At 40.5% G+C, this 144,179-nt stretch overlaps 4 protein-coding genes across 11 annotated transcripts; 2 read left to right on the top strand and 2 right to left on the bottom strand.

Annotated features, from left to right (window-relative positions):
- The first annotated feature begins 14,554 nt into the window (after positions 1-14,554).
- btbd10b (BTB (POZ) domain containing 10b) lies at positions 14,555-25,012 on the top strand. 3 transcript variants are annotated; one of them, XM_086287801.1, is made up of 9 exons: positions 14,555-14,664; positions 15,107-15,254; positions 19,010-19,206; positions 19,619-19,934; positions 20,077-20,179; positions 21,872-21,992; positions 22,892-23,089; positions 23,175-23,285; positions 23,937-25,012. In XM_086287801.1, exons 2-9 carry the CDS (start codon positions 15,154-15,156, stop codon positions 24,266-24,268), a joined length of 1,479 nt encoding a protein of 492 aa, XP_086143927.1. In that variant the 5' UTR covers positions 14,555-14,664; positions 15,107-15,153; the 3' UTR covers positions 24,269-25,012. The 3 variants fall into 3 exon arrangements, with proteins under 3 accessions (XP_086143927.1, XP_086143928.1, XP_086143926.1); XM_086287802.1 differs by having other exon boundaries at positions 14,621-14,743; positions 19,013-19,206; XM_086287800.1 differs by having other exon boundaries at positions 14,621-14,743.
- A 30,923-nt stretch (positions 25,013-55,935) lies between these two features.
- Positions 55,936-56,683, top strand: LOC147339017 (uncharacterized; the record flags this gene model as incomplete). Its single annotated transcript, XM_086287793.1, has 1 exon — positions 55,936-56,683. A coding segment is annotated over one exon (630 nt), but the record flags the coding sequence as incomplete, so codon positions are not given.
- Positions 56,684-84,848: 28,165 nt separating this feature from the next.
- rassf10b (Ras association domain family member 10b) lies at positions 84,849-86,358 on the bottom strand. The gene has a single exon (XM_086298860.1). The coding sequence runs from the start codon at positions 86,286-86,288 to the stop codon at positions 84,957-84,959; it is 1,332 nt and encodes a 443-aa protein (XP_086154986.1). The 5' UTR covers positions 86,289-86,358; the 3' UTR covers positions 84,849-84,956.
- A 5,029-nt stretch (positions 86,359-91,387) lies between these two features.
- tead1b (TEA domain family member 1b) lies at positions 91,388-143,285 on the bottom strand. Of its 6 annotated transcripts, XM_086287769.1 has the most exons (15): positions 143,027-143,284; positions 142,414-142,546; positions 126,929-127,181; positions 105,631-105,695; positions 103,714-103,776; positions 103,561-103,623; positions 100,840-100,851; positions 99,831-99,962; positions 99,494-99,540; positions 99,327-99,388; positions 98,751-98,875; positions 97,366-97,539; positions 94,760-94,900; positions 94,504-94,656; positions 91,388-91,852 (listed from the first exon to the last, which is right to left on the bottom strand). In XM_086287769.1, exons 3-15 carry the CDS (start codon positions 127,083-127,085, stop codon positions 91,739-91,741), a joined length of 1,308 nt encoding a protein of 435 aa, XP_086143895.1. In that variant the 5' UTR covers positions 127,086-127,181; positions 142,414-142,546; positions 143,027-143,284; the 3' UTR covers positions 91,388-91,738. The 6 variants fall into 6 exon arrangements, with proteins under 6 accessions (XP_086143895.1, XP_086143886.1, XP_086143899.1 ...); XM_086287760.1 differs by having other exon boundaries at positions 103,561-103,776; positions 143,027-143,285; XM_086287773.1 differs by lacking the exon at positions 100,840-100,851 and having other exon boundaries at positions 143,027-143,283.
- Between the last annotated feature and the right edge of the window lie 894 nt (positions 143,286-144,179).

Genomic DNA, 144,179 nt, shown 5'->3' with positions numbered 1-144,179 from the left:
TTATTTACAGGAACTTGGAAGTTAAAAACGTTGGGAAAGGCTGCAGATAATTGTGCAGGTAAGTGTCTTGGTTACAGGAAAACAGTGGGGATGCACTAAAAACACTGAAACAAGAGTAAGATTCAGCCAAAGGTGAGTGCACCAGAATGATTCCTTATTTCTGAAGAAAAGTGGAGCTGAAAGTTTACTTGATTACCTTTATCAACACACTGTGGAGGGATCACTGAAAGGCAGAGGAGTCGGGGGAGAGTTTGCAGGTAAGCGGACTGTGAGAATTCCTTTTGTGGCAGGTTTGTGGGGAAAGGTCTGAGTGGCAAGAGTTGAGTTCAGGAAAGTCCACAGCAACACAAAAATGGCAAAGAGGAAATTCCAGCTGTCCTTTCACAGGAGGCGTCACCCCACTGAGGCAACGCCAATCTGGCAGCAAGTGGAGGCACAAGCCGGTCTTTAAGTACTGCTCATTGGTGAAGAGATGAGAAACAAGTGTGACGACTGAAGCCTGGAAAAAACAGAGCTTCCCCCATCAGGTGTGCCCAGAGAGAAGAGCCAGCCCACAACTCCACCTGAGAGGAGAGAGAGAAAGGAAAAGGCTAGCAGTGTGTGATACTGCCGTTTTTGGTATCAATCCAATAGCAACAAAATATAGAGCCACTATTGCCAATACCAATACTTTTAACTTACAAAGGCAGCTTATGTAGGGGATAGTGTGTGAGATAATTTATGAGATGAATCATCATCAGTTTTCCAAATCTGAACGTATTCAACGACCACAACTATGATGACCAATAACACGTTCAAGTGAACTAAAGCTGAAGAACCAACATCAGTTATTAAACATTACTTTCACTACTATGTCAGCTTCCTGGATATTCATTGCCTCTCTGAAAGGACTGTGACCTCCGTCTCTGTGTTGAGGGTGTGTGTCTGTCTGAGGGATTCACTTCCTCCTCTCTTCATTTCATTTCCTGCTTGTTCCGGGACAACGCTCTTTCATGTCTTTATACAAGTCGATGATTTTGCCACAGCAAAGAATTTCCTTCCAGCACTCATCACTGTTTGCAGTTACTTCATTTAAACCTATTGAGTACTTCTACACAATGCTACACTTTCTGACTCATTGGAGCATGTCACTACTCAGTGCTGCTGAGTCACTCGATCACAGGTCAACTAGACACAACACAGCACCGAGGAGGGAGCGGAGCAAAGTGGTCCTACATGAGAGGAGTTTTGTTTGCACAGACATGTCTACTTTCTGATGAATGTGAACAATGCACTGAACTTAGAGGGGGTAAGCTTAGAGGATGAGATAAACAAAATATCAGTTCAATCACTCTAGATCCAGTCCACTAGTATCCAATACCAGCGCTGGTATCAATACTATCCACATTTGGATCGATCCGCTCAACCCTAGAAAAGGCCCCCAGACCGCCTCTACCATGACAAGGAGGAGATTAAAAATTAAAAAATGAAGATGAGGATGTGCGTGCGCGTGTGTGTGTGTGTGTGTGTGTGTGTGTGTGTGTGTGGGTGTGTGTGTGGGTGTGTGTGTGTTTTTACCGCTACTTGTAAATGTGAAGGAGGTAAGCTGTTATTTTACATAGCGCACATTTATGGCAATAAACAACAACAAAATATTTTTAGACTTCAACATTTCAAGGCCAGACAGCTAATTTGCTGCTCAGCTGCAGCGCATTAAACAGCGTGTGAATGTCACTCACATGTTAGATGCTGCTGTGGCCCCTTTCTGTTCAATGCCACAAACAACAGTTAACTTTGCATGTTTGTTTTTACTCGTTTGCTTTGTTGTTTATTTTGGTCTCTTATTTTTCAGTGTGTAATACTCTGGCAACCTGCCAGCTGCTGTCAGTCAGACACCGAAACTTTTTTGCAACCAGCGGAGACAAAAACAAGCATTTCGGATTTTTCCTGAGAGACCTTTTATTTGTTTTAACACAGAAAGAGTGTCAGAAATGTCCAAATCCACTGTTTGTTTCATACTTGTAAAAAAATGAAAATATGGGAGGTGGTAAAAATTACCACACAGGTGCAAAAAGGAAAACATATATTCTGATCTAATTTCAGTTCACGGCATTGTGAAATTAGTATATGTTTACATTAGGCACATTACCTGAGCCATTTCTCAACCGCTATTAGCAATCCTATCAGCAACCCAACCTCTTCATTTTTCCTCCTTGGCTTTAGAAAGACCTAAGTTTATAAGTTTTAGTTGCTTGATTTTTTTGTTTGTTTGTTTGTTTTTAACTGGATGCGAAAAGTGAGAAAAGGATCTGACTGACAAAGCACTGCATGCATAGATAGACTCTGGTAGGTAGTCATATGTTGCTTTTTCCTCCCTCTGGGTAATAATAAAGAAACTAATGCTTGAGGGATGGAGCTGACACCCTGAAGCCCACCCTGCTTTATCCTCTTTTTTGACTCTAATCAACCCCTGCTGTTTGCAACTTTACCCCTGCTGTTATGTAGTTCCCCATGACAGAGGCTGTACACACTATTTTAAACTGCCTGAATAATAACAACATGTGAGTGTGTTAATGTGAATGTGCATGGCTGTCTGTCTTTCTCTGTTAGTCCTACAACAGACTGGTAACCTGTCCAGGGTGCACCCAGCCTCTCTCCCCAAGGTGGCTGGGATAGGTCCAGCCTGCAACCCTGAATTGGACAAGCAGAAGAAAATGGATGGAGAAATAATAAAGTCTACATCAGAAGTAATTAAAAAAATGTGTCATTAAATAAATCACAATAGTTTAATTTTCCAATGACAATGACACTGAGTAAATAATTGAGGATACCGTGAACTTTTGTGTTAACAAGAGCTGCTTTTTTGCTACTGTTAGCCAGATGTAAATGAAACTTTTACTGCAGTGGATCTAACATTGTCAGGCTTCAGCAATTAGCAAATATGTAATCAAGCTGTTTATCAGAGGACAAGTGCGACACTATCAGTAATAATTAACCATGTTTATGGATGTTTTTATATGTTAAAATCCTGACTTCAATTCAGAAGATGAGGCTTCAGATGAGGTGGAGGTGAGATAGGAGAGAGCAGTGTGGATGAGCCAAATGAACAAAAGGACGCAAAAAGGATAATTAGAAAGAAATTAATATGAAATAAGTGATTGGTTGTCTAGACCAAAATACAAAGTTTTGCTCTACAAGGGCTTGAGATCCACTTACGAGGACATTATGCTGCCACTGTTCTATCGAAATTTAAAAAGAATGTCCTCTGATGTGGATCTCATTTTTCTCAGAAATGAAAATCAGGAACAAAACACCCCCCAAAAAACAGGTAATTCTTTGTTTTTACATTCATCAGGTCCCAATCAGCCCAAATAGCAAAGAGAAATTAAAAATGCATGCCATGAGAGAGTTCGGGTCTTAGGAGATTAAATTAAAATGTATAATTGACTTTTTATAAAATTTAGGTGTTTAGAGTGTTCATTAGATATTGGGGTAATTATTAATAATTTACATAATTTACAAATTGAATATCATGTTGAATTTGGTATAACTTGAAACCAACAGTTGAGTTTATAAATTCATCAGCTGTTTAGTGGGGTCCCAGTTTCACATTTACTTCTATACTTTTTTGAACCAGAGGATCCCCCGACCTCCATTTCTCAAACTGGAATCAACATCCATCTTTTATATACAGTCCCTGTGGTTGTCATATAATTCTCCTAATGTGTCTCTTTTACATAATAACCTTCCTCCTGGCTAGCCTGTGTGTACTGATGCACAGAGTTTCTTCACTCAAAGTAATGAGAGCTCATCGGCAGAGCTTGCAGATCAGGTGGAGAGCAGCATAGCACTGACTGCAATAAGAGATGAATAATATTAGCTAGTATCAGCAACACTATGGCGACGTTTCCCAGATTCCAACTCAATTAGAGGTCAGCGTTAACCCCAGATAAATGATCTTACTATAACAGCAGCAGTGATTATAACTATGGGTGAGTGAGTAGGCTAATTGAAATAAAATTACTACATTTTCTTTGCCTTTTTCTTCCCTGGGATGGCTTAATATCAGAGGTGGGACCAAGTCATTGTTTTGCAAGTCTCAAGTAAGTCTCAAGTCTTTATCCTCAAGTCTCAAGTCAAGTCTCAAGTAATGTCAGGCAAGTCAGAGTCGAGTCTCAAGTCACTGGTGTAAAAGTCCGAGTCAAGTCACAAGTCTGAAACTTTGAATTTCAAGTCCTTTCGAGTCTTAAAAAAAAACAAACGAAAAAATAATGTTGCAGTTATGCTAAATGTAAATATTAGACCATGTAATTTTAAAATCTGTGTTTTTCTCAACACATACAAAATAGTGAACTTAGAAAATATACACAAATTGTGAAATTGCACCTCTTTAAAATGCAGCTCAATTAAACTTAGCTCCAAGAATAATTTTCACCGACAGTTCTGAGATAAGCTGCATGTTATTCTTGGATGCGGTTGTAGGACCAGCTTTAAAATCGCATGACAAAAATATCATACACATTAAAAAAAACTGTATCACCAACGTAGCCTGGAAAACATTTGCTAGTTAGATGAAGTCAGCTATCTCATCTTAGCATATTTATATGCATATTTATAATTATACGGTTCTTGGAGTGAGTGCATACACTCATGAAGTTTAGTAACTTCCGGTCACTGCAACAAGCCCAGGTACAGTTTACCGATGGATGGGTGCAGGACCTTGAAACGCACCGTGTAGAACGAAAGACCATCGTACGTACCATAAGTTTACCAGTCTCACAAATCGTCTTCATAAATACACATTCGTTAACCGTTTATTAATATAACCTTTGAGCTCAACGGTAATTAATTAGTAGTGGAAATAATTTCTGGTAGCATCACAGAAATGTAGCAGTGACAATAATATTGTATGCTGTAATCGTACTGGGCAATTAGTGATACAAAAAACCTGTTTTATCCTGTGAATAAAAGTATGTGTTTTTGTCAGTGTACCATAATAACAGAAGCGAAACGCAATATTGTGTCAGGACAATTTACTATTTATGCACAATAAATAAAGGAGCATAGCGCGACAATTTCTGTTCAGCGCCAGACTTGCTTGTAACCTATATCACCAATTATGTTATGAAAATGACGTATTAACTACAACAGCAGACTGACCTTTGTGTAAATGCTTGGAGCAGACTAACCTGTGAGCTGGAGTGTTCTGGGACGTTATATTTGGTCTTTGAATGGCTGCAATCCAGTCGCCTCTTTGTTACTTCGGAAACATGGCTCGAACAATTTCTCTTCAACGACGTAATCCGATAACAACCGATCTCTTTACCCGTCGGCTTCCCGTGGCTGTCATGCGACCGGCTATTGCAGTTAATAATACAACAGCTTCTTGACATTTTTGTGTTTCTTTTTATCGCTGTTTAACTGATTTTAATTGAAAGCCTGCGTGCGCTAGTACCGCTTGCCACGAGTTCCCAGAATCCTTTGCGGTTCTACCCGTGAATGACGTCACATTTTCAATCTCCATATAATATGCATGTTAAATTTTATATTTGGGGTAAAATATCAAGTCTTTTCAAGTAAACCGGTTCAAGTCCAATTCAAGTCCCAAGTCATTGGTGTAAAAGTCCAAGTCAAGTCACAAGTCTTAGAACATTTTTTCAAGTCAAGTCTAAAGTCATAAAATTAATGACTCGAGTCTGACTCGAGTCCAAGTCATGTGACTCGAGTCCACACCTCTGCTTAATATCACAGTTTATGTCTTAGGTAGTAGCCTATTAATAGTTTGATAGGACAGTAGAGTCGTATAGAGCAAAATTAAGCTTCTTTTTATTAGAAACAGTTTAAAACTAGAAAGGAGTGACTCTTCTAGGTGATTCAGTAAATGCTGAATCATTCTGAACCGTTCCAGTTAATGATCAGCTCAGTGGCTTTGACAGCATACTTCTGCTCAGTTGATCAAAATAAAAATGAAATTCATAAACACCAGCATACAGTATGTGGTTAATAATAATATGCATGAAGCAGTACCTCATCCCGTGGATAGCTGCAGGCTCTACAGCAGGAGTGTCAAACTTATTTTAGCTCATGAGCCACAAACGGACAAATTTGATCTCAAGCAAGCCACACCGATGAAGGCAATGTTCAAATTCAATGAGCCGCTCACTTACAAAACAGGTGATCAACAAGAATAAATCATATTTTAACAATATCTATTTTTTACACACTCAATAGTTGTCATTACAGGTCTATTAAAACGTATGCGTCACAGTGGAGATGAGAAGCTGAGACCCCCTGTGTAGTAACACTGGCATCCTCTGTGGAAATGAAGGTATAGTAGTGCATTTTATTTAATAATACTGAAGTTCTCTGCAATTTCTGCTTTTAAAAGTCTTCCTGACCCTTTGGTGGCTCTGTTTTGGCCCCCTGGCCACCTGCTCCAAAGGCAGTTTTTCCAAGCAGTGTCCAAGTGGAGTTCAGAAGCTCCAACGCCTCCTTATCTCACACAGCAGGGAAAGTGGGTTAGTGAGCCAACTCTGACATTTTGCTTGCACAGCAGTGACTCAGTTTGAGTCAGTATACATTATCATTATCAAGGTCACATGTAGGTGGCATGGCTCCAAGCTGAAATATGAATCAGCTTGGTGGAGAAGTGGTGGGCTGTCAGACCAGTAAATATATATTTAAATCTAAACCAAAGTGAATTTACCTGCTCTGTAGCCAACAGTTTCTATTTGGTATGGAAGGTTATTTTTTTATTGATTTGTATAATCTTTTAAAGTAGATGATTCAGTAACTTAAATATTGTTTTTCCTTTTATGTGGAAGTGGAGCTGTCTTCATGTATTCACAGCCTCGCTGACAAAAAGATGCATTAGTGTTATTGGTCACCTGTAACTCACAGAAGAGGCGTTTTTATGTAATTGCACGTTCATACTGAATTTACACTAGAAACCTTCATAGTCTTAACAAGAAAAGTGGTGCATCTTGCTGTTATGATGCAATTTGTCCCTTTTTCCACTAAACTACTAAGGAAAGAAAATAAATTTTAAGGTACAAACATAAATTTTAATGCAAGCAGTTTCCACAATGTATGCTGTGAAAACAAAGCTACAGGAAGCACTATGTAGCACAAAATGTAAGAAGCCCAAAGGAGTGTGTACGGGGAAACAAAGTGAGACCAACAAGGGCGCATATAATAAAATACACACTGTGGCGCTGTGAAATCACTCATATATTTATGCACTTTACACAGAGTTTCTAATACATTCTCACTTCCACAATCGTCTCATACCGACGAATGTTCAGACAACAAATTGTTGGAAACAACCAGGTAATCCCAGCAGGAGGCTTCTTTCTTTTGGACTCATAGTGGGTGGGAATAACAATGTTTTGTGCTTTAAATTCTTTGCACCTTTTTACCACAGACAACATTGCTGATATACACAGTACACACAGCAGCACACTCTGCTTAACCCACATGACAGTCTCTTCTGAAATTTATCTCGTTTTTCTCACCTGCCTCATTTCCCTCATCATGTCCCAGAAGGACCTGTTTGTGTATTTAAGATGAAAAGGCTGATAAAAGCATTTTATTGGTTAGATTAAACAAAACTGTCGGTTTTGCATGTTATTAGACAGGCTTATCAATAAACTCAGAGAAATTAATTTCATGTAAATTCTGCACAAAATGCCAATGAAGGTTGGGCAGGTATTTTACCAAAAGTTGAGAAAGTCACACTAATATAAACTTTAGATAATTGGAAAACAAGCAATGAAGTGTTTTCACAAGGTAATTGCAGCTGACTACATTAGGGCCATTTCTTATTTTGTGGTATTTGTGCTGTTGTTGTTTTTTTCTTTGTTAATATCAGACTGAACCCTCCTGTTTTCATATTTTTATCACCCCTTTCACTGCTTTCAAATATTGTGCATCAAAAACTGTTTTTTCAATCTCATACTTAACTACAAACTATAAACTTGGTGATAATACTGGTTATCAAAGCTGTTACAGAAAGCTCTTCTGATAATGTAATTAAAGAGGATTACAGTGGATTTTGGTCTGCCTGACTGAACTGCTGGATCACAGTGACCTCTTGTGGAAGAAATCTAAACTTATAATGAGCAGCTGTGAGGAAACCACTGTTTTCATAGTAACTTTCACAACCAAAATAACATTGCAGCAACTGAGGCTACTATGACACGACTTGCATACTGCTTTGATATTAAATAACAACAAATCCAAGACAAAATACTGAATGGTTAAATATTTTTTTACTTTAGGTTAAACTGCACATATAATACCCAGAAATTTAAAAAAAAAAAAAAAAAAAAAAAAAAGTACTGTGATTGTTAAGAAGTCGACTCCTCTGAAGCTGCTTTATATAAAGTTCTACTGTTTGGAAACCTCCCAGGTTTGAAAGTATTACTGTGTGAATAACCAGCAGAGCATAAGCAAAACAGAATCAGATTTCCTCTGGATACATAAAAGTCTTACAAAAAATGATCACTGAGCAGAATCAGACTCTGCTTTCTGTGCCTCTTGTCGTTTGTCCTTTTCTATCTAAATTTCTTTTGATTAATATCTTTTTTAATCAGTTATTTTAATTTGGTATTAACATGGTATTACCCTGAATCGTCATGATGTTTAGTGCACAAAGCATAAACTTCTAAACTTTATTTAAATTCAAGCTGAACGCAAAGACTTTCCAAAACATTTCCAGGTAGAGTTTGGATTATCATAATCATATACACACGGATTTAGTATTTGTATTAAATGGAATAGTACAGCCAACTAAAACTGTTTCAAAATATATTGTTATAAGCTAATGTGAAATTTTCTACTTATCATAACTTTGCTTGCTGTGACAAAAACATCAATGATAATGATAATAACAGGGGAAAAAAACTGACCAGTTTGCTGCCAACCTGATCCAGGTGGGCTCTTTCTTTGTAGGCCATACTGTGTGTTCAGTCGGTTAGGAGATACTGACTACTAATTTGACACCACCACCACCTGTGCTGAGTAGTCAAATGGACATTGCAAAGCTCTGTGATTGATTGATGTGAGTGGGGGAATCCACATAAAATGGCACTGACACGACTGGCGTATCCCTGCAAACCTGCTTCATGAAGGGAAAAAACATTTGGTTTGGCAAATAAACTGCTGAGCTGCTCCAGAAAGACTTGGATGGACACGCATCTGAAAGATTTATTGCAGCATTAGACTCTGCCCACTTCATAGGCTATAAATTGTTATCCAATCGGTATGAATAAAATATGCATTCTATGCATTTGTTTGGCTTCAAAAGCAAAGCTGGGATGATGTCAAGCATCTAAATATATCCTGTTTCGTTACATGATATCGTTGAGTGAGGTGACCTCATTTCATGAAAAAAGTAGGTCCATTTATAGAAGTCAGGGAGCGCTTATATGGCCTGGGTGTCCTTCCATACCTTTAAACACACAATATAGAGGCCAGTGAAATGAATCTGCCCTCTGCTAGGTCTATCAAAAATCAATATACCCTGTGCACTGGCTTGTGTTATTTTAATTAATTGTATTTCCTTCTTAAATATCACCAACTTCCACCTGAACTCAGGGTATGACAAATATAGCCTCTTAAAATTCAATGAAAGTTTGTTAAGAACCAAAATGTTAGGCCTATTTACGGCCAACATGGCTAAATATACTGTAGTTCAAAGAGATGAGTCATTTTATGTATGTTGCTTTCTTTGTCACATGGGGGTGACCCAAGTTAATGATTTGCATGCAATTCTTCCCATCAATCCCTGTCTCGTCTTCTTGCACCCTGGCAGCATACCATAACTTAGATGGCTCACATTGTGACCACATGAAGTAATGGGGGAAGCTTGGTTGAGTATACTACACGTGTGCAAAAAATCTAGCCCAGTTGAAAGCACAGGTGGTTCTTAGTGCTGTTTTACAGCATGTTGCAGAGAGCTGACAGAGATGTATATGGCAAAACATGTACTTGAGCCAGGTATACTGGCCTGTTGTAAATTCACTTTTTAATTTCTGTGATATGTCAGTTTTGTCTCTAGTCAGTCTTTGAGACTTTGCAGTACATCTGACACTTTATTAATTAGGCTGTAGTAATATGTGCTACAATTGCAATTCTGATCATTCTAGTGTAATACAACCAAACCAACCTTCGGCTTTAGAATGTGGCACTATTGCCACATTATACAAGTCAATTAATCATTAATGCTTTTTGAAGGAAAGGAATTCCTTTAAATTGTAAGAAATGCAGCCTGTCACTCCAGAAAATAATATCATTTAAAAGTGTTCAGATTGGTTAATACACCCTGTATAGATTAAATTTTGCTGGAAAATTAAATGACAGAAAGCTATAGGTCCTTTTGCAACACCTATTCTGTCAGTCATGACATTGCCATTCCTTTGCCACATTTAGAAAACATCTTTCACGGTTACCTAATGCAGCTTGTGACACCATGACAAGGTTATCCATAACCCATACCTCACAAAGTGTGACGCTACATATTTAACAGGATGTTAATTGTATGTTTTTCAAATGTCCGGTCCACTTTGATATCATGAGTAAAGCTTTATATGCAACCACTGTAGAATCTACACTCCTACAGCAGCTTTATACAAGCATCTGCAACAAATTTATTTCATTAAAGAACATTTTGAGAACTCATAATTCTCACAAATAAATTTTACAGATATGGGGGGGGGGGGGGGGGGGTTTCTCACATAAAATGCAAAAAATAAAAAAATAAATAAATAAATAAAAAATCAGTGGTTCTATACTCTTGATGAAGATGAAAATATATGATCTCCTTAGCTGATGCAAGCTACTTTTAACATGTTCTATTGCTACTAGCAAGTCTTGAAAGAACAGAAGAACTAGATCTGTAGGTATTCAGTCAATCCGTCACGTCAGAGAGCTCAGAGATTATATTAACATTATATTAATCGGCAACACTGAATGCTTTATGTCTGCGGCCTGATGCAGTTACACCTTTCTGCAAACTTTAGAGCTTGCATGAGATGAACCATAAAATAAGTTGCACTGCTAATAAATTAAGCTTGACAGTTATTGCCATTTTAGAGAGTATATGTTTTCACTGCAGTCCTGCTGCATGAGGCATATACTGTTAGAGATATACTAACCAATAAAGAGATTTGCTTGCTAAAGTGTATGCACATAGCCTGTATGTCATAACAAAAATGATTCGGGATGAAGGGTGAAAATGGAGCATGTTCAAAACCAGTGTGACAAGCAGGCCCCTTTACAGAGGTGTTGAAAGATGTGTTAGTAGTGAATTGTGGTGGAGGTGGTGTCATGCAGATGCCTGTTCGCATTGATGCACTGGAAAAGTGACATCAACATCAACAGTGAAAATGGCTCATTGATGACCAGGGGAGGGCTACACTGTATATAAAGGAGAGCGCCTTCCTAACACGAAAGACTGATCAACAAGTTTGACTTCTTTCCCAGACGGATAGAGTCCTCTAACTACCAGCTCTGACGCACTATTTCTTGGATAGAAGGACACCAGACCTGGTAAGAACGACCAATGAATATGTCTTTAAATAGATGGCTGTAATATACATATATATTTTTGAAAATATACGTAGAAAATACCTCGTCTAACTAATAGTTTAATTTGCTTCAGTTAATCGACATGTTTTCACTGAGGTTCTTGGAAATGTTGGTTCTGGTAATCCTCCTCTGGAGCATCCACACAGAGGCTAAACCACTGAGGTAAACTCTTAAACTTTCTACAGTGAAATATCATCTTTGGAATGAAAATTAATAATGCACAATTAGCTTAAATAATTAACTGATCCTGTAATTCTTCCTTGAGTTGACTGTGTGTGTTTTCTGTTTGTGCAGAAAGAGGACTGTCAGTGAGGTGCAGCTTATGCACAATGTTCGAGAACACAAACAAGTAGGAGAAAGGCAAGACTGGCTCCAGGAAAAGTTGAAGGGAATTATTGTGGCCAGCTCTAAACCACTACATGGAAAAGCAAGAACTATAAAAAATATTTTTCAATATGATGTTTTTGGATCAAAAATTTAAAAAAGTTATACAAAATATGCAAATTCAAGTGATTTAATGTTCAGTATATCTTATGAAACAAAATCCCCATGCATTACTGAAGAATCTGACTATTTTTCCAAGAGTTATTTTAGATGTTTTTTTCTTATTGTTCTTAACTTATTTTAAAATTTTGTCAGATTATTTATTGATTTATTTATGCTTTTATTGTGTTTTTTATTTTATTTTTAATTCTATTTTATTTTTTATTTTTTTCTTGTCTGATAAATGTTTTCCCTCTTTTTTTCCCTTTTTTTCCATTCTGTTTTAATGTCATATCAGTAGGATTACAAGTACTACAGTCAATATCTCAGGCCGTCTGGGGAAGAAAAGGTTTTAAAATGTCCTCCTACTCTCCACACCATACACATCACTATTTACAAATGTTGTTTACTGCATATTGTAAAGGACCAATAAGATGGCTAGTCTTACATTTCTTGTGTGTGCTTCTTACATGCGCATCATATGTATGCCTTTATGTAATGACTTTCAGGAGTTATACTGTATGTTTTTCAGTCAGTCCTCTTATAGTCACTAACATGATCTCCTGAGGACTGAGTCAGATTTTCTGCTGGTGATTTTTACCCCTGCTTTAACTTTCTACAACAAATTTCTCTAAAGTGCTCTGCAGAACCTCTCTGATCTCTCTTTGAACTGCTGTACTTCATTCTTACTGTCAGGTATTGATCACTTTTACTGGGTAACTTTGTGAGATGTAACCTATACGACAACTCAACCTACATGCCTTTTGTGTCAGCAATTTCTGGATTGCGTTCGCTAGCTTGACTTTACATAGATTACATACATGGCTTTACATACAATACATTACACAATGTTTAACATATTCTTGGCGCAGGAATAACTCACACTAAGTAATGTTCTTTAAAATTTGCAAAAAATTGTAATATATCTGTCAGATTACAGAATTGATTGATGTTTTGAGTGGCCATACACGAAAATTATTCTAGAAATACTTGATAAAAAGTCATAAGACAAGATCATCAATTTTCAGTCCTAAAGATTAGAATTCAGTTGATGTCTAGTCCCACTTTAATTTTTTTTAAGGTGATTTTACTGACTGATGGCTGCACACATTGCATCATATCATCATATTCAGACTTTTCCAGCCTTGTATACTGTGTGTGTGTGTGTGTGTGTGTGTGTGTGTGTGTGTGTGTGTGTGTGTGTGTGTGTGTGTGTGTGTGTGTGTGTGTGTGTGTGTGTATATTGTTTGCAAATCATAACAGGCTGTTTGACTTGTGTCGAATAAAGGCAAAGCAGAGAGATGTTATGATTGATGGATAAGACATAGATAAGCTCTGATATGTATCCTGTTCGGCTGTTGTGTTGCTCTGTCCTCCAGTCATGTCCTAAAGAGTTGATCTGGCTAATTGACAAGCACCCTTGCTATGACCCTGCATTTACTTTGAATAAGCAACTTTGCTACTACTATAACTATTATCTATATATTAATACTTTAAAATAAAAATGTCTTCTGCAAAGATTTGCTAGTGTGCGGTGTTTTTTTCACATCCAGTTAGAGGCCTTTAAATTAATTGGACAAAGCACCACTATGATATGAGACTACCTACAACTTAACCTAATTTTGTTATTTATTTAACATTGTTTGTTACCATAGCATAACTGTAGGCTGAACTGATACCTGGTTAGATTTATCAACACTTTGTGTTTACTCCTAGTTTTAATTAATCTTTAATCATTTTTTTTGTTATATTCTGCAGTTTTACCTCAAACTGTGCACAATGGAATATGGAAGCTTCTTTCCACCACTAAAGTTGAATAAATAAAAAATAATTAAAAACAAAATCTGCCAGGCAGAGCAAAGTTGAAAGTAAGTAATTATCTCAAAATTTCAAGTCTGGGGAGGTTAAAATTCTGTATTATGTAATTCAAAATTTCGAGATACTAACTTGAAATTTTGACTTATGGATAGAAAAAAATCATTAGTTGAAGAAATAAGCTTCCATAGTAGACAGATCAGTTCAGTGCTAATCAGTGGGAACTGCTGATTATAGAGTCTAAAATAGTGCTATATTTATTATATAATAAATTAATGCACATGTTAATGGGTGTTTTAATTATAAATGCAATTACATTCTTCAATATCTGCTGTCAGTTCTCCACATAAGCTGAGTTACATGTACATGAAAACATATATTTATTTATTTACTTTTATTTATTTATTTTGTACCTTATTTCATATTTCTTTTTCTTTCCTTTTCTCCACGGTTCATTTTGTCTTTTATAGGCTTACAAATATCGGTACTAGTATCTTCACATTTTGGATTTTTTTTCATGAATAAAGGAAACTTTAAAAAAAAAAAGCAATCGCACATGCAACATATCGCGACACTTGAGGGACTCGGTCATCTTTCTTTTGACTTTTTTGAAGAAAAAGAAAAACTTCTTCTATTACCTACTGAAAACAGGTCAGTCACCTGTAGTACATTTAATTTTTCAACTCTTTAACTTTTGAGACACGTTTGATCGGCGAGCGTAGCAATGACTTTGAAATGTAGTTTTAAGTGCGTCAGCACGTCGAGCCGTTAACGGTCGTCACGTCGTACGTCAGCTGGGTGAGTGTTTTGAAAGGAAATGACTGGTTAGCTGGCGAGCAAGTGGGATTATACTGCAGCGGAAACCGTAGCCAGCTAGGTAGCTGTTTTTTCCTGTATCTCACGGTATCAAATCATGTCTATGGACACTCTTGGAGCATGTTTACTAGCCATTCTGCGTCTCGGAAGTTTGTTCTGATATTGTTGTAACGTACCGCTGGTAATACTGCTAATGCTAGTTAGCTAACTAGCTAGCTATGCTAAAATAGCAAAGTCGTCTCACAGCAACGTCGACAACGTTTAATTTGATAACAGCGATAAACCTGACAATCAATCTTTGTTCAACTCAAGCTTGGCTGCACAACCTAGCTTTTTTGTTAACCGACAGCAGCTACCTGTGGATTTTACACGAGGCTGACCAGGGAATTAAACTGACTTGTTGATTTCGCCATTTGTCGAACAGATTATGAACGGTGAAAGATCCAGACCGGGCTACCCCCTGTCCGGGTGATGGCAGCTCGTCTGCCGTCATATGACAGCAACTCCAGTGATACAGAAAACTGGGAACGAAAAACAGCGAGCCGACCGCGCAAACTCTGCAGGCATTCAAGGTGAGCCAGGTGAAAATATATGGAGTTGTAAAGTTCACAGCAACAGTCACATACGCCCTGTTCTAGGGATATCACAAGAGAAAGTATCGGTTTGCTTATGTGTATCTTTTGCATCCGTCCTGCTTTGTATTAACTCATAGGCGTAACCCCTATGAATATAAATTTGGCCTAGCACTTTCCCTGTAACTCAATGATTGCGTGATACTGGAGAGAAGTGTTAGTCCACTGAGAAAATTTTTGAAAATCAAATAATATTGCCTGTTTATGGCAGTATTTAACGTTTTCAATATATGGAAATGTGATGGAGTTGACTTCCCATGGGTTTGAGATTGCCCAAAGGCTCAAACTTACTTTTCACTTATCTTTCACATATTTATCTGTGATGTTAAGTGAATAACACCAGAGGTGAGGGGAGCCACCAGGCTGAAGAAGGAGATCTATCGCTCTTGGTAAGCCTGTGGGACTCCGGAGACAGCCGACAGGTATCGACAGGCCAAGCGGAATGCGGCTCGGGCAGTGGCTGAAGCAAAACTCGGGTGTGGGAGGAGTTCGGAGAGGCCATGAAAAAAGACTTTTGGACTGCCTCGAAGAGATTCTAGTGCTCTACCTGCACTGTGTATAGTGCTGGCGGAGCGCTGCTGACTTCGACTGAGAAAATTGTCAGGCGGTGGAAGGAATACTTTGAGGACCTCCTTAATCCCACTGACACGTCTTCCGAGGAGGAAGCAGAGTCTGGGGATGAGGGGAATGACCCGCCAATTTCCGGAGGCGAGGACACTGAGGCAGTTAAACAACTCCTTGGTGGCAGAGCCCCTGGCGTTGATGAGGTCCGCCCCAAATTCCTGAAGGCTCTGGACGTTGTAGGGCTGTCCTGGTTGACACGCCTCTACAATGTTGCGTGGAGATCAGGGGCAGTACCCCTGGACTGGCAGACCGGGGTGGTGGTCCCCATCTTTAAGAAGGGGGACCGGAGGGTGTGTTCAAACTACAGTGGGATCACATTCCTCAGCCTCCCTGGGAAAGTCTATGCCAGGGTGCTGGAAAGGAGAGTTTGTCTGCTAGTTGAACCTCTGATACAGGAGGAACAATGCGGTTTTTGTCCTGGTCGCGGAACACTGGACCAGCTCTTTATCCTCTCAAGGATACTTGAGGGTGCATGGGAGTTTGCCCAACCAGTCTACATGTGTTTTGTGGACTTGGAGGAGGCATTCGACCGTGTCCTGTGGGAGGTTCTGCGGGAGTATGGGGTGTCTGGCCCGTTGCTACGGGCCATTCGATCCCTATACAACCGTTGCAAGAGCTTGGTTCGCATTGCCGGCAATAAGTCGGACTCGTTCCCGGTGGGTGATGGGCTCCGCCAGGGCTGCCCTTTGTCACCGATTCTGTTCATAATTTTTATGGACAGGAATTCTAGGCGCAGCCAAGTGGCGGAGGGCTTTCACTACGGTGGCCTCAGAATCTCGTCTCTGCTTTTCGCGGATGATGTGGTTCTGTTGGCTTCATCGGGTGAAGGCCTCCAGCTCGCACTGGAACGGTTCCCAGCCAAGTGTGAAGCACCGGGAATGAGGATCAGCACCTCCAAATCTGAGGCCATGGTTCTCAGCCGGAAAAGGGTGGAGTGCCCACTCCGGGTGGGTCGGGAATGAGTTCCCTCTCCCTGCCAGGTCTGGGCTTCTCTCCTTAGGCTGCTGCCCTGTCCCGGCCCCGGATGAAGATGGATTGATGGATGTTAATAGGGCTGCCACAAACGATTATTTTGATAGTCGACTAGTCACCGATTATTTTTGCGATTAGTCGACTAATCAGATCATCATCCATTAGACGTAAAACTACAGCTTATTGCACCAGCAGCATCTGCTCTTATATAACTATCATTAGCTTACAGCTTTAAGTGTTTAAGGTCTGTGCTAACTAAAAATAAAGACAAGATGATAGTTTATTAAATTTTAATGAAATTTGCAGATTGTTTCGGTGAAGTTTAATAAACTCCTTGCTATCTAAAATATAACAGGACACTGGAGTATATTCTGGAGCATCTCACACTTCTGATAATCAGCTGTCTGCTTGACGTTTATTCAGCTGTGTAAAAACTATAACTTTAATCTCAGACAAACTGATTTACTCAGGAACAAATAAAATACTAAAAAAAAAAGCCAAACAATAACATTTTAAGTTATCTAAGTGACTCATATATATTTAACCTGAGTAGCGAAAGACGGCGGTGGGTTTGAAAACGATTTGCGGGGAGTCCGGTGTTCTCACAGCGCTAGTGAGCCTAGCCCCCGGCTCGCTAACGAGCTAGTGGGTAACAGATGTCTCCGAAAACGTCGGAGCGCTTTTGAAAATATGTGGTGTCCTGATAAACTGAGCAGATATTTGAGGTTTACACAGCTACATTCTCGCCTGAAAATATGTTAAACGTTTATTTTGTGACCCAGAAAGAATAATAAGAGTAACATTAAAACTAACTAGCTGCCGCCATTGTTGGAAACTGCGCTGGGCCGCGCTATGAATTCTGGGACACAGCTGCTTCTTCTTCTTCGGGGTTTAACGGTAGCTGACATCCTTGTACATGCAATGCTGCCATCTTCTGTTTCAGTCCGTTATTAGACTCTTAAATCCTGCCACTTATTCCTGCGTCTTTTGTGATCTTACAAAGTTTCAAACGACGCGTCGACTAGTAAATCAGTCGTCGACGATTTTGATAGTCAACGTAATCGTGACTAGTCGACAAATCGTGGCAGCCCTAGATGTTAAGTGAATATTTACTGAAGTATAACGTGTTCGTGATGACCACATGGAGCTCTGTGTAGCCTTTCCTTACTTTCTTGTTAACTCATCTGCCAGCCTTATCTTTATCTGCTTTATAATTTAGTCTCCTACCTTTTGAAGGCATGTTTCCTGTAGCACTTTAGGTATATAGTTATGACAGTGACTTGGTATTAACTAGCTTAATACATGCCTATGAATTTCTTGGTTATTTCTGGAAATTTGGTGAGCAAAATGAAACTCAAGCTTGAGTATATTTAAACAGTAATTTAAAACATTTTCAACACTGGCCTTGGGATTTTCCATTGTTGGAAGGCCAACATTTTTGGTATGCAGGAAAGCTCTGCAAGTGTATGCTCAGCCCCAGGATTGGGATGTATCTGTGAATGGCTAAAAGGTTAAACAAAACTTTTTTTTTTTCCTTTTTCCCTTTCCTTTTTTTTTTTTTACCCTGTAGCTCTGCTTCTAATTGTGAATTTTATTCTTTCTGTGATTGTTGTTTTTTTTAAACACTAAGAAGATTTGGTCTTTGAGAAATTAATGGTTAGCTCTATTGTGTCTTTTTCCCATTTGAATTTTAATCTACTTTTATTTATAACTGCTCATACTGTTTATTTAGAAATGAAATTTCTAAATAAACATAAAATAAGCATGTCAAAACTCTGATTTGATTTTCTTTCAAATTAAATATCAAAGGTAATAGTATCTATATTTGACTGCAATACACAATGTGCGGCTTGTTACTGTTTTATTAAAGTAGAATCTGGTTGGTCTGGTTGGTCTGGTGGTTAGTTTTAAATGTCTTTATGAAGCTTGTTGGCACTACTACAGTTGTTTGTAGGGCAAATGACCTAAGCCAAAAGCTGTGACAGCCATGTTGAGTGAAATGTGTTCCACATTGTGCGTCATAAAACTATGAAATACCAATATCCTCTGGCCTTGAGAAAGGGAGGAGGTGCATTACACATGCTTTTGTGTTTCAAAAGCAGCAGCCAAGCCCGTACGTCTCAAGTGAAGGAAGAACATAGGAAGATGAGCTTACATGGTGCCAGCGGGGGCTGTGACCGCTCACGTGACCGCCGCCGCTCCAGCGATCGCTCCAGGGACTCCTCGCATGAGAGAGAAGGCCAGCTTACCCCTTGCATTCGCAACGTCACATCACCCACCCGCCAGCACAACAGTGGTGAGTGTGCGTGGAAAGAATAGACGGCTTATATGGGTGTCATGTTGGAGTTCTGCAGCTTTTGGCAAGCTCTGTTAAACAGCTGACCAAATTTATCAACTTGCAGCTCAGACATGGTTTAGGTCTCCTGCTTTTGGCTGTGAGCAGATCAAGGCAATGCTTATCCACCTGTGTTTAGACCAAGACCGAGAAGTTTGACTGCCTACATGTCAAATGTTATGAGTGGGACCTTGTGTATATATACAATGTGTATATTGCAAAGAAATACAAAATTATTTTACAAATCTTAGCTGCAAACTAAAATGTTACTACAAACTAGGCACTTTTTTTCTATCTGGATTTTGATCTTTGATTTGGACATTAAAACCAAAGATGATTTCTCCATGGTGATTCATTCCGCCCGCCCGTCTAGATCGTGATCGAGATGGCGGCTCGTCATCGAGGCCCAGTAGTCCGCGGCCTCAGAGAGTCTCACCCAGCGGTTCCAGCAGCAGTGGGGTGGTGAGCAGTCGCAACAGTAGCTTGTCCAGCACCGAGGGCACTTTCAAAAGCTTGGCAGCTGGAGAAATGGTTTTTGTCTATGAGAATCCTAAGGAAGGGGGAGCCGGTGGCACAGTTGGAAACCGAAACATTCGGACCTCAGAGAGAGTCACTCTGATTGTTGACAACACACGCTTTGTAGTGGATCCTTCTATCTTCACTGCACAGCCCAATACCATGTTGGGCAGGTAAAGTATATTTTAATCCTCGTTATCCTTGTCTTTAGTCATCATAGCTGTAACAACTGAAACTTAAATAAAAATTAAATATTCACGCATATAAGTATAGATCTGTGAGTTGGGGGAATAAATCAAAGTTTCTTTTGCACAGAATGTTTGGATCTGGAAGAGAACATAATTTCACACGGCCCAACGAGAAAGGGGAGTACGAAGTGGCTGAGGGGATTAGCTCAACAGTTTTCAGAGCAATTCTGGTTAGTTTCTCTTTTACATAATCCTTGTATGCATAAATAATTGTGAGGTAAATGTTGGATACACACTTATGCTGAATGATTTTTATCTGTGTCGCATTATTATTAAAAGATATTAAGCTATCGTGGGATCATTTTAGCTCACTGGGTAGAGTAGGCAACCCAAACAATCTGCCCTAAGGCCATCTACTTCCCCTGGTCTTTCTAATCTTCTCTTTACTGTCGAATCACAACGGAGGCTTAAAAAGCTCTGAAAATGTATCATAAATAAATAAAATAACACAATCAAGTCAACAAAAATCTACTTCCTTGCTCTTTTAACCAAACTTAAATATTTTACACAGGGCTATAAAGTCAGTTCTTAACAGGCTGCCTTTATTGCTTTTGTATAAGATGTAACACCAATCTCTGATGTCACAATTTTTAAATATATCAGCATTTGCTCATTAATGCTTCCACAGCAGAATGTAGAAGGAAATTGTGAATAAAACTCCCACTGGGATGTGTTCTTCCAATCTTTGTGGGACATATAACACCTGTTAGCCTTGAGCGACACACTATATTTTCCTTACCTGGATCTCCGTGTGTGTGAGGAGTTGTCTGAGCCTCTGCTGTGAAAGTCTATCAAAGTTCAATGCGGCCAGAGATGACACAAAACAAATGTGCAGTTATTAGTGTTGAATATTTTTTTTTGTTTTTGTTTTTTCTACATTGATATTGACTTGTGAATTTTTAATTTTTTCAATTATTTGCGCTGTATGATCAGGATGTTGAATTAATACAGCCCCCACCCCATCCGCATGACCATGGGGTCATGTTTAAATTACTTAATTTACTGGTATAGCAGTGTTATTGAAAAATGCATATAATGCCTGAAATTTAGAGTAGTGTACTGGTTCCTATGGTTTACTATCAAGCAGTAATATAAACAGTAGATCATAATACAGATGGTGCTGAAATAAAACTAGTTTTAAACTAAAGTAGTTTTAAATTAAAAAAATAAATAAATAAACATTATATAATACCCATAATTCAGGTAGAATATTACTCAGCATGGGCTGTTTTGTACTGTCTACATTACATCTAATTAGCGACTGATTGCTCATGTTGAAACTCTTAAGTAGATATGTTGGAAAATTGAATTTACTTTGCGATATGGTGAGTGAGTAGTACGCAGTTTACTGAGAAAGCTGCAGTTGGTGAGTTCTAAGAAACGTACGATTAGATTAGGCTGCATTTTTGTTGTCTGATTCATCTAAAATGCACCAGAAACCAACCCTGCAGAAAACACTGCTGCAACTATAACACAGTGCGTACCTGCTACAGCCCATTCAGGTATCTGAAGTGTATATGAGGCTGGAATGACAAAGCAAATCTGACTGATCTGAATCTGAGCTTTAATTCACAGTTTGACATTTGCATGGTGTTATCTGCTGCATCTAATTTCCTGCCAAACTGCATGTTACCTTTGGCCTACTAAAAACCCACCTCATAACAGTTCAACAGGCTCAGTAATGGAAGTCTCCTTTAGCATGTGTAACTCTGAAACTGCTGTTAGAAAGCAAACTGAGATTCTGTTACCGGGTTCATTTTTATCAAAAGGGTTTTGATTTTGTTTGTAATTGTATCATTTAAGTTGATGGATAAATGGTGTTTTTAATGATTTCCTCTTTGTGATTTCTCTCTAATTGGCAGGATTACTACAAATCTGGGATAATCCGTTGTCCTGATGGAATCTCTATCCCCGAGTTGCGTGAGGCATGTGACTATCTATGCATCTCTTTCGACTACAGCACCATCAAATGCAGAGACCTCAGTGAGTATTTCTTCTGGGACACTGAAGCTGTTAGTGTTGCATTAACAGTAGCAGCGCTGAGTATCATTGATCAGGGAGACTGCTCAGTGCCTCGTCACTTTGCAAGGCTTAACAAGATTGCAGCTAATTGATCATAATCACCAACCTGTGAGGATTTCAGATTTTTGGCTTTAAAGAAAAATACAGCTTTTAAGAACAAGCAATTTTCCCTGTACGTGTGTCTAAAACGTAGGATGTTTTATTATTATTTTTTTTTAAGTCAGCAGGTAATTCTGGTTAATTACTATTTTCTTGTTTGTTTGTTTTTTCTTTTAGAGTTTTAGCCTATAATGAATAGAAAAACAAAATTTCTCAAATCCATATAGTCCTTATTCATGTGAAAGTGAGTTCAGGGCCACAACTTGTTGCATATCATCTATGACATTTCGTCTCCTTTCCTCCTCAACTTTTTGGGGTAAATATGTCTACAAATTTGATTCACGGTCATCTTGAGTGGGTTCTTTAAGGCTTTTCGGTGCACTGCAACACAATAGTGCCTGAAACTGATGGTTGCGAGACTGGACAGACCTTTTCTTCATTAGCACTGAAGATTTTGTAGCGGTACTTTGCTGGAATGGAGGCAAGGAAATGGTTGTTTGCTTACCTGTAAATTATTTGTTTGAATTTAAAACTACAAGTAGTATCCTGATCTGAAAGAAGCATTTTAATTAGGAATTCAGTTTTTATGAAGGCACCTCTGAAATAGCTCTGTGGTGAAAGATAAAGGCTACTTGCATGACAGTAGAGCAGAGGGCCTGTTTTTAGTTGTTTCAGGAGTTACTTGCTTACCTTTGTGCACTTTATAAAGTTTATGCTTATGATGGAAATTTTGAATTTAAAGTCTCACTCTTTGTTAACAGGTGCCCTGATGCATGAGCTGTCCAATGATGGAGCTCGGCGTCAATTTGAGTTTTACCTCGAGGAAATGGTTCTGCCTCTGATGGTGGCCAGCGCCCAGAGCGGAGAGAGGGAATGTCACATTGTAGTCCTTACCGATGATGATGTGGTTGACTGGGATGAAGAATATCCACCACAAATGGGGGAAGAGTATTCACAGAGTGAGTACCCACTAATTCAGAGCGTAGGCACACATCTCGGAGCACAGACGCACAATAAACCACCTTGTTTGTTTTCTCCTTGTAGTTATTTACAGCACAAAACTGTACAGATTCTTCAAGTATATCGAAAACCGAGACGTTGCCAAATCAGTTTTAAAAGAGCGGGGACTGAAGAAAATAAGGCTGGGCATTGAAGGTGAGCTGAATTTTTCAGTATTAAATATTGATGTCCTCTCTTTTTTTCTTTTTCTTTTTTTTTTCCATTCTCATGAGTGGGAGAGAGATGTCTGACCTATATGAACAGTACAGAATATAACGACTCACTGCATACTGCAGATTTATAATTACAGATTTGTTTGGCAGCAAGCAAATTAATGCATAAAATAGCTAACAGCAGATGCCTCTTTGCAATCTGGATGTTATTAGAGTCAGAATCAAACGAATCAACTGTGGTCGGCGTGAGACAAAATATATTTTATTTAATAAAATGATATAATGGTTTTGTACCCAAACTGCTTTGTTCACTCAGTTTAACATCTGCCCAAGTTAATATGCAGTTGGAGTGCAGTATTATGTTCACATACCAGATGTAGACAATAGACATGCTGCTACCTGAATGTTTTTGTATGCTGTGACTGAAAAGACACGCCTAAAGTGGGAAGTCGATCAAACTAGAATAAGGTCATTTAGAGCCCAACACTTGGTAATGCATTGATTCCTTTTAAACAAATGGTCAGTCACATCACGTTCAGGGTGAGCCCCTCGCTTCTGGTGTTTGCTTTTTTGTATTCTGTGTTAACAAAAGTTAGCATAAACTGAGCCACTAGTGTTGTTGTCTCTCTGACAGGTTACCCTACGTATAAAGAGAAAGTCAAGAAAAGACCAGGAGGTCGTCCAGAGGTCATTTACAACTACGTCCAGAGGCCCTTCATCCGCATGTCCTGGGAAAAGGAGGAGGGTAAAAGCCGCCATGTTGATTTCCAGTGCGTAAAGTCCAAGTCGATCACCAACCTAGCAGCAGCAGCAGCTGACATCCCCCAAGATCAGCTGGTGGTGATGCACCCTGGCCCCCAAGTGGATGAACTGGATATCCTGCCTAATCACCCACCTAGTGGGAACCACTACAGCAACAACTACAGCAATGAGCCTGATCCTGATGCACCTTCACCTGCTGTCTGAGGACACGTTGGTCTTCTTTCAATGCCTCTGCCCCTCTCCTACTCTTCTAGTCCTACTCCCAGCATGCTGCAGCATGGAGCGCTAGGGGCACCATAACCATATTGCCTTGACACCTCCTTTGCAGCCTTAGAGCCTCAAGAACCTGGATGACTGTAGGAAAAAAAACACGAGGAACATAAGACTGGTGAAAATAACATTTCACTATTGTTTTCATTTTGGGGTTTTTGTTTTGTTTTTTACTTGACCAAAGGAAGGAATCTATTTTTGTTTGTGGGAAAAAATCTGTAAAAAAATATTATTAGCATTATTATTTACAATATTATTGTATCTTAATTTGATGGTTTTGACTGAGCACTCTTGTGGTGTCACTGTTTTTTCACAGGTTTTATTTCACTGATATCTTAGGCCACCCGAGAGAATCAAAATCTAACTGCTAAATGGCTTTGATGGGGAAGGATACACAACTAGCTAAGGAGAGATTACATCTTTCTGGTCATGGAGAAAATCTGTTCTCACCACTTAGTCTCATGATCTCCAGTTGAACTCCTCTCAGATGTCTTTGATTCTTGTCATGGGATATGTAGTCATTGGCTGGATCTGATATGTGATGTTTTGCTCCTCCTGCAGCCAAGATATTAAGCAGAACACAGGCTGTTGTGGTCAGAATCTTTTATGTGCAAAGCTTGAAATTGTTGTTTAAAAATAAAACAAAATCATGAAATAAAGATGAACATTTAAAAAATATATATACACACAGTACAAAAATGTGTGTGTGTGTGTGTGTGTGTGTGTGTGTGCGCGCGCGCGTGCGTGTATCTATCTGTATATCTATCTATAGATCTAGATCTATATAGATATATAGATATAGGCAGGTATGTATATTGCATGCCTTATTGTAAAAGCCTAACAGGACCCAGGAGATGTTGCCCTCCAGAGGTAAGACTGACCAGATATGGTTAAATGCTAATGACCATTAAGAAGAAACATTTCTGCTCTATACAATTGGGTCGGAAACACTAAAAATAAATTCAGATTAATAATATAAATTTTTGTAATTATTACATTAAACCACTGATAATTCCAAATTAGATTCAATGTGATACCACAGACTGGTAACAGCAAACTGAACCATATTTAAAAAGCTTGAAGGGCTAAATATAATTTTTGTACTTACTTAAAAAATAAAATGACCTTTCTTCACACTGATATTTTTACTGCAGTTCATATACATATACATTTCCTATTTCATTTCTCCCTGAGTAGAAATGATAGCAAATAGAACCTGATAAGCTATTTAAAAGGAACCCCAACTATTATGACAAGTTACTCTAAATATGTTGCAAATTATCTCCACTACATAAAAACATACTTGAGAATAACTAAAAAAAAAAATTGTTATTCATTAAATCTTTGTTGTTTAAAACTATTTTGGAGTCGCGGGAGCGGCCATGTTTTTTCGCACAATGCATTCAGGGATGATGACATGTAGCAGGGGAGATGCAGCAGATTGACCCGGAATTTATACAGAGTTCATTCCCGCCACAATGAAGGGATTTTCCGGAAGTGGTGTCAGATGTTACCTTGGTTACATAGGCCTAATGTAGAGTCGATTTTTTTTGGAAAACTTTATACAATCAGGCAATCTGAGAACAAAGCATGATGTATAGTGCAGCAAAGTCATGCTACATGTAATTAGCAACCACTTTATTAGGTACATCTGTTCCACTATTCATTGCAGTAATCCACAAATCTTATCCTTTTACATCAGCAGCAACTCAAAGCACTTAGGCATGTAAACATCCTCAAGGAAGCCTGCTGAAACCAAACCAAGCCTCAGATGAAGGAATGTGTATTGCTGTTGTTGTCAGATGGCCTGGTGGGAATATTTCATAGGAGTGGGTTTAAAAAAGAATTATAAGATTATACCTTGAATAATGTGATACTGATTCATTAAATGCTGAATTGATTTTTGAATAAATGTGTATTTTGTAAGAATCGCCAGAATCTCAGGTTAAAGCTATTTCAACAACCACTAAACAGCTAAAACAGCAAATGAAAGCAGGTAAACTTTCTTCCACACAAAGATGTAAACACAAAGTGCGGCCCGACACTTCAAAATCTGTGAGTTGTCGGCTCCACACCAGACACGCTGCCAGGGCTGAAAGCCAACATTTCACAGACTCTGAAGCTGCAGGTTTTTTTGTTTTGTTTTTCAAAAATGACCTCCCACAAGAAAGCTTAATTTCTGCCGTTTAATACAGAAAAAATTTAAACGTTTTAAATCATGCCAAATTGCAAAACGCTTAGCTGTGTCGTACAGATGATATTCAGTTGTACATCTCCTTTAAGCCCCAAGATGTTTCCAAACTACAGATTAGACTACATTAGAAGTTGGATGGCTGATAACTTTCTTCAACTTAATGAGGAGAAAATCAAAGTCCTTGTTTGTGCTCCCGATAAATTTGTGCCCAAGATTATGAAAAATTTAGGTCCTCTTGCTACATTTGGCAAATCCTCTAGGGATCTTGGAGTAAACTTTGACTCAGTTGACTTTGGATGCTCATGTTAAATCTCTGGTTTGCTCCTGTTATTATCATTTAAGAAACAGTGTTGTGTCCACTGTGTCATGCTCAGACCTCGAAATTGTCATACATGCATTTCTTTCATCTCATTTGGACTATTGTAATTCTTTGTTCACTTGTTTATGTAATGCCTCGTTGGAACGTCTGCAGGGTGTTCAGAATGCTGCTGCAAGGCTTCTGACCTAGTCTTCCAAGTACTCTCATGTCACACCCCTGCTGATCCAGCTGCAGTGGCTCCCCATTAAATTCAGTCCGCTTTAAGAATATGACTTTGACATTAGGGGCTCTGCATGAACAGGCACCGACATATATCAGAGATCGTTAATATCCATGCATCTCAAACAGGTCCCTAGGATAATGTGATCAGGGCTTGCTTGCTGGTTGTCCATCATACGAGGTTGAAAACAAAAGGTGACAGAGCTTTTGAAACTGTGGCCCCCAGAGTCTGGAACTCTCTCCATTTGAGCTTGGGATCTAGGGACTCACTGGTCTCTTTTAAAAAACAGCTAAAAACTCATCTGTTAAAACTTGCTTGTGGTTATTTTTTTGTGTGTGTGTTTTAGTTTCTCTGTAATTTTTATCTTAAAAAGTGCTATACAAATAAAATTTTACTTACTTTGTACTTACTTATTTTGCTATGTATAACGTTAGTTTTTCTGAAAATTCTAAGAAATTTCTTTATTAACAAAGTAAACTAAAAATAGTCTTTATTCTATTTTATAGTTTTAAAATTGGATTACAACATACTTGAACATGATATGATTGTGTTTTCACTGTCGGAGCTGTGGATCCATTGATAGCTTTAGTAATCTGAAAATTATTTATATTTTGATTTTTGTCGTTTTTCATTTGCATTAAGATAGGCCGATGCATGGTGATTCTCTGATGTGTATCTGTTTCTACCTGTGTTGATGCTAGCATGACTAAAGCTAGCCAAGAAGCAGTAAATATGTGAAGCAAAGGAGAAAGATATACTCATCAAATGAACAAAATCATAAGAATATAACACCAGCACTGCAAAATGTAACAAACATATGTTGATATCAAATGGTGTGTTATTTGAACTCTACATGAAACAATGACGCATATTTTTCTTATAGATTTGTTATTTATTTTTCCCCCAATTGTACAAATTAGTCTGTGTTTGGCCTTAGTGTCCCAGAAATCATATTTATACAAAACTAAATACAACTCGTGAATATGTTTTAAATGGATGTTTCCTCACTTGATGACGAATCATCCATTTACATATTTGCTGAGAACTAAATCTGATGGCACTGAACTTATCAGTGGTTGTTTTAACAAAGCCCCCAAATCCCCTATGAGCAAGCACTTGGCGACAGTGGGGAGGAAAAACTCCCTTTTAACAGGAAGAAACCTCCGACAGAACCAGGCTCAGAAAGGGGTGGCCATCTGTCGCGACCGAGTGGGGTTCAAATCTTCACTGAAATATCAGTTTTATATAAATATGATGTTGAGGCCAAAATACTAATAGGTTCATAGCTCTCACAACTCCTCTGCAAAGGATTTCCCTAAGAGAGAGAAACAGTGGTTATCAAGAACTTGAGCACATTACCTACATATAAATATATGAATAATTATAAATTTGTTGGGTTTTGTTTAACAATGTCAGAAGGAGAGAGGCACTGAGGCACCGTCTTCCGCCCCCCGACGCTCCTGCTGTGCCTCCTCCTTCTGACAGGAACACAGACAACTCACAACTTCCTGGCCCTGTCGGCTCCTCTGCAGAGGGTTTCCCTAAGAGGGTGGACCTAGCAGGGTCACCGGGGGACGGGGAGCTGTGCCTCACGGCCCTCACTTCGTCGGAGAAACCCTCATGCAGAGTTCAGAAACTTGTGTGTTGAGTATGTCGCTGTGAGCCTCCACCATTTACTGGTGGGTGCAGCCTGAACTGTCTAGAGACAGACCAGACCAGCTGCACAACACAGACACTTCAAACCTGAGGACAAAAACTAAGAGAACAGAAAAATAAAGGAAACTTAGCTTACAACCATGCAGCGCTACAGGAGACGGCAGCACTGCAGAGGTGAGGACCGGCACCTGTTTGAAAGAGACAAATACACACAAACACACACAACAACAGACGAGAAACAAACACAGAGAGAGGAAAAAGTGGTTATACAGAACTTGAGGACATTACCTACATGTAAATATAGAAATAATTATAAATTTGTTGTTTAACAATGTCAGAAGGAGAGAGGCACTGAGGCACCGTCTTCCGCCCCCCGACGCTCCTGCTGCGCCTCCTCCTTCTGACAGGAACTGCCTACAGAACAAGCATGAATGATGCCTGAGTGGACAAACACAACTCACAAGTTCCTGGCTCTGTCGGCTCCTCTGCAGAGGGTTTCCCTAAGAAGGTGGACCTAGCAGGGTCACCGGGGGACGGGGAGCTGTGCCTCACGGCCCTCACTTCGTCGGAAAAACCCTCATGAAGAGTTCAGAAACTTGTGTGTTGAGTATGTCGCTGTGAGCCTCCACCATTTACTGGTGGGTGCAGCCTGAACTGTCTAGAGACAGACCAGACCAGCTGCACAACACAGACACTTCAAACCTGAGGACAAAAACTAAGAGAACAGAAAAATAAAGGAAACTTAGCTTACAACCATGCAGCGCTACAGGAGACGGCAGCACTGCAGAGGTGAGGACCGGCACCTGTTTGAAAGAGACAAATACACACAAACACACGAGAAACAAACACAGAGAGAGGGAAAAGTGGTTATACAGAACTTGAGGACATTACCTACATGTAAATATAGAAATAATTATAAATTTGTTGTTTAACAATGTCAGAAGGAGAGAGGCACTGAGGCACCGTCTTCCGCCCCCCGACGCTCCTGCTGTGCCTCCTCCTTCTGACAGGAACTGCCTACAGAACAAGCATGAATGATGCCTGAGTGGACACACACAACTCACAAGTTCCTGGCTCTGTCGGCTCCTCTGCAGAGGGTTTCCCTAAGAAGGTGGACCTAGCAGGGTCACCGGGGGACGGGGAGCTGTGCCTCACGGCCCTCACTTCGTCGGAAAAACCCTCATGAAGAGTTCAGAAACTTGTGTGTTGAGTATGTCGCTGTGAGCCTCCACCATTTACTGGTGGGTGCAGCCTGAACTGTCTAGAGACAGACCAGACCAGCTGCACAACACAGACACTTCAAACCTGAGGACAAAAACTAAGAGAACAGAAAAATAAAGGAAACTTAGCTTACAACCATGCAGCGCTACAGGAGACGGCAGCACTGCAGAGGTGAGGACCGGCACCTGTTTGAAAGAGACAAATACACACAAACACACACAACAACAGACGAGAAACAAACACAGAGAGAGGGAAAAGTGGTTATACAGAACTTGAGGACATTACCTACATGTAAATATAGAAATAATTATAAATTTGTTGTTTAACAATGTCAGAAGGAGAGAGGCACTGAGGCACCGTCTTCCGCCCCCCGACGCTCCTGCTGTGCCTCCTCCTTCTGACAGGAACACAGACAACTCACAACTTCCTGGCCCTGTCGGCTCCTCTGCAGAGGGTTTCCCTAAGAAGGTGGACCTAGCAGGGTCACCGGGGGACGGGGAGCTGTGCCTCACGGCCCTCACTTCGTCAGAAAAACCCTCATGCAGAGTTCAGAAACTTGTGTGTTGAGTATGTCGCTGTGAGCCTCCACCATTTGCTGGTGGGTGCAGCCTGAACTGTCTAGAGACAGACCAGACCAGCTGCACAACACAGACACTTCAAACCTGAGGACAAAAACTAAGAGAACAGAAAAATAAAGGAAACTTAGCTTACAACCATGCAGCGCTACAGGAGACGGCAGCACTGCAGAGATGAGGACCGGCACCTGTTTGAAAGAGACAAATACACACAAACACACACAACAACAGACGAGAAACAAACACAGAGAGAGGAAAAAGTGGTTATACAGAACTTGAGGACATTACCTACATGTAAATGTATAAATAATTATAAATTTGTTGTTTAACAATGTCAGAAGGAGAGAGGCACTGAGGCACCGTCTTCCGCCCCCCGACGCTCCTGCTGTGCCTCCTCCTTCTGACAGGAACTGCCTACAGAACAAGCATGAATGATGCCTGAGTGGACAAACACAACTCACAAGTTCCTGGCTCTGTCGGCTCCTCTGCAGAGGGTTTCCCTAAGAAGGTGGACCTAGCAGGGTCACCGGGGGACGGGGAGCTGTGCCTCACGGCCCTCACTTCGTCGGAAAAACCCTCATGCAGAGTTCAGAAACTTGTGTGTTGAGTATGTCGCTGTGAGCCTCCACCATTTGCTGGTGGGTGCAGCCTGAACTGTCTAGAGACAGACCAGACCAGCTGCACAACACAGACACTTCAAACCTGAGAACAAAAACTAAGAGAACAGAAAAAGGAAAGGAAACTTAGCTTACAACCATGCAGCGCTACAGGAGACGGCAGCACTGCAGAGATGAGGACCGGCACCTGTTTGAAAGAGACAAATAAACACAAACACACACAACAACAGACGAGAAACAAACACAGAGAGAGGAAAAAGTGGTTATACAGAACTTGAGGACATTACCTACATGTAAATATAGAAATAATTATAAATTTGTTGTTTAACAATGTCAGAAAGAGAGAGGCACTGAGGCACCGTCTTCCGCCCCCCGACGCTCCTGCTGCGCCTCCTCCTTCTGACAGGAACTGCCTACAGAACAAGCATGAATGATGCCTGAGTGGACAAACACAACTCACAAGTTCCTGGCTCTGTCGGCTCCTCTGCAGAGGGTTTCCCTAAGAAGGTGGACCTAGCAGGGTCACCGGGGGACGGGGAGCTGTGCCTCACGGCCCTCACTTCATCGGAGAAACCCTCATGCAGAGTTCAGAAACTTGTGTGTTGAGTATGTCGCTGTGAGCCTCCACCATTTGCTGGTGGGTGCAGCCTGAACTGTCTAGAGACAGACCAGACCAGCTGCACAACACAGACACTTCAAACCTGAGAACAAAAACTAAGAGAACAGAAAAAGGAAAGGAAACTTAGCTTACAACCATGCAACGCTACAGGAGACGGCAGCACTGCAGAGATGAGGACCGGCACCTGTTTGAAAGAGACAAATACACACAAACACACACAACAACAGACGAGAAACAAACACAGAGAGAGGAAAAAGTGGTTATACAGAACTTGAGGACATTACCTACATGTAAATATAGAAATAATTATAAATTTGTTGTTTAACAATGTCAGAAGGAGAGAGGCACTGAGGCACCGTCTTCCGCCCCCCGACGCTCCTGCTGTGCCTCCTCCTTCTGACAGGAACTGCCTACAGAACAAGCATGAATGATGCCTGAGTGGACAAACACAACTCACAAGTTCCTGGCTCTGTCGGCTCCTCTGCAGAGGGTTTCCCTAAGAAGGTGGACCTAGCAGGGTCACTGGGGGACGGGGAGCTGTGCCTCACGGCCCTCACTTCGTCAGAAAAACCCTCATGCAGAGTTCAGAAACTTGTGTGTTGAGTATGTTGCTGTGAGCCTCCACCATTTACTGGTGGGTGCAGCCTGAACTGTCTAGAGACAGACCAGACCAGCTGCACAACACAGACACTTCAAACCTGAGGACAAAAACTAAGAGAACAGAAAAAGGAAAGGAAACTTAGCTTACAACCATGCAGCGCTACAGGAGACGGCAGCACTGCAGAGATGAGGACTGGCACCTGTTTGAAAGAGACAAATACACACAAACACACACAACAACAGACGAGAAACAAACACAGAGAGAGGAAAAAGTGGTTATACAGAACTTGAGGACATTACCTACATGTAAATATAGAAATAATTCTAAATTTGTTGTTTAACAATGTCAGAAGGAGAGAGGCACTGAGGCACCGTCTTCCGCCCCCCGACGCTCCTGCTGTGCCTCCTCCTTCTGACAGGAACTGCCTACAGAACAAGCATGAATGATGCCTGAGTGGACAAACACAACTCACAAGTTCCTGGCTCTGTCGGCTCCTCTGCAGAGGGTTTCCCTAAGAAGGTGGACCTAGCAGGGTCACCGGGGGACGGGGAGCTGTGCCTCACGGCCCTCACTTCGTCGGAAAAACCCTCATGCAGAGTTCAGAAACTTGTGTGTTGAGTATGTCGCTGTGAGCCTCCACCATTTGCTGGTGGGTGCAGCCTGAACTGTCTAGAGACAGACCAGACCAGCTGCACAACACAGACACTTCAAACCTGAGGACAAAAACTAAGAGAACAGAAAAATAAAGGAAACTTAGCTTACAACCATGCAGCGCTACAGGAGACGGCAGCACTGCAGAGATGAGGACCGGCACCTGTTTGAAAGAGACAAATACACACAAACACACACAACAACAGACGAGAAACAAACACAGAGAGAGGAAAAAGTGGTTATACAGAACTTGAGGACATTACCTACATGTAAATATAGAAATAATTATAAATTTGTTGTTTAACAATGTCAGAAGGAGAGAGGCACTGAGGCACCGTCTTCCGCCCCCCGACGCTCCTGCTGTGCCTCCTCCTTCTGACAGGAACTGCCTACAGAACAAGCATGAATGATGCCTGAGTGGACAAACACAACTCACAAGTTCCTGGCTCTGTCGGCTCCTCTGCAGAGGGTTTCCCTAAGAAGGTGGACCTAGCAGGGTCACCGGGGGACGGGGAGCTGTGCCTCACGGCCCTCACTTCGTCGGAAAAACCCTCATGCAGAGTTCAGAAACTTGTGTGTTGAGTATGTTGCTGTGAGCCTCCACCATTTACTGGTGGGTGCAGCCTGAACTGTCTAGAGACAGACCAGACCAGCTGCACAACACAGACACTTCAAACCTGAGGACAAAAACTAAGAGAACAGAAAAATAAAGGAAACTTAGCTTACAACCATGCAGCGCTACAGGAGACGGCAGCACTGCAGAGGTGAGGACCGGCACCTGTTTGAAAGAGACAAATACACACAAACACACACAACAACAGACGAGAAACAAACACAGAGAGAGGAAAAAGTGGTTATACAGAACTTGAGGACATTACCTACATGTAAATGTATAAATAATTATAAATTTGTTGTTTAACAATGTCAGAAGGAGAGAGGCACTGAGGTACCGTCTTCCGCCCCCCGACGCTCCTGCTGTGCCTCCTCCTTCTGACAGGAACTGCCTACAGAACAAGCATGAATGATGCCTGAGTGGACAAACACAACTCACAAGTTCCTGGCTCTGTCGGCTCCTCTGCAGAGGGTTTCCCTAAGAAGGTGGACCTAGCAGGGTCACCGGGGGACGGGGAGCTGTGCCTCACGGCCCTCACTTCGTCGGAAAAACCCTCATGCAGAGTTCAGAAACTTGTGTGTTGAGTATGTCGCTGTGAGCCTCCACCATTTACTGGTGGGTGCAGCCTGAACTGTCTAGAGACAGACCAGACCAGCTGCACAACACAGACACTTCAAACCTGAGAACAAAAACTAAGAGAACAGAAAAAGGAAAGGAAACTTAGCTTACAACCATGCAACGCTACAGGAGACGGCAGCACTGCAGAGATGAGGACCGGCACCTGTTTGAAAGAGACAAATACACACCAACACACACAACAACAGACGAGAAACAAACAGAGAGAGAGGAAAAAGTGGTTATACAGAACTTGAGGACATTACCTACATGTAAATGTATAAATAATTATAAATTTGTTGTTTAACAATGTCAGAAGGAGAGAGGCACTGAGGCACCGTCTTCCGCCCCCCGACGCTCCTGCTGTGCCTCCTCCTTCTGACAGGAACTGCCTACAGAACAAGCATGAATGATGCCTGAGTGGACAAACACAACTCACAAGTTCCTGGCTCTGTCGGCTCCTCTGCAGAGGGTTTCCCTAAGAAGGTGGACCTAGCAGGGTCACCGGGGGACGGGGAGCTGTGCCTCACGGCCCTCACTTCGTCGGAAAAACCCTCATGCAGAGTTCAGAAACTTGTGTGTTGAGTATGTCGCTGTGAGCCTCCACCATTTACTGGTGGGTGCAGCCTGAACTGTCTAGAGACAGACCAGACCAGCTGCACAACACAGACACTTCAAACCTGAGGACAAAAACTAAGAGAACAGAAAAATAAAGGAAACTTAGCTTACAACCATGCAGCGCTACAGGAGACGGCAGCACTGCAGAGGTGAGGACCGGCACCTGTTTGAAAGAGACAAATACACACAAACACACACAACAACAGACGAGAAACAAACACAGAGAGAGGAAAAAGTGGTTATACAGAACTTGAGGACATTACCTACATGTAAATGTATAAATAATTATAAATTTGTTGTTTAACAATGTCAGAAGGAGAGAGGCACTGAGGCACCGTCTTCCGCCCCCCGACGCTCCTGCTGTGCCTCCTCCTTCTGACAGGAACTGCCTACAGAACAAGCATGAATGATGCCTGAGTGGACACACACAACTCACAAGTTCCTGGCTCTGTCGGCTCCTCTGCAGAGGGTTTCCCTAAGAAGGTGGACCTAGCAGGGTCACCGGGGGACGGGGAGCTGTGCCTCACAGCCCTCACTTCGTCGGAGAAACCCTCATGCAGAGTTCAGAAACTTGTGTGTTGAGTATGTCGCTGTGAGCCTCCACCATTTGCTGGTGGGTGCAGCCTGAACTGTCTAGAGACAGACCAGACCAGCTGCACAACACAGACACTTCAAACCTGAGAACAAAAACTAAGAGAACAGAAAAATAAAGGAAACTTAGCTTACAACCATGCAGCGCTACAGGAGACGGCAGCACTGCAGAGATGAGGACCGGCACCTGTTTGAAAGAGACAAATACACACAAACACACACAACAACAGACGAGAAACAAACAGAGAGAGAGGAAAAAGTGGTTATACAGAACTTGAGGACATTACCTACATGTAAATGTATAAATAATTATAAATCTGTTGTGTTTTCTTTAACAATGTCAGAAGGAGAGAGGCACTGAGGCACCGTCTTCCGCCCCCCGACGCTCCTGCTGTGCCTCCTCCTTCTGACAGGAACTGCCTACAGAACAAGCATGAATGATGCCTGAGTGGACACACACAACTCACAAGTTCCTGGCTCTGTCGGCTCCTCTGCAGAGGGTTTCCTTAAGAAGGTGGACCTAGCAGGGTCACCGGGGGACGGGGAGCTGTGCCTCACAGCCCTCACTTCGTCGGAGAAACCCTCATGCAGAGTTCAGAAACTTGTGTGTTGAGTATGTCGCTGTGAGCCTCCACCATTTACTGGTGGGTGCAGCCTGAACTGTCTAGAGACAGACCAGACCAGCTGCACAACACAGACACTTCAAACCTGAGGACAAAAACTAAGAGAACAGAAAAATAAAGGAAACTTAGCTTACAACCATGCAGCGCTACAGGAGACGGCAGCACTGCAGAGGTGAGGACCGGCACCTGTTTGAAAGAGACAAATACACACAAACACACGAGAAACAAACACAGAGAGAGGGAAAAGTGGTTATACAGAACTTGAGGACATTACCTACATGTAAATATAGAAATAATTATAAATTTGTTGTTTAACAATGTCAGAAGGAGAGAGGCACTGAGGCACCGTCTTCCGCCCCCCGACGCTCCTGCTGTGCCTCCTCCTTCTGACAGGAACTGCCTACAGAACAAGCATGAATGATGCCTGAGTGGACACACACAACTCACAAGTTCCTGGCTCTGTCGGCTCCTCTGCAGAGGGTTTCCCTAAGAAGGTGGACCTAGCAGGGTCACCGGGGGACGGGGAGCTGTGCCTCACGGCCCTCACTTCGTCGGAAAAACCCTCATGAAGAGTTCAGAAACTTGTGTGTTGAGTATGTCGCTGTGAGCCTCCACCATTTACTGGTGGGTGCAGCCTGAACTGTCTAGAGACAGACCAGACCAGCTGCACAACACAGACACTTCAAACCTGAGGACAAAAACTAAGAGAACAGAAAAATAAAGGAAACTTAGCTTACAACCATGCAGCGCTACAGGAGACGGCAGCACTGCAGAGGTGAGGACCGGCACCTGTTTGAAAGAGACAAATACACACAAACACACACAACAACAGACGAGAAACAAACACAGAGAGAGGGAAAAGTGGTTATACAGAACTTGAGGACATTACCTACATGTAAATATAGAAATAATTATAAATTTGTTGTTTAACAATGTCAGAAGGAGAGAGGCACTGAGGCACCGTCTTCCGCCCCCCGACGCTCCTGCTGTGCCTCCTCCTTCTGACAGGAACACAGACAACTCACAACTTCCTGGCCCTGTCGGCTCCTCTGCAGAGGGTTTCCCTAAGAAGGTGGACCTAGCAGGGTCACCGGGGGACGGGGAGCTGTGCCTCACGGCCCTCACTTCGTCAGAAAAACCCTCATGCAGAGTTCAGAAACTTGTGTGTTGAGTATGTCGCTGTGAGCCTCCACCATTTGCTGGTGGGTGCAGCCTGAACTGTCTAGAGACAGACCAGACCAGCTGCACAACACAGACACTTCAAACCTGAGGACAAAAACTAAGAGAACAGAAAAATAAAGGAAACTTAGCTTACAACCATGCAGCGCTACAGGAGACGGCAGCACTGCAGAGATGAGGACCGGCACCTGTTTGAAAGAGACAAATACACACAAACACACACAACAACAGACGAGAAACAAACACAGAGAGAGGAAAAAGTGGTTATACAGAACTTGAGGACATTACCTACATGTAAATGTATAAATAATTATAAATTTGTTGTTTAACAATGTCAGAAGGAGAGAGGCACTGAGGCACCGTCTTCCGCCCCCCGACGCTCCTGCTGTGCCTCCTCCTTCTGACAGGAACTGCCTACAGAACAAGCATGAATGATGCCTGAGTGGACAAACACAACTCACAAGTTCCTGGCTCTGTCGGCTCCTCTGCAGAGGGTTTCCCTAAGAAGGTGGACCTAGCAGGGTCACCGGGGGACGGGGAGCTGTGCCTCACGGCCCTCACTTCGTCGGAAAAACCCTCATGCAGAGTTCAGAAACTTGTGTGTTGAGTATGTCGCTGTGAGCCTCCACCATTTGCTGGTGGGTGCAGCCTGAACTGTCTAGAGACAGACCAGACCAGCTGCACAACACAGACACTTCAAACCTGAGAACAAAAACTAAGAGAACAGAAAAAGGAAAGGAAACTTAGCTTACAACCATGCAGCGCTACAGGAGACGGCAGCACTGCAGAGATGAGGACCGGCACCTGTTTGAAAGAGACAAATAAACACAAACACACACAACAACAGACGAGAAACAAACACAGAGAGAGGAAAAAGTGGTTATACAGAACTTGAGGACATTACCTACATGTAAATATAGAAATAATTATAAATTTGTTGTTTAACAATGTCAGAAAGAGAGAGGCACTGAGGCACCGTCTTCCGCCCCCCGACGCTCCTGCTGCGCCTCCTCCTTCTGACAGGAACTGCCTACAGAACAAGCATGAATGATGCCTGAGTGGACAAACACAACTCACAAGTTCCTGGCTCTGTCGGCTCCTCTGCAGAGGGTTTCCCTAAGAAGGTGGACCTAGCAGGGTCACCGGGGGACGGGGAGCTGTGCCTCACGGCCCTCACTTCATCGGAGAAACCCTCATGCAGAGTTCAGAAACTTGTGTGTTGAGTATGTCGCTGTGAGCCTCCACCATTTGCTGGTGGGTGCAGCCTGAACTGTCTAGAGACAGACCAGACCAGCTGCACAACACAGACACTTCAAACCTGAGAACAAAAACTAAGAGAACAGAAAAAGGAAAGGAAACTTAGCTTACAACCATGCAACGCTACAGGAGACGGCAGCACTGCAGAGATGAGGACCGGCACCTGTTTGAAAGAGACAAATACACACAAACACACACAACAACAGACGAGAAACAAACACAGAGAGAGGAAAAAGTGGTTATACAGAACTTGAGGACATTACCTACATGTAAATATAGAAATAATTATAAATTTGTTGTTTAACAATGTCAGAAGGAGAGAGGCACTGAGGCACCGTCTTCCGCCCCCCGACGCTCCTGCTGTGCCTCCTCCTTCTGACAGGAACTGCCTACAGAACAAGCATGAATGATGCCTGAGTGGACAAACACAACTCACAAGTTCCTGGCTCTGTCGGCTCCTCTGCAGAGGGTTTCCCTAAGAAGGTGGACCTAGCAGGGTCACTGGGGGACGGGGAGCTGTGCCTCACGGCCCTCACTTCGTCAGAAAAACCCTCATGCAGAGTTCAGAAACTTGTGTGTTGAGTATGTTGCTGTGAGCCTCCACCATTTACTGGTGGGTGCAGCCTGAACTGTCTAGAGACAGACCAGACCAGCTGCACAACACAGACACTTCAAACCTGAGGACAAAAACTAAGAGAACAGAAAAAGGAAAGGAAACTTAGCTTACAACCATGCAGCGCTACAGGAGACGGCAGCACTGCAGAGATGAGGACTGGCACCTGTTTGAAAGAGACAAATACACACAAACACACACAACAACAGACGAGAAACAAACACAGAGAGAGGAAAAAGTGGTTATACAGAACTTGAGGACATTACCTACATGTAAATGTATAAATAATTATAAATTTGTTGTTTAACAATGTCAGAAGGAGAGAGGCACTGAGGCACCGTCTTCCGCCCCCCGACGCTCCTGCTGTGCCTCCTCCTTCTGACAGGAACTGCCTACAGAACAAGCATGAATGATGCCTGAGTGGACAAACACAACTCACAAGTTCCTGGCTCTGTCGGCTCCTCTGCAGAGGGTTTCCCTAAGAAGGTGGACCTAGCAGGGTCACCGGGGGACGGGGAGCTGTGCCTCACGGCCCTCACTTCGTCGGAAAAACCCTCATGCAGAGTTCAGAAACTTGTGTGTTGAGTATGTCGCTGTGAGCCTCCACCATTTGCTGGTGGGTGCAGCCTGAACTGTCTAGAGACAGACCAGACCAGCTGCACAACACAGACACTTCAAACCTGAGGACAAAAACTAAGAGAACAGAAAAATAAAGGAAACTTAGCTTACAACCATGCAGCGCTACAGGAGACGGCAGCACTGCAGAGATGAGGACCGGCACCTGTTTGAAAGAGACAAATACACACAAACACACACAACAACAGACGAGAAACAAACACAGAGAGAGGAAAAAGTGGTTATACAGAACTTGAGGACATTACCTACATGTAAATATAGAAATAATTATAAATTTGTTGTTTAACAATGTCAGAAGGAGAGAGGCACTGAGGCACCGTCTTCCGCCCCCCGACGCTCCTGCTGTGCCTCCTCCTTCTGACAGGAACTGCCTACAGAACAAGCATGAATGATGCCTGAGTGGACAAACACAACTCACAAGTTCCTGGCTCTGTCGGCTCCTCTGCAGAGGGTTTCCCTAAGAAGGTGGACCTAGCAGGGTCACCGGGGGACGGGGAGCTGTGCCTCACGGCCCTCACTTCGTCGGAAAAACCCTCATGCAGAGTTCAGAAACTTGTGTGTTGAGTATGTTGCTGTGAGCCTCCACCATTTACTGGTGGGTGCAGCCTGAACTGTCTAGAGACAGACCAGACCAGCTGCACAACACAGACACTTCAAACCTGAGGACAAAAACTAAGAGAACAGAAAAATAAAGGAAACTTAGCTTACAACCATGCAGCGCTACAGGAGACGGCAGCACTGCAGAGGTGAGGACCGGCACCTGTTTGAAAGAGACAAATACACACAAACACACACAACAACAGACGAGAAACAAACACAGAGAGAGGAAAAAGTGGTTATACAGAACTTGAGGACATTACCTACATGTAAATGTATAAATAATTATAAATTTGTTGTTTAACAATGTCAGAAGGAGAGAGGCACTGAGGTACCGTCTTCCGCCCCCCGACGCTCCTGCTGTGCCTCCTCCTTCTGACAGGAACTGCCTACAGAACAAGCATGAATGATGCCTGAGTGGACAAACACAACTCACAAGTTCCTGGCTCTGTCGGCTCCTCTGCAGAGGGTTTCCCTAAGAAGGTGGACCTAGCAGGGTCACCGGGGGACGGGGAGCTGTGCCTCACGGCCCTCACTTCGTCGGAAAAACCCTCATGCAGAGTTCAGAAACTTGTGTGTTGAGTATGTCGCTGTGAGCCTCCACCATTTACTGGTGGGTGCAGCCTGAACTGTCTAGAGACAGACCAGACCAGCTGCACAACACAGACACTTCAAACCTGAGAACAAAAACTAAGAGAACAGAAAAAGGAAAGGAAACTTAGCTTACAACCATGCAACGCTACAGGAGACGGCAGCACTGCAGAGATGAGGACCGGCACCTGTTTGAAAGAGACAAATACACACCAACACACACAACAACAGACGAGAAACAAACAGAGAGAGAGGAAAAAGTGGTTATACAGAACTTGAGGACATTACCTACATGTAAATGTATAAATAATTATAAATTTGTTGTTTAACAATGTCAGAAGGAGAGAGGCACTGAGGCACCGTCTTCCGCCCCCCGACGCTCCTGCTGTGCCTCCTCCTTCTGACAGGAACTGCCTACAGAACAAGCATGAATGATGCCTGAGTGGACAAACACAACTCACAAGTTCCTGGCTCTGTCGGCTCCTCTGCAGAGGGTTTCCCTAAGAAGGTGGACCTAGCAGGGTCACCGGGGGACGGGGAGCTGTGCCTCACGGCCCTCACTTCGTCGGAAAAACCCTCATGCAGAGTTCAGAAACTTGTGTGTTGAGTATGTCGCTGTGAGCCTCCACCATTTACTGGTGGGTGCAGCCTGAACTGTCTAGAGACAGACCAGACCAGCTGCACAACACAGACACTTCAAACCTGAGGACAAAAACTAAGAGAACAGAAAAATAAAGGAAACTTAGCTTACAACCATGCAGCGCTACAGGAGACGGCAGCACTGCAGAGGTGAGGACCGGCACCTGTTTGAAAGAGACAAATACACACAAACACACACAACAACAGACGAGAAACAAACACAGAGAGAGGAAAAAGTGGTTATACAGAACTTGAGGACATTACCTACATGTAAATGTATAAATAATTATAAATTTGTTGTTTAACAATGTCAGAAGGAGAGAGGCACTGAGGCACCGTCTTCCGCCCCCCGACGCTCCTGCTGTGCCTCCTCCTTCTGACAGGAACTGCCTACAGAACAAGCATGAATGATGCCTGAGTGGACACACACAACTCACAAGTTCCTGGCTCTGTCGGCTCCTCTGCAGAGGGTTTCCCTAAGAAGGTGGACCTAGCAGGGTCACCGGGGGACGGGGAGCTGTGCCTCACAGCCCTCACTTCGTCGGAGAAACCCTCATGCAGAGTTCAGAAACTTGTGTGTTGAGTATGTCGCTGTGAGCCTCCACCATTTGCTGGTGGGTGCAGCCTGAACTGTCTAGAGACAGACCAGACCAGCTGCACAACACAGACACTTCAAACCTGAGAACAAAAACTAAGAGAACAGAAAAATAAAGGAAACTTAGCTTACAACCATGCAGCGCTACAGGAGACGGCAGCACTGCAGAGATGAGGACCGGCACCTGTTTGAAAGAGACAAATACACACAAACACACACAACAACAGACGAGAAACAAACAGAGAGAGAGGAAAAAGTGGTTATACAGAACTTGAGGACATTACCTACATGTAAATGTATAAATAATTATAAATCTGTTGTGTTTTCTTTAACAATGTCAGAAGGAGAGAGGCACTGAGGCACCGTCTTCCGCCCCCCGACGCTCCTGCTGTGCCTCCTCCTTCTGACAGGAACTGCCTACAGAACAAGCATGAATGATGCCTGAGTGGACACACACAACTCACAAGTTCCTGGCTCTGTCGGCTCCTCTGCAGAGGGTTTCCTTAAGAAGGTGGACCTAGCAGGGTCACCGGGGGACGGGGAGCTGTGCCTCACAGCCCTCACTTCGTCGGAGAAACCCTCATGCAGAGTTCAGAAACTTGTGTGTTGAGTATGTCGCTGTGAGCCTCCACCATTTACTGGTGGGTGCAGCCTGAACTGTCTAGAGACAGACCAGACCAGCTGCACAACACAGACACTTCAAACCTGAGGACAAAAACTAAGAGAACAGAAAAATAAAGGAAACTTAGCTTACAACCATGCAGCGCTACAGGAGACGGCAGCACTGCAGAGGTGAGGACCGGCACCTGTTTGAAAGAGACAAATACACACAAACACACACAACAACAGACGAGAAACAAACAGAGAGAGAGGAAAAAGTGGTTATACAGAACTTGAGGACATTACCTACATGTAAATGTATAAATAATTATAAATTTGTTGTTTAACAATGTCAGAAGGAGAGAGGCACTGAGGCACCGTCTTCCGCCCCCCGACGCTCCTGCTGTGCCTCCTCCTTCTGACAGGAACTGCCTACAGAACAAGCATGAATGATGCCTGAGTGGACAAACACAACTCACAAGTTCCTGGCTCTGTCGGCTCCTCTGCAGAGGGTTTCCCTAAGAAGGTGGACCTAGCAGGGTCACCGGGGGACGGGGAGCTGTGCCTCACGGCCCTCACTTCGTCGGAAAAACCCTCATGCAGAGTTCAGAAACTTGTGTGTTGAGTATGTCGCTGTGAGCCTCCACCATTTACTGGTGGGTGCAGCCTGAACTGTCTAGAGACAGACCAGACCAGCTGCACAACACAGACACTTCAAACCTGAGGACAAAAACTAAGAGAACAGAAAAATAAAGGAAACTTAGCTTACAACCATGCAGCGCTACAGGAGACGGCAGCACTGCAGAGGTGAGGACCGGCACCTGTTTGAAAGAGACAAATACACACAAACACACACAACAACAGACGAGAAACAAACACAGAGAGAGGAAAAAGTGGTTATACAGAACTTGAGGACATTACCTACATGTAAATGTATAAATAATTATAAATTTGTTGTTTAACAATGTCAGAAGGAGAGAGGCACTGAGGCACCGTCTTCCGCCCCCCGACGCTCCTGCTGTGCCTCCTCCTTCTGACAGGAACTGCCTACAGAACAAGCATGAATGATGCCTGAGTGGACACACACAACTCACAAGTTCCTGGCTCTGTCGGCTCCTCTGCAGAGGGTTTCCCTAAGAAGGTGGACCTAGCAGGGTCACCGGGGGACGGGGAGCTGTGCCTCACGGCCCTCACTTCGTCGGAGAAACCCTCATGCAGAGTTCAGAAACTTGTGTGTTGAGTATGTCGCTGTGAGCCTCCACCATTTGCTGGTGGGTGCAGCCTGAACTGTCTAGAGACAGACCAGACCAGCTGCACAACACAGACACTTCAAACCTGAGGACAAAAACTAAGAGAACAGAAAAATAAAGGAAACTTAGCTTACAACCATGCAACGCTACAGGAGACGGCAGCACTGCAGAGATGAGGACCGGCACCTGTTTGAAAGAGACAAATACACACAAACACACACAACAACAGACGAGAAACAAACACAGAGAGAGGAAAAAGTGGTTATACAGAACTTGAGGACATTACCTACATGTAAATATAGAAATAATTATAAATTTGTTGTTTAACAATGTCAGAAGGAGAGAGGCACTGAGGCACCGTCTTCCGTCCCCCGACGCTCCTGCTGTGCCTCCTCCTTCTGACAGGAACTGCCTACAGAACAAGCATGAATGAAGCCTGAGTGGACACACACAACTCACAAGTTCCTGGCTCTGTCGGCTCCTCTGCAGAGGGTTTCCCTAAGAAGGTGGACCTAGCAGGGTCACCGGGGGACGGGGAGCTGTGCCTCACGGCCATCACTTCGTCGGAGAAACCCTCATGCAGAGTTCAGAAACTTGTGTGTTGAGTATGTTGCTGTGAGCCTCCACCATTTACTGGTGGGTGCAGCCTGAACTGTCTAGAGACAGACCAGACCAGCTGCACAACACAGACACTTCAAACCTGAGAACAAAAACTAAGAGAACAGAAAAATAAAGGAAACTTAGCTTACAACCATGCAGCGCTACAGGAGACGGCAGCACTGCAGAGGTGAGGACCGGCACCTGTTTGAAAGAGACAAATACACACAAACACACACAACAACAGACGAGAAACAAACACAGAGAGAGGAAAAAGTGGTTATACAGAACTTGAGGACATTACCTACATGTAAATGTATAAATAATTATAAATTTGTTGTTTAACAATGTCAGAAGGAGAGAGGCACTGAGGCACCGTCTTCCGCCCCCCGACGCTCCTGCTGTGCCTCCTCCTTCTGACAGGAACTGCCTACAGAACAAGCATGAATGATGCCTGAGTGGACACACACAACTCACAAGTTCCTGGCTCTGTCGGCTCCTCTGCAGAGGGTTTCCCTAAGAAGGTGGACCTAGCAGGGTCACCGGGGGACGGGGAGCTGTGCCTCACGGCCCTCACTTCGTCGGAGAAACCCTCATGCAGAGTTCAGAAACTTGTGTGTTGAGTATGTCGCTGTGAGCCTCCACCATTTGCTGGTGGGTGCAGCCTGAACTGTCTAGAGACAGACCAGACCAGCTGCACAACACAGACACTTCAAACCTGAGGACAAAAACTAAGAGAACAGAAAAATAAAGGAAACTTAGCTTACAACCATGCAGCGCTACAGGAGACGGCAGCACTGCAGAGATGAGGACCGGCACCTGTTTGAAAGAGACAAATGCACACAAACACACACAACAACAGACGAGAAACAAACACAGAGAGAGGAAAAAGTGGTTATACAGAACTTGAGGACATTACCTACATGTAAATATAGAAATAATTATAAATTTGTTGTTTAACAATGTCAGAAGGAGAGAGGCACTGAGGCACCGTCTTCCGCCCCCCGACGCTCCTGCTGCGCCTCCTCCTTCTGACAGGAACTGCCTACAGAACAAGCATGAATGATGCCTGAGTGGACACACACAACTCACAAGTTCCTGGCTCTGTCGGCTCCTCTGCAGAGGGTTTCCCTAAGAAGGTGGACCTAGCAGGGTCACCGGGGGACGGGGAGCTGTGCCTCACGGCCCTCACTTCGTCGGAGAAACCCTCATGCAGAGTTCAGAAACTTGTGTGTTGAGTATGTCGCTGTGAGCCTCCACCATTTACTGGTGGGTGCAGCCTGAACTGTCTAGAGACAGACCAGACCAGCTGCACAACACAGACACTTCAAACCTGAGGACAAAAACTAAGAGAACAGAAAAATAAAGGAAACTTAGCTTACAACCATGCAACGCTACAGGAGACGGCAGCACTGCAGAGGTGAGGACCGGCACCTGTTTGAAAGAGACAAATACACACAAACACACACAACAACAGACGAGAAACAAACACAGAGAGAGGAAAAAGTGGTTATACAGAACTTGAGGACATTACCTACATGAAAATATATAAATAATTATAAATATAAGAAAGAAATAAGAAAGAAAACGTTGCTTCAAACCATGCAGGATTACAGGAGACGGCAGCTGTCTAGAGGGGAGTTTGTGTGATTCTTTTTCTGTCAGTGAACAACCTAAAAACAGGAAAAAAGAAAGAAAACTTACCTTCGAAATCTGTAGGGTTGTTTCCTCTGAGACATGTTGGAGTCTGTAAACAGCTACTCCAAAAAGGATCCAGGTGTTTCAAAATACTTCTTTGGTGAACGTTTCAATTCTGCTAACATAAATGCTGCAACTAATGAACTAAAATTCATTGCTTTTCACCCCTATTTATAGACTTTTGCGGATCAACGGATCAAAGCATCACAGGACCAAATTTGTTGTAAGATTCTAAATATATGTGACGCCATCATCCTGTAAGCTTTGGAGCGTGATGTCACAGGGGCGGGCCACGCCCCCCGCCGCCATGACAGTAGGCCAGACTAAGGATACAGCTGCAGCTACGGTTCGTTAGCAGGGAGTTAGCTCGCTAGCTTCTATCTAAATACAATATAGCATGTCCTGACTGCGGGTTTTGGAAACAAATTAAAACGTACAGCTCTGCTATCACTTCCAGCATAAATGAAGACCGAAAACTAAACAGCAGTGACGTTTGTAGGGTTACTGAAGTTGGGCTAGCTGGTATATAATGATGTGCTATGTGACCGCTAGCGACACAGCTATGTTAGCATAATATAAACAAGCTAACTTTTTTTCCACTCGATAAAAATTAACGTGAGTGTTCTCGGTGGTCAGGAACAAATATGGCAGGATGACATTAAAAAAAAAAAAAGTAATTCAGAGTTGAATTTGCAGGACGGATGTGACTAGGGTTGCCAACCGTCCCTTAAAAAACGGAATCGTCCCGTATTTAGAAACAAAAGTACACGTCCCGTATTGAGCTAATAAGGGACGCACTTTGTCCCGTAATACAGTGAGAATCAAAAGTAGTCTATAACTTTTAATGGAATTAACACTTTGTTTGAAAACATAATTCCCAGCCCCTCTCCTGCTTTGTGACCAATGAGCTGACAGCACACTTATGACAATTCGAGTATGACAAGTCAGATTACCGCTCATCTCATTGGTTGAGGAAAGGTCGCTTACGGAGAAAATACCGGAAGACAACCGATGACCACAACAACAAGCATGGCCAACAGGGAAACAAACGCCGACACTGCGGTGCAAGTCTCGGACGGCACACTGTGCGTCCATAAAATGAAGGTTATAACAGAAAATCTGTCGCTCGCTCTCTCTGTCTTTCACTCACACAGACACACCACCACATCAACTTTGCTAAATTGCTAATGAAAAACATTGATCAGGCAGCTGTGATTGAGCAGCAATGTAAATCCAACTATTTTCACGGTTGTTGTGGTCGTGATAATTTTGTGATGCCACATGGAAAAGGCTCGGATGAGCTTTCCAAAGTTCTACAAGTTGTGCCTCCATCGCTTGTGTCCAGATCACACGCTGCACAGCTGTGCTGCAACGTCTTTTTCACCGACGTTTACGTGTTTGCGCGTGTGCAGCTGCGGTGACACCCTCACGAGCGATTGATGATCGGGAGCTGGTCGTGAGGTGTTAATCGCTTCTCGTTACCCCACGTATACTACACGACGCACGATGAAGGCCAAAATCGGGCTGATCACCAAATCGGTCGCACGACTCAAAAATCGGCTCAAAATGGGCCAAAAATCGCACAGTGTGAGCCCAGCATTAGAGCAGCAATGTTTGTTCGCTCAGAGAAAGAAAAAAAAAGGCTGCAAAAGTACAGGGAGGAATGGGAAAAGGAAAACACCTGGCTGGAAAAGTGCACTATAAAGCGCACTGCACTGTGTGCTGGCGCACTTTTTCCATAGGCATGCTTCTATTGGTGGGCACATGAAGAACATGAGGGGCATGAAAGCTCGGGGACCCCTTTACCAATTTTTTGTCCGCCAGGCCACGGCAGAAGCAGATATGGTATGTAAACACTGGTTTGTTTTTTTTAAACCCTCTGGTTAAGGTTAATATGGGCATGTGCAGTGAATATCAGGGCTATGTGGCCAGAAGTGTAATAATATAATTTATTTTGTGTAATAAACAACTGCAAGGATAGATGATTACAACAAATAGATCACTAATACATAAAAGTAATACATAGATGAATAATGATGATGAGTTAAGATGCGTAATCATGGGAACAAGTGGGTTTACAAACAGGAGCAGCTGATTAGCATTAGAAAAGCTGAAATAATACCTCAACTGAAGCCAACTGTACTAAATGCACTAAATGTGCACTGTTACAAGAATATTTTTCGTTCTATTGCTTTCTATTAATTTATATAATTTTAAGTTAAGTAGGACAGAGTTCTTTTAAAGAAAGATTTACTTATATTCTCAAAAGTTAAGCATGACAGGCTTCTGTTTAAGAAAGAGACCTGTTTTACTGTGTTAATGTTGTCATTGTGAGCTAAAAATAAATGGCTAAATGATCATTTGTTTCCCATATGGTCATATCACAAAGAATATGCATCTGCTTAAATCAAGTTCAAGTCAAATGGTTAAAAAATAATTTCACACACAAAAAAAGAGCTACCACACTGGGAAGGGTGAAGACAACTGGGTTGCCCGGCCCTGGCCACGAGGTGTCCCTTATTTATTTTTCAGGGAGTTGGCAACCCTAGATGTGACTCAGCTTTCACTGAAACATGAATAGTAACCAACTAACTTAGAGGCTGCCAGAGTGGTTTTGATGCCCCAAATCATTATTGTCTCTTCATTAACAGAAATAAGAATGGCAGGATGCTGTAAAAGGACCAAACTTCAGCCAGCTGAACAACTGAGATAATCCATCCACAATACGAGGTTAGTCATTCATATACTGCTGCATGGGCTGGGCTGTAGTTACATCCTAAGGTTTTAAAAACTGAGCTTAAATAAATGATTAGCGGTAATAAAAGCCGAGGGAGGTCAACAGGGATCACTGACTGTTTTAGGAGCTTTTTGAGATCAAATAGAAGAAAATACATAACATTAAACATGTTAACAGCACAAAAGCCATATTAAACGCAGACTACTTTAGACCCGGAAGTAGGATTCGTCGCGTCATCACTGAACAACCGGATTAAAAGGCTTTTAGTGTTTGTTTGTTTTTCCAATGCGCTGCAGTCATAGATAATGAGATAAAACATGCTAATGTGTGATGCTGCTGCTGTAATTTATGCACATTTCTGCTGCCAAACAATAATTCCAGCAAAAATTTAAGTAGGTATGACGGTTTGCCACTTAACTTTGCCCATCAGAGTATGTTTGTAGCTGATATTCATAAAGCCAGTACGGTTTGACACTTCTTTTTACCCACTAAAGTGTGCTTGTAGGTCACATTCACAAAGGTAGCATGTTTTGGCACACAATTCTTCCTGTCAGAGTATGCTTCTAGTTATCAGAATCAGAATCGTGTTTATTGGCCAAGTATATGTGCAGACACATACAGGGAATTTGGTTCCGGTAGATGGTGGCTCTCAAGCACAGCAATGTAAATCACTCTCTCTCACACACACACACACACACACACACACACACACACACACACACACACACACACACACACACACACACACACACGTCTATATATACACATTACACATACATACACAAAGCTGTGTAAACCAACTATAAATAACGGATCTAAACTTATATACATAAAATACAGAAATGAATGAGGTGGAATGAATACTACAAAATGTACATAAGGTGCAGCTGCAGTCTGGCAGTGGGAGCAGTGTGACAGGTCAACTGTTAAGAAGGGAGATGGCGAGGGAAAAGAAACTGTTCCTGTGTCGGGTGGTCCTGGTCTGCAGGCTTCTGTACTGTCTGCCAGAGGGCAGCAGATCAAAAAGTCTGTGTCCAGGGTGTGAGGGGTCTGTGATGATTTTCCCTGCCCATTTCCTGGTTCTTGAGAGGTACAGATCCTGGATGGAGGGCAGGGGGGTGCCGATGATCCTTTCTGCTGCCCGTACAGTCCGCTGCAGTCTGCTCCTGTCCTGTTTAGTGGCTGCTCCATACTAGACTGTGATGGAGGAGCACAGGACAGACTCAATGACCGCAGTGTAGAACTGGATCAGCAGCTCCTGTGGAAGACTGTACTTCCCCAGTTGTCTCAGGAAGTACATCCTCTGCTGGGTCTTTTTGAGGATGGCGTTGATGTTGGTCTCCCACTTCAGGTCCTGGGAGATGGTTGTACCCAGGAACTTGAAGGTCTTCACAGTCGACACAGGGCTGTCTGATATGGTGAGGGGGAGCAGAGTTGAGGGATGTCTCCTGAAGTCCACTGTCATCTCTACAGTCTTAAGAGTGTTCAGCTCCAGATCGTGCTGACTGCACCAGAGTACCAGCCGCTCAACTTCCTGCCGGTATGCAGACTCATCACCATCTTGAATGAGGCCAATGACAGTGGTGTCATATGCAAACTTTAGGAGTTTGACAGCCGAGTTCTTGGAGGTGCAGTCGTTAGTGTAGAGGGAGAACAGTAGTGGTGAGAGGACACATCCTTGAGGGGCACCAATACTGAGGGACCGGGTTTCAGAGGTGATCTCCCCCAGCCTCACTTGTTGCTTTCTGTCTGTCAGGAAGCTGGTGATCCACTGACAGGTAGCTGGTGACACGCTGAGCTGGGAGAGTTTGGAGGAAAGAAGTTCAGGCACAATGGTGTTAAAAGCCGAACTAAAGTCCACAAACAGGACCCTGGCATAAGTTCCCGGGTGGTCAAGGTGTTGCAGGATGTAATGCAGCCCCATGTTCACTGCATCATCCACCGACCTGTTTGCCCGGTAGGCAAACTGCAGAGGGTCCAGCTGGTGGCCTGTAATGTCTTTCAGATGGGCTAACACCAGTCGTTCGAAGGATTTTATGACCACAGACGTCAAGGCGACAGGTCTGTAGTCATTCAAGTCCTGTGATGGTGGGTTTCTTGGGAACAGGGATGATGGTGGAGTGTTTGAAGCAGGAGGGAACTTCACACAGCTCCAGGGATCTGTTGAAGATGTGAGTAAAGATGGGAGCCAGCTGTTCAGCACAGGTTTTGAGGCAGGAGGGTGAGACGCCGTCTGGTCCGGGGGCTTTCCTGGGCTTCTGTTTCTGGAATAGTCGGCTCACATCCTCAGTGTGTATTCTGAGTTTCAGGGAGGAGGAAAGGGGGGTGAGAGGTTTGGTGGAGGTCGTTGAGTCTGGATTGGGGAGGGTGGGGGTGGTCGTTGAGACTGGATTGGGGAGGGTGAAGGGGGGAGAGGTGGAAGGTGTGTTGGGGGTCAATGTCTGAAGCAATAATAATATATAATAACAAAGGTAGCATGTTTTGGCACGTAATTCTTCCCGTCAGAATTATGCTTCTAGTTTATAATAACAACGGTAGCATGTTTTGGCACGTAATTCTTCCCTATAATAATTATATTTCTTGCTCTTATTAACAAAGGTAGCATGTTTTGGCACGTAATTCTTGCCAACAGAATTATGCTTCTAGTTTATAATAACAACAGTAGCATGGTTTGGCACTTGTTTGTAGAAGCAGTCTGCATGCCAAGGTGCTTAAGTTATACAGCTGTCACCATTGAAGTGATTGGAACACCTGACTATATAAACTTTGACAATGAATTCACTCCATTATAGTTACAGTATATATTTACTGAATATATTTACAGATACATATATTTGACATTTATAGATCCAACAGAACACAGGGAGAAAGAACTGAAAAAGAAACTGTGTACAAATTATGCACATTTGTCGCACAGGTACTTGACCAGGCTGCTCTCATATTGAGCACATCCAAAATGTGCCCATCTGGAACAAAACTCGCACTGCACCTGAAGAGGGAGAAGGGGGGGGGGGTTTAAGTGTGCTAACCAACATTATGAATTTGATGAGAAAATAATTACTACAGTGGCTTGCAAAAGTATTCGGCCCCTGTGAACTTTTCCACATTTTGTCAGATTGCATTCACAAACATGAATCAATTTTGTTGGAATTCCACGTGAAAGACCAATGTCTCTACCAGTCTCTAGCTGGTAGAGACAAACCCTAAAAGACTTGCAGCTGTAATTGCAGATAAAGGTGGTTCTACAAAGTATTGACTCAGGGGGCTGAATAATTACGCACACCCCACTTTTCAATTATTCATTTGTAAAAATTGTTTGGAATCATGTATGATTGTTGTTCCACTTCTCATGTGTACACCACTTTGTATTGGTCTTTCACGTGGAATTCCAATTAAAATTGATTTGTGTTTGTGGCTGTAATGTGACAAAATGTGGAAAAGTTCAAGGGGGCCAAATACTATTGCAAGCCACTGTATATTGCATTTGTGGTTTATTTGTTTTACCATTTCAATCATACTGGAGTCAGGATCGGCTTCCAGCATGGAACAAACGACACAGTAGTCATCAGCATTACCTAGAAACACACTGACGTTCAACCTAACAGTTTTAAACAAAACTGAAAGTGCTATTGCAATACAAAAGCACATGACTCAACTTACTTCGATGTTCTAGCAGTTCGCAAGCAATTTCAGTGCGGTGCAGCCCAATGGCTTCTGGAGTGGACAGCACCCTAGTAACCTCTCCACTCAGAAGGTAGTGTTCGGCAAACTGTAAAATATGTTACAGTAATTGCAATTGATTAACTTAATTCTAGTTAAATACATTAAATACAATTGCTTATTAAATACCTTCAACACTAAAACTGCACAACTGAAGGAGTCCATCTGCTTGTTGTGTGGCAGAGTCTCCATTTTCCAATCCACTCGGGACTCTTCCTTTCCTTTCATCTTCAGAAAATTAAGTTTTTCAGTCTAACACATTTTCCACTGAAGTCATCAATTGTGCAGGGACCTGAAAAATCCGGTTCAAGTCTTCCTCCTTTTCGCCCACATTTCCTCATATTTAGAAGCAGAATTTGATCCCCTACATTGTACACAACATTTTTGCACTTTTTCAGGGCCCGCTTGGCGTATGCAACCTTTTGCTTGTCTTGTGACTTCGCAATGTTTTCTTGTGCATTTTCTTTAACTGCATGTTGTGCTTCACTTTCAGACTGTACATAGTCACTGTACCTTTTGTCGTCTGGCAGAATGATGTTGGAAATCTAAAATTTTGTAGATATTAGCGATTAAAACAAGATGATATCATATTCATAAAGACATTACTGGGTTTTTTTCTTAAATGGTTTCAATTCTTAGTTCTAACATAGAAAGAATTTGACAAACACTCACCGGCACTTCAGCAGGCACTTCTGATGGAAATACTGCCTCTCTTCCATACATCAGAAAAAAAGGTGTGAATTTTGTTGTGGTGTGTACTTTTGACCGAAGTGAAAACAGGGTGGGCTCTAGATACAGATCCCAGTTATTCTGCTGGTCATTCACCAGTTTTCAGAGGGCTCTAAATGCAGGCATAGAAATATGTAAAGACAGTAATGAAAGTTTAATTAGAAGTAAAGAAATTAATAAATTATTAAGTAACAATTAAGTTTGAATAACATAAGTAATGTTATTAAAAACTGTTAGATAAAAATTAGGCATACCTTTTTATGTTGTCATTGGTCTTTTCATCTAGACCATTGGTCTGTGGATGGTATGCTGCTGTGACACTTCTTTCAATTTGCAATAACTTGCAAAGATCAGAGTTGAGCTTCAACAGATAAGGAATTATACTTCTTATACAAGCACACAAGAAAAAATCTTTGACCCCAGTGAAGTAAAGTTAAAAAATGTAACTGAAAATTATTTAACACTTACTTCATTCACAAACTCTCTGCCTTGATCTGACAAAATCCTTTTGGGGCAGCCATGTCTATATATAATGGAGCACAAGTGCTGGGCTACCTCAGATGCAGATTTTGTTTTTAATGGGAAAGCTTCAACCCATTTTGAAAAGTAGTCAGTTGCAGTAAGTATATACTGGAAGCCGCTTGAAGTTTTAGGAAGAGGTCCAGTAAGATCTATACCAATAAGTTCCCACACTTCAGACACCTATCAAGGACAAATTAATAATTTGAATAACAATTTGTATAATGTACACATTAACATTGATGGTTAAAATTAGTTGGCAAACCCTCCTGCCTTTATGAATATGAGCTACAAGCATAGTTTGATGGGTAAACGGGGCATAATATTTACCTGAATACACTGCAACGGTAGCACAGCAGTCAGTGGTTTCCCAACTTTTTGACACTGGTCCCATTCCTGAATCTTTAAGGTAAAAATATTTATGGAGTTCACGTAAATGTTCAACATTCTCATTTGTAAAAAACAAAAAACAAAAACACTTAATGACATATTCTCTAACGAACAAACTATTTAGCAACAATAGTTTGTGTGCGTGTCTTCAAATCTCTGCCAGGCCTACAGGTTATTACTGTAATATCACTAATTAACCATATTTATTTTTATTTTGCAAGTGTACAGTTTCTCTTTTAACTGATATCAAAAAATTTGCTTATTTTAAACGCTATTTAACAACAGTACAAACAGTTAATACATACCCATGTTTTAATGTCAACTGTCATACCAAACCAGTAAAATCTGGAACACACTGCATTTAGCGTTTTGTGTGTGCCAGTGTGTCCTCCAATTGGAGATGAATGAAACTCATGAAATATCTTCCTGGCATCATCCATGGTTTTTACTACTCTTCTGGTTCCAACAAAGAGTTCTACATCTGCAGTAAAACAATATATATTTAGAAATTAATTTAACCACATATATGAGTTGTTAGTATTAACAATAAATTACTGACCCTTTTGTTTGAATTTTGAGGCATATCTTCTGAGGTTTTGCCTCTGAGCCTTGTCATATCCTGAAGGGTAGGAGCCCGCAGAAATGAACGCGTAAATCTCTTCCCACTTCTCCATATTTACGAATGTCAGTAAACATTTTCTTATGAGCTTCAATATGTGCAGTTAACAATGCAAATAATTTAACTTATTAAATAACGACATTACCGAAACAGCCTTAAAACACCGAAGCTGCGGACTCAAAAGTGTTGTGCAAATACCACGTGTCCAGTAACTTGACAGCAGACTTCACCAAATCTGCAAATTCGACAGTTTTGTGCAGAAAGCAGATAGCGACTTCACTTTAATATTGACAAACAATCACAAAGGCTTAAAAAATCAAGTATCAACGTCAATAAAAAGTACTAATACTTACTACTTACCTATTCTCCTGCAAATATGACAACGGAGTAGCGTGAAATCACAGCCGGATGCGCTTAGCTTCCCTTTTTGTGTTGTGCGCATGCGCGCACATGCTCAGGAACAACGGGTAGGACGGTTTACGGGGTAGGAGAAATTCCCAGAACACCGGCACGCAAGGCGTATGCAACAGAAGCGAAAAAGAGCACTCATTGCAGGTTAACACCCCCCCCTCTAAAAACATACTAAATTGCTCTTATGGAACACTAATCTGCACATAACTTAAAGATGAATCACACACCTGTCATTGGATCATTGGTGTACATTAACCTTATGTCTATGCACTATTTTTATCTTACAGGCTTGATGTTCGATGAAGGTCTGACAGAAGAACAACAACAAAATAACCATGTCATGGAGGCAGTGGACAGCAGTTGTGTTGGACAAGTGGAGGTTGACGTACCAGCTGCAAATGTGGACAGTGGTGATGGGAGTGACAGCGTCATGGAAGCTGAAGGGCAGACGAAGGATTGTGTGTGCCGTCAACAGGGCAGAGCAGAAATAAACCGACTGTCTGCAGGCGACAATGCCTCCACAGTTTACTGAAACTTTTGGAAAACGAGTAGCCATCATTGTTGACTGTTTTGAGATTCGAACAGAAAGACCATCTAATTTAAAGGCACGCGCACAAACATACTCTCATTACAAGGGTACACACACCATAAAATACCTCATCAGGATTACACCCCATGGAGCTATTTCTTTCATTTCCAGGGGATGGGGGGGTCGTGCATCAGATAAACACATCACAAAGAGATGTGGCATTCTTCAAAAGCTGTTACCAGGGGACGTAGTATTGGCTGACAGAGGCTTTGACATCAGAGATGCTGTAGGAATGATGTGTGCCGAGGTCAAGATTCCAGCTTTCACAAAAGGCTACTGTCAACTTGATGCAAGGGACGTTGAACAAACGAGAGCAATTGCCCACCTGAGAATTCATGTTGAGCGAGTAATAGGTGGTTTGCGCAACAAGTTCAAAATGTTACACACTACAATGCCAATCCGATTACTCTTATCATGTGAGGCTGAAGGCACAACACTTCTTGATAAGATCGTTAAGGTTTGCTGTGTTTTTGTTAATATGTGCCCCAGTGTTGTTGTCAAACCAGGGCCAAATGACACTTGCTCCTGTTGAGTATTCTTAAAGCTGTTTTTTTGGATGTACAATACATTGTAAATAGTTGTACTTTGTGTGAAGTTGTTTTTAAAAAACAAAAAAGAATAGTATATTTGTTTGTTTTTCTTTATTATAGATCTATTCACATGTACACAGCAATCACATAAAAATGAAATGCAAACTATTTACATCGCACCACACAGCTGTCATCAATCTTTAACCACAACATGAAACATTACAGGCTATTTAGAGCAGCACGTTGTTTCGAGAAGTATTTCCCAACAAGTTCAGGAAGGCACACTTTACGAAAGAAGTCTTGTGCGTGCTTTAAGCGCGGTTTCCAGAAATCCACAGCAGGGAAGACGCGAATCACAGCAAGGTCTCTCTGTGTCCACACAACGAGGTCACAGTGGTTGGCGCCCGTAACAAAGATGCACGCATTTTTTTTTCAAAGTACCGTCTCTTGGCGTCTGGGCACAATCGGTCGCGATACAGCCCTTTGTCTTTTGCGCTGACTTTGAGCATGGTTCTGGCAGTCCCGAATCTAACACTCCAACACTGTGTGCTTGTTTTGCTTTCTGGCCTACTGACATGGCGCTGCGATCCCACAATGCACTGCGGCGTGACGTCAAGGGAGGGGGCGTGGCCGGCGAGGCGCCATTTTAGCAGGCCAAACAAACGGTTGTAATCAATGGCTGTGTCCCAATTCAGGGTCTGCACGCTTGAAGTACGTGCACTACGCGTACTAGAAGTACGAGAAGTGCGGAAGTGAGAGGCTTGTGAAATGGGACGGTCTAGCCGTCGTCGTGCTGCTCAGGTTGCCTAGCAACCATGATACTAACCGCGAGAAATGTTACATACAGCTTTGTTTGACAGAAATGAAGGAGAAATGTTTTGTTGGTCATTCATTTTTGTCATGACATCACTTTGATTAGTTGAGTATCTGAGGCTGAGACCACAGGACTGTAAAACATGATTGTTGGGCTTCATTTCTGTACTGAACAGTCATTTTAAGATTAGCTAGTAAATAACAATTAGCTAATGTTGTTCATGAGACTAAAACCATCTAACTGTGGTAATGTAAATATAATATGGCCAATATTATATGTATTTGTAACGGAGGGAAGGTGATTTTTGCACAGTGTTATTAAAGGAGGAAACCTTCCTCAAAACGGACAGAGCAGTGGAGCAGCCAAGGGAATGCACACGAATTAAAAACTGTATGTCTAAAATATAATTTATTATATTTAAACAGTTAAAAATGTAAAATGAATTAAAACAACCCTGGCAAGGGAACAACACAATAGAACTCAATAAAACACAACATTAAAAATCCAGTGGCGTCCGCCACAATATAAAAGTCACTAAAAATTAAAAATCCAGGCAAGCGGTGCAGAAGGGGGAAACCCAGCGACGTCCTCGCCTTCCTGTTCGTGTTCTCCGCTCCAGCGCGCTAAACACACACACACACACACACACACACATACCCCGGGTGGGCAGAGCTAATATAAATATAATATAATTATAATTATAATATAAATTCATGCTCCACCGTATCGAAGGCCTTGTAGAAGTCTAAAAATAATATGAAACCATTGCAATTTAAGAGGTCAGAATAATCCAGAATATCTAAAACCAATCTGATATTGTTAGTTATGTGTCTTTTGGGCATAAAGCCAGATTGTGTTTCATCAATAACAGAGTCAAGAACCATCTTAAGTCTGTTAGCTATAATTAGAGCAAATACTTTATAATCATTATTTAGCAAGCTAATTGGTCTCCAATTATCAATCGGTCCGGAATCAGCGTAGTCAAACCTTGATTCATCTTAGTGGGAAGCTGTTGGTTTCCTATGCTTTCTGCAAATACCTCAAGAAGAAAGGGAGACAACTCTTCAGAAAAAGTTTTATATAATTCAGCAGTAAGACCATCCGTACCTGGAGATTTATTATTTTTCAATAGCCCAACTGCATCTTTGACTTCTTCTAATGAGATGGGTTGATCACATAATATAGAATCTTCTTGGCTTATAGATTTAACATTCAGCGATTCTAAGAGATGATTTGCAGCTTCCTGAGAAAATGTAGAGCTATAAAGTTCCTTATAGAAATGACTACAATATTTAGAGATTAATCTGTAATCCTCTGTTATAACCCCATTTATCATTAATTTGCTAATATTATTTATGCTTGAGTGTTTCTTTTCTAAACTGAAGAAATAATGGGAATTACGCTCACCTTCTTCAAGCCATTTAGATCTTGATCTGATAAAAGCTCCTTTTGCTTTGTCTGTGTATAAACGATCTAATTTATCTTGTAATTTAGCAAGGTTCAATTTATCCTCTTCAGTTAAAGTGTCAATTTGTTTATTAGATAACTGTGTGATTTGAGAGATTATATTTTCTTCCTCTAATCTTTTGGATTTTGCATTAAGGCTGCCAACCTTCCTTAAATATTTGCCAATTTCAAATTTTAATAATTCCCAATTATTTCCATACTTTAAATCTTCTTGAGCTATAGACCAAAAGTTTGAGATCAGTTCTTTAAGCTCCTTTTTCACATCGTCTTTTTGTAATAATGAGCTGTTGAGTTTCCAGTATGTAAATTTAACAAAAGAAGAATTAGATAGAGAAGTTAGATTTATTTTAATATATATGGCTTTATGATCTGTTGCTGGAGAAGGCCAAGCACCTACATCTATGCTATTGCTGTCAAAGCTCTCTGAAACTAACCAAAAGTCTATCCTTGAATGTCTCGAGTTAGAATTGTTGCACCAAGTAAACATTTTGGACTGAGGATATTTGAATCTCCAAATGTCTGTAAGTTTCAGGCGTACCATAACAGCCTTCAATGTGGTATTAATTCTGTTCGAATGTCCTGGAGGAAATTTATCTAATTCAGCATCCATAATACAGTTAAAGTCTCCACCTAGTAATAATTTTGCATTTGGAAATTTATTTAACCAGCTAGATTTTTTTTTTTCAATCGCCAAAAATAAATGATCATTTTCTAGCTTCGTGTTAAACCCGTATATGTTAGTTACAATTAAGACTAAATCATTATATTTTATGACTTGACATATGTAATGACCTGCAGAATCACATTCTGTATGTAAAACATCCCCATTATATCTGTTTTTTAGGATTGATACCCCAGCTGGTCGCTCAGTTCCATGAGATAACCATATAGAATTTCCCCATTGAGATCGCCAAAAACTAACATCATTGATAGTAGAGTGAGATTCTTATAGAAATACAAAGTCAGATTTAAGTTGCTTTGCATAAAGAAAAGTGGCTTTACATTTTAAGTTGTTACGAAGACCCCTAGCATTAATAGAAACAAAAAACAAAGAACACAAATTGACAAAGAAAAGATATGTATTAAAATGTAAATCGAAGTTAAACTTTTTAACCTAACACTGAGATCAGCACTAGAATATGAAAATGTTCACAGTATAGAGTATACGTATAAATAAAACTTTAGACGCCTAATAAAAGCGTAACAAAAAAGTTTTACTTATTTAACAGTAAGTTTGCTTTTTGCTAACATCAAAGAGCAATTTAGACAGCCAAACATTAATATCTATAAATATCAGGCACATCAACACCTTGTAAACAAACCCGAGAAGAACTAAGGGTCAGGGAATATTGAAGAGTTTGTGTGAATTTCAGCACCATTTACAAAGCCGCAACCTCCAACAAAGTAAGCAGATTTCCCTTCTTCACGTGCTTTCTTTATAATGGGCCACAGCGTCAGTCTGTTTTCTTTTTCCTCTCTCGTTAGGTCTTCAGTGAACCGCAGATGATTATTTTGAAGGAAAGTATTGTTCTTGGCAGCTTTCCACACCGCATCACGAATTCTCCTTGAGATGAACCGGATGATGATCCCTCTGGGTCTCGGGTCATTTTGTTTTGGTTTCCCCACTCGATGAGCGATGTCTAAGACCTCTGAAAACTTTTCCTTTTCCGCAGGCAGAACCGTTTGGCATATCCCAATCGCCTTTGCACGCACATCTTCTTTCTCCAACTCCGGTACCCCATACAGTCTCAGATTCCAACGGCGGTTGTAGCGTTCAACTTCAGAGATGCGTTCGTCACATTTCTGTGTAAGCGTTTCATTTTTCTCAACCCTCTTCTCAATGACCATAATCTTATCTCTTATGTCCTTTAAATCTGTACGAACTGTTCCTACCGTTTCTTCAATGGCGTCACTTCTGGTGTTGATCAGATTAATCAAAGTGTTGACCGCATCAGCTTTCAGGGAGTCGCCATCAGAGTGTTGGTTTTTTAGCCACTGGAGGCTTGGAAGGCGTAACTGGTAGAGGTGGAAATTCTTCTTCAACCATCTGCTGACACTCCATTTCTTTCATGTAGCTATGGTCGCTAGTTAGCATGCTAGTTGCATGTGGTTTGTCCGAGTTACTCAGCCTTTTCTGAGCAGATTTCGACATGTTGTTGTTATAGAATTTGGTTTCAGATTTAGCAGGTTTAGTGCGCTGATCTTCAAAAAAGTGTTGAAAGTTAGAAAGACGTCAAATAGGTGTTGTAAAAATGCTTTATATCTTTCTAGTGCTGAGTAGGGCTGGGTATCGTCACTGATTTCTAGAATCGATTCAATTCCGATTCACAAGGTCCCGAATCGATTCGATCCACGATTCGATTTAATTCGATTCGATTTAAATCTGGGAAATTTTGACAGTCAGAAATATTATAATTCAGATCAGTACATTTACATATTTTTGTATCAATAAAAAGGAAGCTGACACACGCAAGACTTTATCACAGGTGTAAGCATCACAGCAGATGCCTTTGTGTCAAAGTAGCTGAAGATAAAACACAGAAAAACATGAAGGTGATTTTCCTGGCCTGGGATTTATAAAAATATTCTGCAGTACATCAAAAACGAAAGAAAACCATTAATCAACATATGAACATCACCTCTGAAGTTACAGCAGTTTTATTAGAGACACGTTAAACGTTTTGCATTTTGAATAATTTTAAAAAGTTTACATTTGTTCAGTATTGAACAGCAGAAATGAGGTTTTCTTTTCGGAAGAATGTAAAAGGGAAAAAAACAGCGGCCGACAGCGCTGTAAACAACAGTAGACTTGTGCGTAACAAGCAAGCGAATAATGACGAAAGGGAAACTGTTCTTGAAGTACAGAGAGAGAGAGAGAGAGAGAGAGAGAGAGAGCTGTGCATCGCGGTGGAAGCAAAACAGTAAAAGTCTGAGTGAATTCATGACGATTTTATGTGAAGCGTTTGGATCTTCTTTTGCTGCTGGTTTGGTCAATATTGTTTGGAGAGAGATCAAACTAACAGCTTTAGAATCGGCGCATAAAGGGCGTGAACACAAAACGCGGACCCGCCGACAGATCAGAATCAGCGAGCTGTCGGCTTTCAGCCCCGACTGTGAGAAAGGCGACATCTAACTGATTCTGATCCGCGGGTTGCGCTGTGTGTTTAAGTCTATGTGCAGAATCCGTGTTCCTGCTCTCATTTACTGTCTTAACTGTTTGGTGGTTCTTGAAATTTTGTGAGATGTCACCAGAGATTCTGGCATTTTGGACAAAATAAATTTATATTAAAAAATCGATTCAGGATTTTAATGAATCGATTTTACGTTATCCAAGCCAGAATCGATTTTAATCGATGAATCGATTATAAAAACCCGCCCCTAGTGCTGAGAGCTCGAAAAAACACTCCTCTTCACGTCGCCATCTTGCTCGGCCCCCACCAACGGTTGTAATGTTAGATAGCACAACCGGGAAGGGAATAAGCTGGAAAATGGGCTCTCTTTTTATTCGTTCCCCTCCTGGAAGCAACGTGAGCGAGCTCATGTATCGGATGTTACCAAAAGAAGGCGTCTAGATTGGATAGCAGCTGTGAGACGAGCTGATATCCAGTTTTCTACCATCCCCAGATATCTGTTGGTGTGCTCCGTACATTTTCATTCAGGTAAGTTCTAAATAAGTTCATATTACTCTTTATAGCCTATTAGTTTTATTTGCGACGCGCTCTGAGGTCATAGCAAATTAGAACAACAAACGCTCTCATGCCATTGGCAACCAGTAGCCGCATAGACACCAGTAGTTTTCCCTCATTCTCATGTCCTCGTGTGACGGATTGTTTTCATCTTCATGTAAACTAAGTACTGGTTGACTATTTTCATCCTCTCTCTCGGTTTGCTCTGGTTCAAACTGGAAAAGTTGAACAGAAGCCATTTCCAGTGCGCTGCTAACTGTGAACTCCATGCGGCGCAACCGTATGACGTCACCCAGAGTGCATTTAAAAGTAAATAACAATGGCGACCTAATGGTAAATCGGTTTTATATAAAATGTGCTTAAAAGGAAAACATTTGGCGTATTTTAATACCACACATATATATTATTGAAAGCACAGTACATATTTTAGCGCAAACATGTCTTAATAGCCGGGGTTCCTTTTAAGACAGACGCATGTCTCCTGATTAGGGCTGCCACAAACGATTATTTTGATAGTCGACTAGTCACCGATTATTTTTGCGATTAGTCGACTAATCAGATCATCATCCATTGGACATACAGCTTATTGCACCAGCAGCATCTGCTCTTATATAACTATCATTAGCTTACAGCTTTAATAAGGTATGTGCTAACTAAAAATAAAGACAAGATGATAGTTTATTAAATTTTAATGAAATCTGCAGATTGTTGTGGTTTAATAAACTCCTTGCTATCTAAAATATAACAGGACACCGGAGTAAATTCTTGAGCATCTCACACTTCTGATAATCAGCTGTCTGCTTGACGTTTATTCAGCTGTGTAAAAACTTTAATCTCAGCCAAACCGATTTACTCAGGAACAAATAAAATACTAAAAAAAGCCAAACAATAACATTTTGAAGTTATCTAAGTGACTTATATATATATTTAACCTGAGTAGCGAAAGACGGCGGTTGGTTTGAAAACGATTTGCCGGGAGTCCGGTGTTCTCACGGCTCTAGTTAGCCTAGCCTAGCCTCCGGCTAGCTATCGAGCTAGTGGGTAACAGACATCTCTGAAAACGTCGGAGCACTTTTGAAAATATGTGGTGTCTTGATAAACTGAGCAGATATTTGAGGTTTACACAGCTACATTCTCGCCTGAAAATATGTTAAACATTTATTTTGTGACCCAGAAAGAATAATAAGAGTAAAACCAACTAGCTGCCACCATTGTTGGAAACTGAGCTGGGCCGCGCTATGAATTCTGGGACACAGCTTCTTCTTCTTCGGGGTTTAACGGCAGTTGGCATCCTTGTACATGCAGTGCTGCCATCTTCTGTTTCAGTCTGTTATTACACTCTTAAATCCTGCTACTTATTCCTGCGTCTTTCAGGATCTTACAAAGCTTCAAACGACACGTCGACTATTAAATCAGTCGTCGACGATTTTGATAGTCGACGTAATCGTGACTAGTCGACTAATCGTGGCAGCCCTACTCCTGATATTGATGTGATTTGTTGAAATAAAGTCATGAGTAGCAGAAAAGAAAATATCACTTTCAAATATTGTCAGTGTAGACCAAATTCTTAGATATCAGCTTCAGCAGATGAGCAGCTGTCAAAATCACCTGCTAACAGATGTTGGTTTTCTTCCATCTGATAAAGCCTCAGAGCGTCTCTGAATGATCACGTGGCTCATTAATAGACGCTCTTCTGCAAATCCTACCTAATGAGTGATTATTTGACTATTATTTACTGTTGCTTTCCTGTTAGCTTGAAGCAGGCTGGCCATTTGATTGTTGGTATCAATGACGTTTACCATCAGAGAACTGCTGCTCACTGGATTTTTTTTTTTCTCTTTTTTTGGGCAAGTATTTGTAAATCCTAGAAATGGTTGTGTCGGAAAATCCCAGAAGATGAGCCATTTCTGAAGTAGTCACTTAGATAACTCTTATTCTGATGTGGTGACCCTAATAAAGTGGCTCATATGTAGGGATGGGTATCGAAAACCGGTTCTTGTTGAGAACCGGTTCCCACTGTTTCAATTCCTTGGAATTGTTTGCCATTTTTGCAAACGATTCCCTTATCGATTCCAGTCGCCCCGAATGACGTCACCACGTTGCGGAGCGTCATTTACCTGGCAGGAAACACGGCGCGAAAGCGGCTCAAACGCTCAAAAGTTTGGTTATACTTTATGAGAACGGATGACAACAGGGCAACTTGCAGTACTTGCAAAGTAGATACTTCATTTAAGGGAGGAAACACTGCGAATATGCAAAAGCATTTGCTCACAAAACACGCGATGACCTTAAATGAATGTCGTGTTTTTAATTCCGCTCCAGACTCATGAATCTCAACCCAGCAGCAGCGGTAACGTTTGCACGTCCTCTTCCTTTAATGCGGCAGGTAAATAATCAACTAACAGTGCATATTATGTTAGCGCGATCTGTCTTATTACAAAACCTGCCATTACTGTGCATTTAGGTGACCATGATGAGAGAGACAGAGTCTGTCTGGCTCAGATGCTGGCAGTTCTCGCTGCAGTCTACCGTTAGCGTCTCCTTTCAGGCCGGATAGACGAATGTCACCGAGCAGAGACTAAGTTTGTGGTAAAAGGCTGCCACAGCAGATGCCCCCGATTTTTGGTAAGTGAATGTGTTTAATTGTAGGCAGGGACATTACTGGATATTCTTGTGTAATTGCTACAGAATAATTTATGTTATACTTTGTTATTGCTACAGAAGAATATTTATTTTATTATTTTACATTTACAATTTTTTTTCTTGGGGACCCTGTGACACCCCATTGAAGAGCCGTAGGCTGGATCTCTTAAGATCTCACTGCTGGGTTTGTAAGGCCATGTTACTTGTAAATTTCTATCTTGTTCAAAGAGAAGATATAAAACAAAGTTCTAAGCTAATCGAACTTGGTGTTCTCCTTTTTTAAAAAGAATCGATAAGAGAATCGATAAAGAATCAAATCGAAAATGGAATCGGAATCGTGAAAATCTTATCAATACCCATCCCTACTCATATGTATATAGAAATATATAATAAATAACATAAGTCTTTCTGTGTCTAATAAAATAACGCAGTACAAAGTATAACCACAGGAACTGCAAGCAGAGAGAGAATTTCCTATAACAGCCTGGTAATTATCAGCTGAAAAGAGCCGTTTTTACTCACCTGACTATTGAGAGTAGAGACAATGAAAGATACAATGTTCTCCACCTCTTTGCTCCAGTGATTCATAAAACACAACCAGTAGCTTCTCGGTGTGATGAATGGCCCATGTTTTATTTTTAACTTGTAGCACTTTGTATTGATCTTTTCTTTCATTTGGAGCACTTAGAGCAGAGGGGAACAAGGACAGATAACCAATGAACTATCAGCAATAAAGATGAACTACAGCACCGTTTTCAGCCACTGCTCCATTCTATTTTCAGAAATTCAACAAAGCAGATTTGTCTACAGAATGTATGCACAGGAAGAGCCGATCATGTAGTTGGGGCAGTCTATTATGTTGTAGATATGTGCAATAATAAGGATTTTGGTAAGATGCATACCTTGCCTGTGGCATTCTGTTCATAAAAGAGTTCATAAAATAAACCCCAGCAGTTTTTTAGGAAGATAAGTCAAAACAGAAGGAGGCTAAACAGATAAAAATGATGTATGTATCTACACAAAATTGTTTCTTGTAGGGTTCTGGAGAGTTTTATATGTAGGTGTGAGTTTGTAGTGTGACATTAGAGCTACCAGATATACTCAGTCATCTTTGCTCATTGAAGACAAACTTCCCATCGATAAGATGATGTGAAACAACATCTGTAGGCTTGATCTTGATGGGATTCTGTACTATCTGGGAAACACTGTGTGGATACAACTTGTCAATAGCTATTCTAACTCACAAAACAAAATACAAGGATCCGAATTAGCTAATGTGTATGTTTACTAAAAGACCAGCACGACTGTGCCTCAGTATACAAAGGAAAGTCCATAAAGGCATGGGTGGGTGAGTTTAGTGTGAAAGAAACCGACTGGTCTGTGCAGAGCCCTGACCTCAACCTCATCAAACACCGTTGGGATGAATTGGAGCAGAGATTACAAGGCACCTCAAAATGCTCTCCTGGATGAATAGACAAAATCACAGACACAGACCAAAATCTTGCTGAAAGCTTCCTCAGAAAAGTGGAAGCCGTAAAAGTAGGCCCAGGACCATATTACTACCTATGGATTCAGAGTTGCACTCCTGTAGGTATAAAGTATTAGTGGCCCAGTACTTTTGTCCATTTAGTGTATTTCTTTAGCAGAGAGTCTATCGCCTCTTCTCACCACATGCTGGCAGTAGTGCACAGCAAAAAGATTAAAAAATCTTCACAGTTTAACAAGTGGGGAAACTGATTGACCTGTAATGTTAATTTCCCATACACCATTATAAGTTGTGATAAATTATTAAGTACTCAAAGTTATTAGCTTCCTGGTTAATCTTTACTGAATAGACTGTTAGATGTTTGATTTGTATTAGGATCCAGAGATACTCATGATTTCAAATGAAATAATATATGGTAAAATGGACTGGTTCTTATACATCACTTTATGCAACATGTCTCATTTACACTTCAGTTAACACATTGGGACCTTGCCCAAAAGACAGACTGGGGCAGGCAGGGATATAACGACCAACCTCCTGAGCTGCAGCCAACTTTCAATAGTTCTATTGATATAAGCGATTTTCTTTTGAATGTTGTACTTGAATTTCACAGATAAACAAGGACAAAGGTTGTTAATCTCTTCCTCACTATCATTTACTTTGTCTGTCGCAAGAACCTGTGGTTTTTGTTCTTTGTGGCCAAGCCAAACTTTATGAATATAACTTTCATCAAAAGCTCAACCCAAGTCTGAAATTAATACCAACAGCATGAGTGTTACAGTAGCTCCTAGATACAAGAATACCTCGCAGTTACTCAATCTAGGAAGGTTTGTGCATTCTCAAAGATGTTAACTAACGTCTTAACAACAATACCAGTGCCATTGTAATAGGATCACATGCTATAAATCCTCAAATGGTTATTGTCTCCAGCAACAGCGTCACTTCAGTCACTGAGTTCACACCCCGTCCCTTTTATTAGTGGCCCTTAGACGCCACCAGATTTGTATGGTCAAATTAAGCAAATGTGATATTCTCGAAGTGTTACATTTCACTAGATTGAATTGATTTGGCAGATGCTCTTGTTTAGCTGGGGGAAAAAACATTTTGCGTTATGGCAACCACTTCCAGGCAACATTTTAATGTTACTCAGTCTAAAAAAGGCAGCAGATTTTAGACAAGACAACCTGCTTGGATTTTATCAAACAACAAAAACAAGCAGTTATCCTAGGAACGTCTGACAAGATTTTTGAAACAAATTGGAGGTGGTCGTATAGCTCAAGCAGCACAGCTGTACAAAATGAAATGACAACTGCTACTTGAAAAATCTCAAGAAGAGCCAAATCAAAATAACTCTATTTTCAACACAAGCGACAGATTCACAAGTGTATTGCACATGTAACTGGATTATGGGTAGCTCTTATTTTTAACAGCTCGGTGAGGATAAGCTCTGGTGGCTTCTAATTTAATATAATTGAGACAGAGTGATGTGAACATGGAACATTATACTTTATTTAACTCCAACCATCTGCTCTTTTTCAGGGTAGAGTGTCAGGGCACCGTATATGGTGACATATGTGGAATAAAATGAGAAAAGAGCGGCTCATTTTAAAAGCAGCAATCCTAAATCAAATGAAGAGCCGAGTCCCTTAAGAACATTTGCACAGCTGTATTATTATTATTTTTTTTAAATTTATGTTTGACAAGGAGCATCTCATCTTTTTTTAGATTTTCTCACTGAAGAAGAGGAGGAAGAAGAAACAGTGTTGCCCTACAATGTGAAACAAGAGACGAGGCAACAACACAGTGTGTCAAAGTTGGCTGTTGACTGCAACACGGCACAACACCCTTCAAAATAAAGCCTTGTTTCTTTATAGGTTTATAAGTCAGGGTGAAAATCTAATTCAGTGGCTTGAGTTGCATAACATTCAAAACATGCAGAAGCAATAGTGCACATTGTTTCTCTGTAAGTCCTTAAAAAGACTCAACCATGGACCACTTCAGTGTTATTTGGTGGCTGGCATGGGGGTTGCGATGTTTGGATTTCACGGTGAGATTCAGCTCAGAAGGATTAGAGATGACTACACTTTGTTATGGTTAAAATACTTTCAATGTTCAGTAACAGCCAGTGAATCACATAGTTATCTGTTCAAAAACCAGTCAAAACAGTCTCATGACTAAGTGATTTTACCCACATAAGTTCTTTGCAGTATTTCTTTTTACAGTAAACTGCATTTGGATATTTATTATTTCCACAAGCTTTTATCATCTTTACCAGGTAACAGTGTCAGGTGACAGGTATCAGTATCTGTGAGACTATCAGGAAGATAATTTCCAAATGCAAGCTTGCTTGATTAGACAAAGAATTTGCTTTGCTTATTTTGGTATGAAATTGGGTGACTGAGACAAGCCATGGACACCTCATTCATTCTGGCGGGTGTGTGTCCAAAACCTCAGAGCGTCGACTAACATGAAGAAAAAAAAGCTTGGGTTTTGATTTTTCAGTAGTATGGATGGAGCCACAGAATCACTTTGATGACTGCTACTTCTATCTAGTCAATCTTTCTGGATATCGTAACAAAACTAAACACATGAACATATGAAACCTTCCATTTGTACTGGCTTGTTTAATGACAGAGAAGAGTGTAATGGTGTGTTGTCTCCAGATGCACAACATTCTAGTGATAAGAACTTTGAAGATCAATCTTCTAGTAGCTAATTTGTTTCCCTGTTATTCACACACCCAGAGCTGAATAACTGAGCTACTTGAGTCTAGGCACAGTGAGATTAACCTCCTGGATCCAGGAACCAAATTTCCTTTTTATAAGCATCGTGAGAAGGATCTTATTCCATTCTTTGAAATGGACGATCACTTTATCTGTTGTGTTGATGTTGAAGGTCTTTTGGCTGCAATGGGTTGTAAGTATGATGCAGATAAGTGTAGGCTGTTCATTAACAGCTCAAAAGCCAGGCTAAAATGTGTTCTGCATAATGGCAGTTAACCTCACCCTAACATAAATTACAAAAAAAGGCTATTAAGATTAGGTTTGCAATCGGATCCATTGATCACTATTTGTTGCAGAGGGTCACTGATGCGCTAACGCACAGGGCAGTACATTTCACTGTTAGAGACCCCCAACTGTGTGTCACTCATTGGTATAGAAAGTATCTAACAAAATGTCTGACTGTTGATGTGTTGGAGCAAGCTCAAAAGTACTTTTAGTTGGAGTCCAGCATGCCTATTCGTAACCCTTTAAAAATTCCCTGGTTAGATTTAGGCAATTGTGTGGCTCTCCTGGGAGCCACACAGGTCAGTCCATTGTTTTCAAAAAATATATGGAGTTAGGTAATAGAGAAAAGTGGTTAAGGTTAGAAAAGCTGGCAGGGCTGGGTGTCTGAAAGTCTTTGTTGCCAGGACTGGAAGTGGCTGTTCAGGTCACTTCACCAGATTAGACATACCCCGGCTTTCCCCCCTCCAAACTCCCCAGGGAAAAGAGGAATTCCAGAGGGAGACTGGCAATGCAGCTCCCAGGAGAGCCTCAGTCATCTTCTGTTCCTGTGTTGCCTAAACCTGAAAAGGTCATAAAAGGTTGCAGATGACCACACAGCTCCCAGGGGAAAGGCCCCAGTATGTCTGCCGCAATGGTCACTTCGCTTGCCTCCACAACCTCGCCTTACAGTCGCTTGCATTTATACCCGCTGTTAAGGCACAGGAAGCTACTGTAGTATTCTCCTGAACAACAAGTGTCACCACTTAGAAAATATTGTGACATAAGCTCTTACATAGGAGAATAAAAAGTCAAACCTGGGGGCCAAGACTTTTTTAGTATTCTTCTGCAAAGTTCTTTTGCAGTGTTGTTCTCCTCAAACTTTCAAGTTTTCAAACTGTTCCAACATCTCCCTTTATATGTCTGTATGTCTCTGAGCTTCTGTACTGGAATATAATTAAAATGGCGATAAAAACCGACACTATCATACACTCGTATGTTCAACCGACTTACAGCGTCCACGGTTCAAGGTTACAAAAACGAAGATGTGCATGACCGGCTGAAGTGTACCAAAGACATGCGCAACACATGATGTGACATCAAAATTGCCAAGCGACACCTACGACACAGTGAGCATAATGGCCCATAAGACAACTGCACAAATCGGCACAAGCGCTACATGTGAACTTATACCTAGAAGTGTGGATTTCAGGACACAACAACAGTAATACGTTTAAGGGGTTAATGTTGTGTTGATGTTGACGGTCTCTGGGGTTCAATGGGTCGTGAGTATGATGAGTGAAAGATGTTCACTGACATCTCAAAAGCCAACCTAAAATGTGTCTTACTGCATACTGACAGTTACTTTGTATCTGTGCTAACTGATCATTCTGTCCACTTACCATTTCATCGTTTTTTCTGTCCCATAACAAATCAGGGCCACAATTTTTCATCAGTTAATCAAAAAATGAAGTCACATGGTTTATTTCTTGGTTTATCCAACCCAAAGTTTAACAATTTAAAAAAAACAAAAACAAAGACACAAGCAATTTAAAAAGGAAAAAAAAAACCCCAAAAAAACCAACCCTGCTATGATTTCCTTTATGCGGTCTGTGAATGTTAGCATTTCGCTTTTTGCGTTGCTCTGCTGTGATATTACAGCCTTTATTGTCCCCACCAAAGTTGATGCACTTCCTTCCAGCACTAATATGAATACCACTAGATTTTTAGTAACAGTATAATGTCAGTAAATGTGTCAGTAATGTGAGTAAAATGTCAGTGAACCCACAGACATTAGTCACCCTCCATATGGTTTTACTTCCAAAATACTCTTGATGAAAGCTGAAATCCTTTGGAATCTCATACAAATGTAACATTCTGGTGTGAGACAAAAACCCCACTATCATAAAGAAACCATGAAGGCAAAGTGAATGTAAAAGTTTTTGTTACTGAAGTTTCGTTTTTGCCTTTCCTTTGGGAACACGAGGCGGGTCTGGGCCCGCGCTGGAGAGTCGGCGCAGTGGCAGGATGGCTGCTGTGTTGCCTGGGATTACTCCTTATCCCCTACCCAACCTTGTTGCTGGTCACGTGCTCTATAATGTTGTACTGTGGACATTTATGTGCTTTCTGTGCAGAGGAGTTTTTTTGTTTCCTGTTCTCATGCTGTCCTCCTGTAGCTCAGCATGAGTAGAGGTCTCTTTTTTTCCTCTTGTACTTTTCCCATTGTAGTGTACATTTCAGTGGTTTTTCTGTAATGCAACCGTTCTCTGACTTGTATCCCCATGTGATGTCTGTGTTGTGTGTGTGTAAGGTCGGGGGGGCGGGTTTATTTCACTGCAGGGCAACCTGCATGTGGCAAATAAAATTTGAACTTATAGACTGGCTTTCCCATGACTGGTCCTGGATGACTGATTTCCATGGCAACACCCCTTTTTCACCTCAAAATAGGCCCCACCTTTTATCGTATTATGGAGGTTTGCACTTGAGTGTTAAGAGGGCTCTCCTGCCTTCACATATTGATCCAGCACAAATTCCTCATTTGAGTGGATGTTTTATTTTTTCTGAATGGCTAGTGGTCTCTATGCATTTCTTTGGCTTTCATGGATGAAACTTTATTTCTAAGTCATATTATTTTCTTCCTCTGATGAGTACATTTCTAATTCCTTTTATTTCTATAGTCAAACAAAAAATAAAATACAAAATCCATTGAAAAAAAAATTAAGAAAATTGCTCTTTCCACATCTGTGTTTAAACTGCTGAGTGAGAGCAGAGTGCTAGCAGAATCTTTACTTCAGAGTCTGGACATGAGATTGTTGATGATGCGTCTTTGATCAGCACCATCTCTGCAGTTTTTTTGCTGAGTGACCAAAAATGGGGAAAGCCAAAATGTAGCTCTGTTGCTCCTAGGCTGTAATTAGGTCTGCAAGTCTGACTTCTCTATATTTGGAAAGTGTCCAACATAAAACTCACCTGGGAAAGAGTTGTGTTAGGAACAGAGATGAAGAAGACACTTTGAAATTTTATTCACACTGAAGCTCCCTTTCTTCTTTTTTTTTTATTTATACTTTAAGTCATCATGTGACTTTTTTTCTCTATAGAGGCTCAATCTTGAAATATGTACAATGTGTGTGGGGTTTTTTTCTGTTTTTTTTTAATTCGACATTTCTCAAAATATCAGTTGTCTGATTGGATGGGATATCCAGATTCACTCATTTGTTCTGCCCTCTGATCTGACGAGACAGAGACAGGGCTGGACTAGTAATCTGGCATATTGTGCATTTTCCCAGTAGGTTGCCGCACTTTTCGGCCGATGGAGCTGTGCACCAGCTGTACAAGAACGGGCGGCAGCTTATTTGTTCATTCTCATTACTGACATTGGAGTGCCCAGTCAAATCTCTTTCTGTGATCAGCCCCTACATTCACTGTGCCCTCAGGCAACTTGCAGAAAAAGTTAACTGTGGATGAAGTCGTGAAAACTTGGAGCTTGAAAGTGCCATTGTGTCTGACCAGTCCAGCCCTGGTCTGAAACAACGGTGCTCAGGACTGAGAAGTTATAATGTCATGTGGCTTTGTGCATGCCAAGTAGGAATATAACCTGTGGGTAGTAAAAATGCTTTTTAAACAAAGTCACAAACAAACTTTATAAGCAGTTGTTGTCAGATTTAACAAGTGATTGTATACATGTACATACATTTTATACATTTTATGCTACAGTGACCATTGACATCAAAGTTATGGCTCTTGCACTATTCATTAAATAGAAGGTGCTGCATAGGTGCCTAAATTGCTCCCTGGAGGTGTTGCCCAATTTTGGGCATGCCTAAAAAAGATTTTTCTCTTAATTAAAATTTGCATGATTAAACCAACTTGGCTTCTTTGAGTGATAAGAACAAAGAGATTTTAAATACAGGTGCTAAAACCATTTGCCATTATGGACCTAGGAGCTTGACGTTGAGGCCAGCTAAAGAGGAAAAGGGAGAAAATGTGAGACCAAAAACAAAGAAAATAAAGGTATGTTGGGAAGTTACATGAAAGAGTGATGGCATTACCTGTGTGTACATGAGAAGGAGAGTTAATGGAGGTTCCCTTCACATGGTATCATGATTAGTAGACACTATGAAAACGTCTTTCCAGACAGCCCAAATACAAGTTGTTTTTCTTTTAAGAAAATTTGTACATTTTAAAGGCAAGTCAATCCTTTTCTCCATTGTGACTTGAACAGACAGTAATGATGACTAAGGAAAACAACATCAAACATATTTGGACTTGAACCTTCAGAGATTTAGAACAGTCAGTGTGCTTGAGTAAAAATGATCTGAGGCTGATATCACCAAGCGGTGTCTGGTCTGAGTTATTCCCCCAGTGAGTTCGGGGTAGGTATAGTGGTTGCCCCATGATCAGAAGGTTGGTTGTTCGAATCCACTGAACGGCTACCCTGAGGTACCCCTGAACAAGGGGGAAAAAACTAGTTGGAGAGAGGTTGGTCAGAGGTGTGTATAAATGTTTATATTAGGACATGCATGTATGTTTAAACTACTTACACCAAAACTAGAAGAGACCAAATTGGTTACACTGCCAGCACATTGAATTAGTTTTAATCTACACCTCGTTGTCCTATTAATGAACTACTTCTAGCTGCATAGTTTCCACTAGTTCATCTAAGCACAGCTGGGTTCCACGATTGTGAGGAAAGGCTTAGCATGTGTTGTTATACCCAGCAATAATAGACAAGAGGCTCCCACCCTCTAAGATATGCAACATGTCTGAGGTTGGGTTAACCCTCCCTTCTAATGAAAGAGTGGGCTCTGTTGAAAGTTGCTTCTAAATGCTAATCAAACCATGGGTAAAACCATCTGTGGCCATCTGAGCACAAATAATCACAGCATGAATGCTTTCTCTTCTGCCTGCTATTTTACATTTTACTAAGGTAGTGTGCATAAAATAAAAATTAAAAAAAACCTTCAAGAAACATTTTTGGCTGCAGCACTGAAGCAAAATTTTTACCTTAAAAGCAAAGTCACATTGTTTGGTACAGCTCACTCTTTGTAAACTATTTCAACCAGTGAGAGTCAGCACCTTCCACCTCTTATATGGTGACCCATAAGCACAAGTGTACATATCATCATCTAGTCGACTGGTTACGTATTTTCAATATAATTTTTTTTTCTTTTTGGGGGTTTAGTATCGCTTCTGTCAGTCTGCCCCAGGGCAGCTGTGGCTACAACTGTAGCTTTCCTTCACCAGTGTGTGAATGTGAGAGTGAATGAATAGTGGAATTGTAAAGCACTTTGAGGGCCCCGAAAAGCGCTATATAAATGCAATCCATTATTATTATTAATAAAATCCACATTCTAAAAGTTGCACCCGAAACTTTATAACGTTCAACTGTTTGGTCCCTCACAAGTCCTTCAATGAATTGGAACACTTGTCATTGTCTTATATTTCATGAAAGTGGACATTGTTCACTGCATTCCCTGCACTTAATCTTGTGTAATGTAATTATTAATGCACATATAATAATAATAATAATAATAATAATAATAATAATAATAATAATGGATTGCATTTATATAGCGCTTTTTGAGACCCTCAAAGCGCTTTACAATTCCACTATTCGTTCACTCTCACATTCACACACTGGTGGAGGCAAGCTACAGTTGTAGCCACAGCTGCCCTGGGGCAGACTGACAGAAGCGAGGCTGCCATATCGCGCCATCGGGCCAGTAGGCGGTAGGTGAAGTGTCTTGCCCAAGGACACAACTACCGAGACTGTCCGAGCCGGGGCTCGAACCGGCAACCTTCCGATTACAAGACGAACTGCCAACTCTGGAGCCACGATATATAAAGGTATAGGATTTTACCTTTATATATTTCAAAACCTTCAATTTCTTTTTTACAGACAACATTTTATTTCAGTGGGGTTTTTTGTGTTAAAGGGTTCAAAACAATGAGGAACTTGCCGTTTCTTCTTCTTGCTGTTTTGATCCTATTTCAGTCTCTCACTGTATAGTGCATGATATGTGTGTTATACTGCAACACAATCCCATCTTTTTGTTTGTGAAACCAAACTTTCCCATTAGGTGATAAGGTGGAGGGATACTTCACAATTGTTCTGCTGAGAAGATCTTATAATATTTGCCTAGAGCAGAATCCATTCTCTTATATGGAGAGGACAAGGACTCATCTAGATGTCTTCAAGTTTTCCTGTAACCGATACACCAATCACACCCATGAAAAGCTGTGTTAAGCTTGATAAAAGAGGAGGTAACTATGCCTTCAGAAGAGAAGTACATAAAACAAGCTCTTTTCTTCTCTATAGGTGTGGCACTGTTTGCTGCCAACAACTTGAAGCTCTTGAGCAGCTGTAAGATTTGCCATTGTGTTTACTTTGATTAAAACTGAACAGTCCCCACCAAGGTAAGTCAGACAGAGATGCCAGGAGTTAGCATGTGCAGCAGAGATTTAATAGGGGACAGATCTTGCTTGCTGTGTTTGAGCAGCCAGCTAAAAATTATGGGTGGGCAACTTAGGACAAAGACCGAAGCTTAGAGCCCTGCAGCATTTAGAAAAACAAAACAAAACAAGAAATCAGATTTAACAGAAGTAAAGACAGTTTTTACAGACAAAAGCACAACAGTAATGATCATTACATTGCATTACGTGATTACACTTAATCTGTTAGCTAAACTGATAGGGAGAAAGATCACAACAGATGACATCAAGACATGTCAAACCAGTAGAAAAGCAGCTCCAAAATCACAGTTCACAATTGCAGAGATATTTATTTGTCATTTTTTAAAACTGTTCATCCTGGATAACAATCATCCTTCCAATAGCCCGAATGGCATGTTGTAAAAATCTTGGCTGTAATAGCCAGTTAGCTTGGTAGGCCAGAATGTAGTAACAATGATAAGGTTGCAGTGCATAGTATTGAGTTTCTTATTATTTCCACTTACCTGAATGATTTCAGGTAAACAAGGCTATTGTTGCTATTGTGTTGCTATTTAGTACTTAATGATTACTAATGAGAATTATTGTTCGTAATGAGTTTCATAGTTAAAGATTATGGTAGCACTTTCTAATACAGCTCAGTAATAAAGGGGTAAAAGTAGGGTAACAAGGAGGAAACAAAAACGTAATAATGTGGTAATTTCTAAGTTATTACCACTCACTTACCTGTTGTAGTTTCTGCGTAATAAGCTGGAAACAGAGCTGCAAAATGCAAAAATGCCTATTTCTCTTTAACAACATATAAATAACCTGTTAAAGCTAAATTAAAGAAGTGTGGTTATTACCTTGAAATATCGCTTATCATGTCTGTGTAATAAGCAGGAAAGATGCAAATCCAAAACTGCTTGTTTCTATTTAATAGCATAATAATAACCAGGTAATAACCGTTTAAAACAAACTTAAAGAATAGTAATGACTGCCAGGAAACACCTGTGGTAATTTCTGTGTAATAAGCAGCAATTTTAATACCATGGTCATGATAGCTGAATAAAACAAGCATCAGGAAATCTATAATGAACTGGAAACACTTATGCAAAATGCTAATAATAAAGTTTAAACAAGTAACACAAATGAATGCATTAGAATGCATTGGAGTGTAGAGGACACTCCCTCACAGCATAGTTTATACATGGATGACAACACATAAGAAATAAATGTATTATATATATTATATTTCAGGTAGAAAAAAACGTGGAGCACATTTTTAAAATTTGCAAAACTGTCTTTTAGCCTGGTAAGATCCCTTATTTTCCGATTACATAAGTTTCAGGGTAATATTACTCAGCTGTAAACACTGTTGCTACCATGATATTACTTGGATATTACATGGTTACTCCTTTGGTAATTGCATAGTAATAACTTTACCACATTATTATTCTGTTTCCCCTTTGTTACCCTGCTATTACCCTTTTATTACCGAGCTGTAATAGAAAGTGCCACCAAAATTATATAAATAAATAGCTGACTCTTTTTACATTATTATGTACACTTTTTGCAAATTGATCTGAGACAATGGACTTCTGGAACAATCTGGAAAAACAGATATCAGAGGTTTGAGTTAAATTTATGCGAAATCATACACTCACTTACTTGGTCTTGGTACAATAATTCACTTCCTGTTACAATGCAATGGTGTTTTGTGTAGATTGTCTGTGCAGCCCATTTAATTAAAAACTCTCTCCAAAAGTTGATTCTGTTCATCTGGATGTAGTGTTTTCAGTGGGAGAAATGTTTTGTCACTCATCAGAGTGACTTCTTCAGTCTGAGCTGACTGCAGGTTTCCCCAAATCTTATAAACAGTACATTTGCATAATGACTGAAACCAGCCCACTGAAGGAACAATGGGCTGGGAGGTCAGTTCCTTCATCATAATTATGCAAATTCTCATGACCACTGAGAGTTGGGGAATGGCTGCAATCACAGCATTGTAAGATGGTGAAAGATGTACCCTTAGGCCCCCTCCTCGATTCAGAGATGGTCTTTCCCTTTTCACGTAAATGGCCTCCTTGACTCCGCGCTCAAACCAGCGTTCCCCCAGGATGTGTACATCCTCATCACTGAAAGAGTGTCCACTGGCCTGTAGGTGTAAATAGACTGCAGAGTCCCGGCCTGACGAGGTGGCTCTTCTGTGTTGTGCCATCCGCTTCGCCAGAGGTTGTTTGATTTCCCTGATGTATCCTCCTGGCACTTAACAGCGTACACTATGTTACTCTGTTTGTGTCGGGGACCCGATCCTTGGGGTGAACCAATTTTTGGCGCAGCGTGTTTAGGGGTTTAAAAGCCACAGAGACCCGGTGTTTAGAAAAAATGCATCTCAACTGTTCCGATACTCCTGACACGTACGGGATCACTACAGGTTTTTGCTTATGCAGCGGTTGTCCTTCTCTCCTGGATCGGCTGGAGCTTTCTTTTGGCGCCTTCCCAGCTTTGACAAAAGTCCAGCTGGGATAACCACATTTACTCAGGGCCTTCTCTAGTCAAGTCAAGTCAAGTTGGCTTTATTGTCACTTCAACCATATACAGTTTAACAGTACACAGTGAGGCGAAACAACGTTCCTCCAGGAACCAAGGTGCTACATGCAACATAAATTTACAACATAAATTAACAGAAAACACTAAACTAGCTAACTAAGAGGCCTAGTTAGCTGGCTAGCAGAGACAAGACAGACTGACCTAACATAAATTACAACATAAATTAACAAAAAAAAAAAAAAAAACTATCTAACTATCTAAGGAAGACTTTTTTTTTTGTTATCAGACAGCAGACAACAAAGTGCACGTGCAAATGTGCAAACAAGAGCAGCAAAGTGACAGAATGATAGAAAAACACAACGTAACATAATAATAAGGTTTTGTGATGATGAGGTGAGGTAGTGGAGTAAACATTCCTTAGTGTAGCAGCAAAAATTAGGAAGTGCAGAAGTTAGTGCAAAAAGTCCAGTAATAATATTGTGCAAAAGAGCATTTACAGGTTGGTGTGTACGATGGTTTAGTGGTGTAGGTCAGTGTGTTTGCGCTTGTGTTGATTAGTCAGTCCAGTCTCAATGTTTTGAGGTAGTTGAGTTAAGCTGAGTGATAATGTGTGTGTGTGTGTGTGTGTGTGTGTGTGTGTGTGTGTGTGTGTGTGTGTGTGTGTGCGTGTGCGTGTTTATCAGTCAGTCCCTTTTTGCTGAGGAGACGGATGGCCTATGGAAAAAAGCTGTTGCACAGTCTGGATGTGTGTGCCCGAATGCTTCGGTACCTTTTTCCAGATGACAGGAGTGTGAAGAGTGTGTGAGAGGGGTGTGTCCGATCAGCCACAATGCTGGTGGCTTTGCGAATGCATCGTATGGTGTAGATGTGTGATGTTCTTCTGCTTCCCTGGCCGCTGTGTCTGTGGGGATGGTGCTGGCTCTGTGTTGTAGCGTCCTAATGACACCCAGTTTATGCTCCAGTGGATGATGAGAGTCAACCTTAAATGCTGATCCGTATGCGTAGGTTTCCGGTACACATCGGCTCTTGGAAAACTTGTGTACTTCAATGTGCATTTTAAACAAATATGTTCTTCTCACATACATGGTCTTGAATAATCAGGCCCCATCTTATCTTAAAGACCTCATAGTACCATATCACCCCACTAGAGCACTTCACTTTCAGGTAGCTGGCTTACTTGTGGTCCCTAGGGTATTTAAATGTAGTATGAGAGCCAGAGCCTTCAGCTTTCAGACCCCTCTTCTGTGGAACCAGCTTGGATTTGAGAGACAGACCCTCGCTACTTTTAAGATTAGGCTTAAAACTTTCATTTTTGACAAAACTAGGGTTGGATCAGGTGACCCTGAATCCACTATAGCTATGCTTTAATAGACTTAGGCTGCTGGTGGCTTCCCATGATGCACGGAGTGTTTCTCCTTCTCTCACCTCTTTTTACTCACCATATGTTTATACACCAACCTGCATTTAATTAGGAGTTAATTCATAATTTCTGGCTCTCTACCACAGCATGTTGTGTGATTTGGCGCTATATCAATTTAATTGAAGTGAATTGAATTGAACAGTATTAAAATTAATTATTATAAATGTAGACCAGCCTTTAAATTTGTACCACAAAAACGCTGATACTGTCGAGAATGATGATGCAAATAATACATCTTCTGCTGGAAAAGTTTTCCAGGACAGGGTCCCAGCTAGAACTAAACAAATATTTGAGTCAATCTTTATTTAAAGTGTTAAAAGAAATCTTCTGTCCAGGCAAAGCAATAGTTTGCTAAGAGATGAGAGAATATCTGTGTGCCTCTGTGATGAATCGCTTATGGATTAATCACAAAATTAGAATTATACCAAAAAAGGCTGATTCTTTTTCAAAGAATGGGCATTCTTCAGATGGCCATGAGATCTTCATGATACCAGTTAATGTATTTTAGGTTGGTAAGCAAATAATATCAGGAAATTTCCCTACAATATTTGCCCCTGCATTGGCCCTGATTTAGGTAAGTGGAGGGTAATGAACCTGTTGGTGACAGATCTGGGCTACGTCTTCTTCTACAGGAGGTGACAGGCCTTGGAAAGGGACTGTACAGTATCCCACAGACAAGGTCCCGGGGTCACCGACCAGCTTTGCAGGACTAACACACCTGCCAGCAGCACAATGAGGTCTAATGAGCGCACACTGACAGCCCCAGTCTGTAAGCAGCAGGCCCAGTGCCCTGAATGGCTCACACCTCAACGCTCATATTGAAGTCCTGGCTGTCAAGTCAATACCTTCATTAGTGACTTCATAGCAGTTCACTCTGTGAGACTGTACAAAGGCTGCCAGGAACACAAAGGGGCACATTCCAGGGATTATGGGACATTGGCAGGTTTGTGTCATTAAAAGGAGTTCACTTTTTCCTTGAATGCAAGGAATTTAGTTTAGGAAGTAGGAATTACTATATTTCTATATAATTAATGTAACAAGGTGCTTTATCTTTCACAGTTTGATGTAGTTTAATATATTGTTGACCTGTCAAAAATACTATAGGCATAAAAAATTATGTTCTCAGACCCTAACCTCAATTAGGTTTCAAGGGAACTTTATTTTCTCCTGTGTTACATTTGCAACATTTGTGGAGTAACACAGAAAACTGATTATAAGCTTCTAATGTTTGTAAGGTTTAAGGGTCCATTGTAGCCCATACCAGTGATCTGATGTGGTCAGATTTCTATAGTTTAAGATCAATGAAAGTTGACCAGTAACCTCTGTCTTTTCTACAGTCTTCTAATATAACTTATCTCAGGTAGTAAAAAGACATTTCTAATAATCAGAGCTGCCCAGGCTAAGTCTTGACATATCAGCACTTAGGTCAATACACCACCTGCTGACATCTGAAGAGGAAATTCTTCAGGATGTCATGTTCTCTGATGCATGAAGAGTGTCCCGTACTTTTTTGTAGACTTAATTAAAGTGACATAATGATTTAGTGGCTTTGCAGAGACCTCTGTCCCCTGCTGCCTACCCCAGGAAACATTTCTCTTTAGGCATAAAGAGCCTCTGATTCCTGGTGTTTAAGCAGAAAGAGCCAGACTGCCACCATGCTTCAGGGACTTTAACCTCTGATCATGCGACCTGTGATCCCTGTGATGACCCAGAACAAAGACTACAACATTTTTCTTTTCATAAAGCTTGGCAGGTTTTGTTAGAAGTCACAGGTTTGTAAGTTGCACGTGTTTATGTACATGTCAAGAAACACACTGAAAACGCCACATCTTGGACATACAAGACAAAAAGACAGGCACTGTCTACATACAAGAGAGAAAAATAGTGTCCACAGCATTTCTCACAAACCTTCTGGCTGTTTAATTAGACTACCTCTGCAAAAAGAGAAGACGAGAACTCTTAAGATTCCTGCATTTCTTTTCAAAAGACTCCAGGGATTAGGAGACACTCAGCATAATCAAAACTTGACATTTATGCAGCTCCATTGAGTCGTGTGGGAAACAGTGCACACAGACTTTGCCCCTGACACAAAAGCCTAGGAATGAGCTTCTGTTTTCCTCTGACAATGCCACATGCACTGTTACACCCTCGCCTGTGAAAATAAGGTGTTTTTGTTTTTTTCCTTTCCCTTGATAGGTCAGACCAATATATGTTTAGTTTAGTGTAACAAAGTGGAAGCAGAAAACAGAACCATGGGAGAGTGCTGAGGATGGGGGGGGGGGGGGCTGCTGCGTGTTAAGAGGCAGGAAGGCTGCCACTCAGATAGCATGTAATACAGTACTTCCCCTTGTTTAACAATAATGTTGGCCTAAATTCAAAGAACAAAGGGGTGTGTGTGTGTGTGTGTGTGTGTGTGTGTGTGTGTGTGTGTGTGTGTGTGTGTGTTTTTCAGGATATTAACTGATATGATAATGTGTCGGGTTTGTTAAATATTTGTTTATTACCAGTGAAAAATAGGACCCAGTGATGATATTAGTATCACTTTATAATACAGCTCGAGACTAAAGGTCTAAGTTGAATTTCCAACGTATTTGACCTGAAGTAACACTGTAAATACATTTATTGACAAATACATGAATTTATTAAAATTACTTACTTAAAATTACTTAATTTTATATGTATAGCATCAAATCACAACAACATTTGCCTCAAGGGGCTTTATATTCTAAGGTAAAGGTAGTGCAATGTGCATATCACCTGAAACTGCCTTAAAGGCGGTTGTTTTTAGTAGGTAGTGCTCTGTCACGCCAGCCTGAGGGCAGCAGTTTGAACAGATTATGTCTGGGGTGTGAGGGGTCTGCAGAGATGTTGTCTGCCCGTTTCCTACAGGTCCTGCATGGAGGGAAGAATGGCACCGACGATCCTCTCTCAAGACCTGGTCGTCCATTACAATCTGTCCTGCTTCGTGACTGAGCTGAAGCAGGCTTACATTATAATTTGTTTCACAATAGGCTTTATTTTTCTTAGACCCACTGTGACAGAATAAATATATCAGACTGTAAAATTGATGCTGTTCTTTTAATAACTTTGAGTGCCTCGATCTTATCGTAACTAAGGCATATTAGTGAATTCTCAGTAAACTAAAACACATTTAAAATACATTTTTGCATGAGTATATTGTGTTTGGTTTAATAGCTCAGCACTGAAATGTCCAGTTTTGCTGATGATATCATCTTGTTGTCATTAATCCAGGTCTTCTTTTAAAATGATCATGCTTCAGCACTTGTAAGAGTCATGGCAGAGAATCGTTATATTTTCAGATTATTTATCTGTCCCGTCTTCATGACTATCACTCGAACTCTTAGAGGGACTTCCTTCAAATTTAGCAAAAAGTTTAACTTCAGCTCAAAGATCATCTCAATTGTAATTGTTGGACACCTGTTCAACTGCTTGTTAATGCAAATATATAATTTGTCAATCACATGGCGACAGTTCAGTGCATCAAGGCATGCAGACATGGTCAAGATGAGCCACTGAAGTTCAAACCAAGCATCACCCTGTGAGCAGCAGTTCTCTAGTTGAGAGTTACTTGTTCGCACCAAATGTTAGAGGAAAATTTCCAGATTGCTTTTATGCTGATAGGAAGACAACAGAAGCTCAAATAACCACTCATTGTGACCAAGGTATGCAGAAGATCACACACAATGATACACAAAGATATAGACCGTGGAGTCTCTCTTGGTAAAGGAATCTTAAAAATCTAATTTCCTAAATACATTTTAAAAAACTTATCCAGCTAACTTGAGGCTGTTAAATAAATAATTAATCATTGAGAAAGGAGATTAACAGCTTATTACATGCTGGGATGCAATGGACTGAGGAAGATTGTCAGACTATCAGATTAAAAGCAAATCTAGTTTGACGGCTCCCCGGATGTCAGGGAAAAAAGAAAAAGTAAGCAGTTATTGAAAATGTGACAAGAGCTGCTCTTGACCTCATGAAATTACAGTCTGTATATCGTATCATTTTGATTATTCTCACAGTAAAAAGGTTGTCAAGTGATCTGATAAAATTGCCACATAACCTCTAAATCTTTAAATCAGGGTTCCTCCTTAAGGGTTTCATTTTCACACACAAAAAAACAAACATGCTTGTCAGGGATTCATAAAAGATTAAAAAAGATGCTATTTTATTTTAGGGAAATAAAACCCAAAGCCTCTTTTTTTTTTTTTTTTTTAGCAGCTGGGAGATATAAACTGTGGGAGGGGGTTGTGTGCTGCCGAAAAGCAGCCAGTGTCGATGTAAGACTTGTGTCGTTCATGTCTGTGTGCAAAATGCCATCGTCGATCTGAGAGGAAAAGGTCAGCTGTGCTCAGTGAGCTGTCAGGATGTAGATCAGACCTCCCGTTTGAGCTCTGCGCCTCAGTTTTGACTTCAGATATTTTTACGTCTGACTGATTTACCAAAAAGGCTTTTTTTTTTTCTCTCTTCGAGTCTGAGAAAGCTACTGCTGATACTGCTGTTTTTAAACATCTTCAGAATCATCCAAAAGCCTTTGACTTTGTTTTTTCGGTCTGGTGCCCTGCTGACTCTGAGGCGAACATTATGGCAGGGGTTGGAGAAATCTGCTGCTATCCTAACTGCTACTCAAGGCTCCAAAAAACCTTAAACTATTTTTTTAAACATAAAGAAGAAAATCAAATAGAACCATGTTTGTATTGTTTATTAAAGTTTTTTTTTTATTGATTTTTGCGGCTTTCTTGTAAACAGAAAAAAAAGATTAAGAAAATACATTTAAAAAAGCAATACGTATATGTTGAAAGTGGGGAAAAACATTCATTTGTTTATGTCAGAGTACTTATGACCCCTGAGAATTAGAAACATAGATAAGCCAGTTTTCCAAGGAAAATATTAAACTAATGATTCCCACACAGGGAGGCTGTCGGAGTCCTGACTGTGCAGAGAACTTAAGCCAGTGTCTGAATCGTCGTCGTTCACATTGTGAGTTTTTGACAACCCCCTTGCTTGCTCCACCCACCCGTTTTTTCTCTGCAAAGTGCTCATCATCCCCGTCTTAACGTCTGCCCCGTGGCTATATCTCTTCTTAGTGTCTGTCCCCTCCTCCATGCCCAAAGTGTTCACTTTCTCCAGCAAATCCCTTATCTCCCTCTCCCTCTCCCCGCAAATCTGCTCGGTCAGCTCTAAATCGCTCCTAATAGCTTCTAAATCCGCGTTGAGGCGCAGGCCGATGTATAAACTGGCATTTAACTGCGTTTTGATCCTCTCTTCTTCCAAAAGCTGCTCATTTTCTGGTGATGTTTCCACTTCGGTGGAGGGAAGGAATAGCGAGTCATCCCCAGACTCCAAGTTTTTACGTTGCAGCTCCTCCTTCCTCCGCTGCATCCAGCGGTGGTTCAGCTCATCCTGGATCTCCCCTGTGATCACGTCTATAAGGGTTTCATGCTCCCACAACTCCTCCTGTAGTCTAACTACCTCCTCACGGTGTCGGAAATACTTTTCAAGCTTGGCCAAAGTGTCAGACGAACGCAGGTTTTCCACTTCGTGGCTGGAAGCCGCAGCGACATCAACCAAATACGTATTTTGAACGTAATTGGCCCCGTGCCTTTTAATTCTGTCCATGTGCACCTTCGCCTCGCACCTTTCGATCTCTGCGTCCAGCTCTGTAATCCTCTGAATTTGCTGTCGGATTGTATGATCCTGAGAAACCACAGAATGAACCAAAGTTTCCATCTTCTCCGCGCAAGACGCGTCTCTGCGCGCCGCCTTCGATCTCTTTTTATTGATCTTCTCCAACTTTCTAAAAGCTTTCCTGACTATGCGACGCTGTTTCTCAGGTGAGATGGAACTCACGGTACACCGCGCAGTCCCTCTCATAATACAGGGGCTCTCTTTGCTGAGCACCACGCGAGCCTCTGCGCTTCGGGCTCCGTGGCTGTCCAAAGACACTTCGCTCTTCACCAGCACGAACTTGACGTTTCTCTGCTCGTCTCCCCAGGCGACCCAAAGCCGCAAAACCCTAGTTTTGTTTGGCAAAATCCTCTCGCATCCCCTCCATTTCTCCACGATGCAGTAGGACTGTGCTGCGCAAAGCCCTTGTTGGGAGTTTTGGTCTTCAAGAAGCACTTTGATAACATCAGCGCAAGTTGTGCGCTTTGACAAGCCGAGGACGAGCTTTTCCTCTCGGCAGACCCACACTGATATCTTATTCTCCTCAGACTCCATCTCGCATTTCTGCTAAACTCTATCTCTTCTAAACAATAGTAGATTTAAAAATTTAAATCCGCTCGTCGAAAGAAAAGCTCCTCAGTGTCCATACCCGAGTCCAGTGCATGCGCGCTGCGTCCTAGACGCATCTGCAAAGTTGCAGTCGGGACTGGAGGTGTCTCTGTCTGTGTCCACGGAGCGCATAAGTTAAGGAAAACACTTTGCGCGCCGGTATTCCCAGTCCTGACTGCCACTGCTGTGATCACATGACCACACACACACACACACACACACACACACACACACACACACACACACACACACACACACACACACACACACACACACACACACACCTTTTTTTGGTGGGATGAGCTCCACCTGAGCCTCGATGCTTTTAAGAACAACGACCAGCCATGAATTCTTTGATGGAGCAGCTTGGAGGCTCGCTGTGTTCTTCTGGTTTCTGTATCCATAATGCATCAAATAGGACATGAGTACCTACATATATAGGAATGAGTACTTTATATGGATTATGTTTTTATCTTATTTTTTTAATGACTTTGTATTTCAGATCTGGTTCATTATTAAGGTTATGTTGTTAACTTTTTCTGTAGATCCAGTTAAAACAGCGTTAAAAGACAAAAAATATGAATAAATAAATATTGGAGCTGAAAGAAAATTTCACTAACTGGCTTCAACAGGCTTTGAGGATTCTAAGGCATCTAATCATGGTAATGGACTGATTCTTATATAGCGCTTTTCTACAATGACCTTGTGCATAATTTATGTATTTTGTGTAACACCTGAAAGAATAAGTTTTACCTGCAGGTTTTCTGAGGGGTATTTTCTTCTTCAAGGATTAAATTCAGTTTATTTCCTGCTTCTTAAGTGTCAGTACTTTCAATATCTTACTTCTAATTATAGTCATCTTTCATCTGATAGAGCCACATATCACAATTCTGTGAACTGTACTCACATGTCAAACACATAAGTGAAACAAGAGGAAAAAGGTAGGAAGGCAGAAACACAAATGCTCCTTCCTGCAGTTCAGAGCAATGAGCAGACTGTTACCTGCTGCTGATGGATCACGCTTTGCATTCAGTGATCTGAATGTTCAGAGTCAGTTTGCCTGTGTTGATATGAGTGAGGGAGCATAGATATGGAACACTTCAGTTGCTTTACTTGAATTCATAATGTTGACCCTGTTAGCTTTTCCTTCGTTATGCTTATTCTTCTGATTCACTGCTTTCAAGTATTAGCCTTGCTCAGTCTTGAACTCAGGGACTTTACAAAGAAAGAGAATAAATGAGTATTCAGCTATTCTGTCAGGAGATCTCTGACAGATGTATTTACCTCTAGCTTTGCTGGTTTGCTAGTGCTCATGTGACAGCATGTGCCTGGTCTTGATGGATTAGGACGTTTGTGTGTTAGTGGGTGGAAATTTTACTTTCCACATTACAATGCAAAGTCATATACATACTTACCAGCATGCAGTCCCCCAAATTAGTTCCAGTCCACATATCAGGAAAGATTACCTTCACATAAAGATAAATTTCACTTGAGTCAAACCCATGAGAACTGATTCATCATGTTATTATTGTACCAATCAAATGGAAACAAAAACATGTGCATCACTCAGGTGACATTTAAGTAGTACAAAAGTGTAAAGCTCCCATGTAGAGGTGTATTACTTTACACACTTAAACTACTAGTTTTATTGAGCCTCTCTTAAGGAGCACTAATCTTTATTCAGCTGTTCAGCAGTAGTTGGTTGGTTTCCACATGTAGGATTTATAGCAGCACCTTATTTGAGCCCCTCCATCTCAGGTGCAACATTCAAAACGTTTTGGTTTGTGTTAGTAATAATATAAAGACTGGTTACTGAAATAGTGCTTTTCTGACTGAGGGGTTATCACTGCTGGGTACAGAACCACTAAAGGCCAGCCAGGAAACCAGGGGAAAATATGGATGGACGAATAAATATGATTTTTGGAGGGAAAATAAACAAAACGCACTTTACTAATGCAGAAATCTGAATCCTTTTTATTTACATTGTTGTGTGTTGACAGTTTGTGGGGAGTGGGGCTGAACTGTAATTGGTTTCTGAAGCTGGTGTGCTGGAAATAGCTTGAGAACCTCTGATTTAAAAAGGTTGAGCAAGAAAACAGAAATCTGTAGCACTTTGATTAAATGGTGTCTCCCTCTTGTGGCGAGTCCTGCCATTACAGCGATGCACATTCAATTATGTTCTCTCACATGCTCCATCTACTGTTGATGTGAGGCCTTTGCAGTCAAGGAGTTAACAGACTCATCCACACAGCAAAGATTCAAGTGAGAAAAATAAAAGGAAGCAATCTTTTTCAGATTTATTTAACTTCAATATTGCGTACATACAAAGTATCTAGAAAGCTACAAAATATCTACTATTGTCAAGAAGGCATCATAATGTTACGGAGCAAAGACAAGACCATATGCAGAACACAAACAGAGCAGAGCTTCTTTTCTCTCCTTTGCTCCAACACTTTACAGTGATGGATATGAAAAGAGATCACACATCTGTACCAAGAAAAGCCAAGATATAATTTTATAGAAAGCACCTTTTTACAAAGGGGGTGCTGAAAAAAATCTGCACACAAAACCCAAATATGTAAATGACAGTTTACATTTCATGAGCTATATGTCAAGAATCACTTTAAAGCCAGGTACCAGTACCTACTCTTAGCAAAAGCTGATATGCTTGTAGCTGCGATTCCTTGACTTGGCGCGTCCACTTTCCGGGGCAAAGAGTCCACCAGACATCCGTGCCATCAAAGGCGTCAGTCCTGCTGTTTTAGTGTTAAAATGTAAAAATGTACCAGCAGTGCAGCAGTAACATCATTACCATCTCACTGGGCTCGCAATATTACAGATAATGTCATCACAAAACCGGGTACGACTGTATACAAGTACAATAAGAAAACAGGAACATCTAACTGTAATCGATAAATGTGAACAGATACACAAGGTAAGCATAAAAGAAAAATAAAGTCCACAGTGTTCACAGAACTGCGGCAAAAATACTGAATCATTTAACTTTATCTGCACCCCCACCCCCACCCCAAGACATTGTCTGCAATTATTTAGAGCTTTGTTGATTAAACTACTTTAAGATGATTATAATTTCTGTAAGAAATAGTAAATGTTTTGAGTAATTATGATCCTTACAATGAAAGTATACAGATTTAAACACGTAAAACAATCTTAAGTTTCATTTTTAGAGTCTGTACTGTAGAATTAATATTAAATAAACATTATTTTTTCTTTTTTGTTCTAATGGATAAAAGCTTGTGTCGGTCCCTGCCTTTTCGCCATCACAGCTGTGACATTGTGAAACCATAATGCTTCCAAAAAAAGCCTCGTTTCAAAAAAAAACTAACAAACAAAAAAAAAAAAAAAAACACTTGAGCCTGCAAGTGTGCACGAAGCAGACAGCTTCAGTGTTTTTCTGTTGACATCCTGCATGCAGTCAGTGGCCGTTCAATATTAGACAAAATCTTTAACCTTAAGCGAAGAAATAGTTGGGTTTGAGAAATCAATTTACAATGTAATAAAAATGAATATCATTTATTTCTTCTCCTTAGTAACCATGTTCCCCTGCTGTCATTACAGTCCTTTGAAAGGCAATGTGGTGATTTGTTTCACTTATGTCTTATTTTTTTTTTTCTTCTTCTTCTTCTTTTTTTGGTCTGGCAACATTAAATTTATAATTTCTGTTTGATCTTTTTTTTTTAAGCTGGAAAATCTGAACCAAAGGCACTTCCTTGCTACCATGCAGGACACAACAATAATTGACTGCATCTCTGTATTTTTGGTCTTCTGCGACAGGAAAGGCAGTCAGTCTTTTTATAGTACACTCTTAGAGAAGGAAGGAAAAAAAGAAAGGCTGATATTTTAGGAACATATTACAGCGTTACAGGAAAAATAACCTGTTTCTGAGCTTAAATTTGCAAACATAATTGAATATAAGTGTACTGCCTCTTTAAAAAAAAAAACCCCCAAAAAAACCCCAGCAACAACAAAAACTGTATTTCTAGGAGTGTACCGATTTCGAGAACCGTGATTTCTGAGATGTGAAGATGAACCAAATAATACATCTGTAAGTTATTTCTGCCCGTCTCACACAAAACTAATTTTAGACTTAGAAAACAGGGTAAATGCAGGATAATGAGTATACTCTAAGGCACTGTACACTTAGGCTTTGGCAGATTTGAATTGTGATTTTTTTTGTTGTTGTTGTTGTCATTCATTTATTTTACACAACACAAACACAATGTAGAGATCACAGTTTTAGTGGCATCTTTTGGAGTTCACATACAGTTTGTACGTGTTTAAGGCTCGGCAATCAGCGTAGGCCACAGAAACATGTGAACATAGTGTGACCATGAAGGCAGCAACACTCTGGCTTGGAGTTATCACACGGCGATCCCAGAGTGTTGGGTGGGGGGCAAAACCACAGCATGCTGAACGACGCATTGCTGTCTATGATTTTGTAGTGTCTCGATAGGTTAAACAGTTTTTTCGTTTTTCTTTTTTTAAAGCGCAGAATTAACAGAATAGACGCAAGCATCACTAAGGCAAGCACAGGAAGGGAAACAAAGTGCTTTCTGACCAGATACGAGTCCGATTAGAGTCATTTTAGCAGGACTCACATATTTAAAAAAAATAAAAAATTCTCATGGCCATTGTCAGAGAAAAGATTTGTTTGCAGCGCTGAAATGCTTAGCAGGCGGTGAGACTTCCTACATTTACGGAGCGGATGCAGGCAAACTGTAGTGTTTTCACAGTGCATTCATTCTGGTGTCTAAAACTTGGGAGTGCTTCAACAGGGATAAATATTACCGAAAGCTCAGTTGTTGGCGTTCTTATGTAGTAATTTCGCAACCACCTGCTTTCGGCCACTGCACGTATAGTGTTGTTCTGTTTCTTTGGAAAGTTTAACAGCTGTGTGTGTTTTCATGTCTGCGTATCTACAGTATGTATGCTCACAAATCATGAAGTACAGACATACAAAACAGCCTCAAACATATTACACAGAACGCAACCATGCCGCTGATAGAAAAACAAAAAAAGGCCCGTGTCCTTTTGTCTTTTTTTTTTTTTCCTTAGTCTACATTAACAAAGCAGAAAAAACCGACACACACATTTTCATTTACCAAACACATCCAGGAAACTCTTTAAGGATGGCCACATTTATACCCGACAGAGACCAACATATTTAAAATTCCCATATTCAAACATTAAAACAACTGTACCGCAATTCACAGCTGCAGTCAAATAACAAACACTTATATTAAAACAGATTTATAACAACGACTCCACCTGATACCTTGACCAAAGAGCGTTGTAGGTATGACTTTCGTGTAGAGGCACTGCCACTTTTGTTTTGAGGTTGGTAAGTCTATGAAAAGGAGGAGCTCCAAGCGGATTCATTCCTTCACCAGTCTGTAGATGTGATGCTGCGCGCCGTGCTCACTATTCGAAACTTCAAACACGCACGCCATACATAGCAACGTCTCCTGGGTGTCCCTGTTTGTCACCACCTGCAAGAGAGAGCACTTACTTTAGAGGAGAAGCGCTGCACAGCGGGAAATAAACAGAGAAATGGATGCAGCAAAGGATGGTTACCGAGTTTGAAGACGTGGACGGGAAACTGAGCGAAAAGACAGACGCATGCATTGTTAGAGTTCTGAAGCTGTGTGTGCGCGCACGGTTAAATGTTCAGTACCAGTTTAAACTTGGCCAGGAGAGCCACATTTTTTACTCTTTTATTTACAGGAGGTTTTAAGTGCAATTTAGACTCTCTATCGAGGGAATATGTTTTATATATACAACTTGTTAACTCCTGTTTGTTAGGCTGTGGGAAAGTGAGTTGTGTTTTTGTTTTGTTTTTTCCAAAGTAACTTTTCGTCTTTAATTTGATCCAGTCTGAAGTTTCAGAGCTCTAATGTGAAGCTGTCACCTTACAAATAAACAGCATCACTGAGAGCGCACACTCAGCAACAAAAATAATCAACTCGAATTAAAACGTTTATTCTACCGCTCTCTATGCTAAATCCCAAGATGAATGATTTTAGCAGCGTTCATTTTTTTTTGTCTCATTGGCAGCTGTGCTGGATTTTACTGTTATTTATAGATTTTTATCGCCATTTTATCAGGATCATCATCTGTTAATGTCTCACTGTAACTCATAGGAATCATTTTGGGTTGAAAAGTCATATGATGCATGGAACCAACTTCATCTCCGATTATAGTTTTAGGTTTTGTCAAGCCAGCGAATGCAAAAAAAAAAAAAAAAGCCTTCAAAGTATCCATTGGATAATTACTGCAGTGATTAATATGTTTCAGCTGGGAGCAGATTATTTAAGTCTGATGCAGTGAACAGCTTCTCACTTCTTAAACAATCATACTGGAAAAGATATTAAGTGATCAGCAAAAAGATGTTACTGGCTTTCAGAAGGGTCGAATGACTGAGCTGAATCAAGCAAAACCACTGAGGAGATTGCTGTTACTTCTTAAATTTAGTATAAGCACGATTAAAACCTGGAAGGGCAACAGTGGGGAACAATCATCTCTGAGGAGGAAATGTGGCTGGAAAAAAAATATCTTGAATGATCAGAGATCATTTACATGTTTGGTGACATGAAATGATTAAAAAAAATATATAAATCAACAGTAGACTTCACAGCTACTGTATGTTTAAAACCACTTCCCAGTTGGAAAGGTCACATTCCAAGATAACAATAACATCGGGCTCAAATTGTGAACAAAGTGGTTCAGGGAACATTAGACATGATTTTCACACATGGATCGGACCGCCACAGAGCCCAGACCTCGAACCCGTTGAGAATCTTTGTGCACATACTGGGAGGAGACTTTTCACAGAGAACCAATTCTCCCGTCATCAGTACAAGACCTGGAAGAATTAATGCAATTCTGCATGGAAATAAATGGCATGACACTACATAGGCTTTGCATAAGGAGGTAAATGTGTCGAATCACCAAACCTACAGGTGGGTCCAATCAAATATAGAGAGAGTGATTTCAGAGCATCCTCGTCTTTATCATCCAAAAAAAAACCCCAAAAAAACCCCAAAACATTAAAGCAGAGTTGAAAAATTCTGACAGAAATTGACTAACAAGTAATGTTTCATGATGTCTCTCTCACGTTTTTCCATTTCCATCTTACTGTACAGAAAACTTTCTACAACTGGTGTTGAAATGGAGGGAACTTTGGATGCCTCAGCACATACGCTACATTCTTTAAATACCAGCTTATGAAAGGGAATTCATTTATGCACGTCTTTTGTGCACAGGCATACTTTATACACTAAACTCTTGGACCTTGATTCCTGATATCAACTAATCTTTGAATATAAACATGTTATTTAAGGGGGAAAATGTGCAGAGCAGATTTTAATAATATCTAGTAGCATAAATTGAAACATCATGTTTCAGTAAAACCTGAGCATAGTGTTGAGCCATCCCTTGTTCTGCACAGGCCAAAATGGAACAAGAAACCAACTAACCCTATGTTTTAGGGAGAAATACACAAAATTTGCTGCAGCTACCATTTTCCCTCTATTAGGGTTACTTTGTATTCATACTGGGCACAATGGAAAAATCTGAGAAATGAAAACACAACATTAGGATTCAGCAAGAAGCAGAAGAGACAAATGTGCTTAGAAAATTATATCAATCTGTGAAACATATTTTCGGATCCTTCTTCCAGTCTTGTGCTACTTATATGTCTTAAAAGAACTGCCACACTTTTAAAAATAATCATGTATTAAGTCTGACATGAATCATGAGTTTATTTAATGATTAACACACTAAGATGGGTTTTTTGGGGGAGGGGGGCTGCTTGCACACCCCTTGGCCTGGGTGCTTTCTCTGCAGTGGTGAATGACACTTTAAGACCCCATGTGATGCCAATAACAGGGTTTCCTGCCCTCTCTTATCCTCCCTTTCCCCTGCAGATAATGAGGGTCCTCACACTGTGTTTCATCCCCTGTGGAATGAGAGGAATGTGAATCCAGGCAGAGGAACACATCTCAAGGCCCAGTGAAGTCCCCCCACCGCCCCCACTCAGATTTTTTTTAAAGCCAGCTGGAGCCACCAGCACATCCTGACAGCAGCAAGAAAAACACTCCCAGAGAGGGACGTCGCCCACTCAGGTCAGTGAGGTGATTACCAATAAGATAGTGAAGTTCTCCAGCACACTGTTCATCATATACTTCTCCGGCAGATGTTTTAGCTTATGGATGAAGTTGATCATGTATTCACACATGGGGGATCGACTTATCCGGTAGACAAAACGTCCATTTTCAAAGCGTGCATATTCAGTCTGAGGGGAAAGAAGAACAAGCAGCGCACATAAGAAATGTAAAACACACAAACAAACCCCAGGAGGTACAGTAAAAAATCCTGCTTCTCATTTTAGTTCATACCTCGACTTTCTCCACAACCTGCTTGCCAAAGGAGCAAACTTTTGTCGAACATGTGATGGTCATGTTCTCTGGACTCTCATACTGACTGGTGACGCCATAGAAAGATCCGGTATCATCTTGAATGTTGCAGTTTAAGTCAGCCTGAGGCAAAGAAAAACAACAAACACTGAGCTTCAGAGAACATTTTCTTTTTGTTACAATGTCTTTTTGTACAAGTCATTTAAAAGAAAAGAGATGAACAGTTTTAAATGTGTTTTCTACTGAAATGAAAGGCTTGGAAGAATACTTGTACTGACAGAAAGTCCAAAGGGTTGCTGCTTTTGCATAAGATTAAAAAAAACCTCATAGAAAAATAAGGCTGAGAAGCAACATTTAGAAGAAGGCAACCGTGTTTGTGCCCCGATCAAAATCAATAGGGAAAAGGAACAAACATTAAAATATTTAATGCATCCAAACCCTTAAAGAATTGTGCCATTTAATGACATTTTAATACCAAAATGGAAAGTTTAGTAGTTTAAAAATACTGGATCTCTAAATACTATTAAAATTAAAATAAAACACACCTATAAGATTTTAAAAACATTTTTTTTTTTACCAATACCTTTTTCATTTTAAAGGATTAAAAGCCAAGATGGTGCATATGAAATTGAAAAATGCCACTTTAAAGATGACCATGTTTCCAAGTAATCTTAAAGCCAGTTTTGGCATTTCTGTGAAATTATTAACTGTATTAGAGATGTGGTTCAAGGACTCATGTGAGCATGTCAAACACATACCAATTCTAAATAGGTTACCATTTAGAACTAAAGATAATAAAGTACGTGTTTGGAGCGCTTCAGTGACAAAATAAAGAGCGCTGTACTCCAGGACGACATGGACATAAGAAATGGAAGAACTATTCAGAGGTGAATGAAATAAAAACTACTTGCATCACTGGGAAAATTAAATTAAAATAATAACAACAATAAAAAAATATAATAATACATTTTAAATATGTTAAGTTATCTGGATTTAAACTATAACTGCTCTTCTTAAGCAGTAAAAAAGTGGATTACAATTCAATAATTACTTTTTTTTTTACATACACCACTTCCAGGAGTTAGAGAGAAGCAGAAAGCTCTTCGTGTTTTTCCTCCATTGTGCATTCTCAACATGCACATTCAATCGACTGCCCAGAAACCAGAATGTCTCATTTTGTTAAGTGCCTCGTCTTTTCTTCTTCCCTCTTACCCTGACTGCACACACGAGAAAATGAGAAGAGGGGTCCAACATTTGTGCTTTTAGCTCCATTTTTGGTCTCTACCAACTGCTGAAAGAAGTATTTAGCTTTTTTGTTACAAGACGATTGAATATGTTTACCAGCTGCTGATAAATATCTCATACGAGATACGGATGATTTTTATCCATAGGTTTATCTTTACATCCATCCATTTCCTTATGATTTTCCAATTCAGGGTCTTTTGGGGGGGGGGGGGCTGGGGCAACCATTCACACATGGAGCCAATTTAGATTAACTAATTAACGCAACACGCATGTCTTTGGACTGTGGGGAGAAGCCGGATTACCCAAAGAGAACATGCACACTCTACACAGCTGGCCAATGGATTCAAACTCAGGACCTTCGTGTTGTGAGGCAACAGTGCTTCCCCAACGGCACCACCACGCCACTCTGTATTTGTCACTTGAATAAAAACATCTCTTTAACCATTACTAGAAATATTATGATGGTGTTCAGATATTAATTCAAACATTTTGACATCATTTTATACTGTAAGCTGTGCACAGTCGGTCATGTAGCTTTCTGAAACGGCAAACATCTGTCTGATCAGGGCTGCTGAGCCCAGCCGTGCATATCGCATAAAAAATGAGAAGATCCCGGCCACATCTGAATAAGCATGTTAATGTGCCCATATTGGAAGAAAGATTCTAAAGAGGATTAAATGAAGTTACGTTAAAAGACTGATTTACAACGTTGAGCGGGTCTGCTCCTGGAGGGCAGCCTCTCTGTGCCCTGAACATCCTGTTCATTACGGACACAAAAAGGGGAGACGTCCTCCTACAACATTCTCCTCCTTCATTAAGCAAAGCAGTTATACATTCATTATTGTGCAGATTCTGCCTTTCATTTGAAATTTAAATTTGTCGGTCACTTCAAAAGGAATTTGAGGGGACTTGGTCCAAGTGCATACGGCCCTACTTTGTTTGCTGCCGCTAGTTAGCATTTTGCATCAGGGAGGAAATGCATGCAATGTTTAAACAGCCATTAGGAGCACAACCAGGTCACTCCATTGTTTGGAGATATTACACTGAATTAGTGGGTGCTTTGATCAAAAGCTCTCCTGCTATGCAAGTCCAAATATAGCAGAGTGCATTCTGCAAACATTGAGAGCAATCTTCTCTGTGTAGACTGATTACACCCAATCACTAAGCACGAAGCAGAACACACTGTTACTAAACAGGATTGTTTGATCAAATTTTTCACAATGCGCAAAAGGTTACAGTGAAATTAATACTTATGTATGGAGAGCCTAATCAAGCTGCAACAAAGCATTTTTTTTTATCAGATACTCATCTTCTCATCAGCATTGCTTATAAATTACACTCACCCAGAATTTTATAAGGAAGAAGGAATTCTGGGGGCCTTTTGCATACAGCTCCTTCAGTCCGCCTTTCTTTTCTGGAAATTTATCGTAGATCTGACGAATGTCCACCGACTCCAGCAGGGCGTCACTGTAGGAATGATTCGTCTGCCCGATGTGCACAAACAGGTGTTTGTTGTACTGCAAGAGTAAAATGAAAAATGAATACAGATGGAAACTTGTATTAAAAAAGAAAAAAGATGAAACTATTTAAAGTCGGATTCTTTTGTTTTGCAGCGTGAACTCAATAATAGCGTGCGAAAAAACCCATGCAAAAGGAGCGCGTATCAATATTCACAAAGTCATCAGCACAGAAGAGTTTACTGAAGCAAAATAAGCCAGATCTGATGTGCCAGTCCTGAAGTAATCATCGCAATAAGCAACTGGTAGCCAGGATTAGACTGATAATGCACTGGGATGAGAAACAACTCTCTGCAACATCGCTTTTTTATTAGTCACTCGAAATAGTTTTGAGCAACTTTCCTGTTTTATGACATACAAATGAGGTAATAACATTTATGTTTCACTAACCCTCAAAATAAACTGATCCCCTCATTTGTATTAAACAAAGCTGCTTCAGCCACAAATTATGATTGAGCAACTGTGCAAAACGATGTATTTTCTAAACAAAAACATTTTTCGTAGACAATCTTACCACCTTTCCTCACATGAAAATCTAAAAATGTTTCTACCTCAGCCAAGTTAAAATGATAATACAAAACAAAAGTGCTTTGGTCATTTCTTCCCTATTTGATTTGGTCAATTTTTTAAACTTTTAAATGAAAATATCTGAATTTGGTTTGACAATGTGAATAAAAATTAGGGCCAGTTAAACCTCAAACCTGTGATGGAGAGCCAAAAGTAGATGAAAGAGGAGCAGCGAATCACAGAAAAAACATTTTGTTTTCAAAGGTTTGTTGCCCTCTTTGTGACCGTCTGAAACTCTGCTGCACTTCAGTGTAAAAGCTCACAGAATGGCGTCTCCGGCACACAGCCCCGAGTGCAAATGCAATATTTTTAAGCCTCAAGTTGCATTTAAGATTAAAGGCTGTTCCTGTGTTATCAATGCAAAAGACTATTCACTAAAATGAAAAACAAACATATTGTTAAAGAAATCAAAACATACAAGGAACTGATTAATATGCATTCATTCATTATTTCTGCAGGTCTCCGTGCCTTGCATCAAGCCAGCCTTTTGCCCCTCTCAGCTTGTTTTGGCCTCTTCTCAGCTGACTCTCTGCCTGGGAAAATGTCCCAGTGTATTCATAGAGGAAAGGACTGGGTGATAAGAGGTGGGAATGAACACCAAGAGATAGTGAAATTTCATGCTTTGGTATAATGCTTTCACTCACAGAGTCTGGGTCTCTCTGCTGCTCTAGGAAGGCAGAGAACTCCACCAGTCTGAGTTTAGATGTACCGATGGAGCGGCCCTGCCATGCTGGCGCCGTGGGTGCTGGAGCTGCTGTGGGCTCGAAACCTGCAGAAACACCAGAACAACAAAATATTCATCTGTTCTGCTGGTTGTTTTCCCAGCAGAGCATGTGCATGTTCTTTCTGAAACACTAGTTCACATTAACCTCATTTCATCAGGTTTGTTTATGACAAGAAAATTAATTTAATATCTTAGTGCAGATTCACAGAAATCTGACGTGCTTGATTTGGAAGGAAATGCATGCTCTATAATATTTCATTCATCTCTAAGGAGACATCTCCCAATTTAATTTTTTTTATAGACAAAAAAAATTCTGTGGTGAATTTAAAAGATATTTCAAAATATTTCAAAACAGAAATAATGACAGTGTACCACAGATATTACATTTTTATTGGATTAAGGAATTAGGGTCGAGATATCTGAAAAGACATTTGAAAAACAAGTTACAAAGTTCATCTTTGAATGTTGCATGTTTTATAATTAGGTAAAGTCTCACTTGAAATTGCTGTCGTGACTGCTGGCTGGATGGGATAGGGTTGCTGGGTGAAAGGCTTAATACTGGAACAAAAAAACCAACAGTCATTAGGCAAAAAATGGTTTCCTTTTTGTTTAAAGAGCATTTATTTATTTCCTGAAAAAGTTGGTTCAAGGTTTAAAACTTACTCTTGCGATGATCCTGGCTGACCAGCCGAAATCATACCCTGCCATAACTACAGAATTAGATGTATAAATAGACAAGAAAGAACAAGCAACAAAGAACATCCAATTGTGAGCAGCTGTTAGTGACAAGATCAGAATGGCTCTGAGCTCCATGTTCAGTGTATGTAGTTATCTTGACTACCACTCCTTTTGATCATGTGCTTATCTGATAGGGGCAGTTGTGCAAAGCTGTGGTGTGTAATGTGATTTGGCCTGGGTTTTTGGTGTGGTTGGCCCTATCGGTGCCCTGGGTGAAGCTGGACAGGATGGATCAATAGCGGGGTGCCGGCAAGGCTCTTACCCCTGCTCCAGGGAAGGCTGGGCGAGGGATGCCTGGCAGGCCGAGCTTGTTGTGAATAGCCGTGGCAGAGACGATCTGAGCCGAGGACATGGAGGCCATGCTCTGGAGGGCTTTGTCCTTCACGGCTTGGTCCTTTAACAGCAGTCACAAAAGGCTTAGCACTCGCACAGAAGGGAGAGGAGGGGTGTGTTGCAGAGGTAGCACAAATGAGACTCTAAACAACACACTGAAAGCACGGCTGACCTCTCTCACAACAGCGAAAAGCAAGCAGGTTAAAAGAAGCAGCACTGGCATTTCTATGCTACATGCAGGCTTTATTTCATTATTTTTTTAAAGTTATGTGCTGACTGAATTCCAATATACCGTAGCTAGCAGTGGTATGCACTTAAATGAAAGTTTGCCTGTTGACTAATCTAGTTTTTTAAAAACTCATTCAGAAGTGCTTTCCATCAAGGCTGCATTTGTGTGCATGTCAAAACACATCACGTCAAAACACAAAGAATTTTTCAACTAAAACTGAAGGACACAAATCCCACTTGGTTAATAGTTTTTTTGTTGTTGTTGTTTGTTGTTTTTTTCACAACTCTAGTCAGTTCCTTTTGTTTAATCTTTGTAAAAGAGGTTTTTGAAATTATAGGGATTTTATTGTGAAATACAGGGAAAACCTGTATTACATACTACATACTTTCCGCTACTTTGGCCGAAGTGTTTTCATCAAATAATGCTAAACGTCTCATACTGCAGCAGACTGCACCCATATACACTGGCAAACCCATGCAGACTCACTGGTGGCAGAAGCTACAGGTAAGCATGCTGGCAGTACATGCTGACGGAGCAGAGTCAAGCTACAGTATGCTCGTAGCATGATGACACACGGACACCAATGAACACTGCCAGCCGGTGTTGTGTTACTGTGGCAGGAGCGGAAATGCAAAACTAGAAGCTGAAGGGCAAGGCAGGTCCTAACTGAAGCAGACACGGTGTCACAAGCAGAAAACAAAATACTCACCATATTTGTAACCTAAATGCAAACAAACAAGGTTTTATTGGAAAATTGCAATTCAAACACTGCAGTTAATTCAAGAGCTATGTGTGAAAAAATATATCAGCAATACACCTTTAAATATCGGTAAAACACAACAAAGTAAATATCTGCTCTTCTTTACACAATACATGCACAGATGTGTAACTAACACTTAATCACAAAGAATTATGAAATTTGTATTTACAAATCATGTGGAGAAAGTCTTACGCTCTATAATTTTCACAATCTGATCAGTAGTCATCACTCAAGACAAAACAAGGGAACACTAACGTAATGACTGCAATTATACTAAAATGCCATAGACAGGACGAGAAGCAGCAGGTTTTGATGCCCCCCAGAATGAAGGGCACACTTGTATTTCTCTTCACCAATGAACTCTAATTTGCTTTAAATGAGAAAAGACAGGGATTCATACAAAAGCTGTCTGTTTTTCTTCAGACAGCCGCCTGTGCCCCTGAAAGAACAGGCATTCATGTGGCTAGCTGCCTGTCTGACTCTGTCTCTCAGTGTAAACGCGCGCGCATACACACACTTACACACACACACACACTTACACACACACACACACACACACACACAGATTAATGAGGGGTCATTAATTCGTGTTGAATACTGGGAGTGGAGCAAAGTGTGAAAGTCAAAACGTATAGTCGGCTCCCCAAGAAAAGAAGAAAATGGCACATGGGTGGAGTGTCCTTTGATATACAAGCATTACTTCATAAAATACCTTAAATTACAGGTCAGTATTATTCAAGATTACTTCTTTCACAATGCTCTTCTCCCATTTTAATGTGCCATTCTGAAAAGCTTTCTTCAGCGATTTTAACAGATTTCACTATTTCTGAAACAACTGACGAGAACGTTCTGAAATGACGACATCTGAACTGGGAGGAAGGAAAGCGACTGACAGCCATGGCATTGTGAGAGCCTGGAGTTATCAACAGATTGAAGGGAGAACAAGAAAGCGGGGGGGGGGGGGGGGGGGGGGGGGGGGGGGGATTTCAGAAACAGCCAGCTTCACTGCCATTCTCTGCTCTGAATGTGCACCACTGAGTCTTTGACGGTGAGGAAAAGTTGGGTTACATTGTCAAAGGAAGCAGAGGTGTAATCTCTTCTTCATTTTTTAAAACACGGACTCCCGCCCCCTTTGCCATGCTGCCTTTTTTAAAAAATAAAGTCTGCTTAGTAAGAGATGTAAGCAGACCCATTTCCCCGCACCTTCAGCTTCCAGCCACTCACCAAAACAGCCAATGCCAGCATGCTTCCCAACATGCACACACTTTGATTTAGACTTTAATAGAGGAAAATTTGAGCCTGACCAGCCCCCCATCAAAAAAAAAAAAAAGGGGGCAGACCATTGTTATTATGACCTAGTACGGAGTATGTGTTGTTGCACTACTAGAGAATTTGTCATTACATAAAGACACAGTAACACATCGGCTCTTTGAACAAAATATTAATCAATCTACAAACGTTGATGCAGGATGGATTTCCACAGATTTTATGTAGTTTTCTATAGACTGCGCTGCAGATTTTGAATCCTTTTCATTTCACCACATTTTCATTTACATCCAAAATCACTCAAATTTAATCAAATTTGGTACATATGTTAATGATTACCCGGACTACCTTATACATGCGGCGACAAGTTTGAAATTCCTAGTTTGAAATTCCAGACGGTAAACATTTCCACTGTTTGTTTGTTAGCTTTTAGCTCAAACCTAGGCTCTAGTCACACAGGCCTAGACACTAGTCACTAAGAAAACATGTATATTCCTCAACTGCTAGCAAGTGGTTGATGGAAGTTGCTGGCAGCTAGTACAAATTGGCTGCAAATAGCTATATAGTGTTGCACCAAAAATCTCCTTGTAATTGCTTTGATTGCTAGAAGGCATTGCTGCAGTCACCTGCAGGCTGTATGGTCAACTTTTCTATAAACGCTTGCCACCTACTCCCCAAGTCGTAGTGAAACTGTAACAAGTGCGATGCAGACTAGACATGAAGAAAGTTCGCCTTCATTTTAAAAGTTGTGCCTGTTTAAATGTATTGGTTGCAGCAGAATGGTGCAACTCTTTACTTTAAAGGCAAATCTTCGTTATCCGGTTGATGTCCCACTCTAGTGTTTCACACCAGTGAAACTGTAAAGTACTTATGAGTGTTTGGAGACAAGTCTGTGTTTCTTTGTGTATTTTATGCTTTGTATGTACTGGCTAAGAAATGTAGTTTTAATTAATTTTATTTATTTATTTTTAAAAACTTTTTCAATTTCAGCAAAATTACCTAGAAAAATCCAGTTCTGGTCAGGCTCATGACTAATAAAAGATTAAACATGTAGGATCCATATGTCGGACTATTTTTTGTTAATTTAAATCGCAAAAGCATGTCTTTATATATTTATACAAGATCACGGTTATTTTGTGCAGCTGCTCTCAAAGCAAAGGCTGGTGATGAAAGAATTAATGTCATTGAAACCAAGCAGACAGGACAGTGACAGCATGTTTGGGTTAGAACGAGTGAGAGATGGTCAAGAAAGTGAGTAAGTGAGATTAGAAGGGCTGAACAGAAAAGCAGAGGATTTGGGTTATGGGGGGAATCAGAGGATCAAGCATTCACTCTGTCTCTACAGGAAACAGAAAGTTAAGATGCACAGCAACCAAACAAGCCCAAAAGCAGAAAAGCGCATACCTTTAGCTTGGACTGAAACTCACGAGATTTCCTTCTGGCAAGAACCTGAATGTGACTAGACACCTGCGGAGTAGGGGAGGGGAGGAAAACAAAGGAAGAGCCTGTAACCATGGCAATGAAAAGCCCCCTGCAACTGGGCAAAGCCAGACGTACCTTAATGGCAGCTTGGATTTCTCGAACTTTCTTTCTTGCTAAGACCTGTATGTGACTAGACACCTCCATTTAAAAAAAAAAGAGAAAAAGGAAAATAAAAAAACAGGAAAACCCAAAAAAGTACAAAGTGGATCACACATGTCTTTGTTTAAAAACACTTCAAGAAGATAAGGTGTATAACAGAAGCATCTTCAAACCACACACCAAGCTAACAGCCAATAAAGCGTTATGCTGTGTTGTCGTCACTTAAGTGAACTGATTAAGGAGGATGCAGGCCCCTTTAGCACACATTAAGAGCACACAGATGTGATCTGCTGTGTGCTGAATGAAAATCGGCTAGTCTAGTATCCTTGTGGGAGCTGCGAAAGGCATTTCACCGGCCAAGTTTATCTACGATGTCTATACAGTTCAAAATGATTTTATACTCTCAAATGAAACATTCATCAGTAGCCGTCTGAAAGAGACCTAATGTGAGCTGATGACAGGTTTGAGAGGTAGATTTACATTCTCCTCTGGCACTTTTCATGCAAATGAAACCCAAGCTGAGTACCCCAACAAGGGAGTGATTTAACAGGAAAGTGTTTGGTTAGCTGAGAAGTCTTTACATTATTCACAATCTTTTACATGAGTTGGTGCTTAAACTGGAGCTGTAAATGTTAGTCAATCAGTTGATCACAGTCATCCCTCATTTTTTATAATTTCTGAAGCAAAAGAGCTAAACCTTCAGGGGTTTTAGTTCCTTCGATGGAAGAATTACATTCACATCAATTAGTCCATATATATTCAATTTAGTTGCAATAAAACAAGCTGGAGCTGGTGAGAAAAATGATCAATATTGCTGTTGGTGCCATGTTAATAACTAAATCAATTACTTTCATGCTGTACATGATATTTAAAGTAACATCATGCGTGTTTATTGGTATTGCTCGGCGCAAACAACCCTCTTTTTGTCCAATTCTGTGCCAAGAAGATGAGACACAGGAGACAAACCACACCTTTCTGGTCCAGACTGATCAATTCACACACAGTGATCGAATGTCATTGTAAACACTGACTTGTTTATCACTGTCATTCAAGTCAGTAGTCATGCAGGGAAGTTCCTGTTTAGAGGGAAGATCAGGGGCTTCGTAGAGTCACTAAAGCACCATTAAAACTATTCAATATCGTGTAGAGATTGGTAGAAATAAGGCCACTAGTACTACTACTAAGTTACTTTTAGCACAAGTGCTCACCACAGTGGTTAAGTCTGCTTATTTGACTGGGCAGAGTTTTTACAACAGACGCTCTGATGAAACCTCAAATGGAATTTGACAGTACTACTACATTTTCAATTGCCAAGCAAATGTGTTAACCCAATAACCAAAAAATAAGAAGCACAGTGGTGAAATAGTTAGCAGACAATCGCATAAAAACGGTTCAGTTTGGGCCTTTTTTTGTTGTGATTTTGAGTTTGCATGTGGTTGGTTTCTGCTGATTATTCCAGCTTGATCCCACAGCCCAGAGCCATGCATGGTGAGTTAATTGGTGATCTTGAATTGACTTTATGGATCTGAAAGTGTGTGGTTGTCTGTCTCTATGATAAACTGGCAACTCCTCCAGGGTGTACCCCTGCCTCTCCTCCTGTGACAGCTCAGATAATACCTGCTTCCACAACCCATAAGCAGTGTAGAAAACCTATATATTATTTATATATTTGCCTACATTTAGATGCATAGTGTGAAAATGTAATAATCTCTTCTTGCAACACAGCAGTGACAGGGAGACAGGGGATCTTTGTCAGCCCTAGAAATCTTATTGACAGTTAGCATAGCCTTATTCTCTGTCTTACTTTGTTCCTCTAAAACAAAGGCAGCAGTGTGCACACATTCAGATTTGACAGCCCTCTGACACTTATGTAACAGAGACGTCTCGTCTAACCTGCTTTCTCGTCCTCGTCTTGCCGGTCCGGAGCTTGATGTATCTCGCTATCAGCTCATTTCGACCTGGAGAAACCAGAAAATGAAGAGCAATGTAGATAAAAACCAACAAGAAGTATAAATTTCTGCAGTCTGAACACTTATCTGTAGAATTTGGTTGCTTCTGATTTTAGTTTTTCAACAATCAAACACAAACATGCTTATTAAAAAATAGATTTGAATTTAGGTTTTGGCAAAAACCAAACACTCAGATCAATCACAAGCAAAAAAAAAAAAAAAAAAAGTAGCAGTTTATAATTAAAACTACCTCTTTAGGAAACACACACTTCCCCGGGCTTTCTTTAATTTATTTTTTTTATAGTGGGGTGGATTGGAGATTTCTGTACTTCACACAGTTGTTCAAATCTATCCTCTGTATCTGCATAATTACTGAAGAATACGTGCCACTGTTTAATAAATGCAGCTAATACTCTTAAAAACCACGGTATTGTACTTCTGAAAATAGAAAAATTTATGAAAATGTCAATCTGATGGATGTATACCTAAATTCATAGATAAGAATAAAATAACTTATGGTTGTAACTCTAAATATAAGAGTATGTGTACCTCCTAAACAAACCCCATCCAGTTTTTCTATGGCAACATCGTATGACATTAGCATGAATAAAGAAAACTCACAGCGGCAGCACCAAGGCCTTTAAAATTAATCTAATTCAATCTCATTCTCTTCAAAGCCTCATGCTTTGAAAGGAAACAGGCCTGGCTGTTCATACTATTACAGAAAATAATGGCAACTGAATACATTGGGCTTAAAACAGTGCTGCTCTGACTAAATTATAATTGAAGCATAGCTTTGTAGAGATTTCCAATTAACAACAGCCCCAAACATTCTTCTGCCCTCAGCTCTGCTCTAATTGCTGTCGCAATGCACATGACCCCTGCTTAGCCCTTTCATATGGTAATAACATGCCGCCAACCAAAACTATTACACAAATTATAGGTAAGGAGGCACTCTAATTATGTGTCCAGCTGTAACTAACCAATGCCATGGATTTGCTGTAGTTCTCTATGAAATTCAACGAACCCTCAATATAATGAAACATTTTTCTACCTTCCTTTCTTCAATTAAAGGTCTTACTTTTGTTATGACACAATAGACCGCAGCATTCTGCAGATGTGCTAATCAGCCGTATCTAAGCGAATTAGGGAGGGAAGCCAATTTGTTAAGAGCAACGCACAGGAGGCTTCAAAATGTGATGGCGCACAAGTGTCAATCTTAGAGGTTTAAAGTTGAGACAAAGCCACATCGTGAAGGTTAGTGAAAGATATTTTTCTACCTATCTGTAATGACAAAGCGAAAGTCTTATTTTGAAAGGCATCAACAATTAAGTAACAATAATAACAATTAATTCATTTGGAAAGTTTGAATTACAAGACTAAGAATGACTAACTGGTTTTACAAATTAATTAATTTATGCTTGATACAGAAGATCTTTTTTTTTTTTTTTTTTAAATCACAACTTCACACAACTAATTTAAAAGTTTTGTTCTGTTGTCTTGTATTGCCATTTCATTTCCATATCTTAATATTTAATATGGTTCTTTAACTTGTTGCTATCATTCTTTCTATCACGGAGCAACTGTGACGATGTGATTTTCTCTGAGAATAATTAAGTAGTCTGATTCTGATTGATTAAAAACGTCTTAGATAAAATATTTTGTGATTTTTTTTAAAAACCATTTTGGCTAAAAAGAAAACTAATTAAATCATTTAACAACTGCTTTTGCTATAGTTTAATATGTAATAATAGACTAATCACTAATGTTTTAGCTCCACCATTTAGTTATCAATTATTATCAATCATACCTTTTTAAACTAAAAGTTTATATATATATATATATATATGAATTAATCGGAAGTTGAAATGAATGACTAAAACTGGCTTATCATATAGCATTGTATAGCCTCTTGAATAATACAGTAAGAGACCCAGCTTTGTAAGTTTAAATAGAAAGAAAAACATACTATTCAGCAACCAGAGCTCTTTAACACTTTAAAATACCCATCTCTGTGCCACACCTTCACATTTTGGTGCAAAGAGAAGCTTGTGATGTCAACCTGTAGTTTGTTGCTTGACCCTGAAGTTCTTTTCACACTGAACACTTTTGCAGCAGAGGCCCAAATAACCCTTGCTGTGTGACCTCACTCTACACATTAACAACATCTAGGGATTTACACATCCATCGTGTCTATCCAGTGTGCCTGCTGTGTAAACTTTATCAGATAAAGCAGGGACCTGCACTATTTTCAATAATTCACGCACTGTGGCAGCACAACATGACAATACAGGCATTCATGCAAACTCCTGATTCCCAGATCAAAGCACACAAATGACCAGCTGAAAGCTTGCTTACTGTTGAATTATTCATTCTTTTCACCAGGCTGGAAAAAAAGCTCAGTGGGCCCTGGCTAGTCTGCGTTCTTTTTTTTTTTTCTTGCTTGTGTTTGTGCTGCAAAACAATTGTTTACAAAAAAAAAAAAAAAAAAAAAAAAAAAAAAAAAAGTGACCCGTCCACATTTAGGACTAAAAACATTTTGGATGCAGCTCTGCTTTCATGCCTGAATTTCACCAGGTGCAATATTTTCCACAAAATAAAGAAAAAATGCTTTCCACAGGAGAAAAAAAGACTAATGTTTGAAGCAAATTAAAATTTGTGGGGTTTTTAGGTTGAGGATATGCTGATCCAATAATTTACAGCACTAACATTGATTTGGTAAATCCACTTTACAAAGCTAATAAACTGTTTAACTGAAGTCCTGTTATGTTAATTTAATTTGCACTGAGTTCACATGCATTAAGGGAAGTAAAGGCAATAAAGACTCCCTCTTGATTCTTCTGCTTTCAAGCACCCATCTCCAATGGGCACTGTTAATTTACATACACAGGTTAGAAAATGTAATACTTAAAACATCTGCTTACATTTCTTTTATGCCAGATTTGAAGATAAACAATAAATTTTATTTAAGATGTGAACCTTGTAGTTATTGTGTAGGATTTTCTTTTTTTTTAGTTTTTAAATCAGCCTAATGATTTTACAAATATTATTGATAGGACTCTGGAAATACCCAGAGGTGGAGATCTTTTTGTCTGTATGGATTCCTGTCTTTTTGTTCTTAGCATTATGAGTTTTGAGAGTGAGCCTCTAAGGCTTAAGTAAAGGCCTTGTAGCAAAGATGCGAGAGGGCTAAGGAAATTAACTCTTTATGGGGTGTTTCTGTCAATCAAAGTAAAAAAGCAGAATGGCAAAAGGATTAAATATTTATAGCATTACCCCTGAGCAGATTTGTTCTGTTCAGCAGCTGGAGCCCTAAAACTGGTCAGAGTGAACCTTCCCTCTGAATCTGAATGACTCTGGAGGATCTGACACATATGAATGGCACTCCAGCAGAAGCCCCACAAAGAGATGGCGGCTCAACTTTCTCTGGATCGTCCCCAAGTAGCTGATTCCTCGTTCCGTCAGAAATCCAATTTGGCGCTCAGCAACCTTTCTCCAAGAACCTTCGGATAGACTCCCTCTTTTGTGAATAACAATGGGGTGCATTATCACAGTCCACTACGAACCAACCTCAGAAAAAGCAATAAAACTGCCACTTTTTAAATCAACATTTAAAGACTTAAACTTTACAACCGTAATAACAGTAATTGTGGTTAAAATGAATGAGCCCAGAATTATTTGTGAAACTAAAACTTAAATTCTGCCCTGATATATTGTTGTTTGTCTTTCATTTAATGTATTAACTTTACAGAAAACTAAAAAAAAAATTTTTTTTATTTGTGAAAATGTTTAACTCAGTTGCATACCAGTTACAGTTCTGGCCAAAAAGATATGAAATTTACTATTTTTCAGTAGAAGAAATCATATAACCAAATTCCCTTATATTTAATATTTTAAATAATTATTTAAACTGTTGTATGGTCGAATGTTAAAACCAATCACATGACGAATATAGCAGTTTAAGAAACTGAACACACTTCATAAAGCACTGTCCTCTGTGTCTCACTAGATTAGCTCTGATTAGCTTTAGAAAGAGTGAGCTTTGACACAGGCAAACATATTGATATGCCATTATCTGAGGTTGATATCTGTGGGGTTAATGAAACCAGTGTCTTGACATTTAAAGAAAGGTCCACAACGAGCTCGACCATCAAAGACACAAACACTAAGATTCTGGCCGATAACGTCTTGTTATCTTCACTATTAACTCTAGCCAAAAGCAGTTATGTCCTGTACTAATAAAGTTGTGCTTCTGTGTGTGTGTGTGTGTGTGTGTGTGTGTGTGTGTGTGTGTGTGTGTAAAATTGAGAATAACAGATTTCGAGCATTAGTCAGATCAAATGTAAGAGCTGGAAGAGGCACTATGTGGCTTTTTGTTACATTATTTCATAGAAAAAAATAATAAAAATCGATTCCCTCCTTCAGCCTTTTGATACAAAGTGCCTCATAGAAGAACATGAATGAATTTGTATATGCACATTTCAGGCTTTGCATTCTTTTATCCCACTGAACAAAGCAGTATTTACAGACACTTCTAGAATGTCATTCACAGCACTTGAAATCCAAACATCATATTTAAAAATGAAAGTCTATAGAAAAGCTTGAGTTCTAAAGGAACAGACAATAAAAACCGGTCTTGCTGCTTCAGAGAGCTGGATACTGGTGGATCACCAACACTTAAGTGACATCTGCACATGTCCAAAGTATCTCAACCTTATCTCTTACTTTGCCTCCAAACTGCTCAAGCTGAGCTTTCCTTCTGACTATAAATGCATAATTAATTTACCAAAACAGTGGCAAGTTAATTTCCTGTCAAGTGACTGGAGTGGTGAACTGACCAATTGTTTGAAGAATATTTGAAAAGCTTTTCTTCAAATCGTAAGGTTAAAGGAATTAGGATTATTGATATAAATGCAATGCAGAATGAGATGCAGACCTAATTTAAGGAGTAAGACAGTTCCTCAGCTAAAATTCATTTTTCAACTAACATTTGTCTTTAACCCATCCTATCAAACCAAACCAAAAAAAAAAAATCCTTATGTCTAAACATAGTAGAATTCCACGTGATAAATGTTCAGTGGCAATCATAAGTACAGCAGTGCTGAATCTTCACTGGCAAATAAACATGAAGGTTTGTCATTGAATATATTACCATAACCTTTATTAACCTGTGTAACAAAAATACCAAGCTAATTTTAGTAATGGCATATTAAACATTTTTACCTGGCTCGATTGCAACCTCCCGAGGAGCAAGAACAATAGTTTACAGCTCTTTGTGAGTTTTTTCCCCTTCCTCTTTTTAAAAGCTTTCATTTCCTGTAACAGCACTTTCCCCCCTCTCTCATGCAGGCACAACCACAGTCACATCTGGCCCAGCACTTTGCCATGAAACAGCGGCGGGCTTGGCAGAGAAGCAGTCGGCAGACTGCCCACATGTGTGTGACTTCTACCACTCGACTGTCTGTGTTTAGCTAGGCCTTGACCAGGCAGCCTCACAGAACAGAAGGCAACACACAGTACTGACCAGCACATTACGAAGCTACATTAATAACATAGATTAAGGCTGTAAATTAGCAGAGGCCATATTAATAACACTGAAATCATCTCTCAGTGGATCTGTACGCACTTTTTCTTGTTGGACAATTATTTAAGATGCTTCACAGCTTTTGAAAGGTAGACTTAGCGCAAGAACAACTAGTTGATCAGCAATAAACCGAACACAGAATTACTAATCAATAGCATCTGTTGACAGCTTTTAATTGTCTCATAATTACTGTTTACATTAGCGGTTGGTGAAATAAGACATCTGGTAAAATCTTGTACCTTTTGTGAAAAAGGCTTGGGCGTATTTGACCAAATGATTAATGAATGAAAATAATTAGCTGCACTAACTGCATCATTCAATGCACCTCTTATTACTGACAAGCTATAAATCTTTCCATTAGCTTTTTGGATTAGTTAGTTATTTAGACTTCTACGCAGTCGTGTTTGTTTCCTTATGTGCACGTGTGTGCGCCTGTGTCGTGAGCCAACACAAAGGCCCCAGATTTCCTGTCATCTGTGATAGATGACTCAAGGGTCTCAGGCAGACATTAGCATCATAATAGACTAAACCAACAATATGAAGGCATTCGTCCCAGGTTTTGGGAATAGTAGGCAGGGGCAGGAAGCCTTTTACTTGAAATATCAATGGGAAACCACAGCTTGCCAACTGAAGGAGAACCTGAGACTTCAAAGAATAATTGACAGTGCCCTTTTTGCAGGGGAAACAGCATGCTATCAGTTTAGCATTATGTTAGCCCTTAGCGAGAGGTCAAAGACTAGGCACACAACCTCTGCGATAAATAATCTCAAAGGAACAAAAATCACACGCAACTGTTATGGCGAGAACACAATACGTCAGTTATGTAAGCTTAAACAATTACAACTAAATATAAAATGCCTGCAGCTGGCCAGACCTGGCAGGTGTTTCCTGAGGAAAGTGTTGCACCAACATTTACAAGTTTATTCCTGTCCATTTGATAACAATCCAGGTCACAGCTCTGCTGCAGTCGAGCCTTTTCAGCTATGAAGTCTCTTGTAGAAGACAGAAGATAATATCAGCTCATCATAACATCTGACTCCAGTCCACCAGCTGCTTGTACAAGTGCTTTCCCTCCCTGCATTGTTAGGCTCTCAGACTGGCAGTGCGAGTCCATAAGAAAGACTTCAAGGCCAGACACTGCATGCGTGACGCCACAATGATCGCAAACACTACTGCCATTCTCTGTGACACAATAGAAATCTCTCCTCCTCCTACACACTCGCACTGTCTCACAAACACAAACCATCCCAGTGCCTGTGGGCGAAAATGGAAAGCTTTAAGCTTCATCTTCTCATAAACTGACACTCCATGTATGCGTTTTATTTACTCACTAATTATGTAACAGGAAGTACACTGCACACAAATAAAAGGTTTTATTGTTGTAGTATACGCAATGTATTTTTGTTATGCTCTGGATTTGAACTTGTTTGAAATTAACACTTTCTTGATCCAGTGGAAGGCGATTATTATGGCAGTCTCTTAACATACTATAATTTACACATAGCAGTCTCTAAATTCTCTCATAAAACTCTCACAGGCTTTTTCAGTGCTGGCCTCACATGAACACGGGTGTTCCACCCATATTCACAGGAAACAACTCAATTCAGTCTGCATTTAGACAAGAAAAGCAGGGATGTAAAAATAAGAAAGCCTACAATTAAGAGCAATTCATTTACTTCAAAGCCTGACAATTTCTAAACTGACAGAGAGGCAAAACACTGAGTGGGTTTTCTATTTTATGTGACTTTATATAGTTTGATATGACCATTTGTTACACACTGAGGCACTGCTGAGAGTCTTAGTTCTTAAATGTGTGTGCTAATTTGAAATGGACTGAACCACCACTCACAACCACTAGCACTTTATATAGCCTCTGTAGGAATTATATCTCACTTATCTTAACTGCACTACTGTATAGCTCTGTGTAAATAATCATTCTGTACATTTGATAATTTTTAATCCTACAACTGTTTACAACTTGCATAGTTCCCATTTCTGTATAGCTGTATATCTCAGATTTCTGTAAAGTTATTTATTTCATATTCTGTATAGTTTTTCATATTTATATCCTGTTCATAGCCTGTACATAGCTTGTACTCACTACAGCCTGTGCATACTTATAGTTATAGAATATTCACAACATACTTCATACCGTGTACATTATAACATACCATAATAGACCCATTTCTGTAATATACTCACATATCTATATTATTGCTAATATATATTGTAATATATCTATATCACTAAAGCACTTCTGGATGGATGTAAACTGCATTTCGTTGCCCTGTACCTGTGCAATGACAGTAAAGTTGAATTCTATTCTATTTTACAGAAAAGGTGAATGACGTCTTGACTGGTTAAGAAAGTGTAAATGTACTTTGTGAGTAAATACAAAGGTTACAGACAGACAGACAGATACACACATATATATTTACATAACTGTAAATTCTTTCACCAAATCTTGCAGTGCAAATTTTTCATAAAGTTGGAAAAATAAAATTGAGCTAATGTGTAATTTCTTTTCACCATTGTTGCTGTGTGAGAATATTAGGAGTATAGACTAAACTATTGGTCTGAAGCTGATCAAGTTCTGCCCGTGTGTGAGGAAAGTCGAGCAGGTCATACTATTATATTAGTGGACCTTCACTGCATTTGTGTTTTTTTCCTACTGAGCTGGTGAGTGAGGTGTATCTGGAAGTCCTGTAGCTCTATGTACTCTGTATGTTTGTTTGGCTTTTGGAAAAACCACAAATTCAATAAATGTAAAATTTCCCCTCTGCTTTGCCATCACACAGACCTTTCCTGCAGATTCCTGATCTGAAGTGGATTAGATGATCTTATCTTTGCACCATCCATCATGACTGTGGAATTTTACATTGATAACTAAAGAAGTCTGTAAAGAGTTTCTTAGCTTGAAAAACAGCATCTTGGTTTTAAAAGTTGCATACTGCCCTTCTTCAGCAGAGCCACACTCAAACTGTAGATGGAATAGAGTGATTTCAATTGCCAATAAACAACAACAAAAATCCTCCTCCCAGCCTGAACTAAAATACAATGTTCATATTAAACTTCTGCCATATTTGTGTTTACTCACTTAAGTCAAGTCTAGTCAATCACAGGCAGCTGTTCATGCTTTTAGTTTGACACTGGGGTGATTATTGACAGCAAGTCTTAGCATCCTAACGTACGGCATAACAACATGGTATGCAGGGTGCTCAGCTGCAGACAGGAAAGTACTGCAGAGGGTCATCAACACAGCCCAGAAGATCACTGGCTGCTCTCTGCCCAGCCTGGAGGTCACTGCAAACTCTCAGTACCTCAGCAGAGCTGGCAATATCATCAATGACCACTCTCACCCCAGCAAAGAACTGTTTGAACTATTACGGTCAGGCCGACGGTACAGGTCACATAAAACCAGGACAAACAGATTCAGGGATAGCTTCTTTCCCAGAGCTATCACCGTAGTAAATAAGCACAAAAACAATTGAACCTATTCCATACCGTCACTGTCATTATATTATGCTGCTATTCATACTGTCATCATATTAATGCTGCTATCCTGTATATATTGTACATACTATTGTTTGAGTACTTACGATTGTTTTTTTTGTACTTTTTATATTTTACATTTATATTTATTATTGAAACTTGCACCAAGGGAGTGGCACTCCAATTTCGTTGTACTCTGTACAATGACAATAAAGGCTATTCTATTCTATTCTATTCTATTCTATGTTAATAAGATGTCCTGGGTAATAACCAGCCAGCAGCTCACCTTTGCCCACAAAGTCAAAGCTGTATGTTGTTTCTTAAGCAACTTAAAGTTTTATTTCAAGTGCAGCTGACAAACCTTTTTTCTTTTATTGCATCTTGACTACGCTTCATGCAATCAATTGGGAATCGGTATGATCAACTGGCTGAGCACCAGTGATGACAAAGGGGAAAAAACAGAGCCCTTGATCCCCACCAAAGGCTTAGTTATGTTAGGTTATGCTCACTGTTGTTGTCATGCAAAAGAGTTACTACTGCTTCTCACGCACATCCCAATTTCTGTAACCTACTGTGTAACACATGAAAACTAGAATGACTGAAAGTACAAACCTGTGGCAGTTTTGTCTCTTTTGACACATTTACACTGCATCAGTGAGGGAACATAAGATTTCTAGAGACTGGTATGGATGAGACTTCAACTCTGTAGAAAAGGGCACCATTGCGTTTGAAAGATGTGCTTCCTGTTAACTACCTCTTCTTCAAATTTAAATTCAAATTCAAATTTTATTTGTCACGTACACAGTCATACACAGTACGATATGCAGTGAAATGCTTAGACAACTGCTCGTGACCTAAATAAAAAAAGAAAAGGCTATGAATAAGATAGGAAATACATATGAAAATTAAAAAGGGTGAATTTAACTGGGAAGGAATAAAATAAAATATAAAAATTAAAGTTAAAAATGAAATAACTGTACAACACAAATTAGAGTGAAGGGTAAATTTAACTGGGAAAGAATAAGATAAAATATATAAATTAAAGTTAAAAAATAAAATAACTGTACAACAAAATACACAGTATAGAACTATATAAGAATGTATGAAGAAATATAAATATATATATATATATATATACACACACAATAACAGCAGCTGTACAAGTATTAACTGGAAATGAAGAAATAATGTCCAGTGTTGTGCAATCCACATTTGTAAGTGTCTTGTGCAGTGCAAATATGCTTAAAGTGATGAAGTGATGAAGTGAAAACAATGTCCAGAATGTCCAGTGTGTATAAGACCTATATGTGTGGGTCAGTACTGTGTGGTGGTGTGATTGAGAGACCGTATCGCCTGCGGGAAGAAGCTCCTCCTCAGTCTCTCTGTGTTGGTCTTCAGGGAGCGGAATCGCTTTCCTGACCTCAACAGAGAGAACAGTCTGTTGTTGGGATGGCTGAGGTCCTTCTGTTGATATTGTAGGGGTATATGTCTGTCGAAGCACCAGTGCCACCCCCGACACACACAAGTTAGGAGTGTTGGTGAATGGTTTGAAGGGTATAAAAATGATATGAATCAGTATCCCCACGCTACGGTGTTCTAGTTATGAGAATTTAGAGCAACTGAAGATCTACGGGAGGTTTGGGGCTAACATGTTAGCTGTCTCAGCCAACAACTGAGTGAATATCTATTTGAAGAACGGCGCTAAGTTGCTTCAGCAGATCACCAGAGACTTGTAGAATCAATGCTCTGGGGGTGACCTCACCGTTTTCTTTTTTCCCCCCATTTGGTCTGTCACCTTTCTGTACATCAAAATTAATTTGAGTCCGTTTCCACTGCACCTTATTCTCATCGGTACTTTTCTCACACTAGCCAAGCATAAAATCTTTATGTGAAATTTCAAGTAAACTGGATTCAGGTTATTTCCTGAATTTCAAACTGACCCGACCGAGGTTTAAAAATCCAGTCACGAAAATTAAGTTCTCACTATAATGCAGTGTTCAACTGTAATTAACAGCTCTTTAAAAATCCATTTTTCTCTGGACACCAAAAGAAATCAATACTTAACTTCAAATGACCTTATTGAGCTAGATAAAAGGCTTTATTGCAGGGGCTGGGTCAGGAGCAGTTGAGTTAATGTGTTAGCTGAGCAGTGGGGGATTAAAGGTGAGGTGTTCTCTCAAAATCTTACAAGACATCACAAAGCAGCAGGTCACTAACCTGAGCCTTCCTGGAGACACTGAGGGGATTACAGCAGCCAACCTCTGCTGAACTGTGCCTGCATTCAGAGGAAAAGACAGCCTCTTTATCACTCAGCAGGTCCAGCCCATTCTATTTCCTCTCTCCTTGCTCTGCGCCTTTCAAACAAGGCCAGAGCTGAAACCTGCTAGTCCCAACTCTGTGCAATATACTCACAGGGGACCAATTTGCACAGCTAGCCCTTGTCTGAATCACTCTATCAATTAGGATCCACTGTGTTTATCATCACATACATTATTGTAGAGGCTGGCCTGGTCATTGTGTTGAGGTCTGCCTCTCGGGAGAGGGAAAGGGATGAAATAAATGACCAGGGAGTAAAGCCACAGTTGGATAGGCTGCTGGACTAATCTGAGAGGACGGCTGTAATTATGAGTCTCCCGAGGAACTGGCTGTGTGGCAAGTCCAATGTGTGAACACGGTGCTAACAGTCAGGAAGGTACACTGCCCCCCTTCTCCACAACAAAGTAAGACGCTGAGTCAAATCAATATTTTCAATCTCTCAGGATCAATTCAGCATCTGAGCACAAAGGAAGACATGTTGGCTGTGGCCAATATGTATAAATGAAAAGTCAAACTTTGTGGTCATGATGGGCTCTTATATCTCACCTTCTTTGTAATCATGAAGACAAGCTGAGAGAATTTTGACTCAAAGTTATAATTTATCCGAGGTTTAAAGTGAAATGGTTTAAATACAAAATAGGTACTGAAAATAACACAGAGAGGCACCGGCTGATAAGTATGCTCTTATGTCACATTACAAGGTTTATCCATATATGATATTAGAGTCAGGTCGCAACATAACATCATTAAGTGTGATAATTTCATGGATATAGCTGCTGTCTTCTTTTGTTTCCAGGGATGCTGCTCAGTGTTGAGAGACCTTTCTCCATTTCACTAACAGCAAAGAAAGAGATGACAGTCTGTGTTAGCACTGGAGTGTAGTCCCTGCGCGCTGGATGAGAGCATAACAGTGGCATTCAGATTCCATTCATATGTTGATTACACAAAATGGTCCTATCAGTATGAGATGATCTCATCAGAATAAAAGTGTTTCATCAATGGGATAAGATGTAGTCAGCACGAAACATTATTTTTTTCTTTAGGAGCACACTAAAAAAGTGACACTGCATCTTTAAGAAGCCCAGAGTCTCACTGTGTTTTAGTCAAACAAAGGCAGCCAATTGGGAACATGCAACCTGAAACCAGAAGCCTGGCTCAGAGGGCCTCACACAGACCTCAGAGCAGGGACACACCCCATGTACTCCTGATTCAGGCAGGCACTGAGCCACAGCCTAATCTAACCATTCAGTGCAAACACTTCCAAACATAGGGAAAATTAAAAACAGCCTCATGAATCTGTTGGTTAAGTCTCTTTCTGATGCAGATATGGGCAAACATGAATGTGCACAAATCTGAAATGTTTGGGGTTTTTGTTTAAGGTGATAAAATACACTTTGATCATTAAAACATTGGAGTGAGGTGTACAAAAATGCCTTTCAAAGTGTTTCTTTTTCCGTGCTTGCATGCCTTGCAATTGTTCATTGCATACATGAATATATCAAATAGGCCAAAAACTAACTTAAAAAAAATGCACTCTCTGGCTTTGAAAGCCCGCTCTTCTACACAAAACCCCTCTCAGTAACATCTCCTCAGTCTCCTTGGCATCAGCGCTGCTTATACCTACATTTTCTTATTCACCTCAGCGTGGGCTAAGCACCCCTGTGAGGCACGAACCCCCTAACCACAGGAGGCTGTGAGCAGGAGACGGTAATCTCACGCAAGTCACAACACGTTATGCTCGGTCACCGCAACACGGACACGACTGTGAGCTGATATCTACCCTCCGAAAAAAAACTTACAAAAAATAAAAAATAAAATAAAATAAAATCCACTTCAAAATCAATTTTGCTGCTCAGCAACAGAGTAGCTCTAGATGTGGGTCCAATTTTAGCCCGATTCTCATTAACTGCATTCTCGGAGTCACCGAAACATGCATACATGCGATGCAGACGTGTAGGAAAATCTAAAATTTTCAGTGAAATAATCAGAATCGTCAGTTATCTGGATGTTCCTGCTGGCTCTCGTCCATACACTTGTTTGACTAGTCCGCTGTTCACAATAGACCCATCCTGTTCAGAGTGCAAAACAACATGTGCAATCACCAAAAGGCTTACTGAAAGAGACAACAGAAAAATGGCTTGAATTACAAAAGACAACTGCTGTGTGTGTCATTAAGGAATAAATAATGCATGTGCCCAAACTAAAGAGGCAGACCTTTCATACCCCAAATATGATGCTTTTGGAACCAGTAAAGCCAACAACCCATACAGATCAATCATATAAAACTGCTTTCACAGGCTAGTCTCTTAATGACGGCTTGTTACACACCACAGCTAAATGGCAACATTTTGGAGATTCACACTACTCATGAGTTTCTCTCACATGTTCTCTTTGTTTCTTTATTCTTCAGCTGTTGTCACACATGACCTTGAGAAAAAGGCAGGAGAATCAGCGCAGGGCAATATCACAAGTTGTTCCCTATCACATGAAGCACTCAGCATGAGACAGTTCACATCAGTTCCAGATATATACTCTGTCTGGTTTAGGCACGAATCGGCACAATCAGATATCATCTGCGCTTTTTGCTATGGAGCTGGTAGGATAAGGCCATTTAATGCCTGACCTGACTTTGTCACACATTTGGATTCTCACATACACCTGCTCCTAGTGACTCCTGACAAGTGACTCCTAGCTAGAGATGGCACGATACCACTTTTTTATGTCCGATACCGATATCATAAATTTGGATATCTGCCGATACCGATATGAATCCGATATAGTGTTTTTTAATCAACAAAACTGTTTTTTAAAATATCTTGCTGCATTTTGCAAGTCTGCAAGTTCATACTCAAGTTTAAAACAACAACTACACTAAAGCTATTCTGTTATACCTGTATACAAAAAAAATATTTCATAGTTCAGCAATACTGATCAATCTAATAAACTTAGACCTACACCATCCTCCCTATTCTGGTATTTTAAAGAGTACTTAGCGTAAATATTAAGCAACCTAACTAATAGGGTTCCAACTCCCAGCAACAACAAAATTAAATAAATAAAAAATAGGGAACCACCCCTCACGCGCCACCTCATGATGCTTAATCGACGTAATCAACCTTAATTTGATGCAGTGTGAAAAAAAATGCACAGAAATCAATTATTTTTCAAGAAATATTAAATAGATTCAACATCTTTCTTCAACAAAATTGCAGACTGCACAGATGGTACCTTCCCAAAGTAAAAAGTACTATAGCTTACTAGGGTATATATATTAGACTTAATAGTCACTATATACAGTAATTGACTTCTATTCATTTTACATCAAATTAAAACTTTGGCTGTCAGATAATTATTTATTAAAAGCTAGACATTTTAAATGAGAATAAGAAAGAAAAGTATGTCTTTGTGCCCCCTTTTCCCAGTTAATGCCCTATCGGCCCCCCTGGCTAAACTTTGCTAGATCCGCCCCTGCACAGTTACCAGCGTCAGCTACGTAGAAAAAGATCCTGGTGTAGAAATTAATATTAAATAAATTCTAACAACAGCTTATCAAGCTTAAACGTGCTGCTGTTGTTCAGCCGCTGGTTTCCTCTTTCTGGCGCAAAGTGGACCAAAAACAAACGAGAGACAGACTCGCGACAGAAAAGCCGATCAGCTGATTTAAGCAGTTTCACGATTGAAGTAGCAGCCGGAGAGCGAGAGGCAGTCGCTTGTTAAGCTTAACGTGGGAATGCTTTACAAACATTCAGAGATGGACTTACACACTTGCTTTACTTCTCTCGGGGATAACTTTGTCGGAGATGAAATGCCAGGTTGCTAGCGAAGCTCCAAATGCTATCCAGACCACCGACAGGTCCTGCATGCCACAGCTGCTCTATCACGTGATGCATACGTTCTGAGGCGAGTTACGGCGTGTTGCAAGTTTTGTGAGGTGCTTTCGTGATATTTAATGGATCGGATTACATTTTTTATTTTTCTCCGATATCCGATCCAGTAATTTAGGTCAGTATCGGACCGATACCGATACGTAATATCGGATCGGTCCATCTCTACTCCTAGCCACTCGTTTCTTCTTTTAGATTAGCTGAATTATCAATAGAAACGATTGTTTCTGACTGTAAGCTCAGAAAAAACTGCTGAGTGGAAGAGTGTTTTCCTTCTTTGACAAATCGAGCTGCTTCATGTTAGGTTTTCCTCCTTTTACTGGGTCAGTCTAAAATATATGACTACTTAGTGAACCATGATGAATAAATAACCAGTTTATAAAAATCTGACGTTAAAAAAACCCTTAAATCTTCTTGAAACTCAAAATGACTTCTTCCTTCCATAATCATACCTGCATCAATACTATTTACACTTTCAATAGTTTCTCCTTTTGAGAGAGACATAAAAAATTGGACTTTTTCACTGTCGTGTGTGAAAACACAGTAGTCTTACACTGACAATGGCAAGGGAACAAATGAGGGATTATTCTGGAGGTGTGTGATGCCTCTCCTGCAATGAAGTTCCTCACACTCCATTCTGAGTGAATGCAGGTGACTCAGGGAGCCTGAGCTGATCCCAGAATTCCTCATTATCCGCCCAGCAGGGAGGATCAGGTCCGCTCGCTCTGTCTCAGAGCATGCTCGGCCCGATGAGACGAGCCCCAGAGGAGCACAGCGCTGGGCCATCGAGGGCAAGCCAGGTCTGCTCATTATATCTAACTCATCCTTGGCATCCCTGCAAACCAAGTGCCACTTAGTTCCCACAGGAGGAGTCTGGGCTGGATCACTGACGAGATGTCAGAGCAAACAGTAGAATGGTAATAGGAAAAGCTTTACATCAACTAACACATGCAGATGGAGGCACCGTGTCCTGCAGCCCACCTACAGTGAGAACATTACAACGTATGGTTTTTGGTCATTTACAGACTGTGTTTGCTATTTTTAGAAAAATAAATAATGGTATTATTGCTGCTACTGTTTATCAAAACCAGCAAGACGCAATAATACAAGCATAGGGAGTAGTCCAAATCTCCAAGGTAAGTAATTAAGTCTCCATCAAAAAGCCTTTAAGCTATAACAATGTATTCAACTGTGAAGGACCAGTAATAATATAAATATATATATTTAGGTGTTGTACAGCCTACAAGTAGAGTATGTATTTGCATATTTATTTGTCAGTAGGTAGAATAAAATTCAGGTCTTTATTTTTTTTTTTCCCCAAACAGTAACTGAGAAAAATTCACCATTGTCATTTAGCTTGCTGGGTAGTGCAAATACATAACTCAATGAATAAACATACAATTTGAGTGAAGCGTGTTGTTTCATTTATCAACTCTATTTCTGGGGTAAATGAATGCAGCCTAGCACAGCAGGTGAATTACACAAGTATAGAGTCGTAAGCCTTTGGGTAAGGGCCAATGCCCTCCATTTCCCTTTGTTGTTAAAAATATTTGCCAAAGTCTGAAGACATGGCAAATGCCGGCGATGCAGCCTATGCAGATGTAGCATCTCCTGTTGCTGCCACAATTAGCCACTGAGAATAGGCACAGTGCCAGCCAACACTAGTTTCAGCACATCCGAAACACTTCAGGTAAACATCACAATAAGCTAGGAAGCAGAAATTAGAAATTGTTTTGTACCGCAACACAGTTGCTATAGAGACTGTTGCTAATTAACTACACTCTACCCCAAGATAACAAAGGGCTTAAGGGCACTCGGGGCAGCTCCTCTTGTGATGAGCTCTGTGCATGGAACACTATGCCATCCCCAGGGATTCTCAACTACAAAATACCTGTCTCCTTGTAGCCAGCTTTCATCCAAGATGCCATGAGAGCATTTGTGTAGAGCCTGTCTGCGTTTCTCTTGGTCTTCGACAGCATCATATTAGCCTCTCCCCTTTTAAAAGACAAATCACTGGACGTTTAACACGAATCAATCCCTAGCAGCAGCACAGAGGACCGCTTCATTGGTCACTTGTCTTTGATGGTATTCCAAAAGGGCGTACTCTTAGCAAAGACTATAAATGGAAAATCTGAGGAATTTTGCACAAAAATTACATTCAAAGGTATAACATTCAAACTCAGCAGTTTGGATTTTGATTGCTTCCTCTCAGTTGACTTCTCTAGATACAAAAAAACTTTTTTTCCCCCAAAACAACAGCACATGCCATACACCTCTACACCACAGTGAGCAGGACAGGTGTACAGTGTGTACTGATCCTGCCACAGGTAAAGGTGTGGATCGCAGGACTTGATAAGGTCCTGGGGAATAATGACATAATTTAAACCAGAAGTGGTAGCAGTCCACACACAGCTGCCATGGTTGGGTTCCTTCAGAGTTAATAATAGTTTCACAGTTCTATCATTAAACAATGAATTGCAAAACAAACAAGGCATGGGTAACACCTGACCTGTTGATTTGGCAACGAGCTGCACTATCCATTGTTGGTTAGCTGTACAGCTAATGGTAGAAATGACTGTTTAGTTACATACATCCAAAAGGTTTTGAGCATTGCTAACATCAGTTCATTCATAAAACTGGACATGTGTTGCACGAATCCATGCCTCGATCCATATCAAATTTTGGATTCTTCCTTTCCCCATTTTCCACCTCGCCAACAAGATCCATGAAAATCAGTTTTTGCACAATCGTGCTTAAAAAAAAAAAAGCCACACAGCAAACAGAAACATTACCTCATAGACCCTTAATGAGCTCTTCTTTTTCATTAAGCTTTCACCCAGAATGCTTCTTAGAGAGCTCTGGAGTGGGACCAAGTGTACTCAGGCCTAGTCTTCAAAACTTCCCGACCGTAATTATACAGTCATTGTGAAAAATGCCCATTAACCTCAAATAATATATTACCAATCACTTCACCTGGACTACTGTCACTGTGTGTGTTCTTTCTCTTCTATGGATGTATGAGAGAGTTCATTTGGCTTAGGCTCACTACACCCAAACCCTGCTACGGTGGGTAAAATATTTGTTGCCTGAATTACTCATGACATTCTTATCTAAATAAACATGCTTGTAAACACAAAGGAAAACATTACGGCCATGTCCATACAGGGTACAATAAATAGGTCTGTAATAAGTCTGTACAGAGGTTAGCGATTAGCTTAAGAAGAAAACAATCCTCCGTTCGAAACTACTGGCCAGTCGGGGCTTTTTTGTGTAGAGTCCACATGTTCTGCCTGTGTCATCGTGTTTTTATTTCTTACAGGTACTCCGGCTTCCTTTCACAAGTGGGTAAGTACAGTGCTGTTAAAAGTATTTGTTGTCTTAGGTTTTACATAATTGATCTTTCAGCCTACTTCACTTTGTCTGAAAGGTTCTATTTAAGTGATTTCTTGATTCATCTGGCCTGGCATTTATCAAAGATAATTTATGATTTAACATGGGGGGGGGGGCAATTACTCCCTCCCCCCACATAGGACCAGGTAGATTTCTCTCTTTTTTCTCTCTTTTTTGTCTAAAAAAATAATAAATAATAATTGAAAACTTCATTTTGTCCAATATTACATTTTGTTTGATGATCAGAAATGTATGGCTAATATGCAAAAAATCAGAATGGCAAACGCTTTTTCATGGCACTGTGTACATTTGAGGATGAACTGTTGTCTGCGTTCCCCCTGCAGTAGACTTGATCAGGGTGTACCCTACCTGTCACACCCCATGACAGCTAGGACAGCCGTGAATTGGATAAGCGGGCAAGAAAATGAATGACTGGTAAATAAAGACAATTATTGTGACAGGCATTACTATATAACCATTACTGATCCTTGACTGATTTGGAAAAGTCAACAATAGCCTTTCCTATACATATCCTATACATAGATTCTTTCTTGGGTGGCCCGCAAGGAATCCATATTAACAGACAAACAAGAATAACTGTTAACTTTTTTTTTTATTATTATTTCATGTTCAAAAGATCTCCATCCATGATCAACATAATAGTGGACAATCTGTTACTCTCATTTTAAAAACTTCAAACCTCGCTAACCTGCTAGCCTCATGTTTCATGCTTTAACCACCAGCTGGTTCACCCGCACTCGCTCGTGCACGCACGCCCACGCTGCAAATCGAAGTCTGTGGGAAACACTAAAGATTGTTATGAAAGTAATGAACTCCTGCAACCTATTCAAATTAAAACTATTTTCTTTTTTGTCTTTAAGTGAAACCCACAGTGGTTTTAGGAAAGTCACATTGGCATTAAAAAGCAGCAACACATTGAAGGGCTGAAGAACAAGCATTGCCACTTGAGAAAGCACCAGTACAAAAGACCAGCAGCAGTGTGCTCCCCAGTGAAATCGGCAGAAAGATATCACCAACATCATATTTTTCAGGTACTGCATCTTCAATTATTAAAAAAATGAAAACATTTTCCCCCAAAACTGAACAGAAGCATTTAGCTCCTTTTTTGCTACAATTCTGCAACATTATCATGCAGTAGTAGCCGTCCCTGCCAAACCTTTTCAGCATCTACACATGAAAATCATTTTACTTCTGTGACAAACAGTTCTCATTTCAGTTAGACCAGGGCACAGCCCAAACACTCAGCTGCTGACGAGCCATCTGTAACCAGATATGGAGCACATCTGGCAGGCCCAACCGCTATTCAACCCTGCAGTCGCTTCTTCAGCAGATTTTAAGGTGGGTTCAACACCACAATAGCAAAACATTTGTTTGGATTTGTTGCTGGGGTTTCGTAATCTATCTTAGACAATAGCCTTGTTGGGAAATGTAAAAAGAAAACATGCTATGGGCAGCGGCGTTTTGCGACGGTTTGTGGTAAATCCATACCAGTGCAAATAATTTTATTAATTGGCACAACTTACATATAAGATTTTGTAATTAAGCATTTGACACAGGAAATGAAAATTAAAAATTAAAACTTGTCAAAAAGAAGAAATCAAAAATACCACAATCTGAAGACATTTCAGAAAAACATTTTTATAATACTGAGAATGTCAACTGAATCGAAAAGAGGCTTACACTTAGCATTGCTCATTTATAACTCTAGAAAAATAATTTTTCATGCTTTAATCCACAGCAGAGGGGCAGCTTCTCTGGCAGCCTCGCTCTGTGTGGGGACCAGGGATTTGGAGGGAGAGACAGTGGGGAGGATCCCGTTGTTTGAGCCCACATCTTTGTAGTGGCAACTGAGGGGATTCGCTGCAACTCCTAGAATTTACATTTTGTTTGGCCGGAGGGGTCACATGACAGCTGCAACCCAATGCTCAGAGGAGCTTTCTGCTTTCACTTGACACTGACAGGCTGTGAGACGGTCCAACACCGCAGAGAGAAAATATTCCCTCTTTCCATGACATCACCCAGGCCAGCCAGGAACAGGGGGGGAGTGGTGGGAGGAGAGGGGGCACAGCTGGTGGCAGCCGTAGTACCATCTGCTACTGACTAATAGTTCATGCGGCTTTACTTATAAACTTGCACTTCTGTGAACCAGAGTGACAGCTCCATGGTCATAGTCACCATCAGTCTTACGTTGCTCGGCACAGCCATAACTGAAGCATGTCTTTCCTTTTTAAAGGAGCAGCACTTTGGAAAATACCCTTACTGACAACTGATCCATACAAACACTCAACAGGCTGGTCTTGATAAGGTTTATGAGCAAGTCTGAATCACTTCCCACAAAATGCCTGTAAAAACACAACTTGTCACCTTAATTACATTTAATTCCAGGTAAATGTTTCCCTATGGTGATTAGCTGCTGATACTAGCTTTGTATTTAGATATGAGATATATATATATATATATATATATATATATATATATATATTCCTCAAAACTAAAAGCAGCAGAGATAATGAATGTGAAAACTCACACTTACACATGCAACAACTTTTACTCACCATACATCTTTCCCTCATCAGAGAGGATGATTTTCCTACGCCCACAAGGAGGATAGATGGCCAGGGCCTCCTGGAAGCTCTGTTCAATGTCAGGGCTCCACACCCCCTCTGCATCATTGTCCACAGGCTTGTCTGCCGAGTCGCTCATCCTCTCCATGTCCTCGGCAGGGCTCTCGCTGCCGCTCCAGCTGCTGGGATCAATTGTGGCGGTTGAGCTCTCCAAGCTGAAGCTTGGAGCAGACTAGGGAGAGACCTGGAATTCCCAAAAAAAAAAAAAAAAAAAAAAACCCGCAGATCATGACTACTGCAACAGAAAAGCAGAGAACCATCTTCAAAAACAGAATGCTTACAGTTAGTAAAGAGCACAATATGGAGTGGAAGCAGCTAAAGAAGCTTGGACATCACCAAGAAAGTTGTTGAATTGATTTACAACGGATGTTATGGGTTTAAACAGCTGAAGATTTTCTCTCATGGACTTCTTGCTAATTAAATGGCAATACACAGTGTAAAGGTCTGGGAAATGTATTTTTCCCCCTTTATTCAGCACCTGTGCAACTGCTCTTAGCTCTATATATTCCTATGAGCTGTAACAAGTACAAAGTCAATGCTGTCAGCAAAGTTGCTAGTTTGATTCCTCTAGGGAAAAAGCATCGACATGCCTCATTACCACCGGCGCTGAGCTAAAGCGCCCAGTCTCAAAGTCTTTAGTGGACAACAGGAAGACTGTGGTTGTAGCTGGCAGCTTGAAGGTGTAAATGTGTATACCAGTGACTGTGAAGAGAAACATTTATATGAAAACAATAATAAATGAAAGACAAAGAAAAAAAACAAAACATTGTGACTACTAATCCGTAGCGCTAACATCTCCAGTCAGCCGCAGCAACTATGGTGGCATAAGGGAATCAGACATTTGAGCAACACATAGGAGCTGGAGCCAAGCTGCTCACACAGCTGGAGAAAGTCTCATCTCACCAGTGGCTACTGACAAGACCAACAAGCTCCTGGTGAACATGCAGCTAATAAAGAGGCGCCTGTCATTGTGCCAAGACAGCAATATCAAGTAACGTGAAACCTGTAACACAAACTATTCTATATACACATTACAACATTTATGAATGTTCTGACTGGTATTTTAAAGCGTAATAAGATCCAGCACTGTGGTCAGTATGAAACGTTTTGCCTTCTTCTGAAAACATTCAGTGACATCAAGAGCCAGCGTCTGATCAAGGACTCCAAGGGGCGTTTGATGAGGTGGTTAAATAACCTAAAGAAATATCAGAATTCAAATACCCATTTGTTCTGTATTAAGCGTGGGCAGTCAGTCTACAGGTTCCTCGCAGATCATTCATTATGTAAATGATGAATTTACACTTGGTATGTATAAGAAAGTATGATGTTTAACAAGCTAATAAAGAGCAAGAACACAAAACTGTAAATGTAGACTTTAAAAGGGAACAAAGACAGACCTTAACCTTAATGCTAACCTTAGGCAATTTAAAAGTCTTTTTTTTTTTTTTATTAAACGTTTTTCCCAAGTTTTAACAATCAGAATGGAGACAAATAATAATCCTGAAACACATTTAAAAAACTAGTCCATTTGGCCTTTCTCCAAAACATAGAGTTAGGGTATGGTTATCATCTTAAAACATTAGAAGACTGCTAATGTCCTCTTAGAATTTAGTATTTTCCAAATGTGCTAAATCATTGACAGCATCACAGCTAGGAAGTCAAACACAGCTCAGGCAAACAGGTTAGACAGCATGCATGGAAGAAGAAGACATCCTAAAAGGCAAGCTATATAGCAAATTCCTTGAAAGATATACTTTTCAGATAACAAATAGTTAAACCACTGATGAGTTTGTATAGGTCTCGTATGACGGATAGGTGACGAGGAATGACCCTGATAGGCTGCATAAACCAGACTTACTTCAGCCTTTTGTATCCAGATCAATGCAGTCGTCTACACTGTGCTTCTGCTTCAGTCAGCCTGTGTAAAGTGCTTCTTTTAGACTTCACTAAAACATACTAATTCGATAACTGGATATTGGGCTATGGGCTCAATAAAGCAATACAGTACTGTGAATCATAAATCCAGTGTTTATACTCATTGAGTAAAAAGTGTGTCATCCCTACACATCTGTTGTAAAAGTAAGCAAATTCGGCAGTGAGCAATTTTCTTTCTTCTTCATGCCTCAAAGAACACTTTGAAAAATCTCAGTGTATGCTTAATTCACAATCAAAAGTAATTTCACATTTGACATTATATGCTAACAACTGACTGAGGTTTCTCATGGCCCTAATCCCTCCACACTTTCCAGACAACTGCTTCCTCCCTGAGCAAGATCCTATTCAAGCAGCACAAGCTGTCAGGAAGTGGGAATAGTAGCATATGTTTCTTCCAGCATGTCAGTTCATGAGGGGGAAAGGGGGGATGGGAGCAAGCTGTTGGGGAAAAAAACTCCCAGAGAGCAGAGGGAGAGAGAGCTTTTACTGAATTCCGTTTTTGTGTGCTGACTGCTGACGCTGCAGAACCAACTCACAAACTGATGAGGGAGGGGAAACGTTCCCATTTCAACCACTAAAGGGCTGAACCTCTTTCTGGATGTGCTCCTCTTAACCCAACCAAGTGATTATCTGTGCTCATAATCGAATCCAGCTTACATTTTTATGGCAAAATATCTTTCTGAAGAAAAACGCTCGCCCGTGTCCTCGTGAAGCTCGAGCAGCAAGCGCCCAGTCTCCTCATATCTAGTCTAATGAAACATTCTTTCCAGATTTGTAAAAGCACAACTGCAACAAATCGAATCCAAGTAAAAATAAATATACCTCAACTTTAAAATCTAATCCTCTTTCATCAATAAGCTGACATGGATGTTTTGTGTCTTCTGTTATGTTTTGTAGGAACACTGGTTCTCTGTTGTGGTATGCTATGGTTGGTAAAGTGATACTTTAATCAGTCTTTAGAGACAGTGTGGTTTTCTCCATCATGCTTCCCATCCTGTGCATGCGCCTTCCTCCAAACATTGCAAAGACCAAAAACGTTTGAAGAGCTATAATAACATTATATCAGCGATGCCTGATGGAAAATGTTGGGCTTAAAATGTATAAATATGAGCTTCATGAAAGCCTATAATGCATTTACAATGAGCACATAAGGGCTTTGTAAACATCTGTCATCGTCAACATGGGAATTAAAAAAAGAAATATGCATCTGGATGAGAATCTATTGAAATTCACCAAATTACTAACAACCGAGGACACATCTGGAATGGGAATAATTAAAGTTAGTGTGGTGTTTAACTGCTAGGACAGTGAGTACTGACAACATGGGTGATTTATTCTCAAACCAACTTCTGAGTCAACCAAAGCAAGTGTCTATTAAGGCTTCTGTTACCACAGTTTTGTAGTGAACAATATTTCCAATATTATAAAATTTGTTTATGATATTTCAAGTAACTGCTACTCTCTATTCTTACTAATAATCTCACTTCTTGGTGCTTTCTAATACATCAATACACTCATCTTAGACACTAACGCATGAATAATTTAATTAAAATAACTTTTTTTTTACTAAGTAGCTTTATTTTCTTTACTTTTTCTATAACTCTTTTTTTTTTTAAATAAAAGCACCATCTGAATACATCTGACAACAAATGGGTAGAAAATCAGGCCAGCTCACAATCATTTATCAGCACTTTTCCTGTAATGTTCACAATATCAGCGAACTGAGGGAGAAGAAAACAAACACCTTAAACCTGAACATGAACTGCCTTATTAAAAGCATCAATGTGTCAGAGTTCAAACCTGTGGAAGAAGAGCCTATTCTACATTTCAATTTCAATTTCAATTTTATTTCTATAGCACATTTAAAAGTCACAGGTACAACAAAGTGCTTCACAGACGAGCCATACTTGCAGGTTTACAGCAAAAGAAAACAATTAACAACAAAGAAATACAGTTATAGGATGGTAATATTGCAACAAGCACGAACCGGGAAGAAATTAAGCTAAGTAGTTTGAAAGGCGAGCTTAAACAAATGGGTTTTTAACCGTGATTTGAAAGATTGAATAGTTTCCGACGCACGGACATCAACCGGCAGGCTGTTCCAGAGTTTTGGTGCAGCAAAAGCAAAGGCACGATCCCCCTTCGTCTTTAGTCGAGACATTGGTTGCATTAGGAGCCCCTGATTAGAGGATCTGAGTGCCCTTGGAATAAAACCATAAGTAAAATGTATATCTCCATTAACCTTTTGATTATTAAAAATTCCAGACTTAGCTCTTATTAACAGAGAAACAAAATAACAGCTGGATTCATTTGCCCCGCCCATACTTTGAGACATATTTAAATGCATTTAGAGAGGAAAACTAATTTTTTTTTTTTTTTATATCTTGAAGCTGCTGAAATTGCTGAGCATGTCTCACTCTGCGGACAAGCATTAATGCTTCTTTTCTGCAGAAATTACTCCACTAACAATGTTTTTCCACAGGGCTTTTTCATAATATGAGAGCAAATGTGTCTTCTGGATGCTGATGATTAGCTGAGGGAAAACAAAGTAAGTCAAGCAGCACAAACAACACACCGAACCTGGCAACAAAGAATAAAATGAGTTTAAACTTCAAGCCCACTCTCAAAAGAGAGGGAAGAGTGTCTAAAGGGCACACAGAGGCTCTAAAACCATCACTTTTAGCCAGAAACTATGTAGCTGAGTGTTGATCTGCATCTTCCTTCAGGTCATCCATCCAAAACTACTGGCACAGGCTGCTGGCACACAGCACTATCTAGACGGATTTACAACAACTTTAAAAGGATCTGAAAGAGAAAAAAAAACAACAACCCCAAACTGGCTTTTACCTTCTTGTCACTTTTTCCGGCGGCACGAGCAGTTTTATCTTTGTTCACCCGTTTCGAACAGAATAATCGGAGTCATTTCTTGCTCTTGCTTTTCTTGCAAATCTGTACAAATTTTTATTCCAATGCTTTCTTAAACATGCCTAGTAAACTGCAAAGCATTATTAATGCCATCACTCTTCTTAGAAACTTCCCTTAACTTGAACTTGGCGGCTGAAAATGACAGATGTATGGCGGCTAGATAAAGAGATCATTCAGGTTCGCCAATGCTAAAAATATCCATATGCACACTTACATGAACACCACATACACACACTGCATAGAAATGCTGCGAATTCTTGTACATATTGTAAATGTATTCTATATGCATGTGCACGCTGTTTGCATTTCGTCATTTCATTGTTTGAGTAATGTACTTTTTAATGACAATAAAATTGAATTTCACCTAAACTAACATATAATTTGATAAGTTAAACATTACTTGTTAACCCTCCAGCAAACAAGCTATAGTAACTATACTGATTGAGTGGGGTAATTCATGACCCCATAATATTTTATATGCTATCCATTTCACATAAAACGTCATCATAACAGTAGGGCTGAACGATATATCGCATTTGCGATAATATCGCAACATGATCAAGTGCAATTTTCTAACCGCAAAGGCTGCGATTATACTCTGGACATGTCCAAATTCATGGGCTGCATCCTCCTGAGGCCGCATTTGTAGACCGATTACGTCACAGCGACGCGCCGAAGGCTGTCCAAATTACTACCATATCCCAGAATTCATAGCGCGGCCCAGCCAAACTCCAGTTTCCAACAATGGCGGCCGCTACTAAGTTTTAAAATTACTCATACTAATCTTTCTGGGTCACAAAATAAACTTTTAAAATATTTTCAGGCGAGAAAGTAGTTGTGTAAACATCAAATATCTGCTCGGTTTATCAAGATATCCCATATTTGCAAAAGTGCTTCGACGTTTTCAGAGGCGTCTGCTACCCACCAGCTCGACAGCTAGCCGGGAGCTCGAGGGTTACTGATGCGGCCGAGAACGGCACAACTCCCGGCACATCATTTTCAGATCACCGCGGAGTTTCGCTGCTCGGGTTAAACGTAATATATAAGTCACTTAGACAACCTAAAAATGTTATTGTTGGGTTTTTTTCAGTGTTTTGTTTGTTCGTGAGTAAATCGGTTTGGCTGAGATTAAAGTTATTAGATTAGATAAAATAAAACTTTATTAATCCCCCGGGTGGGTTCCTCCTTGGTTTTCACACAGCTGACTAAACGTCAAACAGAAAACTTATTAAACAGAAGTATGAGACAGTCGAGAATTTACACCAGTGTCTGGTTATATTTTAGATAGCAAGAAGCAGACGGCAGAGTTTATTAAACTCCACCGAGACAGCGGTGACGCTAATCAGAACTAGCCTTCTGATTCAGAAGGCTAGACCGTCCAATTTCACGCCTTTAAACTTTAAAGGCGTGTTTGTGTGTGTGTTTATACAATTGCTATTATGTTTGCACTTTATGTGTAATGTTACTGACTGCAGAGATCAGTAAGATGTGTGTATTTTTTATTTATTAGTTTTATTTATTTAATATTATTTTTTAATTGAATGACTGTCTAGTAGTTCACAGATGTCGAAAAACTGAGTGTGGTAAAGCCACTGATTTTTTTTATGTATATTTCTGCAATCTGCACATTGTACTGACTTTCATTTTAATGTTTACACCAGGGTTCTTGTCAGCACTTTATGCTCAGATGTTTGTAAGCTAAAAATAAACTATTGTGTATGTTCAAATATACTGTTGTGATTGAAGAAGTTAAATAAAAATGTCAGTAATCAATTCATGCATCACCTCATGTTATCATAACAGAGGTCTGTCTTCCAGGAAAGAACAGTTTAAAATTAATGTAATATAGTATTGGCCATACTATATGATGTATTGCTTGTCTTTGTTTAATAATACAGAAGACAAAGACCTTAAAAAATAATCGCATATCGCATCGCAATCGCAATATTGGGGCAAAAAAATCGCAATTAGATTATTTTCCATAATCGTTCAGCCCTACATAACAGCATGTCCTTTAATGTAGCAGCTCTTCTAAAACTTTCTAAACAATAAGCAGTCAACATTTTCCATCATTTTTATCCAACAATGAATGAATCAGCCTGATTGTTTTCATGATCACTTTGGCTGTTAAAGCATCGGCCTCTTAGCCACAGGCCACAGAAACACTTGACCATGTAATGATGTAATGTTAAAAAGCATACATGTATTTCCAAGGTGATAAATGACCCCACTCAATTTTCCCCATTTATCTTGCCACATCGATGGGTCAGTTTTTGTAAAAACTATAAAAGATCATAGAAGCAGACTGAAAAATTCAGGGTAGGAAACACTTTTTAGAATTAAAAATATCAGAATGACCCATAAATATATGGCTGAGGTCATATATGGCCCCGAACAGTCACATGGAAGTTTATATGAAGGGTGGGTTATCTGACTGTTTTATATCACAGTGTGGAGGTAAACAGGATGCTTTTAAAATCAACTAAGCAAAAGTGTTATTGGTTGTGACATAAGGAGAGAGGTGGTCAGGAAAAGCACAACAAGTCTTTTAACTTAAAAACAAAACTGAATGAACGACAGCATGGTGACCAGCATGAAAGAAACATCAAAGCTCTGAAGATGAAATCAAAAATGAAATCAGAGTGAAAACAGGATGCATTAAGAGATTTTTGAGCTGGCTCTCTAGCCCTGAGATGAAATGACCGCATTTTTTTTCAAGCTACCACACAGATAATTAATCGTATGAGCACATACATTCAAACTAAACCTGCAGGCAGAACTGTAGTCCATAAATAAAGAAAAGATACACTTATAGGATAGGTCGTCCGTGGTCTTTAGGCCAAATCGACATGTTTGGACCCATGAGGTTTCAAACAGGTTATGTGAAGCTACATGACACTCGAATGTGACGAAACACAAATAAACCTAATGCCCTTATCACCAGTGTGCTGCCAAGATCTTTCTTTCAGTGTAAATGAATGCTTTTATAATGATTAAATGTACCATAAACTGCTGATGTGCAGTCTGACATGTTAGCAAAATTGTTTGAAAACAGTCAGTTCTGAACAAATACACCGATGTGCTGCAGCTCAAATTACCTGGCTAAACTGCATGCAAAGGACTAGATAGTTTTGCTGTGTGAAAAATGTGAATAATCTGGCAGTTGTCAATGAAGACGGTCTCTTAGTGCCTTAGAATTTGAAGACTAATTACGCCTGTCAAAAGAGGGTATGAATGTCACCCGTAGAAACACTTTTGGCTTACAGATAATTGCATACTTCTGTCTTTGCAGGGTGTACACCATAGAAATGGTCTTATTTGTGAGATGCAGGGTAAAGATGGCCTGCAATGCAATAAGTGAATGTGGTAGCTAAGCAGAGTAGTAGGTGTGACATGGAATTATGGGAAATTACACTTACTGCAAGATTACATAAACCACTCACCAAGCTGGAATTCAGCTCCTTAAATTAAGAGAACCCATTTCACCCATCAGACAGAGCAAGGTAATGAAATAGCAGATGAGAGGTCTCAAATGTAATTTTCCATGTGGAGTTCTTTTGTGCCGTTATCTCAGAGGGTGCAATAATAATTCTCTGAATGACTTTTGTGCACCCCATAATGGCCCACAGTAGCTAAGGCCACAGTGTGTAAAACTATAATTACCATGTGATTTCAAAACATTTTTAGCATGCTGTGAAGACATATTCTGGCCCCTGCGTAATTATTACAGCAATGTTAAAAATATTCCAGGCAACACGCAACTAACTATGAACATTTACAAAGACAGACGTTATTGAAATTCCACATTCAGTCATTAAAAACAAATTAATTACCTTGAAGAAGGCATGTTTGTGGAATGAAGTCTTTCACAGCAGGCCTTTGAGGACCTTGAGATACAAAACACACTAAAATAAAAACTAACCAGCTCGAAGTGAAGTGGATGCATGCACTGACTGTTCAAAGTTCTTTCAAATCAACTAAAGGGTTGCAACCCAAGTCCAAACTCTAAGCGGAAAAAAGGGAGGAATCAAAATATTTAAAGGCAACCTTACGAAATAATTAAAGAATCCGAGTGGGGTTTTCATTCAAGTTTAATTGATAAGTCTCAAAAAACATTTTTAAAAAGAATAAATAATATCAATTTCCAAAGCTTTCTTATGCTCCCTCTGTTATTGGCAAAGACCCAGTGTTTATTTCTTGCCTCTTTGAACTTCCAAGCTTAAGTGCTGTGAATCTGTCTGCTATCATCTCTCTCAAATCTGAGGTCTTCATCCCACTACCCAGCAACCATCAGGCCACTGTGGGATCAATCTTTGTTTGAGATTGATTTACAGGTTCTGTCAGAGCAGCCCTCTCTACCTGCCTCAGACTGTGAAACAGGTAAAAACAACAACATGATCTGGACAACATCAGATGCGTCGTCAGCCGAGAAAAGAGGCAACGCTAAAGGTCTTCCACTTGCACAGCAGAGGGAAAATTGACTGTAAATCTCAGAGACAAAAATCTCTCCTTCTGAGGACACATCCCTGCTCTGCCAGTAATATCAAAAACATTACATATAAACAAAAAGGAAAAAGAAAACACAATTTACCATTCAGACACGAAACGTAATGAAAGCTCAGGGGACATTTGCCTATCAAAAATTTGCAGTGCATACCAGACGGCATACACCCATGTCAGAGTGGTGTGGAGTGCGAGAGGAACACATAAAGCTCAGGAAATTAAAGCTGTAAATAAAGGTTCGTCAGATAAAGGATCTCCTGACAGTTATGAGAGCAGAGCAGGCAGAGGGCTGGCTGCTGGCTCATCCAGGACGCGTGCGGACGGGCATGAAAAAACAAATCACAGTGATGAGCATGAAGGCCACCATTTGCATTTGGCGCTGCCAATTCACACCGACTTTCATCTCTTTTCTTCTGCATCTCCAGTCTTCATTTGTCCCCTTATATACGTTTCTCCTTTTTCTCTGTTGTCATTTTTTCCTCTCCTTGACAACTCTTGTATACCACACTGGACTCCCCCTGTCAATGAAGGTGTCCAAAAAGGTATAGAAAGTGTTGACAAGCCAAGAAAAATGTAACTCAAATGTTCTGTCTTTCAATTTTACAACAGTCTTTTGTCCTGTGACGGCTGGGATGGGCGATCTCCTCGACGATACTGAATGGATGGATAGATTAACCCCATCCATACAGAGATTGTATTCAACAGGTAAACGTTTTTTTTTATTTGATGCTATGATTTTGCGTCAGTGGGAATTTGTCAGGTTTTCTTAACTTTCTTATTTAGCTACATCCTAAAATGTTCTTTTTAAAAAGTTACATTTTTCTTGTTCTTTACAAATGTCTAGGATTAATGCACTTAGACTAAACCATTTAGAAATCTATACTTCTTTCATTGCTTATTACAAGGAAAACACTACAGTAAGATGCAGTCTTCCATATTTGTACACCAGAAAACAAGAACAGGCTAGTGTGCGAAGTCAGAAAAATCTTGCAGTTGTTGCCATGCAATGTGAATACAGGCGAATCAGCGTTTTTGTGTTTTCAAATATTTAAAAGCAAGGAAAAAATTTCCAACAACTGGGATTGAACTGACGCCGCCAACAATCAGCAGTGGAGGACAATTTCACTGACGGTGTTCGAGGGCAAATGGAGCTGTTTGGTTTAGCTTCACTTTCAAACAGTAGTAGGAAAAAAAAGGCGAGAGCTTGGAGAAAAGTGAGTCAAAACAGAGGACTTTACAGTAAGATATGAATATATATCCCTGTAATTTGATTCCAGCTATTGGTTGTACTACTCAGGGGTGGGAGTTTCTAATGCAGCTGCATTTATGTGAGTATTACTTTGGTTTGGTGTGAGGGCATGAACTAAGACAGTTTGAGTTTAACCTTGTCTTTATTTATGTTTAAAAATACTGTCACTACATACTTTCTCGTGGTTTACTGAAAGCTGTATTGTTCGCTAATAAACCCGCTTCCATGTATTAATGATGTAATTACAATTAAACACCTCCTAGTTGAAAATGTCCACTATTTGGGCCAATTCAAAAGACTAAACAGACACACACACACACACACAAAAAGTTTGGACCGCACTGCTCTCCACTGCAGCATCCTGGCTCAGATTCCAAACTAATTTACCGGGTACAGCCCGCATATTAATGTTGGGAGCTTGCCTTCCAATCTACGTGTGCCTTCTCTGAATCCAGGGCACCTCGAGGGCAGAAAAAGCCTGGCTGATCTGTGTCAGTCACGACACTACTACAGCGACCATCGAGGAAAGGTCTTGTGAGAATTTATTACAAGAGGTACCTGGGGAGTATGAACAAAATAACCCACATTTGAATACATGCCACAAATTATACACAGTTTCAGTAAATGAAGTGACAGTGCGCCTTTGTTCCATGGATTTCCTTCAACTAGCGGAGAAGCCGAACACCACTGCCACTACTATGGTCGGCACTGAGAAAGGAAGTTGTTGAAGCCGAGATTTCCTGCTTTCATTGCGGTTAAGAGCAAAAAATGTTTATAGTGGTTTCAGAAACTGACTCATGAAATGATTCAGAGTACATATTGCTTTTTGTCTGTGTTTTACCATGAAGCAGAGCTCATTTGTCTTTTTTTCCCCCTGCTTTCATATAAGAACTCCAGACAAAGTCCAAGTGTCTAAGAAACACATCAATAACGAGCGGTTATGACACCGTGAATTCTAAATGCCTTTTTCCAGAACTAATAATTGAGATTGCCATATGGTAAGCATTATAAGACTGCAATATTAAAGTGGTACGACTTCAAAGGGTGAGAGAAGCTCAATCATTTGGTGCTTTATTTAAAACTACAAAGCCTGAGACTTGCCTTGTTCTTTTTGAATGAACAGACATCTGCTACTACTCCGGCAAAATGTAAGTAAACTTAAACACAGCCTTCCATAAGTAAGGAACGGGGGGGACTGTGTTGCACTAAGGTGGTTGACAGGGCCAAAGTGCGTTCGGTAGCTGGCAGTCATTTTATGGCTGCAGTACTGAAGCAGATTTACTTAGATGACGTCAGTGGCTTTGAGCCAGCTTTTCCTTTTTGGTGGCACTCTCCTCTGGCCTCAGTGGGCCCTGCTCAAACTGCTGAGCAGCAGCGCATACTCTAAAATTCCCTTTCTAGACCAGGGTTTACCTCAGGGCACACACAGTCTGGAAGCCTGCAGGAGTATCCTCTTTTTAAAGGGTGTTTTGACCATGGAAAACGCTGATGTTTTGATGCGATTCAACTCCTGCCACACATCACATCTAATTACACAATTAATATCTCCGTGTCTAGATTCAATTACAGATCAGAGATCTTTTTCAAGCCTAGAATTTTCATAACAAAAAATAATAATAATAATAGTGTGTATTAGCATTTCAATTAAAAATACGGGACACATAATGTGATCGCATTCCCATGAGCATCTGCACAGCCACAAATAGAAAGCATGCCTCGTTGCACTGTTGTTTCTACATGTATCCCTTTTTCATCTGTACTTTATACAAATGGAAAAACAAACATACAAAAAAAAACGAAAAAGAAAAAAAAAAAAAAAAACACCCAAGCATGAACGAGAGCATGTAAAAGACAAAATTTACGTCTATGGATAATCTTTTTTTTTTCCTTTGGATTTGCAAAACATGACCCTTTATCTCAACAACACACACACACACACACACACACACACACACACACACACTAGTAAACAACAACTGCTGGAAGCCATAGTCTATTTTTTTGCGAAAAATAACACAAAAAAAAACAAACCGCTGATCGTTATTACACTGTGTCAATGCCACTGAGGTACAAAATAACTATCACCATGAATTCAGGTTGGGACTACGTGACTACATGTGGGAGTGCCGAAACAGTAAACTGGTTCCACACTGTCCATCCTTCAGAATCCCCCAGCCTTCAAGCTTATCAATTCCAAAGCCTTTTCTTTATCAAAATAAGCCATTGCAAAATGCCGACATCAAACTTGCGGCCATGGCGCTTTTTCCCCACATGACTCGCATGCAAGCTCTCTCTCTCTCTCTCTCTCTCTCTTTTTGTAAATCTTTTTCTAAACTGCATCGATACAATCTTCCACCTCTATCCGTGATCATTTGTAACCTAATGTATGATTATGGCTCTGTTTGCATTAGGACTCTAATAAAAGCTATTTATAAATCAGATGGCATCCAAGGAAGCTAAAAACATTGATGCTCTGTGGCACAGAGTACACAGGAACTTCTCTCCAGCAGTCAATTAGCAGTGACTGTATCGCTTAATGTGCTATTAATCCAAACAGTCAGGAAGCATTTGAGATTATTCTCAAACTGAACTGATTATTGTAGTATCAGTGAGTAAAGGCAGACCCGGTGCTTCTTCTTTAGCGAAGAGGGCCTTTCTGTTCTGCATCACTCTCGTAACCTCGCAGGCTGGATCACCACAGGTAACTGCAGTTACAGCTGAAGTACAAGTGTCATGAGTAATTACGGTCATATTCCGTCACTATCAAGGCTTCATGGGAGACTGTGTATATGCATAACACCAGGCTCAGCTAGACCATTCATCAGCGACAGGGAAAATTTAATTTTTGAATTCATATATACGTCATAGTTTCTTGTAGACTGATGATGTGACAAGTGCTCAGCCAAAATTCAGCTCTCTGAAGGTCAACAGAAGAAAAGAAGAGTCTCACTTTGCTCCAGAAGTAACCCTGTCCACTGTGCTTGACAAAAGCACATTATTCTGTCCTCACTTCACAGCAAATAGACCACACTCTCTCCAGTCCTACCCTCTGACCTCAATAAGGCAGCGGAGAGCAACAAAGACAATATAGCCAAACAACACTACTCTCAATAGGATAATTATCTGCATCTGCTTAAATTTCACCTTAATATGAGCCACACAATCCTTACATGCTTCCTGGGCTAATTCCAAATGTTTAAAAAGTATAGACTGATGCTGATGCACTGAAAAACCTGGCTGTGTGCTGCAGTCTAGCGATCAACAGGTACTGCTTTCTCAGCACTGTGGTGGTTCAAAGCAAAAAGGGAGTTTAAAACCTGCCAGTTTCATATGTAAAGCTTCATTGGGTCAAACAAAGACAACATCCTATTCTTGCACAAATGTTATGCAGGCTTCCGTCCAACAGGTCCACTGGTTGCATAAGCTGAAAACAAAGCATCTTTTTCAATCCCAGATTTTTTTTCTTCCAAGCAAACAGATTTATACTGTGACGTGTGTGTGTGTGTGTGTGTGTGTGTGTGTGTGTGTGTGTGTTACACCTCACTGCATTTAAACTGTTTCCATTAAATTATAGCAGCCCTTTTAGATTAATTTAATAAATAACAGTCTCTTTTTCCCGTGTGTTTTCGGCCCTTTATTTGCAAAAAGTTACACCGAGTTTGCTGTGAGAAAATGCTTGTTTTACATTGCGAAAAGCAGAGTGCATGTGCGCTTGTTATAACCAGCTGCTTTCACATTAAATAGTGGAAAAGGTGGAAAGAGGTGGGAGGCTGTAAGTGCTTCAGCCAGAAACTTGTAGTAGCAGTAGTAGCAGTAGTGATGGAAAGAGGATTTTGTTCAACAAGCTATTTTTAAAGCTTTGGCAGGTTTTTTTTCACCCATTTTCTCAGTTGTCGCCTCTCCTGCAAAGCTTACAATAATACAAATCAGCTACTTTGACAAAATTAGCTTTTTCAGGAGGCAATTGCTTCGTTATTTTCCTAAAGCTGATCATAAAATACTACTGAAGCCAAGTGATGTCAAGAGAAGTGAGACACAAAAAGGGCTGGAGATCTCACGAGAGAATAAATTAGAAATTTCTGCAAAATTATTACAGTAGAAGCACCTTCACTGACTTGTGTCAACACTATCAGAGTTGTGTCAACTGTGGTCTGAGGACCAGTTTGTCCTCAGACCACCATCTGAAGCAGCAAATGCTGAGTAGACAACAAAGTGGAAACAAATCAAAGTATTTTAGTGCAACTTGAACCTAAGATAATGAAAGCTTTGATCTAATTCTCATCGCTTTCTCTGTATAAGGGCCGTGTTCCCATCCAGGGAAGTCCAGAAAAAGTTAAGTGGATGAAATCATTGTAAGGAGTAAAACTCCTCCAGCTGGCCTGCAGTTTTAGCTGAGCAGGCATTTCCCAAATTAAAGGAAGGGAAGGGACAACAATAAAGGAAACCCCATAAATGTACACAAACTCCAGCTGCTAATTCAAGATCCTTTTTAAAGACAATTTTCATTATTAAAAGCGACCTTTTAAGGCTATTTTAAACCACAGTAAAGCGCTCAAGTGACCAAAAAACTACATATTATTACAGATTTTTTTCAGCTTGGTAGTTTTGGAGGCATAAGTTGGCCCTGGGGCTCTCCAGAGGAGCTTTAATGAAGCCCTCAAAATGAAACAATAAAAGGAGTTTGGGTTAATCTTTCCCCTCCGGTTCAGCAATCGGTTTCCTCGGATAAAGTGACAACATGGAGAGCACCACACCAACAAACCTTTGAAAATAAAAAAATAACATAAAAATAAAAAATACTTACACAAAACTTAGATGACGATTCGAAAAAGCACCGTCAAACGCGTTGAAGCAACAAGTCTCGCCACAGTGTTTTCTTCTTCGAGGTGGTCCGAAAATGCTCCGGTGAAATCTCCAACAACTCCCGGCTGAGCCAACTACGGAGAGGAAAACAGCAACGTTTTCAACCGTCATCTTGTCCAAAAACTGTTATTCGTGCAGTGTGTTTTTAGTTCATCCCGAATCCCACTGCGAGTTTCTGACAATCTGACACGGGGGCAAACGGCTTCCGAGGCTTTTATAGGGGCGTATGACCAGGCTTCTTTTCAAAAAATGTGAAAAATGTCAAAGATTTTCGCTGCTGTGTCAAAGCCATAGGCTACAACAGTGAGTGTTCAAAGTGAGCACCCTGTTGCAACAGCGGCCATCTATCTCCGCGAAGGAAACAAACGACCTAACGTTACTTCACGCTGTGGGATAAATATTAAACAACTAAATAAAGCCAACATTTTTAATACACTGTGCAGCATTTCCAAAAAAAGAGAAAGAAATACGTAAACTAACCCACCCCCCTCCTCCCCAAATGAACTGAAGTCTACAACCCACTTTGAATGCCTGTAACTACCATTGAAACTTACCTCGTAATTGATATCTCATATAAAATTGCCCCTTTCTTTTGGTAATGTAATGTTACTGGGTATTTTGAATACTATGTCAAGTTATTCTGATGTTTCTGGGCCAGCCAGGAAGGTGTAGGTGAATCGCTTCGCGCACTGACAGAGATGCGAAGAATGCTCGGAATGAGAAGAGGAATGAAATGAACGCAGGGAGCGAGTTTGCGCCGGGGCGGAGCGAGAGGTGGCGTCATCCCGAGCCCAGCAGCCAGCCTGGGCAGCAGGCAGCAGCAGCGGGGACAGGGAGGGCACTGAACATCCCAGCAGAGGGGAGCTGACGCCTTCAGGGACGCGAGGAAAATCCGATTTCACAGTTTCGCAACCCACTGGTCACAGTTTCAGACCTCAGGCATGTCATGCTTAAGCCTAAATGATTTTCAACAGGTAATCTTAAAAGGCAAAAATGGTTTGCGGCTGTATAGTCTTTACAGTGCTGTGCAAAAGTCTTGAGCCACCTGTCATTTCTTCATTTCTCCCAAGGAGCCAGACTTTCTTGTAATTTTTAATGTGGTATTGCGCAATAACTCTTCAGGCTTTCTGGAGGTTTTGTGCAGTCTTTCTTTGGGATTTTCAGTTTCAGTCTAGTAGTTGTACCTGGCCATTTTCAGAGGAATGTTTATTTGTAAGCCACCTAATACAATTTCATACTCGAATAGTAAATCATTCGAGTATGAAAAAGGCGACTAATTCAAGGGAGATTCAGGGTTGTGTCTACACATAACAGACAGCTTAGAAATAGAAAAATAAATCCAGCAAAGACCTGACACAAGACCCAAGTGATACATCTTGCCCTTTAGTTTTCCAAAGCCTCATCAAGAAGGTCTCAATCGAAGTGTGGCTGTCAAGAAGCCAATTTCTGAGGAAGAGAAATGAGGAGAAAAGGCTGAGGTATGCCAAATTACACAAGAACTGGCCCGAAAGTCAGGGGCCACAGGCCTCATGGAGTGATGAATCCACATTTGAAATGTTTGGTTCAAATCTGAGGAAGTCAGAAGAGAGGTATACAAGTGAGTGGCTATACAGCCATCTGTAACACACAGCAGAGGAGAATGTCCTTCAAGGAGATTGGAGAACTATGACTGACGACTACTTAAAGAAATTACAAGAACGCTTGCCT

The sequence above is a fragment of the Aulonocara sp. 'chitande type north' Nkhata Bay genome, linkage group LG1 (assembly GCF_057382095.1).
Source record: "Aulonocara sp. 'chitande type north' Nkhata Bay isolate Kocher_YH1m ecotype deep benthic linkage group LG1, A_spYH_male_GT1.1, whole genome shotgun sequence".
NCBI lineage: Eukaryota > Metazoa > Chordata > Actinopteri > Cichliformes > Cichlidae > Aulonocara > Aulonocara sp. 'chitande type north' Nkhata Bay.
This window is presented reverse-complemented; position numbering and strand designations above follow the sequence as displayed.

Excerpts from the sequence above, each read along its gene's own strand:
- btbd10b (XM_086287801.1), top strand. The coding sequence starts at position 15,154 with ATGGCAGCTCGTCTGCCGTCATATGACAGCAACTCCAGTGATACAGAA. Across the intron at positions 15,255-19,009 it reads AAACTCTGCAGGCATTCAAG|CAGCAGCCAAGCCCGTACGT; the intron begins GTGAGCCAGGTG and ends GTGTTTCAAAAG. Across the intron at positions 19,207-19,618 it reads CACCCGCCAGCACAACAGTG|ATCGTGATCGAGATGGCGGC; the intron begins GTGAGTGTGCGT and ends CCGCCCGTCTAG.
- rassf10b (XM_086298860.1), bottom strand. The coding sequence starts at position 86,288 with ATGGAGTCTGAGGAGAATAAGATATCAGTGTGGGTCTGCCGAGAGGAA.
- tead1b (XM_086287760.1), bottom strand. The coding sequence starts at position 127,085 with ATGGAGAGGATGAGCGACTCGGCAGACAAGCCTGTGGACAATGATGCA. Across the intron at positions 97,540-98,750 it reads AGCAGAGAGACCCAGACTCT|TACAACAAACACCTGTTTGT; the intron begins GTGAGTGAAAGC and ends TTACTCTTGCAG. Across the intron at positions 94,901-97,365 it reads TCTTCCTTATAAAATTCTGG|GCTGACTTAAACTGCAACAT; the intron begins GTGAGTGTAATT and ends TCTTTGCCTCAG.